General features: G+C 48.4%; 7 protein-coding genes and 2 long non-coding RNA genes across 23 annotated transcripts; 3 read left to right on the plus strand and 6 right to left on the minus strand.

Annotated features, from left to right (window-relative positions):
• Positions 1–5,284: 5,284 nt before the first annotated feature.
• LOC125973613 (uncharacterized) lies at positions 5,285–6,511 on the plus strand. The gene is made up of 2 exons (XR_007483241.2): positions 5,285–5,442; positions 5,736–6,511. It is a non-coding gene; the product is annotated as an uncharacterized lncRNA (long non-coding RNA).
• On the minus strand, positions 6,343–15,843 carry LOC125973611 (calcitonin gene-related peptide type 1 receptor). 4 transcript variants are annotated; one of them, XM_049727986.2, is made up of 13 exons: positions 11,382–13,582; positions 11,157–11,255; positions 10,725–10,875; positions 10,490–10,600; positions 10,309–10,421; positions 10,129–10,220; positions 9,919–10,045; positions 9,612–9,765; positions 9,487–9,547; positions 9,094–9,160; positions 8,797–9,015; positions 8,269–8,310; positions 6,343–8,171 (listed from the first exon to the last, which is right to left on the minus strand). In XM_049727986.2, the coding sequence occupies exons 1-13, from the start codon at positions 11,409–11,411 to the stop codon at positions 7,950–7,952; spliced, it is 1,488 nt and encodes a 495-aa protein (XP_049583943.1). In that variant the 5' UTR covers positions 11,412–13,582; the 3' UTR covers positions 6,343–7,949. The 4 variants fall into 4 exon arrangements, with proteins under 4 accessions (XP_049583943.1, XP_049583939.1, XP_049583941.1 ...); XM_049727982.2 differs by lacking the exon at positions 11,382–13,582 and adding an exon at positions 15,647–15,843 and having other exon boundaries at positions 8,797–9,160; XM_049727984.1 differs by lacking the exon at positions 11,382–13,582 and adding an exon at positions 15,232–15,334 and having other exon boundaries at positions 8,797–9,160.
• A 1,004-nt stretch (positions 15,844–16,847) lies between these two features.
• On the minus strand, positions 16,848–22,503 carry tfpia (tissue factor pathway inhibitor a). The gene is made up of 7 exons (XM_049727987.2): positions 22,264–22,503; positions 18,893–19,096; positions 18,611–18,787; positions 18,429–18,488; positions 18,216–18,284; positions 17,340–17,543; positions 16,848–17,111 (listed from the first exon to the last, which is right to left on the minus strand). Exons 1-7 carry the CDS (start codon positions 22,349–22,351, stop codon positions 17,044–17,046), a joined length of 870 nt encoding a protein of 289 aa, XP_049583944.1. The 5' UTR covers positions 22,352–22,503; the 3' UTR covers positions 16,848–17,043.
• Positions 22,504–29,219: 6,716 nt separating this feature from the next.
• Positions 29,220–46,025, plus strand: LOC125973289 (PTB domain-containing engulfment adapter protein 1). 5 transcript variants are annotated; one of them, XM_049727282.2, is made up of 13 exons: positions 29,808–30,015; positions 38,321–38,413; positions 40,778–40,839; positions 42,028–42,099; positions 42,655–42,753; positions 42,834–42,971; positions 43,043–43,159; positions 43,239–43,325; positions 43,412–43,630; positions 43,738–43,873; positions 43,948–44,042; positions 44,819–44,829; positions 45,228–46,025. In XM_049727282.2, the coding sequence occupies exons 1-13, from the start codon at positions 29,877–29,879 to the stop codon at positions 45,247–45,249; spliced, it is 1,290 nt and encodes a 429-aa protein (XP_049583239.2). In that variant the 5' UTR covers positions 29,808–29,876; the 3' UTR covers positions 45,250–46,025. The 5 variants fall into 5 exon arrangements, with proteins under 5 accessions (XP_049583243.1, XP_049583239.2, XP_049583238.2 ...); XM_049727286.1 differs by lacking the exons at positions 29,808–30,015; positions 44,819–44,829 and adding an exon at positions 29,220–29,387; XM_049727281.2 differs by lacking the exon at positions 44,819–44,829 and having other exon boundaries at positions 29,818–30,015.
• Positions 46,026–47,419: 1,394 nt separating this feature from the next.
• On the minus strand, positions 47,420–65,713 carry LOC125973288 (collagen alpha-2(V) chain). The gene is made up of 54 exons (XM_049727280.2): positions 65,460–65,713; positions 58,825–59,061; positions 58,621–58,640; positions 58,510–58,542; positions 58,398–58,430; positions 58,259–58,312; positions 57,770–57,862; positions 57,567–57,638; positions 57,398–57,442; positions 56,829–56,882; positions 56,707–56,760; positions 56,585–56,638; positions 56,456–56,509; positions 56,298–56,351; positions 56,135–56,179; positions 55,933–55,986; positions 55,757–55,801; positions 55,631–55,684; positions 55,407–55,505; positions 55,233–55,277; positions 55,065–55,163; positions 54,932–54,985; positions 54,718–54,825; positions 54,527–54,580; positions 54,314–54,412; positions 54,159–54,212; positions 53,987–54,085; positions 53,858–53,911; positions 53,706–53,759; positions 53,563–53,616; positions 53,383–53,436; positions 53,208–53,252; positions 53,029–53,127; positions 52,777–52,884; positions 52,618–52,671; positions 52,361–52,414; positions 52,225–52,278; positions 52,069–52,122; positions 51,866–51,973; positions 51,720–51,773; positions 51,534–51,587; positions 51,125–51,286; positions 50,855–50,962; positions 50,646–50,753; positions 50,515–50,568; positions 50,333–50,440; positions 50,027–50,080; positions 49,831–49,938; positions 49,429–49,482; positions 49,236–49,343; positions 48,811–49,120; positions 48,444–48,625; positions 47,988–48,230; positions 47,420–47,902 (listed from the first exon to the last, which is right to left on the minus strand). The coding sequence occupies exons 1-54, from the start codon at positions 65,542–65,544 to the stop codon at positions 47,756–47,758; spliced, it is 4,497 nt and encodes a 1,498-aa protein (XP_049583237.1). The 5' UTR covers positions 65,545–65,713; the 3' UTR covers positions 47,420–47,755.
• A 5,413-nt stretch (positions 65,714–71,126) lies between these two features.
• Positions 71,127–88,834, plus strand: slc4a3 (solute carrier family 4 member 3). 6 transcript variants are annotated; one of them, XM_049728863.2, is made up of 24 exons: positions 71,127–71,508; positions 71,711–71,893; positions 73,062–73,309; positions 74,949–75,123; positions 75,431–75,660; positions 75,749–75,921; positions 75,991–76,217; positions 78,036–78,181; positions 78,311–78,491; positions 78,743–78,878; positions 80,702–80,879; positions 81,462–81,567; positions 81,994–82,178; positions 82,318–82,537; positions 82,603–82,818; positions 82,895–83,043; positions 83,100–83,294; positions 83,364–83,543; positions 83,652–83,741; positions 83,872–84,038; positions 84,371–84,624; positions 84,710–84,879; positions 84,949–85,122; positions 85,506–88,834. In XM_049728863.2, exons 3-24 carry the CDS (start codon positions 73,256–73,258, stop codon positions 85,581–85,583), a joined length of 3,684 nt encoding a protein of 1,227 aa, XP_049584820.1. In that variant the 5' UTR covers positions 71,127–71,508; positions 71,711–71,893; positions 73,062–73,255; the 3' UTR covers positions 85,584–88,834. The 6 variants fall into 6 exon arrangements, with proteins under 6 accessions (XP_049584820.1, XP_049584819.1, XP_049584821.1 ...); XM_049728862.2 differs by having other exon boundaries at positions 71,127–71,335; XM_049728864.2 differs by having other exon boundaries at positions 71,127–71,869.
• Positions 88,835–89,769: 935 nt separating this feature from the next.
• si:ch73-193i22.1 (uncharacterized protein LOC101930740 homolog) lies at positions 89,770–93,862 on the minus strand. Of its 2 annotated transcripts, none has more exons than XM_068651568.1 (4): positions 91,536–93,862; positions 91,074–91,147; positions 90,792–90,927; positions 89,770–90,241 (listed from the first exon to the last, which is right to left on the minus strand). In XM_068651568.1, exons 2-4 carry the CDS (start codon positions 91,114–91,116, stop codon positions 90,007–90,009), a joined length of 414 nt encoding a protein of 137 aa, XP_068507669.1. In that variant the 5' UTR covers positions 91,117–91,147; positions 91,536–93,862; the 3' UTR covers positions 89,770–90,006. The 2 variants fall into 2 exon arrangements, with proteins under 2 accessions (XP_068507669.1, XP_068507668.1); XM_068651567.1 differs by having other exon boundaries at positions 90,792–90,930; positions 91,536–91,805.
• Positions 93,863–98,405: 4,543 nt separating this feature from the next.
• On the minus strand, positions 98,406–107,059 carry igfbp5b (insulin-like growth factor binding protein 5b). Its single transcript, XM_049728871.2, has 4 exons — positions 106,137–107,059; positions 101,271–101,485; positions 101,085–101,204; positions 98,406–100,903 (listed from the first exon to the last, which is right to left on the minus strand). The coding sequence occupies exons 1-4, from the start codon at positions 106,474–106,476 to the stop codon at positions 100,766–100,768; spliced, it is 813 nt and encodes a 270-aa protein (XP_049584828.1). The 5' UTR covers positions 106,477–107,059; the 3' UTR covers positions 98,406–100,765.
• Positions 107,060–107,246: 187 nt separating this feature from the next.
• On the minus strand, positions 107,247–119,863 carry LOC125974061 (uncharacterized). 2 transcript variants are annotated; one of them, XR_007483367.2, is made up of 5 exons: positions 119,369–119,863; positions 118,692–119,230; positions 118,421–118,536; positions 112,427–114,183; positions 107,247–111,829 (listed from the first exon to the last, which is right to left on the minus strand). It is a non-coding gene; the product is annotated as an uncharacterized lncRNA (long non-coding RNA). The 2 variants fall into 2 exon arrangements; XR_007483366.2 differs by lacking the exon at positions 112,427–114,183 and having other exon boundaries at positions 119,369–119,859.
• Positions 119,864–120,229: the final 366 nt, after the last annotated feature.

Below are 120,229 nucleotides of genomic sequence, written 5' to 3' on the forward strand. Positions count from 1 at the left end.
GAGGTGGGGTTAGGGTTAGAGGTGGGGTTAGGGTTAGGGTTAGAGGTGGGGGTAGGGTTAGAGGTAGGGGTAGGTAGTTTAACTACCGTGTATGGTAGTTTTTTTTTTTTTTTTTTTTTTAAAAACCCAGTAGTTTAACTACCGTGTATGGTAGTTTGTTTGTTTTTTGTTTTTTTAAAAAAAAACAAAAAAAAAACGGTAGTTTAACTACCATGTATGGTAGTTTAACTACCGTGTATGGTAGTTTTTTTTTTTTTTTTTTTAAAAACACGGTAGTTTAACTACCGTGTATGGTAGTTTGTTTTTTTTTTGTTTTTTTAAAAAAAAAAAAAAAAAAAACGGTAGTTTAACTACCATGTACTACCGTTTTTTTTTTTTTTTTTTTTTAAACTGTTAAACTACCGTGTATGGTAGTTTTTTTTTTTTTTTAAACGGTAGTTTAACTACCATGTATGGTAGTTTAACTACCGTGTATGTTTTTTTTTTTTTTTTTTTTAAAAAGGTAGTTATGGTAGTTAAACTACCATACATGGTAGTTAAACTACCGTTTTTTTTTTAAAAACTACCATACGAAAATACCGTAATGTATGGTAATACACGGTAGTTAAACTACCATACATGGTAGTTAAACTACCGTTTTTAAAAAAAAAAAAAACTACCATACACGGTAGTTTAACAGTTTAAAAAAAAAAAAAAACTACCATACACGGTAGTTAAACTACCATACATGGTAGTTAAACTACCGTTTTTTTTTGTTTTTTTTTTAAAAAACAAAAAGAAAACAAACTACCATACACGGTAGTTAAACTACCGTGTTTTTAAAAAAAAAAAAAAAAAAACTACCATACACAGTAGTTAAACTACCATACATGGTAGTTAAACAACCGTGTTTTTTTTAAAAAAAAAAAAAAAAAACTACCATACACGGTAGTTAAACTACCATACATGGTAGTTAAACTACCGTTTTTTTTTTTAAAAAAAAAAAACAAAAAAAAAAACAAACTACCATACACGGTAGTTAAACTACCGTGTTTTAAAAAAAAAAAAAAAACTACCATACACGGTAGTTAAACTACCTACCCCTACCTCTAACCCTACCCCCACCTCTAACCCTAACCCTAACCCCACCTCTAACCCTAACCCCACCTCTAACCCTACCCCTACCTCTAACCCTAACCCCACCTCTAACCCTAACCCTAACCCTACCTCTAACCCTACCCCTACCTCTAACCCTACCCCCACCTCTAACCCTAACCCCACCTCTAACCCTACCCCCACCTCTAACCCTAACCCCACCTCTAACCTTACCTCTAACCCTAACCCCACCTCTAACCCCACCTCTAACCCTAACCCCACCTCTAACCCCACCTCTAACCCTAACCTTACCTCTAACCCTAACCCTAACCCTAACCCTACCTCTAACCCTAACCCCACCTGTAACCCTAACCCTACCTCTAACCCTACCCATACCTCTAACCCTAACCCCACCTCTAACCCTAACCCTACCTCTAACCCTACCCATACCTCTAACCCTACCCCCACCTCTAACCCTAACCCTAACCCCACCTCTAACCCTAACCCTAACCCCACCTCTAACCCTAACCCCTACCTCTAACCCTAACCCTAACCCCACCTCTAACCCTACCCCCACCTCTAACCCTAACCCCACCTCTAACCCTACCTCTAACCCTAACCCCACCTCTAACCCCACCTCTAACCCTAACCCCACCTCTAACCCCACCTCTAACCCTAACCCTAACCCCACCTCTAACCCCACCTCTAACCCTACCTCTAACCCCACCTCTAACCCTAACCCCACCTCTAACCCTACCTCTAACCCCACCTCTAACCCTAACCTTACCTCTAACCCTAACCCTAACCCTAACCCTACCCCTAACCCTACCTCTAACCCTAACCCCACCTCTAACCCTAACCCTACCTCTAACCCTACCCATACCTCTAAACCTAACCCCACCTCTAACCCTAACCCTACCTCTAACCCTACCCATACCTCTAACCCTACCCCCACCTCTAACCCTAACCCCACCTCTAACCCTAACCCTAACCCCACCTCTAACCCTAACCCCTACCTCTAACCCTAACCCTAACCCCACCTCTAACCCTACCCCCACCTCTAACCCCACCTCTAACCCTAACCCCAACCCCACCTCTAACCCTACCTCTAACCCCACCTCTAACCCCACCTCTAACCCTAACCCCACCTCTAACCCTAACCCTAACCGTAACCCTACCTCTAACCCTAACCCCACCTCTAACCCTAACCCTACCTCTAACCCTACCCATACCTCTAACCCTACCCATACCTCTAACCCTACCCCCACCTCTAACCCTAACCCTAACCCCACCTCTAACCCTAACCCTAACCCCACCTCTAACCCTAACCCCTACCTCTAACCCCACCTCTAACCCCACCTCTAACCCTAACCCCACCTCTAACCCTAACCCTAACCCCAACCCCACCTCTAACCCCACCTCTAACCCCACCTCTAACCCTAACCCCACCTCTAACCCTACCTCTAACCCCACCTCTAACCCTAACCCCACCTCTAACCCTAACCCTAACCGTAACCCTACCTCTAACCCTAACCCCACCTCTAACCCTAACCCTACCTCTAACCCTACCCATACCTCTAACCCTACCCATACCTCTAACCCTACCCCCACCTCTAACCCTAACCCTAACCCCACCTCTAACCCTAACCCTAACCCCACCTCTAACCCTAACCCCTACCTCTAACCCTAACCCCACCTCTAACCCTACCCCCACCTCTAACCCTAACCCCAACCCTAACCCTACCTCTAACCCCACCTCTAACCCTAACCCCACCTCTAACCCTACCTCTAACCCTAACCCCAACCCCACCTCTAACCCCACCTCTAACCCCACCTCTAACCCTAACCCCACCTCTAACCCTACCTCTAACCCCACCTCTAACCCTAACCCCACCTCTAACCCTAACCCTAACCGTAACCCTACCTCTAACCCTAACCCCACCTCTAACCCTAACCCTACCTCTAACCCTACCCATACCTCTAACCCTACCCATACCTCTAACCCTACCCCCACCTCTAACCCTAACCCTAACCCCACCTCTAACCCTAACCCTAACCCCACCTCTAACCCTAACCCCTACCTCTAACCCTAACCCCACCTCTAACCCTACCCCCACCTCTAACCCTAACCCCAACCCTAACCCTACCTCTAACCCCACCTCTAACCCTAACCCCACCTCTAACCCTACCTCTAACCCTAACCCCAACCCCACCTCTAACCCCACCTCTATAAAAATTTTTTGGGTCCCACTGAGATTCGAACCTGGGTCGCTGGGGTGAAAGCCCAGAGCGCTAACCACTACCCTATGGAAGCCTTGCTCTCAGTGCATGCGACATGTATGGTTTTATGGTTACACGAGCAACTGTGTTGCAAATTTTCTATGATAAAATTTTTTTGGGTCCCACTGAGATTCGAACCTGGGTTGCTGGGGTGAAAGCCCAGAGCGCTAACCACTACCCTATGGAAGCCTTGCTCTCAGTGCATGCGACATGTATGGTTTTATGGTTACACGAGCAACTGTGTTGCAAATTTTCTATGATAAAATGTTTTGGGTCCCACTGAGATTCGAACCTGGGTCGCTGGGGTGAAAGCCCAGAGCATTAACCACTACCCTATGGAAGCCTTGCTCTCAGTGCATGCGACATGTATGGTTTTATGGTTACACGAGCAACTATGTTGTAAAATGTTTTGGGTCCCACTGAGATTCGAACCTGGGTCGCCGGGATGGAAGCCCAGAGCACTAACCACTAACCTATGGAAGCCTTGCTCTCAGCACATGGAACATGTATGGTTTTATGGAGCAGCTCCAGATGTCATCAACGTACACGAACACCTAGCAAAGTACAATTTAAAATGACACTTTCGAAGTACCCAAAGTTAAACTTACAAAAGAAAACCCATAACAAATAAAACTTACACAAGAAGAGCCCTAACGTGGCACTTGACAGCTGTCAGTGTCAAATGCAAAATGTAAACAAGGACCATGTGAAAATTAGGTCAATGCAATCTCCGGTTAGAATATGTTATTTTGTAGGTATTAACAAGTAGAATAGTTTTAAATTAGTCATAATTATTTAGGCAGATAATTATGGGATATTTTGGTACACTACACGAGGTAAAAAAAATAATAAAATGCATGATTAAGCTGATTTTTATGTTTTAATTGGCGAATAAAGAAACAAGGAATAAAACACCAGACCAGTTTTAACATAAATGTTTATTAAAAATAATAATATTAAAAGCAAATTTCAAACCAGCAATCTAATGTGAAATTGCAGTAGATATATTGGATAACATTATTTAGGCGTACATAGGTATACACGTTATTTAAAAACTACTATAATAAAATAAATAAATAAGAAAGTGTAGCGAACGATTTGGTGAACGATTCTTTTGAACAAATATTTTGAGTGAACCGATTCTAAGGATTCAGTTCACTTAAAAGAACTGGAATACACATTGCTCGTACAAAACAGTGCAAGCTATTGTAGGCCGTCGGTCGAAATAGCCGACTGGTTAGTGACTCGGGCTCTTGCTCGGCAAGAGCTTGGTTCGATCCCAGGTGCGAGGAAGTACTTTTGTTGTGCAATTACCCCTTTATTTATTCTCTTTTTTTTTTAACCTCGTGTAGTGTACCTACACATATTGTCATATAAAGCAGTTAACCTAATGTCAGATTTTTATGTTTTAATTGGCGAATATAAAAACAAGGAATAAGACGCCAGACAAGTTTTAACATAAATGTTTATTAATAATATTAAAAGCAAATTTCAAACCAGCAATCTAATGTGAAATTGCAGTAGGTAATATTGGATAACAATATTTAGGCGTATATAGGTATACACGTTCTTTAAAAACGACTATAAGTGTTATACTACGATACAAGTGTTTACCAGCTCAGTGGCCTGAGAGGAGAGTGTCCGCCCTGAGATTGGGAGGTTGTGGGTTCAAACCCCTGCCGAGTCATACCAGTGACTATAACAATGGTACTCATTTCTTCCCTGCTTGGCACTCAGTGTAAGGGGTTGAAATGGGGCCCCCCCCTGCTGCTCACGATCATTGGGGCTTTTGGCACTCGGTGTAAGGCAGGGGTGTCCAAGTCCAGTCCTCGAGGGCCGCATTCCTCCATGTTTTCCGAGTTTGCCTCGTTAAACACACCTGATTCAAATGATCAGTTCATCCTCACGTTCTGCAGGAGCCTGATCTTTGAATCAGGTGTGTTTAACGAGGGAAACTTGGAAAACATGGAGGAATGCGGCCCTCGAGGACTGGACTTGGACACCCCTGGACTGTAGCACTTTTCAGTTTCACTTAAGCTTTTTCCCTAATGAAGTAGCCTGTCATGGACACTTCAATAGGTACACGAGGTAAAAAAAAAAAAAAAGAATAAATAAATAAGAAAGTGTAGCGAATGATTGGGTGAACGATTCTTTTGAACAAATCTTTTGAGTGAACCGATTCTAAAGATTCAGTTCACTTAAAAGAACTGGAATGCACATCACTAATGGAGCGCTTGATGAATAACAGCTTGAAACGTCACAAAATCCTGTTTAAAGTCCACATTCCAAAAAGTTCCCGATTGCTGCGAGCGAGCGAGCGAGCGAGCGTGCGTCTGTTTGTGTTCTTTGTCCAGCTCATGTTAGGACACGTTTGTCATCAGCAGCTCTCCGTCCGTCGGTCCGTCCGCCGGGAATGCGCTGCTTCCTGGAATCTCCTGGAGCTGGATGTCGACGCAGCAGCAAAGCACTTTCACAAGCCCAAAAAGCAAAGCAAAAAGCTGCCAGTTGCTGACACAGACGGTTTCTTTCCAAAGCACAGAGGACACGTTGAAATGAACACACCTACTGTCTTTGTTCATGGTGCCGATGTTGTATATTTTGATTTGATAGCTTCTATTTTAAATCTGAATATGAAACGAACGCTCACCCCATTGTTTTCAACCATACTTTGAAACTCTGAGCCTAATTTAGAAGCCTCATTTGAAGCAATAACCCTGTTGACGTGAAAGAGTGCTGCTTTGATAGCACTAAACGAACCCTAACCCGACGGTTGGTCAAGATCGACTCTCAAAAGACTTCAAAACGGACTAAGATAGTTTTATTCGACAAAATCACCAAACTAATTGTTGAAGAGCAAAACGTTTTATTCAGCGTGAACTGCTTTGGTCATTTGGGAAAGGGAGCAAAAATATCGCGTGTGCTTCATTAGGAGATTGTGCGCGAGTGGGCCTGAATGCCCGACAACAACACGGACAACGACGCCAACGCTATACGGAAATGGTGGTTCGCCTTTATTAGGTCAGTGTAAGAAAGAGGCGCCGAGTTATATTCCTTCACAATGAACTCGAGAAGCAAAACAAAGCTTGCAGACAAACAAACAAGTGCCGCCATTGACACGACAACCACGTCGTTCGCTTCAGTGGAATATTCATAAAAATAGACATCGAATGCAAATATAGTTGCTTTGTCCACATCACAGAATTTGTTACATTCAAAACAGAAGAACTAGAGTGGAGCCCGACGACCTGAAGGTGGTGGCCAATGTTTTCGTGGTTGGAAAATAAGTTAACTGTGACATCATCGTCAATCAAATTGTAACGTTTCGCAACCAACCAATCAGCATCCTTTGGCGGATTGCGACCTTATCAAGATGGAAACTTTCAGCGATGCTCATTTGGCCAAATGTCAACATCTGCCCAACAATGGCTCCAACGTCAAAGTTGGCTCAAAGTTGGAGGGGTCCGATGTTTGCATTCATACGGTGGTTCGGTACGCACAACAATTGCGTCCAAAGTAATGGTAAGAATAAAAAAAAAACATTGAATGAGCTATTTACAACTTGAGGTTTAGAAACTTTTTTCATTCAGATGCGAGAACCTCATAAAACTTGCCCTTGCCAATCACGTCCATTCCATTGATTGAAGTCAACAAAATGAGCTGAGATACCTACTACACGAAACTCATTTCTTCATCATACGGCACTGTAGCGGTGTGCAACGATAACAGTCAAATGACAAACTTTTGCTCATTTCAATGCTTGACCCTGACCCCCCCCCCTTTCCAGTGTTAGCAGGAGCTCTGGCTCTGGCTCCGCCTCTTCTTCAGAAAGAGAAAGCTCGAATGCTTTTCAAATGTTGCCAAAGGAATACGAGGTACGTACGTATATGAGGATTGGACCGACGCAAAAAGGAAGCTTATCAACAGCGCAAATAAATATTTTCAGAATCAACAGGAATAATAATGGATCAATAAAGATGGTGGGAAGAAATGGTTACATGGAGCATCCGTGCTTTGTAAGTGAGGGGATGGGGGGCGAATAAAGCTGAAGCTCATCTTCATGGCGCAGCCTCGAAACCAACCTTAACCTGTTTTGGGCTACAAAGGCGATCGCTGTACAAGCAGAGACATTTTGCAATTTGGACTTTTTCACACATCCTGTTATGATGGAAACATTTCGTCGGGAGGGATAAGTTCCACTTGCTATGGCGCAAAATCTCGGGGTGAGCACGGAAGGTATGTGCCGTGCCATGTCGTGTTGGAAAAGCTATTGGACAGAAACAGACCAAAGTCCGTCTCCAAGATCACTGGAAACTAGCGGAAGGCCTGCTCATTCATTGGCCACACTTCCAGTCCTTCAAAATACGAGCTGAGAAATGTCTCCTAAATGGCCGACTTCCCGTCGTCGAGACTTTGTCCACTGATAAGAGGCACGGTCAGCCATTTAGAAACCGATGCCAGGGATTCCTAAGCTTCATTGGCAACCCTGAAATACGTTTCTGGTGATTCAGTTGCTGGGAAAAGGAGAAGAAACTGCGATTCCAAGAGGGTCTTGTCACTTTGGCACGAGCCAGCTCAAAGGCATCGGGCCCGTCTTCTCAGGCGAAGGGATTTTCCGACCTGAGGATGGACGCGTCGGCGTCGTGGCACCCTTTGCCGTTCATGTGCTCCGAGTGGCCGTCGATGCTGTAGCAACCCTGCACCTCGGTGATGGACGAAGCCGTGTAGGACGCCGAGCGCAGGGCGTCCGAGTGGTTCCCGGCGCCGCTGCCGAACTGCAGGTTGTACTGGTTCCAGTGCCTCCGTAACACCGCTTGGACCTTACCGGAGAAAAGGCAGGATTATTAGTCCGTCCAAAATGGACGCTGGCGTGGACCTGACATTTGGATCCAATACAAAGAAAGAATGAAGTCTTACTTCTCCGTTGAAGAAGCAGAAGATGGTGGCTACCAGTAGACCCTGTCAAGCAAACAAAGGAAAAGGCCGTGAGGGCGGCCGTGAGGGCGGCCGTGAGGGCGGCCGTGAGGGCGGCCGTGAGGGCGGCCGTGAGGGCGGGTGAGGGCGGCCGTGAGGGCGGCCGTGAGGGCGGCCGTGAGGGCGGCCGTGAGGGCGGCCGTGAGGGCGGCCGTGAGGGCGGTCGTGAGGGCGGTCGGTCGGACGCGATAACCATCAAAATCGGGGCCCCAAACTTGTGGCCAGTTTGTTTAGGCCTCTTGCTTCCTGCGGCGCCTTGCCCATCCTGTGAGCGCTCGCGGCCATCAGATAGCAAGTCGGCCCAGCAGCCCAGACGGAGCCCGCCCATGTCAACACTTGCGCGCCTTTTCTACCTTCCTTTCCGCCACAGAAACACGCTCCACCAGCAATCAATAAATGAATGAATAACATGCTTCTCGTCTCCTTCAAAGATCTCGCCGTGATGAAAAGAAGGAGTGAAACGGCGCTCACCTGGTAGTGCATGAGAATGTGCATGATGTAGTCGTAGATCTCGGAGGAAACGCGTCCGTCCGGCTTGTAGGGGAGCAGCACGTACTGGATGCCCAGCAACGGCACCAGGATGAGGGTGGCTCGCACCGCCTTCATGTACAGGCTGGACTCTGCTTGGTGGGTCACCTTCAGCTTGGTGATGAGCACTCTCACGATGTTCAGCAGGAAGAACAAGTTGACCTGAGGGAGGTGGCGGGCGTGCAAGCGGATGAGCTGGGACCTTTGATCAGCGTCCGAAGAATTGACAAAGGTTCTTACCAGGAGAGCGGCGCAGATGGGACCGTGGATGATGTAGAGCAGTGATGTTTTGGAGCTGATCCAACAGCTAATGTGCACAAGACAACAAGAGAGGGAGGGGCGGGGCGGATAATTCACGATTAATGTGACATGTGGCGGATGAACCAGAGAGCCTGCCGGCAGGATTTTCCTCTCGTCTCGTCAGAACGGAAGCAAATTCAATATTAGCTGGGCATTTTTGTTGTGATTTTTAATATGGATTTTTTGGGTGTGGATTTTTTTAGATGGATTTTCATGGGTGTTTTTTTGGTATGGATTTTTATGTGCCTTTTTTTATACAGATTTTTTCTCATCTCATAAATAAAAGGCCAGCAAATAGTGTGCAAAGTCTCCGTCCGCCGTTTGTTCCCTTACTTGTCATTGTAGTAGTAACTTCTTGCAATGGCATGAATGGAAGCAGGAATGAGCGGGAAACCTGAAAAAAATCCAAACAGTCAATTCTCTAGTTGCCGCGGCGACGACCTACCGAGCCGACGTACCCCAGCCGAGCAGATAGTACCACATGAGGTGCTGCTTCTCGGCAAAGACGGCCACCACGATGAGAGTGTGCAAGTAAATGCCCTCGCACAGCATCCAGAAGTAGTTGCAGCCAAAGAGGTAGAGATGAATGAACTGTGACACTTTGCAGCTTGTCTGAGCCGGAAAAGCAAAAAAAAAAAAGAAAAAAAACATTTGGCGTGCAGCGCTTTTGCTTCTTCACGAGAAGCAGTGAAATGAGCCAAAGCAACACAGCAGCAGCTGCAATTCTTCGGTGGGCGGAGCTAATGAGCGTCAAGACGCACTCACCGGATTCCTCTGTACCAGCTCCTGGTTGTTTGCCACAGCTGTCAACCAAATGATGGTGATGACAGAGTTGAGCACAAAAGAGAAGAAGAGGTTCTTGTGAAGTGTGATTCTCTGACAACTTAAACTCCTGTCGGGAGAGGCGAAACGAGGATTCAGTCACAAGATCTGCGTGAGCGAGCGAGCAAACGACCCAGTGAAGAAATGACGCACTTGAAGTGGAAGAATATTCCAAGAGAGACAAAGAGGGAGGTCAGCGACAGTCCGTGTCCGATGAGAGCCAAGTAGAAAAGATTCATTGCTGTCTGTGGGGAACGGAGACAAACACTCAGTTCCTTCCCATCCAACAGATGTCTGACGTCCATCTGAGTGGATTTTTTTTCTTCTTCTTACCACTCTGCCTTCGCTGGTGTGCTCGTTGCAGCGCGTGTAGTTGGTCCACGTGCGGTTGCTCTCAGGATGCAGGAACCACTGGCCGCTGGCCGAGCAGATCTTTGTCACCATTTCTGCAGACCAAAATACATCATGCCCAACCCAAATGGACACCATGGGGGGGCAAACATGAAGGACTCACCCGAAGGATCGAAATCCTGGAAGTAGTCTGGGCAGTGCTGTTCGGAGGTGATGCCAGCCTTGGTGTCGTCCCAACACAACCAGCCGTCCCAAGTGCGGTTGCACAAGGCCTCTGCAAGCACAAAGGCAAACAAACGCTGCAGTCGGGCCTCCGCCGCCAGTCAACCTCCAGCCGGCTGGCTGGCTGGCTGGCTGGCTGGCTGGCTGGCTGGCTGGCTGGCTGGCTGGCTGGCTACCTTGCTTGTCCGAAGGCTTGTCCTTCAGGATCTTCTGGTAGCACTCAAACTGGGCCGTGACAATCTTGTTCCTGGTCAGGCCCATGTCGTGATACACGTTGGTCGGATGCTGCTGGCTTTCGTTGACCTCCAGACTTGCCCTCACGCACAGCTGCAAGGACAAATGCACAGCGCACGTTGGACCATCACCACAAATGCTACGTTGCTCATCTCACGAGCGGTCAGGTCACACATGAGCATTTGTGTTTGCTCTTTCGCACTCGTTTGCACTCTTTTGCGCCCCTGCTCGTTGATATTTTATGCTAACGACAACAACCAGTGTTGGGTTCTGGGTATTTTGGTAATAGCAAAAATCAGACACAATCGGAGGGTTGACATGTTGAGAAAAAAAAAAAAAATTCCACTTAGTTGTGTGAGAGCGGACAGCCTTACCGTTGCGAGGGAACACGTTAGCATAAGTGCCACGAATCCATTCCTGCCGGTGCTCGACATCCTCCTGTTGGGCATTTTACGGAGTTTGCAGCTGCAGATCTGGAACACAAGATTGGAAATGACAAAATGAGGTAAAAGCTCGGGCGGGGGCGGCTTTAAAACAAGCCAGGAGACTTTCAGCGCTCCCTTTAAAAAAACATGTCGATGGGCATTTTGGAATATAACCTTGTAGGAGTCTTGTTTGCAGCAGCGCATTTCATGTTTGCGTTGCAGCAGAGCTGAGATGACAAAACAATGGACGAGCGTCCCACGTGCTAATTGAGGTTGGAAAAAGCCACAGGGCCACTTGAAAATGGATCATTCAAGCCAAGCGCAAAGCAGCGGCGGCGGCTCCCGGCCATGGGCGGTTAGCGACGGCTAACTCGCTCAGCGACTCCCACCGTCTCTCGGTCTGGCTGGAATCAGCATGTTCATTAGGCGGCCATTTGGGGTATCACTTTATGAAGGGCAACAATTGCCAAATCAGAGTCATAAAGGTTGCCCACATTGGCCACGGTGGTTTGGGCTGCAAACAGAACCACCGTGGTTAGTGCAAAGTGGAGGCGGCCTCAAGCTTGAAAAGTGCTTGAACTGAAGAGGAACTGGCGAGCAGGAAGGATCAGCTTGATAAAACACGCTCCCTCCAAGCCTTTCCTCTCTCAGTCAGCCATACCAAATATAGCCTGAGGACATTGCCCCTGGGACCAGCTAGTCATTTGAGCATCACAAAATCTATATAGTAGCACGTTCCCAAACACGAAATGGACCCTCATGTCAACTTCCACGGTGCGGCGCCAGATGTCATGGAAAATAAAAAACATTCCCACGGATGTGAGAGCGGAGCTTCCTTCAAGAGCCAATCAAGCCCCTTCATTGCAGCGTTATCCGCAGAGCTCTTGAGGAACCTGGTCTACGGTCCACATGAAGCATACTGCATGCTTGAAGAGTCAATGTAGCGCCACAAACCAGAGCGCCCTTTGCCAATCAATTAAATCAATGAAAAATATGGCCGGCCGGCCGGCCAGCCAGCAGAGAACGACAACAGGAAAGCGACGTAAGCATCAGGAACAAAGTAGCTACCCTGGAGTTTGGCATAAATGAAAGGATTTGCACTGCGTCTTTCCGTGGCGCATGTTAGGTGTCCATTGCTGCAGTCCATCGTTTGTCAAGACGCACGCATTCCTCGCAGGTACATGACGAGAACGCCGCTTGCTTTCCCTGCAGGCATATTTCCATATTCTCTTTCTGGCCGTGACTTTGGCGGCTTTTCTCATAACGAGGTGATCCTCTTCCAGGGGCCTCTCGTCTGCGCAAGGGAAAAATTGTACAAATAGCTTGATAAAAATACACGGCTTAAAAATAAAGTTGGCCCCGCCGCCGCGCTGCGCTGTGCCGGGCCGTGCGCGACACCTGCAATGTTACTGGCACGTCGCCCGGGCGCTCATCTAAATGTTTGGATGCACTTTGCGCACATCACCACCTTGTTGAAAACGGCCTCACCTACCCGCGCGTTGCGCTGCGCTGCGATCCGCTGGCAAAAGCGGCTTCATTCCTCTAATTTGTTCCGCTGCACGGGCCCGTCCGTCTTTTAGCAAGCGCTCCAAAAGCAAAGACGAGTCGAGCGGCTCGCCCTCAACAATGGCATCTGCCCGCTCACGTGGACCTTCCCCACATCCTTATTGAATTTAGTCAAAAATGAGGACAATCTCGTTGCTATCTGTTCATTTGATCCAGCAGCTTTGGGCTTTATTATCGTCTGTTTGTCTTGGGGCTGTGAAAACACGCGGCGAGCCAGAACAAACACCCCCCCTTCCCCCGAAATGTTCCCATGAAAAATATTCACGCTAATACAAAGGTTCTTCATCAAGTGACAAGTGAGCTTGTCCCGATCCGGAACCATTTGAAGGAATGCAAGCCAAAGCCTCCCCGTCGCCCACCGCGCTGGACCTCCAACCGAGATCTTTGCTTCAGAACTGAAAGTTCCTCGGCGGGCTTACGTAAGAATCGTCTCAAATGTCCGGATTTCTCCCGAGCGCTTCTCACACGGTACTATGGACTCGATCGAGCAATTCAAAGCAGTTATGACAGGGAGGCACGGGCCTTTTGAGCTAATTGGGAGCCCGACCGAGAGGTGACCTGCAGACACCCAGCGGCCAAATACTCGGGAAAGGCAAAAGTGGATGGACGATACACAATGCCACATTTTCATACTTTGGTCCAAATGATTGAAAGGTTAGCGCGCGGTAACAAAGCAGCACCGCAAGTTCACCTTTGGAGGACAGATGCACTCCAAGCCCCCGGGGGCCATTTCCTCGCTGCCAGGTGACCCCTCCCACACTGTAAATCAGGAAGCCCGTGTCAAGCCGGCCGCTTTGTTTAGCTCTCCTAAACACAGAACACTTTGAGAGAGTGCACGCGCGGCCGCGGCGGTCTCTTTCCATGCACTGTCCGCCGGCGAGCGAGCGGGCGGGCGGGCGGGCGGTCACGCACATACAAACAAAGCCTCCCCTCCCGTTAAGCACCTCGTGCGGCCAAATTAACTGGGATCGCAAAACACGGCCCTTCATAATGGATGAGTGGAAATATTACCTCAAAAGCTTTTTGAAACTGAAGCTGAAGGTACCGCTGCAACGGTGCCGTCGCTCCATTGTGCGGTTTGGGCCGGAGGAAGTGGAATCGTTTTACTGTCGTTGCGTCAAATCATTTCAAATCATAAGACTGACTAAAGTGATTAAAAGCAAGCATCAATCTAGATCAACGATAAGGAAATGAGCGGCGGGGATTATAATAATGGATTAAAACGAGAGATTCACAAGAAGGCTGCAGTCAACAATGGAGTTTTCCGCTCCGACTGAAATGAATTGTAACGCTTTGAGCAGACCTCGTTTAGGTTGGGACGTTTGTTTGGCACAGGAACGTGACACGAGATGTCATGGCTTCGGGCCCGTGACAGCAAAATGTCGTGTGCACGCTGAATGAGATTCCACTGACAAGAGTTTGTGAACGCCATGCCGTGTTTGGGTACACATCCACCGAGATGGTCTGCAGAGCTTTGGTGGCATGTCTGGAGCACACCACCGTGTCCTGGCTCTTTTCGAGACTTGCGCTGTAAACACCCGGCGTGACACTTTTGGGGGGGGGGGGGGGGGGGGGGGTGTTTGGCAGCCGTTCTCACCACACGGTCATCTGCGTATTTAGTGGAGGTCACATAAAGATGTCAGAGCCACATGATTCGCCAGCCCCATTTGGCAGGACTCCCAACTGGCAAGTTGGAAAATCCTCGCACATCAAGCTTGCCGGCAGAAAACATTCATCTGATCCGCCAGTCTTGAAATCCCAACGTTTACGATGGCTAAGCATGCAAATGGAGCGCGAGCATTTTTGTCATCCGTACGAATGCGACGACACAAGGGAAAACAAAGCTAGCTAAGGCAAATATGCGGCCTGCCACCCAGAACATTTGTTTGTTTCCTAACGTTTCTTGCTCTTCACTTTTGTTTACATTTCTTTTAGCTGAAATGTATTTCATATTCTTAGTCTTTTAAAAGACTAGAGTCCAATTTGACCCGGTGAGTAGATGTGAACTTCAACAGATTCCAAATAGTTCAACTGGAGATTGAGCAAAGCACACCTTGAGACAAAGTGTGTTTCCGAGCCACAAGTGTATTTGTAACAAATGCTTGCTTACTGCTCATTGATAGAATTTCCAAATGTCTGCATATTGTAAAGCATAACTAAAGAGAAACATCACCTATCAACTCCAACGGCTCACTTCATTACATGCAGACTTTACCAAATAACATCTTCTAAGTCCAAATACGTGCAGTTTTATTGGCGTTTTGCCGCGGGTAGCTACTTTTAACAACTCGTGACACCGAGAATGTAAGCGGTGCTTACAGACCAAACGCGGCAGATCTCGCAGGTCCGACAAGATCCAAGTCAAAGCAAATGATTTGGCTCGGGGCTCGCCCACTCCAGCTGGAAAAGCACGGAACGTCGCGACGCGCGCTTTCAAAACATTAGCTGTGTGTCCAACCTGGCGATGCTGCAATCAATCCACTCAAACAGGCGACGAGCCCCGAAGTATGCACGAAGAGAAGCAAAAGCAGATTGCCAATAGTCAGCCAACCAGTGCGCATGTCGATCGGAAGGGGGGATTACACACCGTTAAAAGCGGAATGCATAACCCAACGGAAACCCTGCCGGCACATCCATGTTGTTATTAGTCGTTGGCGTGATTGCTAATGGACCGACGGGACGGCACGGCAAGGCACGGCACGGCACGGCAGGCGGGTGGGCTGGCTGGCTGGCTGGTGCCATCTATGCATTACGCATCAACACGCACGGCTGAGCAAACTGCAACCGCGCATTCATTCCGCTCTGCATCACGGCGATAACGCCGCCGCCGCCGCATAAAAACACACCGCACACAAATTACGACGGTGTCTTACCGCGGACGTAGGTTGCTTCCGAAGAGGGAAATACGAAAGGCGTGCGTCCGTCCGTCCGTCCCACTCTTGCGTGTCGTCGCAGTAAATCGACAAGATGCATACGAAGCACTGCAAAGTAAGACTGTGTGCTGCTGCTGCTGCTGCTGCTGCCGCTGCTGTCAGGTTGGCGTTGGGAAGCAGCCCACCGCTTCCTGTGACGTCACAATCAGCTCGTCGCAACTGCGTGCGCACGCGCGCGCGCGCGCCTGCTCATTCACACGTAACGCGGAGGATTTTATTGTGTTTTAATATATAACAAAAATGGAAATGAGTTTATAAATAGTTCAATGTTTTGACCCGTTTTAGGCGGAGGCTCACGTTGATCATGAGGGTCATTTTTGGCGTACCCCAAAGACAACTGCAGTTGTAAAAAAAAAACGTATGGAATGAGGCTTTGGAGATCTTCAAGATATTCTGAATTAAAAAACAGTGGCCTGAGTCATAAATATGAGTCTGGTTAGTTTCTTCGGCCGCTTTATGTCTTTACGGAATCTGTCTCGGGCGTCTTGTTCGATGAAATCTCAAAGCCATTCCAAAGTGGAATGTCGTGAATGGCTGTTTATTCTCATCATTCCCAAGGGTGAATCATAACAGGAAAAAGGCTCAAGGAATGATGCAGGATGTCAGTCATTTGTGTTTGAACTTTGCCATGCAGGCTGGAAGCAGCAAGTATTCGAGACTTCATTGCCAAAGCAATTTTTGGCAACGTCAAGCTTTGACAATCATTCGGAGGAAAACGTGGATGCAAAGGTCAGTGCATCTCACTCAACTGGTGACTGAGGCCTGTACAACGTCTGCTGTCACCACCAATACAAATGCGAGTTTTAACATTCGGCACTACACGCGATCCAAACGAGACAAGGGAAATCCAAGCCAAGAACAAACACTTAGCAAATGCTTGTCATCACGAGTATATCTTTTATATGTTCAGTAAAAAAAAAAAAAAAGTCATCAATCGGTGCGCAAACCAAAACATTTGGGAACAATTCTCAGTCTGGCCCTGGGTTGACACCGCATGACGTTTTTAAAATTGAGCAAAGTGATGGTGCAGACATGCTTTGAGAAATGAGAGCACCGCCGGGATGAAACTAAAACGACGTGATGAAACAACACTGCCCCCTTGTGCGGCTTTAAAGAACATCGTCAGCCTGATCACAAGATGTTGATGTGAATGACATCTTTTGAATTTAATCACAGTGGCAAAACAAAAGTGCTTTTTGTCCAGGACAAAGCAAAGCGTTTCGTATCAAAAATATACGGCAAGCTCAAAAGCTACACATTTTTTTTTACATGGTGATAAATACGGTTAACTCTAGCCAAAGCGAGCGAGCGAGCGAGCGCAAGTGTGGCCAACGTCTTCAGACGGAGCCCCGGAGAATGTTGGGTATATTTTTCTTCCTTATTCGAATCATCTTCTCGCCACCACCTGCCAAAGACAAACAAAAGTCGGTCCAATTTAAACAAGCAAAAAATGTCTGACATTCTTTGACTTTTTCGAATAGCGCTCGGCCGTCGGACGGCACCAAAGCTCGACAAATAGCTGTAGAGTAAGCGGAGCTGCGGCGTTTCCAGGGCAACAGCTTTATATCTTTAGCTCCACCCCAATTGCCTGGGTAACCAATTCTTGAAAAAGAAGGAAAAGAAAAAGACATACCCTTTTGACTTTTAATGCACTTCCGGATGCATTGCCGGCGGTGTTTGAAGTTGTTGCTGTTGCCTCCGCAGCCGCTGTAGAGGAACTCGTGACAGCGCTTGCTCTCGGCATGGTAAGCAAACCTGCGCACGCTGCCGTCGCACGTTCCTCTCTCCGCGGGACCCGAGCACGCATCTGGCAGCGTCGCATCTGGCAGCGTCGCATCTGTAAAGCACGCAACGTCAGCGCTCGCATTTCCCCCGAGGTCGGGCCCCAAATTTTAAACATGAACGTCATCAAGCACAAAACCACAAGAAAGAGCAGCATCCAGGAGGGATTGCATAACATGCGCGCAAAATATTTTTATTGCGCCTTGAAGTCATAAAAATGTTAATGTGCTGCTCATCAAGTCACAAATTCTTCAGTCACATTTGATGAGTGAATCCAAATTGAAAGCAGGCAGAAGAACTGTGGTTGTGCATGTAGGTGTTGTTACCGCCGCAAGAGGGCGGTGTTTCGTATCAATTGAAAAGGAGCTCAAAATGTAGACGTAAATGTGCTGCTCATCAAGTCACAAATTCGTCAGTCACATTTGATGAGTGAGTCCAAGTTGAAAGCAGGCAGAAGAACTGTGGTTGCGCATGTAGGTTTTGTTATAGCCGCAGGAGGGCGGTGTTTCATATCAATTGCACAGGAAAAAAGGCTCGCCGAGCTGGCTGGCTCATGCTTTTGAATCCTGCTTTGTCTTTGGGTCGATTTAAATGTCCGAAAGTGATTGAGACAATAAAAAAAAAGACTACTTGACTGGCCGTGGGAATGTTTGGAAGTTCTTGTCAGGGTTCCCGGAGCCCAAAAATTCAAGGTTTGCATTTGTTTGTCTTTCTGCAATTTTGGTACCTTGCGAATGGTCCGGACCCGTGTTGTTCGTTTGCACCCCATTCTGATTCATGATGGCTGTCTGCTCACCTGAGAAACAAAATGAGAATAGTTTAGGGATGGAATTTGCAATTCAATGTGAGTAACAGTGAAAAGAATCTGACTTTTCTTTTAAAGTAAGGACAGCAAATGTTCTTATGAATTGATGTCACATTTAGATACTTGAACTTTTACCAGTTAAGGTTGGCCGCACACTGATGGTTTCTCTGGCACCGTTCTGGACCGTGACGGTTTCTACATCAGCACAAAGCGTGCAGAAGGACGAGGCGAGACAAAAAGCGATCTTCAAAATTCTAAATCGTTGGTTTGACGTTGATTTGCGGTCGACATGTTTGGTCAGATGATCGAGGACGTACCTTGTTTTTGACATCTGGCCCGGCACTCGCCGATGCTCCTGAAATTGTTGGCATTGCCAAAGCAGCCGCCGTAATAAAAGCGCTTGCAGCGTTGACTGCTGCTGTCAAAGAAGAAACGCGTGACCAGGCCGCGGCAGGGACCTTCCGCTTCGGGTAAATGGCACGGGTTTTTATCCTCTACCAAAACAAAGACAGGCAAGCAGAAAGCCGGAGTGGCGCCGTGAACAAAACCGACCAAAAGTCACACAGATGACGGAAAACATTCCACGGTGCGGCACCCACCCGACACCAAGCAGGTTTCCTGGCAGGCCTCCAGCGTTTCAAAGTTGTTGGCGTTTCCTCCGCAGCCGCCGTACTCAAAGAGCTCACAGTGGCCCGTGTCCACATTGAAGAAGTAGTTGTTGTTCAAGGAGCGGCAAGGCCCCGCGTCCGCCTTCATGGCGCACAGCTCGTCGAAGATGAAAAGCTCCGTCGCGGCTCCCGCCTCTGAAAAGCAAAATGCAAAATGAAGGCGCGTGTCCATTCTGACATATGATGGCCGAGTCACGTCACGAACGGGACACGATTTAGTCCATGCAAATCATCAAATGGAATCCTATAATAATAGAGGTTCCACCTTATCACTAAAGCTTTGGGGCACTAAATGTATTTCCACTCTTATCATCAGCTTCTGTTTCAGTCGTTTATAATAGAAGTCGTGGCCATCGGCATCGTCCCTCAGTTGCTTCTGTGATGAGTGTTTGGGCTGAGACAGTGCTTTTCATCATGCAACCCTAAAGCAAAAAAGGAAATGAACTTGACGAGAGAGAGAGAGAGAGAGAGAGAGAGAGAGAGAGCGAGAGCGAGAGAGAGAGAGAGAGAGAGAGAGAGCGAGAGAGAGCGAGAGAGAGAGAGAGAGAGAGCGAGAGAGAGAGAGAGAGAGAGAGAGAGAGAGAGAGAGAGAGAGAGAGCAAAGCCACCAGCATTAGCGCAAGTGCTCAGACTTGAATTTGTGACCTCGGTGTTTGGGGGGCATCTTGGATCTGTGGATCCCATTTTGTACATGCTCCTGAAAATAAATCAAAGCTTCCCTCGCCCTCATAAAACGCAAGTGTTTGAAAAATGCAGCGTGCCCCATTGATGCCCCACTTTTCATCTGTGTCTCTTGGCGAGCGAGCGGGAGCGTTGCCAAGAGTTGTTTTGGTGCAACACACACCAAGAACAAGAAACTCTTCATATGCAGGAGGGGTCTTGACGTAACAGGAAGTCAAGTGACTCGCTGTAAAGTAGAAGAGCAGGCCACCGAGAAACATCACTTTCAACTCGGGGGAAGTCATAAACCGGGATGAACTTTTTTTTCTTCCGGTCATTCAATGTATTTGTTTAAGGTTGGGTCGGATTGCAACACCTGGTCACTGTCGAAAAAGGGTGCGCCCGCCACATAAAACTCAGCTGGTCTAATCTCTCAGAACAGTTCCTTCAGGCGAGTCAACAAAAGGGCTGGACGTGACTCACAGCTTGTCCCGAGGTCACGCTTTTCAACACCGTCATACAATTGCCACCCAATAAATAAATAAAAATCTAATTTGGATCGGTAAATAATAGCTGGAAAATAACTCAAGTCTAAATAATAAATCCATTTTATTTCGAAAAACGTTAGAATTATTTTCAATTTCGCGGACCACATGCAATACCGCCACGGACCGCTAAATGGCCGCTGACCACCGATTGAGGTTGAGACCACATTAAATTGATGTATGATGACGATTGTACCGCGTTCATTATTAAAAAGCGCACAACAGACTCGGGAGCCGCGGGCGAATCTTGCTAATCGACTACATGAATTCATTTTTAATCAGCGACCGACTGTTGCCGCGGCAAACGGCAAGGGAGCAATAACGGTACAGAGCGGAGGAGATTGATGGCGCGTAGATTCACGGTCTTTGTCGGGCCGTTTGTTCACGTCAAATCAGATTTAACCGTTTGTTTTTTGTCCTCCCGCAAAAGGCTTATCGTGTCCTTATTGCAAAACTGTAAACAACCGCCGCCGCTCCCTTTCCAGCAGCGTTCCGTCTCACTGCTAAATAGCAAGCTCCACTTGTGTGCCAATCGCACACGGGCAATCGGGCTTTTGCTCCGACTGAAAATGATCATCGGCCCGTTTTTCGAGGCACGCTTTTGTTGAGATGAAGAATCAATGTGATGCCAGCTCTCTCCTGAAACGGAGTTCTAATGAGCCAAATGAGAAAAGCGTACGCATGCGTCCCGTTGCAATTGTGCGGCTGATTTGACAAGCGCGCCGGAACACAAAGATCGGACATTTGCCTCGTATCTCGCACTTGACACAAAATACGCGAGTAATCCCTCATCGGACATTTCCAGGGAAATACAGGCTCGCTGTTACCATTGGCTGACTGCGTATCCTTTGACATTCAGCACTTCCTGAACCCTTGCGAAGGTCCCAAAATAGGACTCGTGCCAGAAATACAGCTGGTTAAGAGATAATGCATCCTCAGACTCGCTGCTCTGCATCAATGCAAGCTTCAAGTTTGTAGTCGGCAACGGCAAAGGCGCCGATTGCTATTCGGCCCACATGCAAACATAAGAGAAGCATTTGCCTGAGATCGCATGCAGTCATGCGTCATTAATCATCCGGCCAACAATACCGGCGTCACGCCCAAGCAGGACCGCTGCAAAGCTCCAACACGCAGCGCTCCGAGCGTGAAAGATCAGATCACATTTCATGAAAAGTGCACTCGGGTTTTTGCTTTTGTTTTTCCCAAGCACAACCCAAACAGATGCATATTTACTCCAAGCCTGCGCATTTAATTAGGCTGCTTTTGCATATTGAGGCCATTTTGGGTCAGGAGATGAAAAGAAGAAGCAAAACATTAGCTGGGCAGTGAAGCGTGTTTATCTTATGTTTGATGCTTTCATTTGGCTACTTCTTGTTAATAAAGACGGAATATGACAAGTGCGCTTTCCCTGTCGTCTGTGGCCCGAGGCTTGAACAGAAATAACAGAGGGCCGGCCGAGTCCATGGAGATTCCCATCATGTACCCCGACAGCGGCCATCAGCATCCATCGAGGGAGCAACGTAATGAATGCAGACGGCAGCGCAGTCGACGTCTGCGTGGCGACGAGCACACGGTTCTCGGTTTCATAAGGGTAAAGGACATCAACGGTAGATTGATACGTTTTGCTTCAATTCCAATTCAAATAATCATAGATACTGACGAACAAAGACCTTTCTTTGTTTCTACCGCACACGGTGATTCACCAATGTGTCAAAGTAGCACCAACTACTAGCAAGACAGACTTATTTGTCTAAAGTATCGACGGCGGTGGTATCGGCATCCTTTGCAAATACCGATACCTTGAAAGATTGCCAGTATCGTGCAGGCCTTCTTTATGGATAACAGGAAATGTTCGAGTTATGTGACCTGATATGGTAGCACAACAGCCCGGCCCGATAATATTTTTTGCGTGAGTGTGTGGATGTGGACTTTGGACGTGTCTTGACATGGCTGGAACAATCGGCGGGTGTACTAACCAACTTTAGACTACTTTAGACTATAGCGCGCTCACGTTTAACTACTACAGCTCATTCAAGTCGCTTCAGGTTGAGGGATTGAAAGGTAAACAATTTGGGGAAACGTCTTGCGTCGTCTTACCTTGCGCGGTTGCGCTGCAGGTCGCCAAAAGGCAGACGCACAAAAGCCACCGGCGCCGCCACCGATTGTCGTCGTTGCAAGGAAGCATAACTCGATGCTGGTGGTGTTGAAGAACCGGCAGCTCGATCCGTCACGACTGTCAAGTTAGGACGGGGAGAAGGAAAACTTGTGTTGACGCACTCGAAGCCTGTCAACTTGCGGTGGGGGCGCGCGCACTTCCCTTTGACTCGTGTGGCGGCTGCGCGCACGACGACAGCGTTCAAGAAATGGTCAGTCACTTCCTGTGCAATTTGATGATGTCATTATTTTACGTTCCAAGCAGTACACGTTCTGTGTACACACGCACCCCCAAAAAATCCATTTGAAAAGATGTTATCTTTTGTTGAATCGAAATCTAACCAGTGCAAACATCTGCTTGTACTTTGAAATTGAATTGATGGATTTCTTTTCTGCACTGTCAATTTGAAAGAATGGTTTTGAAAGGAATGGTTGGTTTATCGATTCATGATCACCATAATAATGGATAATTAAGATAATAGTAAATTGCAGCTGTAGTGTCTTTCCGAAGGAAAATGGAATTGAACGTCCGTCGATTTGAGTTTTGGCTGATTTACAGGGTCATACATAATATGAAAAACTTTTAGAGGGGGATTCCCCAATGGAGAGCAGCTACCCAAGACAGATGGGCGACGAGAAATTGTTTTGCTGAGGCCCTCTGAAAGATGAATGAATAATCGCACTGTGAAAAATGAGGTGCGAGGGCCCATTCATCACATTTAATCCCATTGTATTTATTCTATCTTCATGTATTTGCTGAATTCAAATGATTTCTCATGACTTTAGTTTTAGCTATGTTTCCTCACAGTATATCTTTTGTGTCTGTGAAGCGAGACAAGCCGATAAGAGCGCCGTGGGCTTGAGGGTTCCTGGAAAGGCAAAGGACATTAGCCGACCGGTTTCATCCTTCTCGGCCCTCGACTTGATTTACGGCCTTTGTGGAACCGCTTCAGCTTCCTTCATAACACATTTGGAGTGCCTGCGCCAATTGGCCCCATTTTGCCACAGTCATGACTCTCTTCAATAAAACACCCAAGGATAATAATGCCGGATGAAAAAGGAAAATATCCCGTCTCCATATTTATACATTATGTGCTACTGCATTTATTTGTACAGTGCAGCGACGTTGTGGAAAATGGACTTTTTAATTGCTTGTACGTCAAACAAACGTTACGTCCCCGGAGTGTCGGCCCACCCGCCAAGTGTGAAATTAAACACACTTGTACCTGCGTAAAGCGTGAGTGGAAATGCTTTGATTGTTGCCCACCCCGCTCGTTCGATTTATGAAAAATAATCTTGGATTTTTAAACAAGTGCACCTGTCCATGAAAATAATCCCTGAATATAATAAATAAATAAATAACATAATGTAGAAATAAATTATATAATAGAATAAAGAAATAAGGGTTAGCTCCCGGCTGCTATTGAAAGTTGATACTGATTACAAAGCCTCAAATTAATTTGGTTAGTTGCATTTCAACCCGTGCGTGCATGTGTGTATGTGTAAAGTAGTTGCTTGCACGTCAGGAGACAAGAATGTGCCTGTTAGATTATTCAAGCTGCACTCTTACTCACGAATCTGCGCCTCTGTGCTTTGATAGCCGACACACACACCGTCATCCGGATGGACAAAAGTTCAATAAAGTCACCAGATCTGCAGCAAAGCTGGCTGGAATTTCCTGTGCACGTCTTTTCCCACACTCCCAAGTCTCACGTCGTTGTGATCAAAAGCATTGGTGACACATCTGCTGGCCATTTTGTCCCTGTTGGTCAAGAGATGCTGGCTCGGGAGATGTGATGCAATTGATCAAGGGTGACTTTTAGCACTATTAGCCAATTTAGCGGCCATTTCTGATGATGAAAAAAGTTGCACTTTCCCTGAAACACCAAACTCCATTGGTGACCTGCATGAGGTGCTGACGTCACTCGGAGTGAAATGATTGCGGCCTTTGTTAAAGCGGGCGTTGGTCACAGCAGCTGTCTCGAAGGCCAATCTCTCCGGCCGGAGTCGTAAGCAGTCGCTCCGTGACGTCTGCTTCATTACTTTGCGTGCCGATGTCTTGGCGCGTATTAGCCGTGTACACCATTCAAGGAAAGTCTCATGACAATACACGGATGAAGCTTGATGTCAATCTCCGGAGCCTGAAGCCGAGATTTTGCACACAAACTGCCGTTCCACGAGTATCGGATTATGGTGGTGGTGGTGGGGGGATAACTTTCAATTTTAGGATGAAAATTTCAATTTGTACTCGGTTGGTAGCCAGTCCACGGTGTCACCTGCTTTATGAATATGCTGCCTCTGCTGGCCCTGAGGAGGGGGGTGGGATATTTTTATTTCATACCCAAGGACAGAAAGACGCAGCGACTTTAGCAAAGGCTGTGTGGAAAGAAATGAGCACTTTTTTTTTTTCCTCTCTCATCGTACTCAAAACAGCCATGATAAACATTGCTGTAAATAACTACGCACTCAAGAGAGCAAATCAATGCTTCAGTGTGACTTTTTTTTTTTTTAAATGGCTAAAACTAAGCAAATACAATTTGAAACACAAGATGGAGATTTGTCCAAAGATGTGATGGGACATTCACAACCGCAAACGCAATTCCTCAAATAGGCCGCTGTCGGAACAAATCCGCTTTCTGATTTTTAATATACGTTTAGCCGCCCCCAAGGAGAAATTCAATTTGCGCTCGGTGGGCGGATGCGAGAAGCGCCGCAACTCGCAGTCGGCCATCCAGTGCATTTCCGCTGACTCGCGTGTTTCACAAGTGCCCCCCCATCGTTTTACAAGCATTTTTCCGCCATTCTTTGGTCAAAATACACAAAGGGTAAAGAATTACCAGCATTCAGCTCTGAGGACTGGAGTGCCAATTGAAAGCCCCCTAAAATAACCAAGTGTCAGAGGTTTAAGCATCTCCAGTCGTCACCCAATTACGACGCGTGCATTCGCATCCTTCACCTCCAAATGTCTGATCAAGTTGCCCGGGGGAACCGATAGATGTCCGCTAAATTGCATCTAGTCACCTGACAGTGCGCTCTTTGACCTAGAGAGACTCCTTAAAGTGCTCTGACTCATTTTCAGTTTGTGACTCAGTGTACGGTTACCTAATAAATGCTATGAATGGAATTCCAGCGTTGATTGGCTTTGCTTCGAAGGACATTTCAGCCTACAGGTATATCAGCCTTCTATAGAATACGGAGATAGATAACTAAAGACAGCTGCTCAGCACAGCCCAATGAATAAGATATGAGGGACATCTTTTTGAAAGATTCAAGTCAAAACGGACGGGTAAGTTATGCAGTGAGAAGCTGCAAGCAGAAAAACACATCAAAACTGTAAACAGTAAAGTAGTCCAAAGAGCATACAACAACAATGTCTGCCCACCAACAGATAAAATAATGGATTTCAGTCAGGCTTAGTCACCATGACGGACTTGGGGCAGTAATTGACTGTGTGCTACGTTGGCGCCCTCTAGTGGCGGGTGAAAGAACCACTGTCCAAGTACAGTTCAGTTGTTGGCTCTATCTAGTGGCGGGTGAAAGAAGCACCGTCCAAGTACAGTTCAGTTGTTTTTCACTTTTCAATCAAATTCGTTTGACGTTGATCTCGCTACAGTTTCATTGAACTTTTATGTCAACTAGATTTCAATTGTTACGATATAAAAGCCGACATTTTTATATACACGATTGTATCTTAACCTTGGTCACGATGGTGCTACTTGAAGAGCAAACTATTTTTCTTTTCTGCAGAGTTTGATGTGAAAACGTTTAGAAGCAAAAAATATCATGGCCAATATTGAAGCCAGGCGCCTCAATTTGCTCAAGCCCTCACGGCCGCCTCAGAATGTTTTTCCTCCGATGCTTTCCACTCGAGGCTCGAGAGGGGCCCAATGCTGGCCGATGCCAAAATGGTGAATGGCTCATTCAACCAAAAGGACGAAAAGAAGAATGCGTGCGCCTGGCGCTCTTTTGTTTTTGCTTTTGCTTGCGGGTCAATTGACATATTTGCTTGGTGGACTGCCAACATTCATCAAGGGCTGGCTTGGCATTCTTTCAACCTTTGTGTTCATTTTCTTCACCATTTGGTGTCACAGCCGCCCAGCCGCCCGCACCGCACCAAAGCTAGATGGAGTCGACAATCACCTTTGCCGGTCTCTTAAGAGAACTTGGAAAATGAGATATCCTTCCATGCTCCTCTCAGCGGCTTACAAGCGCGAGCAGCTATCGACCAATCTCGTCTGGACCCGAGACAAGCCTAAGGCCCGACTGCTCAATAAAAAATAAATAAAAATAAAGTGCATTTGGACGCAGATGAGAGCGAGTGCCAACTACACCATTAAATCAAGCGTGAGGCCAAAGAGCAAGAACTATATAGTTGGAATCAGAAAAATCACAGTGCACGCAACCTGAAAAAATATATCAAGGCAAAAATAATGTGAAATCACATGAATCATAGGATTTTGATAGACAGGCAATATTCAAGACCTTCTGAGCCTGGTGCAGTTTTTTTTTCATGCTGAGATTAGTTAGCGGAGGCCGAAAGACACTTTCACGCTTGACTGCAAACCTTTGGAGGATTTTGCCACTCCAGAGACAACGGCGCTTTCACTCTTGCTTGGACACAATGCATTTGACCGGCTCACCTCCATCTGCCCACACAAGGGAAAACATAGATATTTCTTTTTTGTCGCGTGCCAATTTCATTTCCTGTGATTGTGAGCTATGTTTTGAGTTGTGACCACAGAACAAATGAAAGTCACATCTCAAGGCATGACTCGTACACGTTACGAATGATTATTCGGAAAGTGGTAATGTCGTTTAATATCAGGTGTGATAAACGCTTGGGCTGAGCCGCGTCATCGACCGGCAGAAACTGAGTGACAGGGAGGAAATCAAATCAGATTTTTATTATGGAGACTTTCATTATGGCGGCGGCAGCGGCTCCCCTCGCCCTCCCTCCCCTTCAAGGTTTCAGCAGCAATTCCTTTTTGATGAAGTCTGATACGCCGATTACGCCTAATGAGACAATCTGCTGGCCCGGCTTGAAAGAAAAAAAAAAGAAAAAACACGGCAGTCGCTAATGTGAAAGCACATTGCCTCTTGGCCAGCTGAGGACTTCAAATATGACCTGGCCAATATTTTCACACTGGCCTGCAATTTGAGAGCAAGACGCCATGAGGTTAGCCCCGCCTCCCGGCCCTCAGTCGGAAGCTGCTGAGTGACATCATTTGAAAAGAAGAGACGGACGAGCGAGCCGTCATGCTTGAGCTCATTTGGGCTGATTAAAATGCAGGCCAGTGAAAGAATGGCGCTGTCCTCAAACAAAGCCTCTTTGATGATTGGCTCTAATACCTCGGTCTCACGAGCGCCCACTAATCACACTTGTCTAATGATACAAATTGGAAATGCAAATTGTTAGCATCGGCTCGTGTTCGCCACGTGATGAATTTCTCTCCACCGCCGGTTTGCAACTCGCGGCTCGCCCGGCCGGTCTTGTGTCTGAGACAAATTTCTCTTCCCACTGGGCTTGTCTTTTTCACCAGGCCAAGCTATTAGCGGCCCGCAGCTTTGCCTCGCTTTGCTCCCGCTGCGACCGTAGTGGCTTCGAGCTCAAAATAGACTCGCCTTTGCTTTGACCCGCTTGTAAGCTTGTCATTGTCCAGCAAATCTGGAATATAACGGAAGCAGCACAATGAAGGCTCTTTCTGTCAGTCCAATAAGCAAAGTTGTCGCCACTGTGCGACCCCAAACGAGTTCCTTCTTCACGCTGGCATTTTTTTTCCTCCATTGGAGATTTGTTTGCAAATGTTTGCCTGGCCCCAAATGGATCATGTTTATTGAACCAGTGAAATAACAACCCAGCTCATTTATTACACTTGTGGATGTAAACTAGGTCTGTCTTTTTTTCCCATGGAAACAACATTCAGCAAGAACATCAGCCTCCCGCCATTCCCCAAATGACGCTGGCATTTGCCTTGCGTGAAACACAAACTATATTTTCCACATAACACACGCTGTGGCGTCTGCTCGTCGCCTCGTTTGGGAATTGAAACCTGCAGACTGACAGATGCTTTTGACACGTTTTGGTTTGAAATGACAATCAACATGACATCCATCTGAAAGGGAAGTGGCAGCTTGTTTGAATGACCTCGTTTTCTGCCGTCATACATTGCTTGCTCCGATGCACACGTTTGTCACCACGTCGTCGCAGCGGGTTAGCCCGCCATCCGAAAATGCGACAACATACTGAAAGTGCAACGTCATCGCAATTCTTTGTGAAGTTGCCCAGTCAGTTGGGGGGTCATCAGGATAATAATGCCGCTTTGGCAAAGAACAAGCGTGCCAATTCCAGTTGACAATCTGCCAGCTTCCTTGAGAGAAGAACACTCAGCATTCCCATGTGGATTTTTGAAATGATTATCGGACTCTTTGAATAATTAGGTCGTAGATGGGCACGCCGCCCTGGCTTGCACGTTCTAGCAACCCAGTTGGCAAACTCAGAGTTTGCATTTTAGTGCTACTTTTCAATCATTGCGTCCACAAGAGGGCGCGCTGACAACCGTCTCAAACGAACCACTTCGATCTGTCACTTGCGTATGTGGATTGACGGATGGACATACGGATGGACGGACGGATGGACGGATGGATGGATGGATGGACGGACGGATGGATGGACGGATGGATGGATGGATGAATTCACTGCGTACCTGGATTGCAATGCGACGTGACGAAAGATGTTTTAGTCGTGTCACGTGCCGCTTAATTTCAGGCAAATTACAAGCAAAGCCATTTTGGTGGTGACCCAAAGGCATGCTTGCCCATGTTCTGTATGACCGTTGGAGGGAGGCTGCGCGCTCAGTGACGTCACGAGCAGTGAGGGAGGAGAGAGAAAGGAAGAAGAGGAGGAGGAGGAGGAGGAGGAGAAGGAAGAGGAGGAGGAGAGTGAGCAGTGACATTGTTGGTTGGATGTGCACGTCGAGCAGGGGCGGGAGACACCGGACCGGACCAGACCGGACCGGAGAGGCAGGCTCGCTGGGTCTTTACCGCGGGGATACGCGGACTCGTCCACCGTAAGTGAAGACGCGTCTCTTTCGCTTCGAGCGAAAAGTTGCAAGTTGACTATTGCAGTCGCTCGCTCTCTCGCTCGCTCTTTCTTGTGCGCATTTGTTGCTGAATAGCTCAAGCGGTCAGCGCCTTGGCAGAACGAGGGGAAAGTTTGTTGCGCAAGTCCGCAAAAGGTGCTCGAGCTGCCTTCCAGCCTTTCTTTTCTTTTCTTTTCTCTCTCTCTGTTTTGGAAGTCCACGATCTAATTACAGCTTCGTGATTCGAGTGCGTATTTTGAACGCAGTTGAATATGCTCTCCCTCTACTCTCCAAATGTTTTGGTAGAATCGGGAAAGCGGGGGAGGGGGGGGGGGCAGTAAATCATGCGCGTGTCATTTTCCCCATGCATCGTAGACTATAGATGGATCGAGCTGACCTTTGATGAGGGAGCGGGGCTCGACCCGGATTGGTCGCCGGCCAATCGCAGGCCACCTACTGACAAGCAATCATTTACGCATGCACAAGCATGAGATCACGCAAACTGCACTGGGGAAGAAACTGGATAATATTGTGGATGGCATTTCGCGACATAGTCATGTCTCATGCACCAACATGGTCGGAGGTGGCGGTGCTGCGCTGGAGGAGCGCTTCGCACGTGAGTCTCGCAGCTGAGAGCTTGTTTGTGGATGGCATCTTCACTCCTGACTCTCTGTCTGTCTGACGAATGGATGGACGGATGTTGTCGTACAGGGAGATGTTGTTTACGCTCACTATGTAAACTGGACCCTTGAGATGGCAGCTTAATTGTTCAGACACACCGTGCTTGTACCTCAAAGCATTTGTATCTCAAATCATTTGTGGCCATTGAAATGAATGCCAATGCCATTCGTCCATGACAGCCTCTCCCTGCAATCAAAGAGCTGAGGATGAGGAGCGGCACGGCGCAGAGCAGAGCAAAGCGCAGACAGATGTATGCCTCCAATTTGAAATTGGAAATGGGATGGGGGGGAACGGAACCATCCTCACTCAGTCCTGTCTGATTATTGTTGACTTTGCAAATTTGGACGTGTGTGACATCATCGGCGCTGTGATCAGGACGCCTCTGATCTACTGGTGAAAGGAGACTTTGAATCTCTCCACTTTCATCTGAAACTGCCTCAAACAATATTTTATATATATATATATATATATATATATATATATATATATATATATATATATATATATATATATATATATATATAAACAATACGTTATATTATACGTTATAGTTATTATATGCAATATGGTTGTTATCTGGACATTGCTGCAGCCTTCTACTGTTGACATATCGGTGAATCCCTCCTGTCAGATTAGCATGCACGTCCCTGTTGTAGGCTTTCTTCTCGAGTTTACGCAAAGACCTCATCCGTCAACAAGATCACACGCGGTGACTGATAACATGGTGAGAAGGAGTCGATGTTCACCATTTTGTCAGTGTCACCCGCAGCCCCGTCGCGACGGCTTCAGCTTTCCATCTTAAGAGTTTCCGTGTCAGTTGACGTGTGTGGAAACATGAAAGAGCTTTTAATCCGTGACGATTTTGCATCTGTTCCTTGTGGAAAATTAAAACGGCAAGATTAGAGGCTGGCTGATTCCCGTCCGCCTGCCTACGGTTTCTAATCGTGATTTATGTCAACACACAAACGCGGCTAATAAGTGAAACGCCCGCCCAAGTCAAGATAATGAATATTTGTGAGCTGCGGGGCAAATGCTTAACTTGTCATCTGAATGATGGCGGCTATCGTCAAGGACGGCACCGAGTCCCGGAGCGGAGCAGCCCGAGCGCGCCATCGCAAACAGGGAACCATAGCTTACTACAAACGAGCCGTCGTCTTTTGAGTCACGTAAAGCGGACCGGCTTGCTTTTCACGAGATTCGGGTCAGCGTTTGACACCGTGGGTTGTCTTTACAAGATCTCTTCAAAGTCAATCACTCTTTCGACCTTGTCCGACACGTTATTCGAGGAGTCCCATTGCGGCTGCTGACTGACTGACTGACTGACTGACTGACTGCTTTGAGAGACTTTTAGTCATCATTGAAAGGAGCCATTGTTTGGACTTTTTGCCCCACACGATGGTGCCGAACCGTGCCAGCCACAGGAACTAGGACTGCGGTTTTCAAACGCACCCACAAAGGCTGAAACGTGCTTTTCCCAAAGTATACTTTTCCTCTTTCCGCTGACCTTTTAAAACCGGTTTCATGCGTTGCAGTCGACCGGGCTCACATTCTGCCTGGGCTGCCCGGCCGGCTTTGCCATTTCCGTCCCGATTCATGTGTCAAGCTTGCCCCCGCAGTCCGGGAGGAGCGGACAGTGACGGATGCTAATCACTTTGCCCGCCGGAGGGTCCGTCCGAGATCACAGCTCAAGCGGCCTTTTTTTTCCTGTGTCACTCGTGACGTTGCGTACAAGAATGCCAAGAGTCGATCCGTTTGCCTTTTCATGGTTAGCTTGAGCTGATTGTGGAAGTAGAAGGATCCTGACCTCCGCCTTGAACCGCTTCATCAAAATGAACTCGAGGGAGTCTGAAAGTGTGTTTGGCTTGCTCAGTGGCTCGCAAGGCCATTTGTCTGTCACCAGTACGACAACCGAGGATCTCCCCCTCGCTAAGATTGTTTTGGCCCGTGTCCCACGCCGGCGCTGAAGTTGCGCCGAGGCTCCGTCGTCCCTTCTGCCCGAGTTCAGTCGGCGCGGCTTTGAACCAACGCCAGTCAAAGCGGGCCTCGCGTTCCACTTCTGACTAGATTGACATTTCCGAGCGCTTGCTCTGCTCGCCAAGTTGTCCATTAAAAGCCGTGGCTCCGGTTCAAACGCAAAATACCAGTTGAATGTCGGGCGGGGTATTGACACGGCGTGAAGCGAGGGAGTATCACGACACAACTCAACGAGCAATGGTCGCTCCTTTCAAACACGTCGGGTCAATGGCCGCGCCGAATGAATGAGGCTACTTTTCCGCTCAATCATTTCTTTGACTGGCAAAACGTCAACCATTTCCATTTGGGTCCCTCCGATAAGCTTTGCTGTGGCCCACTTTACCAAGATGCCTTTTGGCCACACAAGCTTAATCATTCTTTTTCATCAAGAGTTGGCCCTGAGGAAAATCATTGACTTAGCAGGCGTGACGAGGTAGCCTGCCGCTGCTGCCGCAGCAGCTACTAATGATTGACAGCCTAAAACGCCGGTGTCAAACCCGCCGGCCGGGGGCCAGATACGGCCCGCCACAACATTGTATGTGGCCCGCGAAGACCAATTATGCGTCGACTTCATGTGTTAATACTAACATTACAAATTGTCTGAACTGAAAAATGGCAAGCAATTTTTATTAGCATTCATTTATTTAAAATATTTGAACCATTTTTACTAGTCTCTGATTTCAAAACTAGTTATTCATCAGTTTGTTGTGTAGCCTATCCTGTCGACAGTCGTAATGGCCCTCCGCAGGAAACTATGACTACGCGACAAAACTAAGTTTGACACCCCAAGACCACTTCCCTAACGGCAACCTCCAAGCGCCGCTTGCCTCTCCCGTTCCGCTTCATGCCGATTCCGTCTTAACCACTTCCTCATTCCCAATGTGGACTCCCCCCGTGGCGGGCTAACTGAAAGCAGGCCGCCTACGCCCCACCGCATCCACTCAAGGTAATGCTTCTACAATCTCACACGCCGCCGGCCAGGATGTTTTCCGCGCTGCTCCATAAATAATCAAATGCGAGTTTCATTTTCACAAAAGCCGCAGCGCGTAAATAAACACAGGAGAGGATAAGACAATCGGCTCAGTTTAGCGTTGTAGTCGATCAGTTAGTGGACGTGGAGTCACACTTGTTCCCTGGACAATGTCTGGGCACGTCACTTTTATGCCTTTGTTTTGCAGCAATTGCTTTTCCCACACGAGAACTGTTTGTGCCCAGTCGCATCGCAAGCGGCACGAGCCGGAAGCAAAGATGCTCCAAGACGCTTTGGATCATCTCACACTAAAGCACGTCGGTCTTAAGTTAGCCAACTTTATGTCAATGTTGTTAGCATACCACGGGTAGTTAGAACCAATTATAAAACGTGACAGGTCGTCTGGATAGAGGGAGGATGGAAAAAAAAAAATGTTTCTCACAATTATTTTGACTGATCCTGCACGATGATTACAACGGATTCATTTTTTTCAAAACTTTGTTTCTATTCAAGGAGTAAAACTCAACTAGTCCACAGCAGCAGCGTGATGGTCTCCTGCGCCATTCGTCCGTGCACGTTGAGCAGCGTTACTTGAAAGACGTCCGACGGTAATATGATGCGATTCATCGTTTAATTAAAACTTCCCCCGGCAGCAAATTGATTCCCTCATTAAGTAAGCAAACGGGATGCAGACGATCGGGCTTGACGGCTCATAATGAGCGTGGCGATAAATTAATGCCCCCAAAAAGGTGAAGCGCACTGCTGGACTGCTTGATGGTGGACAATAAATACATTAATTAATTCGGTTAAAATACAGAAAATGCTCCTCAGAACCGAGAGGAGAAAAGACAAGCATTCATTTAAGGGAGCTGTGAAGAGAAGTTCCAAGCAGGGGATTTGTGCTTCCAGGAAGAGCGCGTTTGCTCACTTTTGGCAAAATGAATTCCCATCAAAGTGAAGTCAGCGCACACGTGGCCAGCGGCGTTCAACATGTATGCGCTTTTCAGATCCAGCCGCCATCCTCTGTGCCAAATATAAACAGAGGCGGGCGGGTCTCCCGTGACAACCACCTGAGAGCTAGTCGAAGGTGGAGCGGGCTTCTCACTCCAAACGGCAGCTCATTTAGCCATGAATAGCAAATGAGGCGGCCCACCGGGTCGCCATTAAAAGCTCAAAATCGCCGGCCGGACAAATCATTTAGTCGACGTGAGTGGCTATCACGATGTATAGACTATTAGCTTAATGCAGTCCGGGAGGAGGGCGGGCCACTTGCCGCAGTGCTCCATCATCTCCTACAGGTCGGACGCTAAGTGATTTTTCTTGTCTCCTTCTGTCGAGAGAGGAGCCGGCGCTCCGGAGAGCCTTTCGATGAGTGCGGCGTAGTAAAAAAAAAAGAGCTCAAGCTCACTCTACAAATATGTCTTTGGAGGTGAGCGATTATCTGATAACTCCATCTTTGTTAATGCGGGAAGGAAAAGACAACAGAAGCGTTTTCCACAACAACCCCCCCCCCCCCCGGAGTATTTTTTATTCCGGCCTGAAATGGAAAGAGCGATAGGCCTGTCACTGACATTTCTACCTCAGAGGACCTGCCTCAGATTGTCACACAACATTTCCACCATAGACTAATAAGACCAGAAACGCATCACAGAACTTGTGCAAAACGCCGGAGACGGATGAATACTTTGTTGCGTGCGCGCAAACAAAAGCTTGTCGGGCCTTCATTATGGCGCGTTTATTCACGACAGCCAGAGACGCTGAAATATGGCCCAGTGAAATATAAACGGTGGCGTCGAAAGCCTCGTTCAGAACCAAGGAGATTGTCACCGTGATTAAAGGGGCTTTCATATCGCCTGCCGATTGCGAGCGTAAATCGTGACGTTGCGTCAAGCTTCAATCAGCCAGAGTTGCTTTGCCTCTGTCGCAGAGCGACAAATTCACTTTTTTAAAGTGTTGCTGTGGGAGGAAAAAATGGTTGGGTGGAATTTCTAAAGGAGCTCCAAAGCGACCTTGACAGCTCAACAGCTGCTCAATGTTACGCTTCTCCAACACGGAAAGTTGCACAGACAGGCGAAATTTCAGCCAAAAGCACAAACCAGAAGTGTTGCCGTTTTTAAATGGACCTTCCATTTTGCAACAGCGGGTTTCCGGCCAACCGCAGGGGAGAGAATTGATTAGATGAGAGGTGTCCAAGCAAGTTGTGAAAACGCCCGCTGAGATTGAAATTTTCTCTCAGCGGGGCGCAAAGCTCACCACCATCGGCCAACCTGCTCGCGGCTACGCCGGTTCGCATCCGCCCAAACGCACTTTTGTGTTTGTTTGACTGCTGATGCGAGGACTGTTTTTCCGGACTCCCGCTGCTAAGAGACTTGAGGACAGGGACGCTGACGCTCCCCTGCTCCCAAAATATCGTTGGCCGGCAGCTGGCTACCTTTCTCCTTACTCCATTTACACGTAGCCTCAAATGCGTATTGATCGTAGCGCTTGGCTAAAATGCGGGTGACTGCCCAAGGCTGCGGCTGACTGCCTCTTTCCTAAACACTCTTGACAGCTTTTAATAAAGCCTTGTTCAGATTTGCTGTCACATCCCGCTTGCATTCGCAGGTCCGACAATCCCGCACGCCACGTTCAATGTTCATTTGACGACTCGGCGTGTCACTCTCGGTTCCCTTTCGTGACGTCTTGCGATTTGAGAGATGACATGTTGCCGTTTCTCTCATTGAGAGTAGATGTGACATTTTTGCCATCCCGCTTCTTCGCCCACAAAGACGCACGTAAGCCCGGCAAGAAGTCCAAATAATTGGAGCCGCCGTTTGTGTAAACACCAGCCAGCCCATTTGCGAGACAGAAGACCGTGGGACGGCTTTGCCACATCATGTCGTTAGCTTCAACATTCAAAGTCTCTCTTTGTGTCCGGACCACCGATGTTGAATCGGTTTGGGACAAATTCATAATGAGTCAGTTCAAGGCCTGCGACTTGTTTAAAGCAACAATCAAATTGGCGGGCTGAAAAACGGGCCGCGCTTCAACTCTGGCCAGTGGCGGTTTCGTGCCTTCAAGCGCAGTGCGCATGCTGTGGCCGAGTCAGCAGCAGTCTCCGGTAAACGTCTTCAGGTTTACTTGAGCAACAAGTCAGACAGTCGAGCTAGCCCGAGCGATACAAGACATTTTGTTTTCAGTGAAAGCTTCGGAATGTGCGGCCAGGAGTTCGCCACACTTGCGTTTCAAAGATGGAATAACACGGCAAGTGTGAAGGGGCCAAGCCCACATGGGCTTTCTCATGCACAAGTCAAAGTGTGGCGTGCCAACACAAGCACAGCCACACCCAAAGGTCCAACCTCACACACATGCAAGAAATGCGCATGGCAAAGTATTTGGCAATTGTGCGAAACATGATTCTCAGTTTGCGTCCACGTTGGTTCCTAAACGGGGCCGCTCCGATCAAGTTGTCGTAGTTGCAACGATATGGAACCCGCGCTATTCCCATTGTAGGCCGCTGCCGCGATGATGACTCACACTTGGAGAAAGGTCAGACTGCAACCTTTGCCGAGCTGCCTTTTATAGGTCACGTCTGGTCCGCCACCATGCATCTCGGAGGCCCTCTCGCTAGCAGTCCCAAAGAATTCCGGACAAACAGTGGGCGGTTGGTGAGAGGGAGGCGAAGGTGAAGTATCGCATGTCCGTTTCTTGTTGAGTTTGCAAAGTCCTCCGCATCTGGCCGGCAGCTGGAAAGCCTTAGCTTGGCTTCTCGAGGCACACGAGTTGCTTCCATCTTGGCGTTCTTGCTGCTTGCGTGCTTTTGCCAAATGCCAGCAAGCAGAGACAGAGAGAGAGAGAGAGGGGTCAGGTGCCATCTTTGTGCCTGCCACTGGTTGAGTCAGCGCCATTTGTTGCCGCTTCAATAGAAAGTCGTGTTCTTTTGTTAGCGCGTAGCATTTTCACTCACCGCGGTGAATGCCGAGGAAAGATGACTAAAAGGACCTTTGTTGCTTTTCTCTCACCACCTGAGCACTCGCTACATGAGGCGGTTGGATCTCCACTTTATCGGACGCGGCTTTTGTTTTGTGCGAGAGGCAAACACATATTTCGGAGGAACACAAAAGAATTCCATTAGTGCTAGGATTTGTTGATGAAGTGGCGGGGAGGAGTGTGGCCATGTGTTGAGCAATCAATATTAATGTTCTCCAAGCGGTGAAGCCTCAGGGTTCCGAGATGTTCGGGCCTGGAAGAGAACCAAGCAGGTTTGCTGCAGTCGGTCAACATAGTGAGACTGCGGAGGGAGTTGGCAGAGTTGTGTCAAGTCTGCGACTGTGTGTGTGTGTGTGTGTGTGTGTGTGTGTGTGTGTGTGTGTGTGTGTGTCAGCTCTCCTGCAGCCCTGTCACCAGACAGGATGCTATTAAAGCAGGCCAAACACTGCGGCAAGGCGCCAATCATGCCAAGTGACCTCACAGCCTGGTGTCAGGAGAAGCTGCTCACTTGACGTCATCGGCGTGGCTTCCTTTGCTTAACGCAAGAAAAGAGAAGCAGCATCAGCTTTGGAAGCATTCCCTATTTCCCGACCATTTTTTTAAATTTCAATTTTCATTATTATTATCATTAACTTCAAGGCAATATTAGCCGCGAGCCCCGCTAAATTGAACATGCCAGTCAACGCATGTTGTGAAATTGCAAAAGTCATTTGTTTGCAAAAATCTGTCTACCTTTGGTGGCCAGCCTTGCATATTTCCCCACAGTAAAAGTGTCGAGAATATTGATTGGAGGGGGGGGACATGTGGTGGCTGGCTGACAGCCACCCACCCACCCACCTCACGTCTGGACATTTTGTCCTTGCATGCACATAGATTATTTAACTCTATGGATAATGCATAAAAAAAGAAAAAAAGGTTATTGGATGGGGAGACACGCCAGCGCTTGCTTGTGGCAGACTTGAGACTACATTGAAGGATTTTGTAAGCAAAACGAAAACATGAACAATCGTCTCGCATTAACTCCATTCTGTGATTGAAAGTCATTTCAGTTTTAGGATCACAAAAAAGGAACAACCATCCTAACTTTCTACTTTGAATTTCAGGACAAAAAAAAAAAAAAAATCCCCTCTTGTATTTTGAAATGAAGATGTTAAATATGAGGCAGTAAGGCCCCCTGAGGAATAAATGTGCTCGCGCTCTCGCAAGATTGGAAAGCTGACGGAGTTGTTTTCCTATTTTCGCCAGACGCTTAGTTTGAGTTAAATGGCTTTCTCTTCTGCTCTCCCAGGTGGAATATCTGAATACGTCGGGGAGGGGGAGGAGCCGCCGTGCGCGCGGCGCACATTTTCCACTATGAATCGTGCCTTCAACAGGAAAAAAGGTGAGCCTAAATAAAGAAAAAAATTTAGATAAATAAATATAAATAGCCTGGCAAATTGAGTCCAAACAAAAGATGAACAAAAACAACATTTACATTTTTTTTTTTTTAAAAAGGCAAACAAAATGGGGCACTGCAGAGAAAATAAACATCCGGGCTGGAGGAATGTTGACACTATTTGGAGGTGACCCCGCCTATGAAAATTTGGAGGTTCCTTTTGGGGAAAACAGCCGCCATCTGCTCTTCAGCTGCAACTCATCAGGGCAGGAGCAATTTGATTTGCTGTCCAAATTGTACCGGGCCAGGTGGCCCGCCAGGCACCAAGCTATCATGAGCGCCACAATTCACATGTGGAATGAGTTTAGTCGGCGCAGGGGGAGGGGCTAGCGTCCCAATGGCTCAAACTGAACATTGACCAAGATGAACACTTCTACTGGCCCGTTTCAAGTTATTCTTTTGAGGAAAAATGGAAGTGTTTATTCAACAGATTTGATCGATATCGCCTCGGCTACCATTGTAAATAATTCCATCCGTGCTTGAAAAAATGTCAAAGTGACGGACAGCTGTGCCGCCGGCCTTGACAGCGGCTTGGCTGAGAACGCAATTAGTTCCCCGAAGCGTTCATTAACCAGACCGAAAGATAACGTTAGACACGGACAAGGCCGAGCTCAACTTAAGGCGCTGAGGGAGAAAAATCATCGATACAAAACTCGACATCCGGAACCAGACAAAGTAAACAAAGTACCCGCACGGGAATAATGGTGAAGGAGCAAATGAGCGCAAATGAGAAATCCAAAATGGAGTCAGAGCGTGGAAGATTACCTACCCGCTGTGAGCATTTGTCAGCTCGGGATGTCCCCGCTGGCCTCTTCTCCTGATTGCTACAGCCGACTTGGGCTTTGGCTAAAATTGAAGTCAACAGGAACCAAGACACAAAATCCCTTTGCGACCTTATTTCCCCTTTCTGTCAGTGGTTATTTTTTTAAAGGCCTGCTCAGGCCTTTTCCTGCCATCTCTATTCCTTCCAAGATAACTGACTATATGCGCAGGATATTCAATGAAATTGAAATATATCGAGATACGTATCCAATCGTCTCCTTGGAAATGGCGGATTTACGCGTTTCAAATTCAAATGTAGGTCAAATGACGTCTGCGTCACGGCTGCCCTCTTGAACCATATCAAATGGAATCATAATAATGTTTTCTTTTTTTTGCCATTTTGTAGCCATTGTGTTGAGACGAGCGTGCCCTCGCAGCACAATTGTCGGCAGACGTTGTCCCTGAAGCCCGTGGCTTTCTTTTCCTTTTCTTCTTTTTTCCGTGGCGCATACCGCATGTTGGCATGTTTGCCGTGTCACCGACTGAACACCGCATCATAAATCAAGACTTCTTCATCCTTCCTTTCTCGATTTCAAAAGGGACAACGACGCTAATTTTCATCGGCAGTACCTTTGAAATCAATTTACAAAAATATACAAAAACAAAATAGGCGCGAGGGCCGTCGTATTCCAGAACCCATTCTTTAGCGACGAGCACGACAACGATACGCATTGACCCGATCTCGTCTGTCACGCAAAATTGAGCAACCTTTGCTCGCCTTTCTGAGGCCTGTCCCAGCTCACTCAACCTCGACGCTGAGTTTTTTCATGGTGATTACGTTTGGCCTGTGATTGGCACGCAGCGCAAAACTTCATAGCTCAGCCTAATGACAATGAAGGCTGCGCAAATGAAGACTAATTCCCATCGACGCGGCCCGGCCGCGTGCGTGCACAAGGCGGGACACGTGATTTGTTTTCACCTCCTAAGTGCTCACAACAACTTGAGAAGGTGGCGATAAGCTACTAATGGATGAATTAGAAAAGAAAGGAGCTCTTATCGCTTGCTGATAAATGATGCGCTTCTTGCTGCACAATTGATCCATTAGATCTCAAAAATGAGTCGGCAGAACCGTTTGCTTGCTTGCTTGTCCAAAATCAAATACGCTTGCAATGGTAGGAGGGAGAACGTGCGGAGCCAAGCAGATGGGAAAGAAAAAAAACAACAACGTATGAACGGGAGATTATGGTCCATAGTCGCTTTTAATAGCTTAACCATTTTTTTTCCTTTTGGAACAGAGCTTCCAAATGATGAGGAACAAAAAGTCCCTGACTGCCTATTGTTGGGCCAACCGCAATCAGAAGGATTTGCCACTCTAGCAGAGGCAATTGAAAAAATAAAATAAAATAATAATAATGCTGATAATAATCATTTTGAAAACATCTCACACCACGCGTCATTGTTTGAGAGGCTACTAATCGTGACTTTGCTGACTGGAAAGCGAGACTAAGGTCGACAATTAACTGTGGACTGCTGTGTTTTTGTGCTCAGAGAAATCATGGATGCACATGCCCGAAGCCCTGGCCAAGCACTACATCGCCTACAACGCCAAGGTACGTATGTTTTTGCTCACCAAATCAATCGCTCATGGCCACGAGACGGCAAAAGGTCCCTTTTCAAATGGCCTTTCCGAAACGAGGCCCTAAAAAGCTTTCAATTACGATGCGCAAACGGCATGGCCGCCCGCATTTGCGTGGATCGTTACTTTGAATGGACTCTCACCGGGTGTAAATCTTTGCTCTCATCGCTGCGTTAATTGCATCCGCTCCCGAGACAGCTACGGTTTGTTTTTTCCTCCGGGTGGGTGAGCCTCTCGTCTCTGTTTGCTCGGCAAAATGGCCGAGAGGACTCGCCCGTCACGCTTCTCCTCTTCCATTCTGGCCATTTGCTTGCAACCGCTATTTGCATTTTGTTAGTCTTGATTTGTGCACCTACATATTCCCGCAGATCAAAGTCTTTGCGGAAACATGTTCCCGCTGCCCGTATACAAGACGGCCAATTTAATTCGATGCGGCTCGATTCCTCGTTTTTAATTGCCGTTAAGACTTGAGAAACCGATTAGCTTTTATACTACGGCCTCAAACTGGGAGCGGGGAATTACCGGCGGAATAAAAATAAGAAATTCAGCGTTTGCTTAGGACACGGCGGCATCTTTTATCGGGTGTAATGGGCCAGGCAAGACAGGAATCCACATATAGAGCAGGCCTCATGCCGCGTCATTAGCTGGCAAGCCAAGCAGCAAACAAAAGCAAGCCTCGGAATGATTCGTAGCCATTTGAAGCACCGAGGTGAGCCGCCGACGTCTGCTCCAGCTCGTTTCGCGGCCGGTCGGGCCTCAACTGCATTTATGATGCCTGATATTGGAAGAAGCCAACGTTCAGTTTTCTGCTCCCGCTGCACCATGGTGTTGGACAGCTCCATCTGTTGATGAATGATGGAGCTGCGCGCACAATGCGAAGCGAGGGCACATTCAATTGCCAGATGTTTTCAAAGACTGATTTACAATTAAAAGCAGAGGAGGGTTCTCCTCAGAGAGCCACGACTCATCACGCCCCGGGCAAGTCTAATCACATTACTGGAGTCTCGTTAACGCACATTCCGTGTCCACAATTGGAGAGGGCTCGAGCATTGTTGTATGCTCTGGGATCGAAAACTTTGCACTTTGGTTTTGTAATTGATCTAGTGGAAGCTTTGCATTTGAAAAGCACCGTGATTGTCATGTGACTTGCGTTCTCTTCCAGTTCCTTGGGAACACCGAGGTGGAGGCCCCAAAAGGAACGGAGGTTGTCAAGGATGCAGTGAGAAAGCTCAAGGTAAAAGGGCAACTCCACACACTACGGACCAAAGGAGCAAAAAAAAAATATATATATATATAGTGTGGTGAAACTAAGGTGAAGATTAAAAACTCAGAGCAGACGGTTGCTGTGATAAATATTAGCTCGCCCGGCAGCCACTGGCAAGGTGCCTTTGAACTTTACCTTCCAAGCTTAGATGATATTTAGTGACTCGACGCGGTGGATGATAAAAGACATCATTTATCTACCGTAAAACTGTTTTCAAATTCCCAAGTTAAATCCCAGAGTGATTTAAAAAAAAAAAAAAAAACAGTGTACACAGTTGAGCCAATCAATCAACAGTGGGCAGCAGCGCCTACGTTAGCGCCATCCGTCTTCCAGACAGCTCCCAACGTAGCCAGACCTCGCCTTGGACTAAATATTCGCTTTTCTTGTCTTTGATGACACAAGAAGAAAAGTGCCAGAACGCCGCTTGGTTTCACGATTGTCATTAGCGGCTAAGGGGAACGTCACCAGCGCCATGGCAACGGCCGACTCCCGTCGCTCGTGATCAACTAATGTCGGAAATTGAAGTTTCAGAGACACATCAAGAAGTCAGAGGGACAGAAAACACCCAAAGTGGAGCTGCAGATCTCCATTTATGGCGTGAAAATTCTCGAGCCCAAGACAAAAGTAAGCGCTTCGACGTGGAGCGTGTCGTTTTGGCGCCATGCCAGCCCGAAGGCGCTTTGACGGTCATTTTGTTTTTCCAGGAGGTGCAGCACAACTGTCAGTTACACAGAATATCCTTCTGCGCGGACGACAAAACAGACAAACGGATATTTACCTTCATTTGCAAGGACTCCGAGTGCAACAAGCACCTGTGCTACGTCTTTGACAGCGAAAAGTGTGTAAGTGGCCGACGTTCCCGCCGAGCCAGTCGCCGCTCCACGTCACTTGAGTGGAATATCGCCCGCCGCAGGCGGAAGAGATCACGCTCACCATCGGCCAGGCCTTCGACTTGGCCTACAAGAAGTTCCTGGAGTCCGGAGGCAAAGATGTGGAAACCAGGAAGCAGATTGGCAGTCTGCAGAAAAGAGTACGTCCGACGATTAGACCGTTTTTTTTTTTTTTTCAAACTTAACTGCAGCTTGCACCGTTTGTATCTATGTTGTTAGATTCAAGAACTGGAAAGTGAAAACTCGGACTTGAAGCAGCAGCTTCAAGAGCTGGAAGAGCAGTTGATGATTGCACACGTGCCCCCAGTGAGGACCATTTGCACATTGCAATCGTCTCCGCCGCAGCTCTCGACTAACCACGTGCGGCGCACGTCGGGCCTCTTTCTTCTCAGCCGCTGTATGTAAACGAAGCTAACCAAGCGTACGTGCTGCGGCGGCCTTCCTCTCTCTCGTGGTGTCACGACATCAACTCTTGCCTGGAGATCTCCTCTGTCACCCTCACGCCTATGAGCTCGCCGGAGTCCAACCTGTCTGCTGGCCTACTAACGCCCCCGCCTGCCGCTGTCCTTCCTCCTAAAGCTCCCGAGGGATGCGGCGTCCCGCGACCTCGCGTAAACTCTCGCGCTCTTTTTTGTGCTTTTGTCTCGTTGACACGATCGTGCCTGCCGTCCGTCCGTCCGGGTCCGTCTCTTACGCCGATGACCACCACTTTCCGCAGGCCGGGAGCGTCTCCGTGCAAGGGCAGTCGACAGACATTTTTGACATGGTTCCCTTCTCGCCCGGGACGGCGCCGGGACCCACGCGAGCCAGCAACGGCTGCCCGACAGCGCCGACCGCAGCGCCGCCCAACATAGGTGCTCAACTCGCTCCTCACTTTTTGCTACCGGCAAAAGTTTGAGTCCCACTTGGTGAATGTGTGTGTCTGAAGGGAAAGACCTATTTGGCGCAGAGCCGTTCGATCCCTTCACCTGCGGCTCGGCCGACTTCCCTCCAGATATTCAGTCCAAGCTGGATGAAATGCAGGTGAGCGGCAATCTTTCTGAAGTTTTTGTGTGAGCATGACAATTGACAACAAGACGGAAATGACATTTTTCATGGTCGACCTTTGAAATGATTGTCAAACATGGATGGCGCATTCCACCCATGTGAGATAATAAGCTAATTTTCACCGGCATTCGTCAAAACGTTTGACTTTTTCAAGCATGTTATGTTGTCCGTCGGTCAGGAAAAGAATCCTCAAGGCATAAAATGTATGAGTATAAAAGCACAACCTGAGCACACAATTTGCACGCAATGAGCCTAATTGGGCTTGTCATAATTACCAATTGTTGGAATGTCTCTCCTGTGACGTCGTCCTCCTCCAAAATGATGCGCGCATACTGCAGGTTGTCGCCATTGCAACGATTGCGCGACCTTTCAAATCGGCGGAATAATTAAGAGTGAACGTGGCGTCGTCATTCAAGAGCACCCCTATTGGGGCCTTTTTAAAAGCTCTGCTGCCAATTGCCGTTTGGTGATTCGCCGTCAGGGAAGGGAAGTGGCCAACCACGTCCGATTGTGGAGTTGAGCGCCACCCAGCAAGCGAGAGGCTGGCAGCACTCGAGCCCAATCCGGCGGCCTTCACACACGCACACATGCGGCCACGCCCTCCAAAACCCGAGTTGCTTTTACGCCGGCTATATCCAGCAGGTGGCGACATTGAATGCTTTTGTGACGAGACAGACGTTTGCTTGAAACTTTGCCTCATTCTTGACACTTTGACAACTTTTGAAACGTTTCTCTTTGTCCTCTGCTTGCAGCGTCAGAGATGGTTTGTACTTTTCTCTCTCTCTGCCTTCGTGTCATCTGTTGGATTTTTTTTGTTTCTTTGTGTTGCATGACGGTTGCACTTTGAGAAGGTCTTTTGGATCCATCCTTACAGTTGAAGATCTGCTCATAATACTAGCACCGATTACAAGTAACTAACAGATATACCGCTATATGGCATAGAAATTTAAGTTTCAAGAAAAACACAAATTATTTGTTTCCCAAGAAGAAAACATTATAGAATCTTTTTTTTTTCCCCCCATTTCTTTTTCCAGTTGATGCATGCTACATCTTTGGTTTAAACGCACATTTAGGTATTAGAGAATGTGTGTTTTGTTTTTTCCACCAAATCCATTTGCATGAGTGCAAACGCTCTTTGACACTGGTGTATGTGCTTTCCAGGAGGGGTTCAAAATGGGACTAACTCTGGAGGGAGCCGTCTTCTCTCTGGACCCGCTTGACGGCCGCTGCTGAAGATGTCTGTTGTCGTTCGTCTTCTTTCAAATCGTTTGTACGATTTTTGTACAAGTGCCAAAATGCGCTCCCCGGCCCAGTTGGGATGTCACCGTTTCTTTTAGTTTGTTTCTACATGTTTTTGCATTTAGATTGTTTTGTTGTGTTCAACCTTTGCAGCTCGGACGCATAATCAAAAGAGACATATTTTTGTAAAAACTGGAAGGGATCGTTTTGACTACATTTGCTTTGGATGCAGTAGTACGTGTCATTCAAGCTGGCTATGAAATATGGATGACATATTAACGCGGTACACATCTTGTTCAAATGTAGCCCATCTTGTCTTGTTCTTGTTTTTTCCTCCTCAATTTCATTTGCTTTTTAGTTCATTGCTGTCTAACCTTGTCTTCTTGCACCATGAGGCACTTTTGGATGGGGGGCGGGGTTGGGGGGGGGCTACTGTATAAAATGACAATATGCAGCACATTGTCCATTATTTTTACTTGTTAAGTCCCGTCACATTTACTAAAAATAAAATATGACTATAAAAAGTCAGCAGTTTGTCATCTGAAACAACAACAGGCGGAGTGAATGAGTTGCAATGTTTATTTCAAAGGATGAAACTCAAATGCATCCAGTGTGGGCAAAAAAAAAAAAAAGAAAAGGGTTTGTCGTCCTTTCTCCTTCTCTGCCTCAGGCAGTCAAGCCTCAGAAAAGTTAAAAAAAAAAAAAAACTAAAATAAATAAGTTGGAATGAGCACCAGATGATCACAATAGAATGACTGGAAGGCACATTGAACAGCTCAAGTTACAAAGAAGCTATCCTGTTGTACTAAATACAAATCTTATCAATACAGTTTGTCAATATGTGTGCAAAAAGACAAAATTAACATTCAAGCAACAAATTCTTAAATTAACATGACAAGAGTTTAAGGGATTAACAAGCATTTTGTTTAATTTGTTGCATAGCAGGAGATACAAAGCAAATGGGCACTCATAGCCACCTTGGTCTATTCAAAGAAAAAAAGGTTAAATGATTTGAAGATTATATAAAAACCCAGCTTACTGAAAAGGGACAACCAACATGCATAAAAAAAGCAGAATAAGCTGTGCTACCGTTGACTGTTTCAGTATTATTAGGAGTAAAAAAGAAAAACATTACAAAGCACGACGGAAGGTTCCGCACCGTGATAGCTTGGAGGAGTTAGCATCATGCTACTTCACCAAAGAGCGGCGCCTACATGTGGAAAAAAAATCTTGCACGGGTGGATGTCAGTCTCGGTGACGAGGTAGCTAACAAAGGAAACGGCAATCGGGATATTTTTGGGGGGGTGTGGACATCTGCATAGTCCTCCTTGGATTCAAATGAAGAAAAAAAAATGGCCGACTTGTTCCCAGATAGGTGGTGTGTTAGAATCTTTGCTGTTCTGCGCTGAGCTAACAAAGAGATGAACAATCTTTGAAGATTTAAAACACTTTGTGTGTGTACCAGGCCATAAAATTTGTCAAGAAAAGATGGGTAAAGGGGCCATATTTTGGAAAATTGACTTTTGAATTGCTTTTATGTTGGGTCCCTGGTGTCCCTGGTGTCCCTGGCCAGCTAGCAAGTGTGAAATCAAACGAGTGGCTCCATCTTTTGTGAGGACCCTTTTTCTGTCTCATTTGATGAAGGAACATTGGGGCTCATTGGATGGTCATCCATCCCTTCCCAGCTACAGCCATTGGGTGAAGCGCTATCATCAAAGTCACAAGGGAAGCAAAGCTGCAGGGAGTTTTGTTGGACGCACAATTAGCATCAGCATTAGCCTCTGATGCGTAGTGGAGGTATGGGCACACTTGGGAATTTACATTTGGGGGTGGATGAATCTGCAGCACCGAATCGACACGAGCATGAAGTGGTCTCCGTCTTTCTATGGCTGGTCATTGATTTTCCCCCAAACTGTGGGCTGCGTATCCGTTAGTAGAAACCGCTTACCACGGTCGAGCCCGGGAGCCGCCTCCGGGTAACGAAAGCTTTACTCCGCATTGCTTTGGCAGAATGTCACGAGACGGGACCGCCCCCTCATAACAAGCTAAGTTTGTTGGCCCTCGAGACACCGCGATGAAATTGTTGCTCCACTGCATGGTAAACAAGGTCAACATTTCAAATTTATAAATCTTTATTTGGACATTTACGTTTTAGTGGTGGAAGAAAAAATCAGGAAACTTTGGACCTCAATGAGGCAGAAAGTCAAGACATACGTACGTACATAGTAAAACAAAAGGGAATGCTTTGAATGGCACCAATTGTTAATTTGTTGGAATTTCAATCTTTCTGCGCATAGCTTTGAAATCTTTGGATGTGTTCGGAATCGAAAGGCACAATAAATATCTCGCCACAGGGCCAGAATAGTCCTCAGTACTCGTATGTACAATGTGGCTGATCGGGGTCAGCTGTCAGTTCAATAGTCTCACCATCACACGCTGACGTTTTGGTTTTATAAGAAGCACACTGGCCCGATATCGATGCCAAACTCTTGATTGGGGCCGCCAATGTCCACAGGGGCCAGATCCACAATGGGAAGTCGGGCAGTTTTCTGTGTCCTGTACTCAAACACTGTCTTGCCCCAGTTGCCGTTTGCTTGCTGTAAAAGGACGAGAAAAACAAACAAACATTTGACTCATTCGTTAGCACGTATGGAAGTTCGGAAGCGGGATGAGCAAACTTACAGTGCAGGAGTCTTCCACCACGGTGTATCTGAAGCGGTTGTTGCCCTCAGCTTTGAGCTCCAGGTCGTTGGAGGCTTTGAGGACCACGGCCTTCTTCAGGTTGCCCGCCTTCTGGTCCTTGTAGCCCACAGAGTTCTTGCAGTGGTAGGTGATAGACTGAGACGCTTCTTTGGACAGCAGGCGAATGAAGGTCATCTGCACTCTCAGGGCATTTGCCGACTGCTCTTTGTTGCCGTAAGTGAACTGCAAAGAGACAAAGGAAGTGATTTCCATTTTAATTGACTGTATTGTGGAAAATCCACAACCACGGTAATCCTGCCTCCATTGCGGGTGCTACAGTCCAGACCAGCCCCACAACCGGGTCAAAAATATACGCAATTGTTGGACAAAATTCAAACACAAAGTTGCAGCCATCGCCTTGCATAGGCGAGAAAGAAATGTTTTCAAAGAACTCACATGGGTTCCTCTGTTGATGTCGGCTCCAAACCACACAGGTTTGTTCTTGGAAGAGCTCCACCAGTTTTTACGAGGTAGGCTGGCCGGGTTGGCGGAGATGCACGTCTCCCCGGTGTCCAGGTTGCAGTACACTTTAATGGCGTCCTCGGCGCTGCCTTGGTTAGGGTCCACCCAGAATTCTCCTGCATCACAGAGGGAAACAAACTGTGTTTGAGCTTAAGTCTGCAAAACTAAGCCAGTTTGCGTTTGAAGATTCACTGCAAGCCCCCCCCCCAGTTAACATGGATTTGACATCAATAGCTGTCAATGGCAGTCAAAGACTTGGCTCAGGGACCTTCAGTTGGGCATAATGTCTTTGGTCACTTACCGCTCTTTTTGGAGGGGTAGCATCTCTTGAGGTCATCGCAGGTCCTGGCAGGGTGCTTGCGGCTGCCGTCTGGACTCTTCATGCTGTCAATTTGGCTGCTGAGAGCTTTGAGTGTGGCCTGCACGCCAGGGTCCACCGGTAAGACGCTGGAGTTGTTGCTGTTGGGTAGAGCCTCATCCTCGCTGAACTCTGGTGGTGGAGGGGGGGCATCATCGTAATCGTGAAAGCCTCCAAACAGATCATCCATAGCTGCTACGGGAGGTCCTGGTGGTCCAGGAAGGCCTGGGGGTCCAGGTTCTCCTGGAGGGCCCTGTGTTTCAAGAAAGTTAGTTACACTGCTCAAGCACCAAACTGTTGAAAACATGTGCGGTTTCAGTTTTTGCAAGTTGCCTCCACTCTTTCATAATTGTCTCATGAGATAATACCTCAGGTCCGATTTCTCCTGAGATTCCACGTGTTCCTGGAGGTCCCATGGGCCCAGGCTGTCCAATGTATCCTTCTTTTCCAGGAGGCCCGATAGGACCAGGTGGCCCCTGAAATATTATCCAAGTACAAAGAGTAAAAAGAATAGTACCGTACTATCAAATAATAAAAGAAATGAGGACGTTTTTCAATTACCCGTGCACCATTTGGTCCAATGATTCCAGAAGCTCCCTGTTCACCTGTTGTACCCTAAAAGGCCGAAATATTATTTTGGATGGTCTTACTTCTATTTGTAGACACAAATCTTAAGAGAAAACTATCACGTGTGCACATGTATGTACGTCAGGCATCCTCAAGCCTGTTCCTGGAGGGCCAGTGTCCGGCTTGATTTCTATGCTTCCTACTGTTATGCAGCTTCTGCAGACCTTGCTGAATATCCGACCATTTGAGACATACTGTATCTAACACGCAGGACACCAGCCCTCAAGTAACAGGCTTCCCTGATGTATGTTACCAGCAGGGAAATGTTGCTTCTTGCGGCAGTCTCTAAGTAGAATAAATACATTTCTGTGATCGCGCTGATAAGCTGGGACTTACAGGAGGCCCAGGAAGACCCTGCAAACCAGTAAATCCACGATGACCCTTCTGGCCTCTCTCTCCATGATCACCCAGATCACCCTTATCTCCGCGTGGTCCTTGGGGTCCCTGCGATACAAGTGCACAAGTTACGACTGATTGAAAGCGGCAATGGTATTGCCTTCCAACATCTATTTCAAGTCAGGGAAGAGCTCACCACTAATCCTCTCTTTCCTGCCGATCCGGGAGGACCAACAGGTCCTCTTGAGCCCTGCAAAATAAAGAAAAAGGCTTCAGGGACTGAATGGGTCTGCCAACACCTCTGCTCCTACAGTTTAATACCCAAACCCTTCCAGCATGTGGAGTTGAGTTCATTCAAGCACCAACATGTCCTCAGAATGTTTCAAATGAGTCAGGCTCAAGATACAAGACACACTTGTATCACACTGAACTCCACGAGGGAGAGTCAAAGTGATATTCTGAATACCTTTGGGCAAACAAGATATGAGAAAAATCAGCTTACAGCATGGCCTCGTTTTCCAGCTTCCCCAGCTACACCAACGGGACCTGAGGGGCCCGGAAGTCCCTGAGGACCAGCCAAACCCTCTGGACCATGATCCCCTCTGTCTCCCTTCAAAGGTATCAACAATTGGTTTCTTGCAACATTTAAAACCTCTTATGAATTCCATCCTCTTTCGATCTTACCCGTTGTCCAAGAACACCTTCTTTGCCTGGTGGACCATCTGAACCAGCGGGGCCCTGAGGATCAAAGACAAGCATGAAGGCGCGAGAAACGTACTTGGACAACCACAGACACAGATTGAAAGAGTACTAACATCAGGACCAGGATCACCACGTGGTCCATTGGCACCTGGAACGCCAACTGGTCCCGGAGGACCTTTGTCTCCAGTTGATCCAGGGGATCCCTGTTTTCCTGGCAGTCCCTAAAAGTAAAAAGGACTCTTAGAAAATGGTGAATGCACTGACCAATTTTGCTATATAACATCAACTGTATGGAAGTGTCATAACAGAAACAGATACTGACTGCTGGCCCTGGGAGACCTGGCATTCCCCGTTCTCCTCGTCCACCTGGAAGACCCACAATGCCTCTCTGTCCTGTAGTTCCCGCTGGCCCTGGAGGACCATCAGGACCCTAAAAGTTCACAAACACAATATTTAATACTGAGAAATTCCAACGTTAGCTCATTGAGCACTCATGTTTTAATTCAAATTCAAAATTGTGTGGAGACCATGTTAAGATAAGCTGGTGTAATTCAATTAAAAGTATTTTCCCCAACAAAAGAGTCACTACAACCGTAGGGCCGTCTTCTCCAGAATCTCCCTTGTCTCCAGAGCTTCCCGGAGGTCCTGGTGGTCCTCGCTCTCCTTGTCTTCCATTTGCTCCATGGTCACCACGAAGACCGGCAGGACCCTCTTTTCCAGGTGCTCCCAGTGGTCCAGGTTCACCAATTGGACCCTGAGGGGATCGTGTGGTCATGAAAGGGAACTTGATCAAGACTGTCACTATACTTGATATGGTTTACGCACAACAGTTGTCCACAAGTTAAAAACTGTATTGTGCTTCATGCGTCCTTACTTGAAAATGTATCATATGAGCTATACTCTTTCCATTAAAGCAAATAACCGCTAAATCCTGACACATATTTGCTATTCCAGATTGATCTGGATTGTCTGAAATATGTTAGACAGGTGCCAATACTTACAGTTGGACCTGGTGGGCCAACTCTTCCTGCAGATCCAGGGAAACCGGTGGGCCCCTGGGGACAAAACATGACATAAGATCTTTCTTGCGAAGGGTCATTGTTATTAACTTTCCTCCTTTTGCTCACTGATGGCTTTATGATCAGTCACACGATCAAAAAATGTTTGTGATTATAAAATGATCATACCGGTGCACCCTGTGTTCCTCTTCCGCCTTTCAGTCCAGCAACACCAATCGGCCCCTTGAAAGTGAGATCAAATATTTGACTTGTATGCAGGAAATGCTTTGATTAACATTTAGAAAGGCGGTTGGCTTGTCATTGTTATAACGTACAGGAGGACCATGAGCACCAGCTAAGCCTTGAGGTCCAGGGGATCCAGCATCTCCTTTCTGGCCGGGTTCCCCTGTCTCTCCTTTGACTCCAGGTTGGCCATCGGGACCCTGTGATGAAATAGTAAAAGAGGCAGCAGACTTATTTTAAAACACTGCCTTGGGTTTATGTTCCTGTGTTCTCGAGGCAATTGATGAGAACTTACAGGCGGTCCAGCAAAACCAACTGAACCAATTGGGCCAGGGTCACCTCTGGCTCCCTGCAAAGGATGAGCAAATAGTCAGCTTGTCTTGTCTGCAGTAACCGGGACTATGCAATAAATTGCACATATGCAATTAAAGCTTTGGCCACGTATACTCACAGGCACTCCTCTCGAACCTAGAGGTCCAGCAGGTCCTTTAGGTCCAGGTTCTCCCTGAAATATGTCACATACTTACTTCAATTGCTCCAGATACATTGTCCTTTGAAAAGCAGTCATAGGTTCTGAAAAGCACTACCTTTTCACCACTGGGCCCTGCAGGTCCTAATGGGCCAACTGGTCCAGGTGCACCCTGAAAACACAGGAAATGCACAGACATTTAGGCCCTGTTGCCGTTCAGTGGTGAAAGCCAGTAGAGATAGTATCATGGCTTGGGCTCGCATGTGTTTTTCTGGGGTGGGCTTTGAATCGTTCCATTTATGGAAGCACAACATGAACTTTAGGTCTTCAAAAAACTCCCAATGTGTGACATGGGTCACGAATACAGTTACTCACCCTTGCTCCGTCATTTCCAGGTGTACCTTCTGAGCCTTTCTCACCAATGGCTCCCTGCACAAAAGACACCACAATATTGCTCCAATCACAACTCCATTCATTCCAACTTGCTTTCACAAGCAAAATCAAATCAAAATAACGTGGAAAAAAAACACTTACTCTGTCACCTTTCGGTCCAGATGGGCCAGAAATGCCTCTTTCCCCTGGCATCCCCTGAAGACCTGGAGGACCCACATCACCAAGGGCACCAGCGGGACCAGGACTACCCTTCATGGACAAGCAGAGATTGTCACTTCAAGACAAAATGGCTCCTTAGCTAATTTAGAGACTGTAGCTAACAGACCTTGCCGATCAAGAGAACAACCTACTACGAATTTCAAGTTGCATCTTGAATGTGCAAGAGTGATTTACCTTTGGCCCATCGGGACCAGGAGCTCCTGGGATTCCCTTGGGTCCCTGCAGACCAACTGGACCCAGCTCGCCTCTCTCCCCTGGAGTTCCACGCTCACCCTGCGGAAGAAACCCAACCAGTTCTCAAAGCCTACCCCCACCACGCATTAATGTCATTCTGAGAAGTGAAGTCCACCTACTCTAGGTCCAATTTGACCAACTGCACCAAGCTCTCCAGGAATACCCTGAAAGAAAAATATCACATGCTTGCTCAGCAAACCTGTTTATCACTCAAAATCACAAAATGATATGATTGTAATCACTAATAAGATAAAGAATGCGATTGCATCAATCTTTAACTTAAATTATACTCACTAGGTCACCTGGTTTCCCGGATTCTCCAGGGGGACCTTGATTTCCTGGTAAACCCTGATTAAACAATAGACACATCAGTACCTGATCTATTCTGAAGAACATTATATCTTTTGACATGTAGCTCAGTCACAAACATGGGCAATGCCTACTGCAGTTAGAGGAGACACTTGGCTAACACACCTGGAATCCATTTACACCTGGGGGTCCCTGTTCTCCTCTGTCACCCGCAACACCCTGTTGATTGATTCTGTATTTAGCACTTTAGTCACTTCTGATAATGGTGGAGGAACCAAAAGGACTTTAAAGGTTTAAAGTTCTCTTACTGAGGGGCCTGGTGGACCGGCAGGTCCAACCTCTCCATCTTTTCCAGGAGGACCCTGAAGGACAAAGCACAAAGGTCAGTCTTGCAAAATCTAATTGATGTCATAGTTGAATTTCGAGCCAAAAGAGAAAAGCAACATTCCAGCTTACTCACCCTTTGACCAGCTACTCCAGCAGATCCTTGTTCACCTGTCTTTCCCGGATCCCCCTTTTGAAGGCAGCACATATTTGGAAATCGTGATCAATACATAGATGAAACGGGTAGCTGCAAAGTGGGACTTACATTAAATCCCTTGGGGCCTGGTATTCCCATTGTTCCTGCAGGTCCTCTATTGCCAAGGGAACCCGCAGGGCCTGGGCGACCATCTTCACCGGGCCCACCCTAAAAGACAAGCCAAGCCATACATAGACTTAACCCAGTTTGCACATATAATGTCAAACGGACATTCACATACCACTGGCCCTGGCTTTCCCTCGGCCCCCTGCACTCCAGGAGTACCAGTAAGACCCTTTGAAGAGCAGATTGAAAGGTCAGCGATGGAAACATTTAAGACTGAAGCGCTGGACTAATGGAGACTGCTGCTATAAATGTCAAAGTTGTCAGTGTTACCCTTGCACCTGGTAGACCAGGTTCTCCTGTACGACCAGGGTCTCCTAAGGAACCCTTTGGTCCTGATGGGCCTGATATTCCACGATCTCCCTGAGAACCCTTCAGATAAAAATACAATATAGATGGCATTTATGAAATATACACCATAATCACACAGAAAAATCTATCTAAGGTAACTTGTAATGGAGTCGTGATGTAAAAGAAGAACTCTACCTTGGGTCCAGGCAAACCATCAGCACCGGGGAACCCTCGATTACCTGGGGAACCCTGTAAACACAGCCTATGTTACCTTTTGCTTACCGGGTTTCCAATCATGTCAGAGACAAACACTGCTAATAAGCATACGATAGCTTCGAGACTTCTACATGCCCAAGGTTACGGCCTGAAGATGAATGATGACTCACTCTCTCACCAACAGCACCAGGGGGACCAACAGTTCCTGGGTCTCCCCGAGGTCCCCGCTTTCCTTCCTCACCCTGGGGGCCAATCACTCCCTGGGATCCTGGGGGGCCCTAGAAATACGACACCGGGTGGGAAATGGATGACAGACGGCGATACTAAAGCACTTTCTGACCTCTGTGGCACGTATGAGCAATACAATGTATGAGATCATCTTACAAGTTCTCCTTTGGGTCCAGCCTCTCCCTTAAATCCTGGTACGCCAACATCTCCCTAAACAAAAACAGAATACAGATCAAAAGCCATCAACAATTGGGGAAATGCAAAATCCAACCTGATGCAGTCAACGTACCAGTTGTCCTTTGATGCCAGGCTGGCCTGTGCTTCCCTGAGGTCCGGGAGGTCCAGAGGGTCCAAGATGCCCGCCTGGGCCTTGTGGACCAAGGTTTCCCTGTAGTAATTCAGCCTTGTAATCCAAGCATTTTCACATATTTGATTTCAATTGCGTTGTTTTACATACCACTGGGCCTTTGACTCCTGTGCCGCCATCTGTACCCACGGGTCCCTTTGGATGCAGAATACCAGCATTTGGGTAACACGTCATAGGAATATTGCATATGCATCTTTAGAATTGATCAAAGACAATTCTAAATGTTTCCTGTGGTGAGAAGTGTGACATGAAAGAAGGCATTACCCTGAGGCCAACAGTTCCAGGTCTCCCCAGATGACCAGTCTCTCCTCTTTGCCCTTGAGGGCCCTCTGGACCCCGTACACCAGTGGGGCCAGGTTGTCCCTATAATACACAAACACAAATGAGATACAAGTACATAGAAATCAAAAAAATTTCTTGTTTTTAAACTATAAAGTGGATCTCCTTGAGCATGTGATTGGAGGAAAGATCGTGTTCACAGAACTTGCCTTCATGCCGGGTGTTCCCGGGTATCCAGGAGGGCCACTGAGACCCAGGGGACCCTGCAAACCAATACAAATTGTACAAGGTTATATTCAACCTCCTTAAATTTAAACGGGTGAATGTTGACTTACAATTGGACCTGGTTTTCCAATGTTACCAGGTAGACCACGTTTACCCTGAGAGCAAAAAAGAGACAAACACAAACACTCTGAGAGTCATAAAATGAATCTGGCCTCATACTCAGTAACGCCTGCTGGTGTGAAGGTATCGTGGCAGAAAGTTTCCCCAGAAATGATTTGTTGCATACCGCTGCGCCACCAGGGCCAGAGCGGCCCCTTTCTCCAGGCATCCCAGCAGGACCCTGTAAACACACAACTTGATTGTTTATACTGTCCTCCAATTCCAACGTGTCCTTTGGTCCATCAATTCCAGTATTTAGCAACACGTGTGGCTAATTTACACTCAGAAACACAACGCAAGCTCATTGGATAATTAGACAAGATACTGACCATTGGTCCAGGTGCTCCCATTGGACCAGGTGGGCCTATGGCACCCTGAGGAGGCATTAAAAAAATATTGATTATCTTGTTGTTTGATCCAAAGTGAACACAAGCCTTTCAGGTCTGCTTAATATGGATACGGTTTGCCAAACCAACGCCAGCATGATTTTACCTTGGATCCAACAGCTCCATATTCTCCTTTTTGCCCAAGAAGTCCTGCATGTCCCTAATAAAAACGATCATTTTAATTGGTATAAATGCAGGAAAAACATATTGTATAAATTGTAGAGTCTTGACATCACGTTAACCAGTGAAAACACTTTCACTCACTCTGTGACCTTTTAGCCCAGGAGGCCCTGGAGTACCTGGAAATCCTCTTGCTCCCTAAAATGAGTCCAAATATTATTGGTTCATTATGACTATCCTTCAACACAGCACAACAGGGTCAAATGTTCATACTTGGGAACCTGGGAAGCCAACTTCTCCGCTATTTCCTGGCTTGCCTGATTCACCCTGTGTGAGGACAAGAGGTCAACAAAGACTGCTGCAGTTTGCGGTAAGATATTTCAGGCTTAACATACGTCTTCTCCTGGTTTCCCTGGGGGGCCCTCGGGTCCTCTTTGCCCAGACGGACCCTAAAAATGCACATTTACGTTGTTAACATCTGGACAACTGCTCATGGAAAATGGAGAGGTCGTTATACCATGTGCCCTGGATCGCCAACATCTCCTGGAGGTCCTTGTGGTCCAGCCTGACCCTTTTAGAGACAAGAGAACCAAAGATTCAAGAAAGGTGCAAGCAGCAATGAACAGGTCCTTGCAACTCCTTTTTTTGTAGGAAATGCTGATCCACTTCACAATTTGGCATCGACTGTCTGTTTCCTGTTGGCTCTGCGGTTGTTCCCGAGTAGGCCTTTCACAAAGAACGAGTCTTGAAATTTTCCTGAAATTACTGCTTCAAAACAAAATGGCTGACCCCCTGTTTTTTTTCCAAATATGGGTCCAGGAGACATTTTCATTTCGCCCCGTTATGACAAACATCCCCACCAATAAGCGTCAACTGGTAAAACTGCCGTTAAAGATTCCAGAGGGTGCCAAAGAATTTTAGGGGTTAGGGTGAAGACAGCTTTTAGTTCTAAAAGTACCGTACATGTCAGATATTATAATGTGCAACATGTTCATCGGGATTCAAAGACACTGGCAGCAGCTGAGGACTTTTTAGGCATATTGAGGGCCTCAAAAGGTGATTCATTGGTCACAATATTGGACTTACAGGGGAACCACTTGGCCCGGGAGGTCCTCTTGCTCCAGCTTCACCCTAAAGCAAACAAAGAGTTGATCCAATAACCGTTTTCATTTCAAGGATAAAAATAACACAATTCTGAGCTTTGTGGAGAAGCAATGAGTACGTTTCGGGGAAATGTGTTTTGCGGACATCTTACCCTTGAGCCGGTCAACATGCTTTGCGGTGCATTCTTTCCTTCCAACACTCCGGCCATCTGCGAGCCGAGACCCTGCAGTCGAAGCGGACCATGAGTCGGTGTTGACATGAATAAGAGGGACGGAAAGGTAGCGCAAAAGGATTCTCTTGGGCTCTCCGCATGTGGAGCATTGGAGTTGGCGGAGGCTCGTCGTCATCACTTACTCCGGGATGAGTTGGGTGTCCAGGAGGTCCAGGTTCACCGGGCTGACCCGGAACTCCCGGCTCTCCGTCATAACCGGGAGAGCCTCGCAGTCCCTGGAAGCAAACGAAAGACTGTACTCGCACTGTCTGAACCTGTGTCATGTTGTGAGTCATCGTCTGGTGATCCGTCCAGGGGGTAAGGTTGCCTCCCACCCTAACGTTGTTTCCAGGGCAGACGCCGCAAATGCTATGGAAAATAAGCTTGGCCAGTAAAGATGACTCTTAGCTCCGGTTTCCTGTCTTTTTCAAATGAACCGGGTTGATGTTCCCTGATGGCCAAACAAGGCTCTAAGCCACAGCACCCTTTCAGCATGGACTGATTGCTGCTCTGTGACTGTGTGTTGCCCCTTCGATTGACTGTCAGCCAGTCAGCCTGCCAGGATTAGCTCCGGCTATTCCTCAAAATGTACAAAATGGATTGAGGCAAGGATTTAAGTGTCTGTGACTTACAGGCCTTCCTTTGTTTCCTCTGGGTCCTCTTGCTCCTGGACCACCAGGCGGTCCCTATGAGAGGCAAAGATGTAAACATGAGAATGCATTGCACCTTGCAGTGTGTGTACCGTCTGTAGCCTATTGCCAAGATTCTCACCATAGGTCCAGGACGACCTCGGATTCCAGTCACCTGCAGATACTCCCAGTTAGAATTGGCTTTGTTTTTCTTTATGGTTTGAGGTGACGTGTTAAACAAAGACCATACTCACGATTGGGACCTCACCAGGCTCTCCTTTCTGCCCCTGCGATCACAGACAGACAGATGAGACCAATCAAGCAGACCAAATGTGTGCTACACTTGTGTAAATGCCGTTACCTACCTGGTAACCTCTGCCCCCACCTACAGATAAAACAAAAGCATACGTTAGTAGTTTTCCATGAATGCATTGTTTGTGTAAGAAGCGACAAGTACGTGAATGGGACAGAGCAATTTTACATTGCCACAATGCTCTATTTGAACTGAAACTGAGACAAAATTATTTGGATAAATAGTCATGATTATTTTCAGGTTGACTGTCTCTCACCATACGAGCCGCCGCCACCGCCGCCGCCGCCGCCACGGCTGGGGGTTTCACTCTGGCAAATGGGACAGCACTCTCCCTCGGGGACGACCACCTTCTCACAGTTGCTCAGCTCCTCGCACTGGATGTTGTCGCAGAGGACCTGGCCGTTGTCGCAGACGCAGAGTCGGCAGGGCTCCGGCTTCCAGATGTCCCTGTTGGGGAACACTTGGCCATCTGCTTTGCAGCTGCCATCGCCTCCTAGGAGCACAGGAAAGGCCTTGTTGGAGCCGCTGGCTTGCGAGAGGACGATCGTGCCATTTGAAAAGCCTCCGAATGCTCAAACTAACTTCCTATTTATTTGTCACATAAAGAGGAAATTGGCATTTTTATTGCTTGCATGCAAGCAGTTGGGTATCAGGAGGGACGTTCCATCATTTCAAGACGTCGCATTGATTAACAGCCAAGTACGTGTCAAATTTCTACCATGTTGGAGCTCAATCACTGTCACGTCAGAGGCAAAAAGGTAAGCGAAGATGCAGCGTTAGCACAGAGTAGCACGAAATGGGTCACTGGTGAAAGTTGTCAACGTCAAGCCTGCAGCAACTCAGCTGCTGTCTTTTACAATAGCAAAGAATGCAAACATGCTGAATTTCCCTCAAATGACAAACAAAGACAATAACCAAGCAAAAGGTTTTAGCACCCATGCTCAGGTAAAACAGGCGGAACCTGACGCTACAAACATGATGGAAAATAAGCTTCTGGAAAATGTTCTCCCAGTTGTTAGACATGACATCATTTCCTCCTGAGGATTCGTCTCTGAACTGAACTCATTGAAGCACACTAGAGAAAACCTGCTCAAGCGTTCACCACCGAACATTGCCGTCTTTGAAGAAAAAGCACTTTGGGATTTTTTTTGCCAGCACAAAGCACGACTCTGATGACACTTTGCTATCTCCTTGCAAAATATATGTTCCCAATATATTGTGGACAATCAAAAGACCACAATGTCCAGCTATCAAACAAATCACCACTCCAGCCCCCAAACAGCAGGGGGCAGCTCAGCTGCAGGTAAGTCTTGCCAGACCACCACTGGGAGAGCAAAGTTGCCTGGCTTGTTCTTAAAGCAGCCAATGCTTTTAGCATGCACAAGCAAAACAATCCGATTTTTACATTCCGGTGTTCAAATAAGTGCTCACGGTTACAGCAGCCGTTTACCGACTGAAACATTTCCAGCTGAATACGAAAAAAGGAAAGCCGTATCCGAGAATGTGAATGCAAATGGAATTTGAGCTCCTCGTGCCTCGACATGATAAGAACGTAACGCGTGGCAATTAAGGCCCGTCCGTTACGTGCACTGAATGGGAGTCTATGATTAAAAAATGAAAAATCTTCATCAATCATTTTTTTGTGTGTTGCAGGTGTGGACAAATCTTCCAATCAAGGGATTTTAGCCTGTCAGAGATTCTTAGCATATGGAGATTCTCACTCCACAACAGTGCATATTTCACGGAAGCGCCTCGCGGTTTTCAGTGGGGTCTCAAAAGCCCGACCGCAAGTCTGGAAGAGCGAGATGTTCCGCCCCCCCGCCCGTGTCCCTCACTTTTCCATAAACGTACGAAGCACAGCTCGCTAATGACAAAGAATAAAAAACCATCCATGTGTCAGCGTGATGTGGATTTTCCACCAGGCAGCTCACAGAGGAGCCATTTTCCTCTCAGCGTCAAACAAAACACGGAGTCGGGAGCACGACCTGGGTCTGGCGACTTTTCGTGCACTAAAAGTCGCTTCTATCTTGGCTGGCCTCGCAACCTGAGTACAAATCATGCCAGACAAAGCCAAAAGCGACCCCGTTTGCCGCCATTTGCTCAAGCGGCTGCTTTGTTTTAAGGCTCTGCTCTGGCCTGTTTAGCTTTGTAATGCGTTGAGGATTTGCCGCCGCATTACTGGCTGTTGATAAGGCTTAGCGGCCGAGGTTTCAACACGCTCCTCCGCTTGGCCTCTCCAAACAAAAGTTGACGTTTTCCAGAAAGGGAGGAGCTGTGTGCTAGGAAAGTTAAAACGGTGGACAGCGTACATGTTCAGGCTGCCCCCAACCCCTTCTCCAAAATGTCACTGTTTACGAATGGCCATTCTCGATCCGGTTTGCCAAGATGGTGCCTTGCCGGAGAGACGTTTTTACAACGTTAGACGGGTTTGCGTGGCCAGCCATCTATTGGTTTGGCGTCAGCTCACAAACTCAAAGACCGATTGAATTCCATAGGAATGCTGGTGTAGATTTATGAGCCCTCCTCTAAGAATCATTTTCTTTGGAGGGAGAAAGAAAACTGGAAAGATAAATCCGCCAGCCGTGACAGTTGTTGCAGGGTGCGAGAGGTGTTGTGACTGGCAGGAGGAATGGTGGCTTGCCTGAAATGAAAAAGTCTACAAATGTCTCCATTTTGTTACAGTTGTGAGAAAGAAATGCAGCTGCTAGTGCTCCTATGCACTGCATGGTATTGTACGCTCCCCCCCAGGCCAGGAATGCTGGGCCACTGGCAAGCATGAGATTACATTCACATGTTTGTATTTTGTCATTCACTTTACAGGAGCTAACCGACACAGCATACCAGCTTACGTCACACGACGTAATGATTGACGCTCGAGTCAAGCAAGTACGAGTCGTTTGCCGTGCTCGGACAATGTTTGTCGGAAGGCCGAAATGATCAGACGATGTTTATTGAATTCTTCTTATCCGAGCTCAGCCTTGCTATTGTTACGGGCGACAAAAGTCGACACGCTCAAGGGGATTGCGTATCATCTGCAAAGAAAACAGCAAGCGCACGCTTTGCCTTCACGCCGCCTTCGTTCAACAACAAGGAGACGGCCATTTCCAAGAGCCCGACAACAATGTCATTTGTTAGCCCATCTATGGCGATAAGCATTATTTAAGCTAAACGCTCATGACTAAGGCGATGGATGCCATGTGATTGGTTGAATTACACAAGGTTTAATGCTCCTTGTTTTATGACAATAAACTCAACTCATATCAACAGTTTCCAGGCTGTGTGAATGCAGAGGAGTTGCAGCGCTTGTTGGAAGCCCCGCCCTACCCCTTCCCCTACTCTCCCCTCCCCTCCCCTCGTCTCCAACACTCGCATACTTTACACAACATGTCATGCACATCTGCGTGGGCCGTGGCAAGGCTCCGCTCGTGGCGGACGCAGTCACCAATAAAGCCCCTCAGCAACTCTTTCTGTTGTTTACGTTAAATTGTAACACATGAAACAGCCAGAGGAAAGGACAGAACAAGTTCAGAACAGTGTGTCAAAAATAGAGATGAATGCCCCTTCCTCAGGAATGTCAATAATGGCCATGGGTCCGTTTGACCCATGCGCTCGTTCCACCGTCCAAAAGTATCGGAAACATAAAAGAAAAACGATTATTAAAACAAAGACACGAGCTCCAAATTATGGGAATCGATAATTGAACCGGGTCATAGTGAGCAGCCAGGCCCAACAATGTCGTTCCAGAGCGCCGGCGTTGCACCCCAATATGGGAGACTGTGCTCAAATAACTGAAAGACAAGGCATGCTTTTTGGATTCACGCCACCTTTGAAACGTGTCGGGTAATAGCAACATGTTTTACACACAAGGACACGAGGACCTTCCCCAAAATAATAACAATAGGCTAAGGCCTTGGAATTGGATTCAGAAATGTCATAGCTTACAACTTTGATGGGTCAAACACAAGACTGACGTGGATGCGTTGCTTTTTATAGGTCTCGCAAAGACGTCAGCTTGAAACGGGGGAACCCTCAGGCCGAAAGCGCTTCCAATGGCTTTTGCAGGTGTTCGGCCGACCGACAAACGGGAACATCTGCATTTCTGTCAAACGACAGAGAGGGAAACACCGGCAAGCGGAACCTTTGGGTGGATTTGCGAAAGACATTTGAAGCAACGCTAACGTCAAGCCAAGAACAAAATGGGATTCCATTGCAAAATCCATGTTACAAGACCCTAGACGGCGTTGGATGAAAGAACAGAATCTCTTCACATTGGTGAGAGAACATAAAAGGTGTCTGTCCAACATGCCGCAGAGCCCAAACACACGGACCGCATTGCAAAGCTTCGGCGGCCGGCGCGACCTCGCTCGGACTCCCGCAACCTGCAATTACGGCCTCCGCTCACCACTTTGCGGCTCTCGTCAAAGTGAGCTTGACTTGTTCTGATTGACTGCCATAAAGTCGTGAACGTCTGATGCCATGCCTTGCTGGGAAGAACAATTACGCTCACGCCGCTTGTTGCTATGACAACGCAGTGACGCGTTCAAATCTATCATGTCCTGATTGGTTTCCGTTCATCAACATTTTGCAGTGGGAAGAAAAGAAAAGAAAATGTGGCATTTAGATTGTTGGTGGCAGTTTTGGAGAGTAGCATGTCAAGGCCAACCAAAACGGACGATGCCTCAGACAGCTCGTCTGTCCGTCCGTCATGCGTGGGTTGAAACGCTCCATTTCAAGTTGCCCTTCCGCATATCTGCCCGGCGACGGGGGCCCTTTCCTTTGCTAATATTTTCCAAATAGGGCCAAAGCGGCGAGTTTGAACATCTGGAAAGCATCGCTTCTCAAGTTCTACCCCCGTCACCCCCGCTCCCCGCTCCCCCCTCCGCCCCGGCCTCCATTTGCTGACTGCAATCATTTGGTTCCCGTCAAGCGACGCTCCTCACGTCGGTCGCTTCGGCCGCCAAGAAGAGAAGAGACGAGACGAGCCGAGCTGAGCGACACCTCGACTAACGTGGCCCCTTTGGAACGAAGACCCCGAGGCCAAAGTGTGCAACGAGACCCCCGTCGAGAAACGTGTCTGAAAAATGCAGCGTGTGCTTTTAATGGAAGCCGTCTGCCGACCCGCTCCAGTTCTGCCGTTTGGACCGTGAAAAGCGGCGCGATTGTGGCGGAAAAACAACTGGAAACAATTTGCAAAAGCCCCAAAAAATGAGCTCATGTGCATTTCGTTGATTTGGAAAAGCAGTTTTGAGCCGTTTCATTCTCTGAGAGGAGACGTCAACGTGAATATTAAATGAAGCTCTTTTGGTTGAGCTCTTTAGTAGTTATTTGCATTTGGCATTTGGATTATGAGGAGAAGCGTTTCTCAAAAAAATTTGAGAAGCCCTCATCCAAACAAAAAAAAAAAAATCACGTGCAAGCAATCTGTCCACACGTGCACGCATCTGACTTCCATCCAGCACCATGTAAGCGCACTAACGTGAGCTGGACCTTCAAAGCATCCCGCCAGGTTCTCACATATCTTTCCAGCAAACCCGTTGCCCTCCTGACAATTTCTTTTTCTTTTTTTTTTTTTTTTCCTGGATTGACTTTTCTGCCAAAAACGATTTGGACAGAAACGTGTCAGCTTGCAGCAATGCGGGCCTCATCGACGGCCGACCGCACGCGCTGCACTTTTCCATCTCAAAAGTTTCGTCACCGTTTCTTGATCTTTCTTCTCGTGAACTGGCAGTATTGCCATCCAATAATGAGTTCAAGTTAAAGAGATGAAACATATTTTCCTTTTGGAGAAAAAAGACGCACTAGAGATCTCCACCGTGTCTGTGGAAGGATTACTTCAAGAGCCAGTTGTCCTACAAGGTTAGGAAAAAGTCCAGGAAAGGAGCCATCCACTGAAATGTGATTTTCTACATTTGTGCTTTGGATTGTTTCCCAGTGAAGAGCTAGCTTGATGGCTAGTCTACACAAATATTCTAACAGCAGCACCTCCACAGCTAAAATAATTCAAAAGGGCTACATTTCGTTCCAAATATCCATAATAGCCTACATTTACCACAAGGTGGCGCTCTATCATCAGCATTGTGCGAAAACAGATTCAGTTAACGAGAACTTCATTAAAAAAAAAAATTAACCAAGTGACATCATCACTGTGTGACGACGTCATGAGATCTCATTCTACTACTGAGGAGAAAAAAAAAAGCACAGGTCAGCTAAAACAAGCACACTCAGGTGTTCCACCCCCACCTAGAGATTTTAACAGACGCCCCAACTCAACGCCCCAGTCCTCTTGGGCCTTCCCGTGACTCAGAGACTCCGGCCCATCTTCTCCCCCAACGTTCCCACCCCGCCCCCACGCCTCCCCCAATCCTCAAGTCCCTTCCTTCACATCTGCCCCAAATTAACATAGCAGCGAGTCCATGTTCCCTCCCCGACGCCTTAGCAATGAAATTGTCTTTGCAGATGTACAATGTAGCGCAATGGTGGGGAGGGGGGCTGCTGGAGGGGTGGGGGGCTGCGGGCTTGTGGTAAGACAGAATGAATGTTCCAATGATGCAAGTTGTGCAAGAGTCATGGAAAACCGCAAAGGTGCTTGTTTCCTTCTTCACTTGCAATTACTGACAGATGTCCACATTTGCTCACACGCTCATCTCGGACATCTCCTAATGTCCGACCCCGAGAACTGGGAAAAAACAACAACTTTTTCACAGCTCATCCGACACAACGCATCCCCCGAGCATCTCCTGCGGCCAAGCGGGTCGCCCTGCATTGAAAGCAGCGCCAAAGGTCTTGTTTGACATGAAAACAAGAACAGCACTCAGCTTTTTCAGCAGCACAGCAATCGGAAGATCAAATAAACAGTGCGGGGTGGGGGGGGGGGGGCATCACTTTACTTACCATCATCCTGGCTTGTAACAATCAAAACCTGAGCGCTGGAGAGCAGCAAAAAAAGGAAAGTCCTCAAATGCACAAAGTCCATCATGAGCGAAAAAAGGGGGAAAAGGGGAGAAAAGAAAAAGGGGAGAAGAAAGAGATGAGCTTATGACTGCATGAATAGCAAGCAGCCTCTCTCCTTGTAAGCGGCGAGCAGACCCAACCCAGACTGCCTGAGTGCTCCCTTCCCGTTCCTTCCCTTCTTTTCTTTTTTTTTTTTCTTCTTCTGTAGTTACAGCTTTAAATGAGAAGAATGCTGGCCAGCCTAATTTTCCTCCCCCTTTTGTCAGCCCTCTGCCGTTCCATCCTATCCCATGTCGTTCCATCCCATCCCGTCCCGTCCCATCCCATCCCTCTGGCACTACAGCCGTGTTCACAACTTTCCGAGCCTTCTTTGTGCTCAACACCTTCAGGAGCATTTGTGATTCACTTTTCAGGAGTGACAAAACAATCGTTTTGTAGTTTTATTTGTCGCCCAGTATGAAATTGCTCATTTGACAAATTTGAATGAAACGGGTGAACCATGGAGTTGAAAGAAAGAGCCAGCCGCGTGTGACGTTTGGATGGCATGAACATGACTTAAACTGACCTGGAAACATTTTCACTGTTGCTGAGGAACAGACGCGACAAGGGAGCTAAGGTCTCCAAATAATGACGGCCACCCCCTTCCCCCGACTCCCCTCCCCTAATTTAATGGGGACAATTTCAGATGTGAACAAGCCACAAGTGTCGTCTGTACGCAATCGTAAAAACACTTGCATTCGACTGCATCAAACGACGAGCTTTTATTCTCTTTGGGCGGCCATAAAACCAAGAATAGCATTTACGGGCGCAATCCGCTAGCAAACACGCCAACTGGTGAGTCGGGCTCTCCGTGAAAGGTCATCTTTGGACGGACAAAGATCGTTACTGCGGGTGGCCATCAGGGTGGGTGGTCGGCATGGAGGAATCCAAATTTCAAGGTCGCCACTGACCACGTGGGCTCCGCTTCCTGTGACCTGATCCAATCTTCGACTGCAAAATTCCCAGATTTGGTTGAAAACACTCCGAGGCACCACGTTACTGTAGCAAATATTAAGCGAGGCAAAGCACCGCGAAATGACAAGTCGAGTCAGGTCCTCGCAAACAAGTCAGGAGCCGGGTTCAGAAAGTCGGCGCACCATCTTGCTCCGTCACATATTCACGCGTGACTGCACTGTCCCCTTGCTAGCTTGCTTTGCTTACTAGCAAAATGTTGTCTACGACTTGATTGTCTCATGCTAGCAAATATCGGAAGAGCTGGAGAGAGCGTAAGCCGTGACTTCCTGAAGGAAGCTCGGGCCATCGCGTTCCCAATCCTTGCATGTTTCACTGACTGCCAAGGATGTCATTTCCCAACATGCGCTTTCTCATCTGCTCAAGTCATCTTGCTCCCAACTCAACCCAACAAGCGCAACAAGACGCTCGAGGCCCATAAAACGGAGACCGAAACAAAACACCAGTTGGGAAAACAAGAAGAGTCAGTGCGAGGCAAATCAAACGTGTTTACAGTTTTTTGTCAGTGATGCTGTCGCCTGCCGACGTCTTGGCAAGCACCAAATTCACATGATTCTTGCTCATGGACATCCACTTCCTGTTTCTGTCTTTAGGTCTTCCTCTTTGCCGTGAAGTAAAACTCATCAAGTTCTCCCAAAGGCATTTTAGACAGCTCCATAAAAAGACATTTGCATCTTGGCTCGCTTGCCGTTCCTACTCGTAGCGATTCCGGCAGCTCGATTAGAGCGCTGGAAAGTTAACCAAACAAGTCCCGGCAACAAAGAGGAATGCCGCTACGGGTGACAAATGATCACGCATAGCCAAACGACTGCAGTCATCAGTCACACACTCGGGAAGCTCCTCCGAGCCAGAGTGGAAGAAATGGAAAAGCAAAAAGAGTCCATTGGGCCACTTGTTGTCAAGCCACTGGCGGAAAAGTCACAGCACCGCATTGAAATTTGTGTTCTGAGTTTGCCACCGAACCCGTAGCGGAATAAGGTCGACGCGATTATGCCACTCGTGGGTATTCCTGCAAATTTGGGCCGCAATTCCACCACCGGTGGGTTTGCTTCGACACGGTCGAGAGGAAATCATTTTCACCTTGTGGAAAATGTGAGGAGGACTGAGGCCACGGCGCATGAGTCATTAGCCAGCTATCTTTGTGGGGGGGGGAGTCTTGCCTCGGCCAGCCGGACTTGTTTACTTTATAGACAGAAGAGTTGGGAGGCACATGAGGGGACGAGAGGATGGTCATTAAAGTTTCTGGGACCGTCTTGCGGAGTTGAACACGTGACCGCCCGCCTCGTGTCGGAAGTACTTCATTTGTCAAGTTCGCTGTTGGAGAGTGACAGCTGCCAACATCCTGGCGAGCGATTGGCTTGGTCCAATGGCCCCTGACCAACTTGAAAAGCAGAAGGTTCCTACCAAGTTTGACTGATAATTGGCTGTCTCCCTTTTTCTGAAATGGACGGGAATGTGAGGAAAATGATCATTGCCATTGAGTGCCAAAGACAAATTGCTTGAAGGACTGAATCATTTGATCTAGGCCATGGCAAACCCAGTCAAAGTTCAGCTTTAACCAATTGCAAAGCTCAGCTTTAACCAATTGCAAAGCTCTCAGCTGAGACATTTTAGTTCACTCGGTTGAAAATGGCGGTGGCGTAGCAAATGCAGAAGGCCTCCGAGCGCCGTTAACCGCAAGCTTGGAAGCAATTCTGCAAACGGAGGCAGAAAATGTCCAGAGCTTTTGGAATAACGCCGTCTCGTCTTACAGTCTATAGTGAAGGAGATGAGGTCAGCCCAAGTCTGGAAGTACAAAATGTGGAGCATTATTATTTATTGGAGTGACTCAGAGCGTGGCTAGCAATGGCGTCCTCTAGTGATGCCACATCTTTATTGGTTGGATTTCGCCTTCTTGGTTTCCACAGCCAAGGATGGGGGGGGGGGGGGGGGGGGGGGGGGGGGTCCTGACTGTTATATCCCAGCACATTGCTCAGCGCTAAAACACAAAGCCGCTTCTGTACAAAAAGGAGTCAACCAAATGACGCCTTATCATTGGCAGGGGCTCAAAAACATAACTTGAAGCCCAGCTGCCAGACCTGAATCTCTTCCACCCTCAGCCGTAATGCTTTTTTTTTCACCACAGGACCGTTACGAGAGAGCTGAAAGTCGCCGTGGTCGCCGAGCTGAGTGAGTGATGGGCAAGCAAAGGTGACCTGAGGCAGATGGCAGATGCACGAGTCACGACAGCTCCTATTTGCAGAACTCTTGCAGTTGCTCCCGGGAAGGAAGCAAGGAAGGAAGGAAGGATCAGGAACAGCGCCTGCCGTGTCGCGCGTGTGCCTGCCGCTTATCTTTTGATTTCACCGGCAGCGTGTTCGGCTTCCTCCACATTAATTCATGGAGCTCAGCTTTCTTATCGGGTACGGACTTGTTTGCTGCGAAAGTGGGTTGCTCCACGAGTCAAGATGCTCGCTCGTTCCTTCAAAGCCAGCCTCCTCTTTTTTACTTTTTATTTTTATTTATTCATTTATTTAGTTATTTTAAAATATATATTTATTTATTTACTTTTTTTAATTTGCACACACACACCCAAAACATTATTATAGACAACAATGATAGACGATTTTGTCTTGGTATGTGTCGTTGATCAACAATATTTAAATGTCTCGGTGACAAATCTATCTGCTTTTGTGGCTCTTCAAGATGGCCTTGGTGCGCAGCGAATGTACACTGAAGCTCAAGTCAAACAATGACCTCATTGCTCCGCCCCCCCCCCCAGACTGGGACTGGCAGAGTCATTATCGTTATTTCCTGTCGATGCAACTGGCCTGGAATCCCCCACTTTGAATCAATTTAACCCTTAAAAGTGCTGAGTCATGGCCTCAAGTGCTGGCCAAGGGGCAGAAAAGGTTGGGAGGGCAAAGCTGTGCGCTCGATGATGTTGGGACAGACGGACGGACGGACGGACGGACAGGGGAAGCTCGCCGGTCCTGGCTTGCAGCTGCCCCTTCATTTTCCTCCAGAGAAGCGCGGCTGCTTTCTTCACATTGTTTGGCGCTCAGCTTCCACCACAGCCTCGTCCCATTTGTATTGTGCAACTGTTCCTTTAAGAAGTGGGTCAAAGCGAGCTCCCCGGAGTTCTGATTTTCATCATTTGCGCTCTTCCCTCCAGCCATGTTTACTTTCGACATCGTATCATTCGCCATGCGCTCTGAGAAGGGGCCGAACATATGCTCCGCCCGAAATACGCCTTCTAACGGAATGAGATGATTATTTGACGAGGTAATCCATCATCTGTAGAAAAGTGGAAGGGGAAGGCCTCGCCGTGCCTCCCCCTTTCAAAAGCTGCGAGTCTCCACTTGCCTCGGCCAGGTGAAGGACGCCTGATAAGAGTGCAGCGGTTCAAGAGAAAGGACAATCTGTGTTGTATTTTTGAACATTTTCACGAGAAAAAGCTGCGGGCTGATAGCGAACGGCGGCCCGTGAGAAAAAGCTGATGGCTGATAGCAAACAGCGGGCCACGGCCCTTTTCCTCGCGATAGTATTCCGATGACATGACTTCATCTTCTGCACACAGAAGCTCTTTCATTTTGAAATGCTGTCATATTCTCTAAAGCCGAGCACGTGTGAGGAAATGTGAACGAACGCTCCATGATTTACAGCCGGCCTCAGTGTTCAACCAGTCTCGCCCTTTTGAAGGGTGAGCGCAAATTTCCAGGTCATGCACTGTAGGTGTGTCACAAGTCTGAACGGGAAAATGTGCAGAAAGGTGCCCAAGCTCAGTTAAGACACAAAAATATGGCAGTGGGCTTGAGGGGCCGTTTCCTACGAAGAGGCCTGTAATCACTTGACAGGCTAATATTTATGGTTGCAAAAGAAGTTACACCCAATGCTTTTGTACAGGTTGTTGTCTTGGAGTGAAACATCAAATACATTACCGAGTACAAAATATCAGACATTGTTCCGCACACGGAAGCTCACCTTTTCTTCTTTCAATGTTGAAGAAGGCCAATAGGAAAACATTCCTCCCATCTGAGCAGCCAGCCAGCCAGCCAGCTGTCGAGTGTTTGTGTCTGATTTTAAACACAATCAGCTTTTCGACAACAACACTTGTTTTCACCTCCAATGGACACAAATTGGAGTTTTTTTCCACCTAGTCCAAATGTGTCCTTTCCCAGGAGTTTGGTTGAGATTCTTTGCTAGATTGAAGTAAAGCCCTGCACATTTGATGGCCCAGCTTGTTCACTGTATCGATTTATATTTGAAGTTAGGCTGCTCTCTAGCGGCAACATGAAGAAATGTCATTTGCTCTGAACATTTTGTTTGTTTGTTTGCTTGCTTGCTTGCGATTTCATCACAAGACCTCTCTTTTGTTCGGAGTCAAAGGAACCTAATGAGATCTAAAGCTAGAAGACTTGCATGTTTCAGAATCACAAATGAACTCGGTGCCAAATTTATAGCAAGAATTCAGCAAAGCAGGGGAACTTTTAGAGCGAAAATTATTTTCCTTGGCTGAAAAAGAACATTTGCAAATTGGAAACAAAAAGACAAGTTCAAAGCATGGTGCCAGCGAGCAGGAAAATGTAGCTTATGTTTCAGGTATGGTCAGCCGACGACGCCTAATGGTGTGCTGTCGTGCGTATGCTTCCTTGCATGTTGTCCATGCAGCACTTGAGCAAGGTTGTCCTCCACAGTCACGTGGTCACGAGGAGAATCTTTTTTTTTTTTTTTTTCAAACCCATCCAAAAAAACACTTGGCGTGTTCTCGAGGACCGAGGACTTAACTTTGTGTTTTTTCCCGGATTGCCGTGCAATTGCCCCAGGTATGAAGGCGAAGGCGTGCTCGCGTGCACGCTGGAGGAGGAATAGGATGCTGAGTCGCGTTTTTTCCCCCTAATGCATGAACGGGGGCGGGGGGTGAAAAATCAAAGCAATATTTTTGCAGAAGGACCGATGCATGTTTGCAAACGCGCGATAAGTGAGGGCGTCCTTGCAGGTTTGTCTTTCTTCAGCTTGCATCGCGCGTCGTTATTGCGAGCGGGCATCCGCCTCCAAAAAGCTGGCGACGTTCATCCGTGTAGCAAAATATCGGCGAGGAAAAAAAAAAAAGCATCGCTTGCTGCAAGTCGCGCGTGTGTCGCTGGGGTGGCTGCAAGGTCACACGCACACACACGCATGATGTCGTCATGACTCGGCAGGAATGAGGACGATGCCGGAGTGATGCTGCGAGGCTGGCGGGCTGGCTGAGAGGCTGGCTGGCTAGATGGATGGATGGATGTTGTTGTCGTTGTGCACAAGGACACGGACGTTGACGACACCTGTCGTCCGTCGTGGGATGATGACAAATCCTTTTAGAAGTACATCAGGAAATAATCCAACATGTATGTGTCTTGTGTTGTGTGTCTCATTCGTGAAGTGGCGACCACGTTTGTGTTGTATTTGTTATATGTGTGTTTGAAAAGGCTCACGCGGGTATTTTTCTCAGCTCGCCGTGCTCACGTTCTACATTCTTCGGCTGCATGATTTTATTTGTGGATTTGTTCTATTTTTATCATCACTATTTTTGTCATCCAAAGCACCCGATATGGATTACAACTATATTCAAGTAGCTAACCCGGTTTACTCTACACACACATTCATTGACAGTTGCAATTTGCATTACCTTTTTTTTTTTTTTTGTTCAATGCGAAATAATGCCAATCTTTGGATATTTTCATTCCATCTTGGTCTGATTGCAACGCGAGCAATAATAGCCGGTGTAGAAATAGAATCGCTGCAAAATAGTCAATAACTCGCAATTTAAGTCTAAGAAAGAAATCCCCCATGCTAAAAAGTCAACTACGATGGAGCAAGCCTCGGTTGCCACGGTAACAAAAGATGTCCTCTTCATTTGCATGAGACAAACCAGCCCAAAATAACCTTTCATTTCAACCGCTTCTAAAGTGGGAAATGACTTTGAATAGTGCTGCGAGTAGAAAGACTTCATCTGTGTTTCTTTTCAAATGCAGCCCATCTCCAATAAACGTCAACATCCATAAGTGGGACAACTAAATTGTCACGTGTCCATGTGAATGCTTTGTGTATTTGTGCAGTCAAGTGGCTGTAAATGTCTCATGGGGAGCAAAAGAGAAAAGAAAGCTGAGCTCATAGCAAGTGAGACTGTTCTGTGACACTGGGGAAAACAGCAGGTCCAAATAAAAGTGGGTCACCGCGAGCCAGGGATGCCGCCGTGATCTCTGTCCCCCGTCCTTTCAGGGCAGAAGATTTTCCGCACTATTATTTCAAGCACTGCCTACAAATTGCAATTAAAAAAAAAAAAACATTTATAGAATTTTTTTGATTGGCTTGATGGAATCGACATGGCGAACTTACTAGTGACATCTAGATTGAATATTTCAGGTGATTTTATTCCCCATGGCACCCTTTGCATTTGTCTGTCTTGCCTTCCATGCACCTTCCATTTTGGCTGTGTCATCAACAATGAGGCGTGGCACATTGTACAGAGGCAGCACAATGTAAATCATGACTTGGTGTGGATCTGTCGCGTAGGTGATGCCAGGCCCAAGGCTTCCTGGGTGCCCGTTAGTGAAAGAGAAGGGCTGAACGCCGCCGCCGCCGCCGCCACCCTCCCTCAGCTTCCCGTCAGCCCTCTCGTCCCCCATCCGGCAGCGCCCCTGCGACAGTAGCCGACTCCTGGCGGACCTCGGGGCCCTGGTCACAAACAAGGCAGAGGGCCAAAACCCATGGCGACGGGCGGTCGTGCTCCTGACATTGATGTTTTGATCAGCCTGCATCAGGTAACATTCGAGATGCGACTCCAAAAGTGTGAATGCTGAAAAGCAGACGCTCAACTTGAGCGCTAAGGATTTCAAACTAAATTTAATGTTACATTGAAACAATGGGGAAAAAAATCAGTCTTCACTATCAACAAATCAAATTGCTTTGTCCGTGTGCTGAATAAGCTCAACAATTTGAAGTTGAAGATGCTCCACAAATGTGCACAGATGATCGTGCAAACAAGTTTGGAGCTGTTACTTGCTTGTGATCATGCAAAGCCGAGTGCAAATGTTCCGCCGACGTGACAAGAAGCAATCATGATGTGGGTACACCACTAAAAAAAAAAAAAAAAAAAAAAAAAAAATCACAAATGAACAAAATCATGTTCGATTTGCTGCCAAAGCTCACATTCACCTGTTGGACCGCATAAGACGTGTGTAGCAACACACGCACGCACACATTGAGCGCCCGTGTCCCAATTGACACCTCGTGACCGGCTTTTCCTCCTCAGCTCTAAGTGAGAGCCGTGTTAGTTTTAGTTGCCAGAGTTGAGCCATCTGCCACGGAAATGAAGACAAAAGGATTCCAAATGGACCCCAAGCTTCGAGTCTTGAGCAACACGCACTAAAGAAGGAACACCTTTAACCGGAGCGCTTTGGTGTGCTGAGGTTTTTCCTTTTGCCATTTTGCGACTTGCTTGGTTTTCCCTCTCCACCTTCTTTTTTGGTTTCTCCTTCATCCAAGAAAGTGCTCAACTACAAAAGCAGCCAAAGAGGAAGGAAGCAAGCAAGCAAGCCGTGCAATGGTCAAGCCTGATGGCCTGACGGGAATCTGAATGAGCACGCTGAAGGCCAAAGTGTCCAGGCAACAAGAGCGGAGGCCTGGAGGCATCCCTGCACCCAAAAACTTTGAGACCCACCCCCAAAACATTGGCAAGCGGGTTTCTGGCTTTTAATGCCTTGCTCGCGTATTTCAAGGCATCCCGTCCCTTCATCCCACCGGTCATTAGGACTCAATGGAGTGGAGAAATATGAGAGCATTAGGAGGAGGACTCAGTCACAGCATCCTGGAACCAATGGCAGGCAGAGGGTCTCGTCCGTGGCCCAGAGCCACTTGACCTATCAAAAGCCACTCACGTTTTGTCCAGAGACAGCGCCCCCACCCACCAGCCGTCATCGTCTCCGGAGGCCACCGTGGAGCCGAGCGCATTAGTCATTTTCATGCTCCCTCTTCTTCCATGCGTTCACGCTCATTGTTGCTTGCTCTGCTGCGGCAGGCCGGAAACATGCGTTGACGTTGCCGAGGAGCTGTGTCGTCACGTTATGCTGCGAAGCCACTTGCAATAAGCCACGAGCGCCCCCAACCATTTTTGCATTCTTGCTCAAATGCCTTATGGCATTAAAAGCATACCTCAATTGATACAAGGAAGCAGATTGTGCTCAGGTGGAACATCTCTGCTCCAGGACAAACTTTGTACGTATGGGAGAAGAAATAACTTTAGCCTGGGTCGTTATTGGGCATCCATAAAGTTGCTCTTTTCAGTTTGTGATGAAAAAGCTCAGAAAGAAACAGAAATGGCTTCATCTTTCCAAAACCATTCTACAGCAGATGGTGCTGTTGCACTAAACATTGAGACTTGCTTTTTTTGTTTTTTTGCAGATGAGGGACGATGGAGACAATGAGGAAGAATCATCGTCTGTTCAGCAGAAACAAGGGGAGGGGGACGACTGGGAGAAAGCGCTGTCTGTCCAATACTTTGCTGACGTCATCAGTGATTCGGCATCCACAAGTGGAGACCGGATGGGCCCGCACTACACGGAAAAAGATTTTGAGTGTGGGTACACCTTGCACCGCGTTGCGGTCCATTCGCTGTTATGCATTTGAGCTTGTGTTCACATGAATGGCCTTGGAAGATATGTGAGGTCGTCCTCAATTGTGAGAACGTGTGAGAGAGGGAGGACTGCGCCGCTGTGGGCGTGGACAAAATGACTCGAGTCAAAGTGGCTCCTCTCATTCCCTTTAAATGTGTGGGATGAGTTAAAAGTAGGTCAGGATGACTTTGAACAGCAAATATTTTGATATGGCTGCCAAGCACCCTGTACATTTTGGCCAATCCATCGTTGTCGTTTGTCTGCATCCAGATCACCGGCACACAATTCATCACGTCCATCACCCCCTCTCCACTCGCTTGCCCGTAACGCAATGCTTCCGCAAGAGGGTGCGCGGCGCCGAGCGCAGGCGCAAAAAGAAACGCAAGAAAAGAAAGACGTCCCTGCCGCCCTCCGATGAGACGCCCACCATCCACGAGGTCGACGAGGAGGAGGCCGAGTGTGAAATGGAAAGGCGGGAGGCCGCGGCTGGTGACGCGCAGGTAATATTTTGATTTGAATTTACGCGGTCGGGCTCGGTTGCCGCCCCGCACTGCACCTCTCTCACCCCCATCTTGTGCTTGCTCTCAGTTTAGTTTGGAGAGTCGAGAGCACTTGGACGAAGCTCTTCCAGTCGCCTCCGTCCACAAGGAAAATGAAGAACGGCGCCGGGCCCAGAAAGGCACCATCTCTAGCAAGCTTCGCTCCGGAGGACATGATGTCATCGAGCACCTGGATGAGGAGCCAAAGGAGTCCCGCAACAGGTAGGTCGGCTCACGTACGAGTCGGCTCGTCGGTTTCCTTCCAAAGCGCCGACGGGCATTCTGTCCCAGCACGAGCCCGGGATGCGAGTCGTCCGCCGGCGCCGCCACCCCGAGCTGGTTCTGTCGAAAGGCCGCCCACCATCGCGTCGCCGGCGCTCAGCGTTGCAACTACGACCTGAGGGAGCGCATTTGCATCGGCAGCATGACGGCGACCGAGACGGCCGTCTATCAACAAGTGCCGACCGATGAAGCCGAGGCCCAGATGTTGGCCAGCGTCGACTTGGATGACATGAAAAGTGAGTGAGGTGGAACGGAGGCCCGTTTGTTTTGGATCGGCCATTGCGGTGCCCAGCTTGCATATTACCAAGGCACAGGGAAAACGTTAGTGGCGGGCAGTCATTAACTCAGCCCGCAGTCGATTCCCCTTCACCAGCGACCCTGCCTCTGGCCTTTCCTGCTTTGCCAGACTGGAGTAATCATTGACTGCGTAGAAACGGGGCCACTCAAGTCACAGCTGCCGGCGGGCCATGCTTCACGGTGACGGGCCGTGCGTGTGCTTTGGCTGGGATCTACCATTTGGGCGCTTTGCTCGTGTTGTCTGCGCTGTGTTCCGATTGTCTCAGGGCAGAAAAGCTTCTCACGGCAGCGCCGTTGTTTTCAAACTCCTGTCAGCCGCCCGGCCGGCCGGCTGCTGTATATCGGAATTTCCCCCGTGTGGGACTAATAACAGAATGTCACAGTCCAAACCACACACGTGAAGATTGTGTTTCAGAAATCTTAGCCGAGACTTTCTGAAGGGACATGGGAGAGCATTTTACAATGGTCATTTAGACAAAACAAATACAGGTTGGGGAACCCGTAAAAAAAATCCCATTATTGGGACAAATCGGGCCTAAACACAACTCAGACAGAAGCATCATCTTTTGGGACAATCTCATCTGACATAAGCTGGACCAAAACAGGCCACGTACGGAGACGCCATAGATGTCCGGCAAATGAATGCTTCCATCATCAGCGTTTTGGTGTTTTTGTTCTGGGCAGCAGGCTCGCCTTGGCTCTCTTGTCCTGGAACGCTAGCTTGGAGTTTACTCTACTATACCAATGAAAACATCACCACTCTGATTCACTCTGGATGGATCGTTATGGCACAGCCTCAGAATCAATAGCTTGTGGACGAAACCCAAAACAACAGGGGCAATGCGATTCAGTTCTTCCAAAGAAGACCACGCCTTTTCTGCCCTTTGCCGCCGTGGCCAAGGGAAACCTCGCCAGTGTCGCTCGCGCTCGTCTCCGGAGAGGTCCTCGTTTTTCCGGCTCCCGGGTTTGACTTTGAAAAGAGTCGTCGGGTCCTGGATGAGCAGTAAGCCCACCTGGAGCGAGGAGGACCGCAGGAGGTACCAGTCGCGGGGATGACGGATCTGGACGGACAAGAGGAGAAGCGCGATGGATCCGAGCGGCGCTCCAGCGTCCACAAAGGCTCGGGCACTCCGAGGCAGCGGCAGAGCGAGCGCCAAGGCTCGCTGTGCGCCGTGGAAGGCTTTGAAGACTTTGAGGAGTTTGTCTTTGATTTTGACGACTATGACTTGCTCGAGTCCATTCACACTCAACTGGGGTCTCCGGACGATTCCATCCGTAAGTTGTTTGGGTCCCAACATAACATTTTTGCCAAGCCTTTGATTCTATTTCTGGCCGCAAAATCAATGGATGTGAGTTTCCACTGATGATAAACAATGCTACGGGCCGCATGTCAGAGGGCCCCGTCGGTATCGAGTGAATTGACGAGGCCCTCGGCCGCTGCTGCCGTTTCCCGTCCTTCCATTGATCTGGTGGCATCCGTTTGGCTTTGGGCTCAGCCGCAGCTGGAGCGGAAAGAAATTTCATTGACAATCGCTGTGTTCCATTCTACTATTTCCATCCTCATTTTTGCGTTAATGCTTCCGAAGTGACCAGGAAAGGATTTCCTTGACAACTCAGCTGATGTAAAAAAACAATATCGTATTACAAATATGCGTAGAGTGTACGATCAGTAACACGATATACGGTGGAGTCAGCATGATGCCAATAAGGCGCTTTGCAAGTTGAGCTCTCACGAAAAAGTCCGGCTTTTCCTGCAGGTCACAGATTTGAAGACAACCCCGGGGTGAGACGCCACTTAGTCAAGAAGTCGTCCCGGTTTCAGATGGGCCGTACCAGCAACAGTTCCACGCCGCTGTCCAGCCTGAAGATGAAGAAACGAGCGTCGGACAAGAAGATTCACGAGGTTTGCGGCACTCTCAATCAGGTTTTTGCTAGGGATGGGTAAAGCCGCGATGCCCTTTGTGTCGCGACTTAAGGCAAGGAGCGATAGCCCGGTGCAAGACTCGACTTGCGTGGTTTTGTGACATTGCAGTTGTTTGTGGAGCTCAACGAGCTGATTGTGGAGAAGGACCATGAAATGCGTTGGAAGGAGCGCGCCCGCTGGATCAAGTTTGAGGAGGATGTGGAGGAGGAGACGGAGCGCTGGGGCAAACCTCACGTGGCTTCGCTGTCATTTCGCAGCCTCCTGGAGCTTCGCCGCACCATCACGCACGGTAAAGGGACTCTGTCTGCACCGTGCTTGCGTGGCCTTTCTCCGGCTTCCTACCGCATTTCCCAAACACGCATGCTCGGTTCAATGAAGACTCTTTGTCTCCAAGTATGAATGTGAGTAGACGGTGAACAGCTGATCAAATAAGTCAACAGCAATGTTTCCGTATAAGGACGTCACTACTGACCATCGTGCCGGTGAGCGCTCGGAAACTGAGAAGGCCGCTATGTCTGAACTGACTCTGATCTTTCCAAGGTGCCATCCTTCTGGACCTGGAGCAGAACTCTCTCCCGGGAATTGCCCACTTGGTGGTGGAGACCATGATCATCTCTGATCAAATTAGAGCTGAAGACAGATCCTGCGTGCTCAGGGCTCTGCTGCTCAAACACAGGTCGGTTAGCAGGCCCATTTTATTCCTTGGGTTCTCTTCACCCAGTTTATTGTCAAGCGTGTTGGTTTTGGCTAAGCTAATGACACATTGAACAGCATCGGTGCGTAGTGAGAACACGACAGGATGTCGGGAGCAAAATTGATCCTGAAAGTGTTCATCTGCTTCGTCGCAAGTTGTTCACTGGATTTCAGACTTCGTGGGATTTTTTTTCCTTTCACTTTTTGTGTCGGCTCCTCGTTTTTCTCAGCGGCTTCAATGGCAGAAATTTGGCTACGTGTCAACATACGCAAGGAGACACGGGGAAGATGGGAGCTGGCCTCTTCCTTATTCTCCTGCTTTTGGTGTTAGAAAAACGCTGACGCAGGGAACCCGCAGTGGGAATTTCCAGAATGTTAGCTTTAACAAGACTTGGCTCATCATCTGAACTTTCCTGCGGTTGACAAGGCTGCAGATGTTGAAGCTGTACTGTGGTTGAGCCCGGCTTGAAAGACAACAGCATCATCCGTGGTGCGTGGAGGAAGGCAGCCCCGGCCGGACAGCCTTGCTCTGCGGCCTTGCCAGACTCCTCAACTCCACTCAATTGTTATTTTGCACCTGACGCACGCGAACCACATGTGAGCAATTCATCAATTAACTCATTCACTGCCAACCCAGTTCATATCTTTGACTTCTATAACTGTCGATGGCACTGAATGAGTTTACATATTTATTGCTTTATGTCTGTACAAAAAAAAAGGAAGGTTAGAGAATTGTATTATTCCACATTCAGAATGTGGCTATAATGTGATCCACGTGACGGCTCTCCCTTCCTTCCTCCCTCCCTCCCTCCCCCCCCTCCCTCCTTCCCGCCTATTGACTTTGGCTTCTAATGACCTGCCGCTAAAGCTGCCCTGAAAAACAAAACCGCAGCGCTAATTGATTAGACGTATAGATTTTAAGGATTACGTCATGAAAATACATTAGCCACATGGATGCTGTCAGCAGGAATTAGCGGGACACAAAACAAGTCATGCTTGTCCAAACGCAATAGCCGCCGAGTCAAACGCAATCTGTCACTGGTGCGCTGGCGTCTTTTTGCTTGACGTTCTCACAGAGAGCTTCATTAATAAACATGTTTGGGAGAACGCCGTTGCCCAAATGTGGACCAGTGCACGCACAACTCATGCGACCACGCCAAAATTCCAAGTGGGCCACGGTGCGGTCATTGTCAGCCTTTCCACGTAAATTCCCGGCATATCACTGGCGGCTTCCACGGGGAAAAGCGAGCCTCCGTCATTATGAGACTGACATCAGATTTACAACGTGGAAAGAAACACATCGAGATGCCGTTAGCGTTTGGCTCGTCTCGCGCTCGGCCCACTCCAAAGATTCATTTGCGCAATTCAAATACATCTCCGCCTCCTTAAGTCGAGAGCTTGTTTTTTTTTTTGTCAAAGTCTGGTACCATCACACCGGACCATGTGGTCCTCATGAGTGGGGGCTGATGTCACTATTGGACTTGGTGGACAGCAGTGAATTTCACATGACATCCGAGGGGGAGTGAAATATTGTTGGAACTTGACGATTCACAAATAAGGCTGTTTTTTTCTTTTATCGTTTCTTATCGCCAGCTTTTGACTTTTCGTGGTCATTTATGAAATTGCCTGAGATGCGGCCAAAGCGCTGTCTGAAAAGGAATCTCAACTGAGCTTTATGTGGAGCTAACATTAGCCTGGCTTGTCACACTTCTGCTGCATTCTTTTCAAATCCCGTTTTTAGAATGATTATCGCAAAGGTAGAAATTCCACACTCAAATCAAATGGCCTGTTTTTGTTCTCCCGCAGTCATCCGAGCGACATGAAGCATCGTTTTCACCGGCACCACTCATCGAGCAGTCTTCACGGCAGTTTCAATCACAACCACGTGCAGGACACCAGCCTGCCCCTCGTGGCCGAAGAAGTGGAAGAGGATGGCAAAGGACCCGTCTATGACCCCAAGCAAGAAGTCTTTGTCAGTCTCTTTGTAAGTTGTCGATCCCCTTGGTCGATTTGCGCATGTGCGGCAGTCGGTAGGCATGCACGGCAGTCCGTAGGCATGCACGGCAGTCCGTAGGCATGCACGGCAGTCCGTGGGCACGCAGCATTCTCAGACTCTCACTTTGAGACGTCGGATGTGTCGAAAGGCTATAAAGAAGTTGAAAGATTGCAGACAGTTGTCACATCATCCACTTGCACTTGGATTTTTTTTTCCTCCCCTTTCTCTTACGGGAATCCCGCAACGTAATTTGCCTCGGAGCCCCTTGGAGAGCCTTGAATGTCGCTTGGCCAGGTCACAAGTTGCAGAGGTGCTCGCTGAAGTCACTCACACAGCGCGCTTGACCACATGCCTTGAATTCTTTCCAACGCTTCCTTTGAAGACTTGTTGATGCATGGACTGCCATGTTCTTAATGATGTCAAATGTTGCCATTGTGTGTTTTGAATTGAAAGGAGGGGTGGGGGAGTGTCAATAAGTAATATCTGTTGGCTCAATAAAAGCACATAATTGCTCTGCGTTGTCCCGTAACGATCGTGCACGCTAATGCCTGTACTGTTTCTTCCTCCAAGAAATCTCTCCACCCCGTATCTCCGGAGAGCCATCCGGCGGCCGCCAGATCTTTGAAACTCTTGGCCAAGATACCGAGAGATGCCGAAGCTGTCATTGTTTTAGTGGGTAAGCGTCGGGACCAAATAGCACTTTTTCTTCTTTCATATAGCATCGAAACGATTCAAGTGCAAGCTGTCATTTTACAGTCAATTTGGGAGATTCAGAGCAGCTTGCGTTGCATTCCGTTTGATGAGGTCGTCCTCGTTTACAGCTGCTCGACCCTCGCTCGTTGGCTGGCTTTGTGTCTTAGCGGCAATGCTCGCCATTGTACGTTTGCTCACCAAAATGAACAATCAAATGCGACGCTTAATCGACAACCGATTGACGACCGTTTCGAGAATGCCGTAGTTGAGCTTCAAATGCTCGGATGTGAACATTCTCCCATTTCTGTGGTCTTCTATGAAAGCGGACGGTTTCACCAAAATCGGTTTCCAAAGTCGAGAAAAAAATGTGGGTGGGAAAGGCCCCAACGTCCATTGCGTGTCCCGGCAGGCTGCGTGGAATTCCTGGAGCAGCCGGCCATGGCCTTCGTCCGGCTGAACGAGGCCGTGCTTCTGGAGTCCGTCTTAGAGGTGCCGGTTCCTGTTCGCTTCATTTTCGTCCTGCTCGGTCCCAGTCAGTCCAACGTGGACTACCACGAGATCGGACGTTCCTTCTCAACACTCATGTCTGACAAGGTGAGAAAGGTTGCGAGTTCTTTCACGTCAGCCCAGCTGCTTCTATGAAGGATTTCTCTCACCTAGGCTGAAGAAAAACTGTGTTCTAGACAGACGATATCCCCAATGTACAATCACTCGATGTGTCGCCCAATCGCAGAGCTTCCACGAGGTGGCTTACTTTGCCGACAACAGACAGGATCTCCTCAACGGTATCAACGAATTCCTGGACTGCAGCATCGTCATCCCGCCATCCGACGTGGAGGGCAAAGACCTGCTGAAGACCGTAGCCGACTTCCAGAAGCAGATGCTACGCAAGCGAAAGGAACGGGAGCTGAAGAAGCACCACTCTTCGTCCGGCATGGAGCAGAACAACAAAGGTAATTCAATCCATCAGGAAGTGTTTTTGTCAGAAGACGTGCAAACTGGAACCTATTGCACCCAGACATGATTCAAGAGGAGGAAGAGGATGGCGACCAAGAGATGGACCCTTTAAAGCGTTCGGGGATTCCGTTCGGAGGACTCCTCCATGACATTCGCCGCCGCTACCCCAACTACGTCAGCGACTTGAAGGATGCCGTGGACATGCAGTGCGTGGCTGCCGTCATCTTCATCTACTTTGCTGCACTGTCGCCCACCATAACGTTTGGCGGCTTGCTCGGTAAGGTTCCCGTCGCTACGTTTGGGCTCAAAGTGACCTGCTCCAAAGTCTTTCTCCTTTGCGTCTTCACCCGCAGGGGAGAAGACAGAGGGCATGATGGGAGTGACCGAGTTGATTGTTTCCACTGCCACGCTCGGCGTTATATTCTCACTCCTGGCCGGTCAGCCTCTTCTCATCATTGGCTTCTCGGGACCTTTACTGGTTTTCGAGGAAGCCTTCTACAAGGTAGCGCACGAGCACAATCAAAGCGCCACGACTGGGCCCTTAATGTTGTCGCTCAGTTCTGTCAGGCCTACGATTTTGAGTACCTGACCGGTCGAGTGTGGATCGGCTTCTGGCTCGTCTTCATCGTGCTGCTGATTGTGGCGGCGGAGGGCAGCTTCCTCGTCCGCTTCATCTCGCCCTTCACTCAAGAGATCTTTGCTTTCCTGATCTCCCTCATCTTCATCTACGAGACCTTCTCAAAGCTCTTCAAGGTCATTTGAGAGATCACGTGGTCAGACCGAGGCGTTTGGATTTGTCACGCGGCGCTTGACGTCTTTCAGGTGTTTCAAGAACATCCGTTGATGGCGTGGTACCCTGGGGACTCCACCCCTCCGTCTGAGCTTCAGGAGGTCCAGAACCAACCCAACACCGCTCTGCTGTCTCTGGTCCTCATGATGGGCACTTTCTTTGTGGCGTTCTTCCTCAGAAAGTTCAGAAACAGTCGGTTCTTAGGCGGCAAGGTAATGCTCGACGCTTAACCGTCTCGTTCCTCGATCGGGAACAACGCGAATGTCCCTGGGTCGCTCAGTGGAAGTTGAGTCCGTATTCTGTTTTGTTCCCCCCCGCAGGCAAGAAGAATCATCGGGGACTTTGGTATTCCCATTTCCATTTTAGTTTCTGTGTTGGTGGATTACTCCATCACCGACACTTACACACAGGTAAAGGGATCTCGAGGCTGGATTTACACTCCAGATGACAAATTGATTCTTTTGATTCAATTCATCCATCCCAAATATGTGAATTGGACTGGCGTGCGACGCAGTGGCCTCTGTTTGGTTTCCTTTTCAGAAGCTGGACGTGCCGTCCGGCTTTTCAGTCACGTCCCCCAACAAGAGAGGCTGGTTCATCAGTCCCTTTGGAGATAAGCAGCCCTTCCCCACTTGGCTGATGGGAGCGTCCATTGTGCCCGCCCTTCTTGTGTTCATCCTCATTTTTATGGAAACGCAGATCACTTCGTAAGTGCAGAGTTTTGTGTTTTGGAATCTTTCTTTGGCTGGATGCTAAAAAGAAAAAAATCCTTCCTTTGGGCAAATTCTGCGCTCTTTCTCTGAAGCCTGCTCTGAAAGATGGAAAGCAACGGCTGGAAAGTTGTCATTGGTTTCAAGGAACGACAGTGAACCCCCGAATATTTGCGGTCTGCACATTTTGAGGCTTTGGTGTCAACTACCGATTTTCAGCGTTTGCCGTCGGCCTTGACCCCGATCTCTGTTGATTTTAGAAATAAGTACGTAGTACAAGGACGCGACGCGCTGGGATTAGCTGACCGTGCACTCCTTTGTTCTCTCAGCCTGATTGTCAGTAAGAAGGAGCGTCGCCTGGTGAAAGGCTCGGGGTTCCACCTGGACCTGCTGCTGATCGTGATTCTGGGAGCCTTCTGCCCGCTCTTCGGCTTGCCGTGGCTGACGGCGGCCACCGTGCGCTCCGTCACTCACGTCAACGCCCTCACGGTCATGAGCAAAGCCACGGCGCCTGGAGAGAAGCCCATGATCCAGGAAGTCAAAGAGCAGAGGCTGACGGGACTTCTCGTCGCCGTGCTTGTCGGTAAGAAGGACGGCAAACGCGCCGGGAGACCTTCTGATTGAATTTACGACAAGATGCAATACTGCGTGTGGTTCGTCCCGATCAGGTATGTCCATCGTGATGACCGATGTGCTGCGTCACATCCCTCTGGCCGTGCTCTTTGGCATCTTCTTGTACATGGGGGTCACCTCTTTGACGGGGATCCAGCTGTACGAACGCATCACGCTCATGGTCACGCCGGCCAAGCACCACCCCGACCACATTTACGTCACCAAGGTAACCGGGGCCGGGAGATGTCACCCCGAGTCACGACTCGGCTTTGAATGCCTTTCTCTCCACGTGCAGGTGAAGACATGGCGCATGAACATGTTCACCCTCATCCAGCTGGGCTGCATCGTCACGCTGTGGGTCGTCAAGTCCACCGCCGCCTCGCTGGCATTCCCCTTCGTCCTCATCATGACGGTGCCGTTGCGCCGCGTCATCCTCTCCAGGATTTTTGAGGAACGGGAGCTCCAGGCGGTAGGTGGTGTGCCGGGAGGGAGGGAGGGAGGGAGGGAGGGAGGGAGGGAGGGAGGGAGGGGGCTTTCCACAAATGCGGGAAGCGGCGCCGGGCTGCCTCTCGTCCCCCGCTGGAACGTTTGGCATATTTTACAGTTATGTTGATATGCTTTCACAAGCAAATGAAACTAAACAAAATCAAAAGCCGCAGCAATTGGATGAGTGTCCGACGCTCACGCATCAAAACAAATGCAAATATTCAACTTGGAATTCCTTCATGACAAATGTCCCACGGTTCTACCTGGAAACGTTCACACCAACGCCCACTTGACGAGCCAAAAAAAAAAAAAGGGAAATTGGTAATGTGGACCAGCCAACCTAAGTAGAGCTCTTTCCCTTCACAGCTGGATTGCGATGAAGACTCGCCCAACTTTGATGAAGATGGACGAGATGAGTACAACGAGATTCACATGCTCGTGTAAAGTTGACCGAGCGGAAAAAGACCGCCCTCTCCTTTGTGTGCGAGTCCCCTACCTGAAGTCAAGAAAGGACAATGACTGATTCTATCCCTTTAATTAGCGTGCAGGCTTTGGGCCAATGTGCAATGTTAATGGTCACCCACCCCTGAGACAAAAACAAAGCGGCTGCTGGATGAATGTCTTTAAAAAAATGTCGACGTAATGAGTAGGTGAACTCTTTGCCCCCAAAGCAAAAAGGATGTCGAAACCAAATGATATTTCCTGAGCTCTTTACACAACTGCCAATTTCCTTCCAATGTTATGCAAAACGGCCTTGGACGCTGTTGTGATGAGACGTTGGCTTACACTTGCCTTCAATATCATGGCGGTCCAATGCAAATGTCGCTTTCATGAAAAATGGAATGACTTTTGTAAAGAGAGCAAATGGAGGTGGCCCACTGCAGGAGCAGAACTTTACAGATGTGAGCGATCCAGTACAGGTCAAATGTCCAAAATGTGCCCAGCCCTGAAGGGTTCAAAAAGTCCAGATGAAAAAGACGAGTGTGCCGATGTTGACGGGCACTTCAAGCACTTTGACCAAACAAGACGTCAACACTCGTTCAAGCCAAACGTTTGTGGGCAGGCGGAACACAGCACAAAAGGAACACTTACAAATAAGTCACTTGGCGTTTTCTTCACCTACTTTTTTTTACATTCTGCTGCGTGGTAATGTTTAAACTTTAACTGCAAATAAGGTGTTGGCCCACAGTTAAAAGGACCTTGTGTAATGTGCTTCAACCCACGCCGCCTCCTAAAAGAAGAAAAGAAAAAGAAAAAGAAAGTCCTTCTTCATATTAGCTCTTTCATCTTCTCGACAAGATTTCCAGTATACACATTTCACATATGTCATGAATAATACAACAAAACACGTCAGCCGAGAAACTAAGCAAACACACGTGTAGCCGGCACGCCGGGGAGCGTTGGCAGGCCGGCGGGCTGATGTATTGGATCGTGCCACTGTCAATCGCAATCTTCCGTCATCCCTCGGCCAAACGCCGAGCTCGCCGCACAATTCCAATTAGCCGCCGTTTGCTCAAAAGTCGTCGCTCCTCCTCGTCAATGTCTGCCGATGATGATACGTTTGGGCTGCGCTGCCATTTTGCCAGATGGTTTTGCTCACGAGGCGTATTCGGGAAAAGTCCTGTCGGACAAATCCTGCTTATTAAGACAGCAGCTGGTAAAAATCCTCTGATAAGCAACGTTTGAACCTGCCGCTGTCTCGGGAGTCTCCGCATCCCCCGAAAGGTTCCATGCGAGCCAAGCAAAGTGAAAGCGGACGGCTAATATGACTCGCGTAACTTTTCGATGGTGGCTTTCTTGTGTGTGTTTGATGTTTTTTGCCCCTTGAGCTTATTTTGTTGGCTGCGATGCACAGGACAGGTCAGCTCAGCTCAGCTCAGCTCAGCTAGCGATGGCGATTGCTTCTCTCTCGCTTGTCATGGGCTTATTCTTTTTATTTTTGGCTCAAGATCACCAATCCCTATTTTGTTGGACGACCCAGATTTATAGCTGCAGGAATACAATCAACTGCCCCCCGCTTTCCAGTTGATATTTGAATGAACCAAATGTTTGCTGGCCCCGATGTGCGTTTACACAAGCGTGGCCGGCCGGAGCCATACAAGAATTCTCTCAGGGTAAACTGACCTTTGAACTGTAAATTCCCAGCCTTTAGTTAGCTGAGATGTGTTTGTACAAAAATCACATGTGGCTTGCTTTGCTCAAGTGCAGAAGATGAATGACGTGTTGAAGGATTTGCAAATTTCACACCTCCCTCGCTCGCTCGCTCGCTTGCTTGATTTGGTCAAGTATGTACCTGCTTTTGGAGCATTCATTCTCACTGCTTCATTTCAGACAATGGACTAAGTGTAAATCTTTTGTTGGCAATTGTAAAGAACATGAGCTGTTATTTTGGAAATGAGCGCAGCCGCTGCAGCTTTGCGGCACATTGTCCGCGAGCGTGCCACAAGTAAAGCGTCAAGCGCAGATCATCAAATGTGCCGTGTCCTGTCTGCTTGTTGGACGTCCAAACGTGCAGGTTGAAAAGGAAACTACTTGCGTTTTGTTTCTTTGAACCCTGAAAACGTTGGGCCCTGTCAACCAGTGACGTGCTGTGAGGTTCACGACCGGGGAGGCACTGACGTCCTCCTCCGAACGAATCGTCTTCGGTTTGAAAAGAACAATAACAATTCAGCCATTTTGCTTCCAAATGATACAAAACGATGGAAATGAAAAGGAAAATGACTTTATAATAAAAACAATTGAATTTGTTTTTCCCCTGGCCGGGGAGGCGTGGCCTCCTATGACCGACCGCACGTCCCTGCTGTCAACAGTCTTTGTTTTGTCACCTCCATTAGGGCGGACCACCCAGAGCGCTTAGCTTGAATTCAAAAGTCTTCAATTGAACGGGATGGTCAGGAACAAAAAGGAACAAAGAAAGATAAGCGCTCGTCTCACAAGCGCATGGATCGAGCTCAACTTTTAGTTAGTCCTCGCAAAACATCTTCGAAACAAACACGTGGTGAGCAACATTCCATTTGTATTCCTGCTCCTTAGCCCACGTAAATAAAGTCCTACTGATCTTTTGAAAAGTGCTTTTCTTAGCGTGAAAGGTCATCATGGGAGGACCTTGGCTATTTCTCCAAAGATGGTGCTGGAGTGTTTGTTTAAACCGTGCAGCAAGTTCAGATGTTTTGTCGCGCAGCAAAAACAACAAGAGGGCAATGAGGCCATTGCGTTTGAGCAACTTTGGCTTTGTCTGTCCGCAAGATGAGAGAAATACGTGACTTTGGTCTATTGGGACCGCTCCCTTTCCCAAACTTCTTATTTACTGCAACGGACACACATTCAAAGAATTTGCAGCGGGACAATGGCATCATATTCTGTGAGCCCGTCGAGAAAAAAAAACAACAACTACGATGAAGTCTTGCAAATGTCGACAGAAAAGGACGGGATTAGTGTCTATGTACAAATGTGAATCTATCCTTGTAAATAAACATATACGCATGTCCGTTTTGAAAAGTATCCATGCTAACAGGTAGCGGTGCTAACAGGTAGCGGTGCTGCACGGCTTCCATTTGGGCCCACACCCGCGCTCGAGCACGTCGCCGTTTCTATCAGGTTCACACAGCTTCATTATTGTTATCAACATACTCGTACATTTTTTTCCACTTCCTGCGAAGCATTATTTTTGTCGAAAATAAACGTGTTTCAAAACATCTGCTTTCTTTGTGTGTTTGTCATCGCGGCAAAGTTCATCAACGGACAGGTTTTGCTTTCTTCAACACACGCAGTCAGTCAGCCTCACACCGTCAAATCATAGCTCACAAGTGGCGCTCCACTGTACGGCTCCAAGCTCTGGGCATCTTTGGAGTCCTGGACGGTCTGGAGGCTTGGGTCCATGATCTCGTTTGGCTTTTCATTACGGCGACTATAAAAAGATGGGCCAAATTGAAAAGTATAGTTATTATGCTGATGTACAGAATGACACACCCAGCCATGAGGCAATGCTTGACAGTGATTTGAAAAAGACCAACCTGGGCCAGGAATAAATAGCCCGGATGTTACCCTGGACCAAATGTCAAGAGCGTCACGCATGGCCGCTTGATATACGACACAGGCCGTACAAAGCAAGGAGCAAAAAAAAAAAAAAAAAAAAAACACGCCTCTTCTCGCATATGTCATTCCGGGCTGAAAACAAACCAAAGCCGCACATCAACAACTATTGTGTTGTCTCAAGATGTCCGATGCCGCCTCTCGTCATTTGACCAAAACAACAGCCGCTGCTGGTGACGGTTGATTTAGGTGCGCGGGATGCCAACAAATCCCTTTATGACGACGGACGGACGGACGCTATACGTTCAGCCAAAACAATGTGGGTGGTACGCCATTCATGTGCAAATCAAGACGCATTGTGTCCGCCCGCGTCAAGACACCAGCGTCTTGTCATCTTCAATTTAGCTCCTCGTGTCCATCCCGGCCTCCCGATTCCACCGCACGCTACAAATAAACAGGGCAGACGCCCTCCGGTAAATAACGGCGCTTGCTTTCTTCAACGTACCGCCAACGGACCGGGCACGGTATCCAGACTCGGCTGGGCCGTGATGAGCGAAAATTCGAAAGCGTGGAAGTACGTCACGATCAATCAAGAAAATAAACAAGTAGCACCAGAATCTATTTTATATGCATCAAGGAGACATTCAGCAAATGAGGAAACAACACAGGTAGGAAAAGGCAGACGCTGCTCACTTGTACAACATTCCCAGTGTCACTACAGCGCTTATTTTAGAAGAGGCCTGCCTCGGGGGAGCCCTGATTCACAGTCTCCGGGCCAGGTCGTGCAATATTTGGGTGGACTGCTTGTCAGTCAATCGAGTGACTGCGCAAGCGTCTAGAATTCCCGTGTGACCAGTTTGGTGCAGACAAAAGGCATAAGCAGCGTGGCCACGAGAAGCGGGGCGATTAGCGCGGCAACAATGAGGGGCGGCGGGTCCTGGATTCGTCGGCAGGATGCAAAGTATTCCTGATGGACTTCCCGGAAGAGGTCGTCCACGAGGGAGCCTCGACTCAGACACAAAGACGCGGCGGCCTTGCCATCCACACACAGCTTCAGATCATAGTAGACGCTACACAAGAAGAGAAAGAAGCTTTAGTGGCTGCTAAAGTGGCTAAAAGCGGCCGGCGTTGGGGCAAAAACAACAGCAATTAAAATGACGTTGTCTGTCGGGCATTTGCACAAACACGTAGCGGATATACACAGAGTTTTATTTTTAATATGACAGAAGCTCCACGGCCAAAACATCCGAGCTCGCTGCTGTTGTCTTTCGAGCCAATAGTTTTGATTTGTGAAACGCTCTGGGTGGAGACGCCCGCTTGAACGCCGTAAATGTCACGAGAGTTTGCCACGACGTGAGGTCAACATCCACAAGGGGAAAGTCGGATCTACAAGATGGTTGGCTTCCTTTTGATGACAGATACTCCACCCTAGCGTCCCATTTACGCCTAAGCCCCAAATGATGTCATCTGAAAGATATAGATCATTATGTAAGGAGCATTGGGGGGGCGGGGGTCCCCACAAACCAATGGTATCCAGAAATACCGTGCGTATCCCAGCGTTTATTTTTGAATCTTTATTTTTTTTTGTTTCCACAACACACTGAAGATTTGCCACTTTACCGTTTGACGGCCGGCCATGCGCATCCCTGCCAGTAGCCGCTGGTCTCCATGCTCTTGTTAAAAGCTGAGCGGCAGAAGCGGACCTCGCTATCAAACATGCGCTTGTCGCACGGATGGATAATTGTCTGCGACAACGCTGCTGGAGGAGGAGACAAGACAAGACACACACACATGCGCAAGCCATGCCAGCTTGAGAGCAGCACGACATGCTTTGCAAACACAGCCGACCAGCAGAAGATAACAAAGCACCTTTTACGGATTTGTGTTCTCATGTCGTCTCACCTGTCCCGAAGAAGACAAACGCCAGCGTAAAGGAAGTCAACATCCTCAAACGGGGCCTCCTAAATATTTGATGCCTTGCGTCAAGAGTAAAAAAAATAGAGGTCACCGCAAACAATCGTTTCGGCAAGGTCGGGCTTAATATTGCTTCATTGCTTTTGTTTCTTCACTAAACAATAGCAAACTTGCACAAATCCATAAAGAATGCAAATTGTTTATTATCAAGCTCAAACTATTTGCTAGCTGCAGCCCTGCCAAGCCCTTTGTGTCCCTGTGGTTAGAGTCCAACTCGCTTTGGCTTAGCGTTTGATGCTCTCGCAATATCTTTCCAAAGCTTGGTTCATGTTGAAAATGCAAATGAGGCCAAGGGCGGAGCCACGGACTATCTGACTCATCTTGGTTAAAGCAGCCAAGATGTCATCTCAGGAGTAGAAAGTCCCAAGTGAGGTAGGCTCACGTACGTACCTTTAGACGTCTTGATGATCGATTGAGAAGGAGCAAGAGCTGGCAGAGCGCTCGCGATCTGCCTGCCGTCTTCTGCCGAAAGTGTGGAGCTCTTTTCGTTGCTCAACCGCAACGGACAGCCTGCTTCCGTTCCCAGAGCAGGCCTGACTGTTCCCATGCTACCCAAAGTCATGTTCCCTCCCCCACGCCCAAGAGACCACCCCCGTGTCAACAAGCCGACACAATCCCAACTCCTAGCTTGAAGTTCCTCCGAGGTTTTGGGCTTCTTCGCTAGAGTTGGGGGTCCGAATCTTGAAACCTGGCTCCAACTTCCTGAAATCTTACTTGGAAAATGAGCCGGGCTGAGGTGGAAGGTGGTTGTTGCCGGAGGCCAGAAACATCTCACTCATCGCGACATGGACCTCGCTCCGCCTCGACATTTCCAAGCTTGCCCGTTGGCCTAGCGACGCGTAGCCGCAATATCGGCACCGTGCATTTATGAGTGGAGAATTTGTTTGCACAGTGGTCCAAAGAAAACCTTTCCATGGCCCTCAAATTAAAGGCTAAATGGAGGCAAGAGTGCAAAAGTGACGCTGGAGTCTCTCGAGCTGATGGAAAACACAACACGAAAATGGCCAAGATGCAGGCAAAATGCTGACAGTGCATTCCCCCCCCCCCCTTTTTTAATTCCTCACTAGGTGTCCAAAGACACGATGACCTGCTGAGGGAATTTTGAACAGTTGTTATCTTTTTATACGACAGATATCAGAGATTTTTCCAACTCGTTGCCTCTGCTCGACACTGTCGAAAAAACGCGGGCTAGAAATCACCAGAGCTTCTTTCCCCTCGCCAGGAACATAATAAATACTCGACTTGTAAATTCATTGTCTTTCTTTGCATTTCTGCTGTATTATGATAAATACGTTGACGCCTGGAGCATTGGCACCTTGCCATCGTTTTCCATCGTGTCAATAAATGATTGGAAGAGACACTGGGAGAGCAAAGCCTCAGGTCAGAACTTTTGTACGACTATCGGGAAGTCAACACTTTCTCGTCCCAACCCAAAGACAAACCGCAGCGTAATCACTTTGTTTTTCCACACGCTTCTGGTAGAGGACGTCGTTTCGAAATTGGTAGCAGTAGTTGTTGTTGCTAAAATAACCAAAGAGGACACTTGTGAAATGAGATGAAGAAATGCTGAGTCGGCCTTACGCCTCTTGTTGAGTCAAAGTAAAAATCGCTTTTAGAGACATGCGGACGAGAGAGATGCCAGATGAAGATGTACTACATGTTTCCAAGTTTGATTTGGGTAGGGGGAGGGTTACTTGGGGGATCGCAACACGCTTGATTGAAATGACAGATTGCGGCAGCGATGGTGTTTTGGAGGACACGACTCGCCGGCCGCGTTGCCCTTTCTTCATCAAGCAGTCGGAGTTGCATTTTCATCCCTCGTGCTTAATTGGACATGTGGAGCCCGATCTCCACTTACCATAAAGATGATGTCTCTTTAGCCAGGCATCTGGTTCTGATTGAAAGCGGGCCAAAACTTCATTTATTGGCTCTTGGGCAAACGAGCCCTAATATTACTCGCCGACGAGCCCAGCTGGAAGAGGTTACCACGTTGGGAATCCGTGAGGTGAAAGCCGTGGGTTGGCACCAGCTGATTGATAGGCTTCCATTTCAGCTTATTGTTATGTTTTACAATCTGCTGTCAAAGAGCCAAGACGCGTGTTTAGCAGCAATCCCCATTTTTTCCGCTTGATTATTCACAGACCCCATCGACGTTGCTGTTCGGAAGGAACTCCAGCGCCACGGTAACAACGGAACGCCGCTGCGGTGAAAATGACGTCGACTCCACCGCAGCATGTTTGTTTGTCACATTTGCGCGCCCGCAACACTCGTGTCCAGCGGCGAGGGAAAACAATAGCAAAGTCGGGAGCGGGAACGGCGCCAGGCCGGGCCGGGCCGACCTCGCGGCTGGCATGGGCCGCGGTGCTTGTTGTAACGTTGCTGATTTACGCTTGGCAGTGTTGAAAACAATCCCGTGAAAAAGCCAGAAAAATGAAAGCCGAAGATGTGTTGAGCGCAAGCCCGGTTTGTCCTGGGTTCATTTTGTTTGATTTGGCTCGGTGAGTGCGCCAGCGCCGATACGGCGTACAATTTGAGGTCGCAGTCTGTTGTGAACGCTCCACTGCGGCGTGCGCTCGGCTCAGCACGGCTAGTTTGCGGAGTGCTTTTTGTTTTGATGGCACAATTGCATGATTCTTCACAACTTGGAGTTCACAAGGTGCAAGAACATTTGGCCGCAGCCAGCCGCCAGTGCAATCACCGCGGTATCGTTCGTTCACCTTTTCCCGTTGCTCTATCAAGCCGTCAAACCGTTTTTCCCCACACTTAAGCCTGAATTCGAGTGCTGGGCCAAATTCAAAGCAGTGAATCCATTCAGCAACTAACTTTTTTCAAACGGCATCAGACTGGCTCGGTTGGCCGTCTCGGTACGAAAGCAAAGTTTGTTATTCAAACGATCATTAAAGTCACGCTAATCAAATATATTGTTGTGCAGACGTTGCCAAGTGGTTGCCATGAATATTGCCGACCTTGCATTCTTTTTCTTGAAATGACACGTCTGTGCCAGTGTGATGTTTTTCCTCGAACTCGTGATAAGGATGGTGGAGGTGTAAGCCCGAGGCAGACTTGACAAGTTCTTCATTAGTTCTTGTGTTGAGAAATCGGTGGCATGTTTTGACGTGTAAAATCCAGGGACACGACGGAGAACCGATATTGCTCATTTAAGGTGTCACCTGACAGACCCAGAAGAAACCCCCAAGCCCGTCGACGACATCATTCTCCATGGAGCATTTTCTTCAAATTGCAATTCAATCGATCACATTTTGAAGTCGTTTGGCGCAAAGGAAATGTCCAAATAATCCATTGAAGGGCAAAAACAGCTGTTGACATAAAAACCACAATCAGTGATAATAACAGGCATGTGAGAAGTTGGAGAGCGCACGGGGCGTCGTGGCTCCTCCCCTTCCAAAATGCCATGTGTAATGGCCTGGCCTAACCTAACAAGATGCACTTATTTGTAAATGCGGGACGGCCTTTCACATAGGCTTGCAAGACAGAAGTCAATTTGTCACTGATTTTCCTATCGATCACCAACATTTGTGCAGTTTGCACTCGCAGGAAGCAAATATTTTCTGCAAGCTCGAGCCGCCTCACCTGTGCGGGTGTCTGGCGGCCATAAGCCAGCGTGAGAAGCAAGAAATGCAAAGGTGGCAGATTTATGTGATTGCTGTCAATCGTATCACAGCCTGTGAATGGCCTCGAGCTAAGGCTGGAACGACTAATTGCTTCAGCAAGCTCGTTTTATTGCCGTGCCGCTCGGTCCCCCTTCTTCTGTGCCAAAACCGAAAAAGCCTCACGCATTGTCAACGCGCTCGTGCAATCAAATGTGTTTGCCTGTTAGCCGCCAGCGCAAAACCCAGACAACGACCAGCTCAGCATTTCAAGTCAACATTCAAATATTCATCAAATGTGTCATAACCGCTCAGTGTCAAGCAGAACAGGCTCCACATCTGGACTTTGGTGGCTCCGTTGTTTATTTACAAGCCAGTCCGACAACACCGCCGCACGGCTCCACTGCAAAAAGTGCGGTCGCGGACGTCATCCATTCCAAATGCGATGCGGAAATAGCGTGGAGACAATCGGAAGCCCGGCCAAGTGTGGGAGTTAGCCCGCTTAGCGCGGAAAACCGCATCCCGTCGACGCATCATTCTGTCTCGGTTCCTTTTATTTCTTTCATTTGATTTGCCAGTCGGATGAAAACGAACGTAAAAAGCAAACATTTGTCAGGCCAGAAAAATGCTTTGGGTTTTTTGCAGTGACAATGAAAACCTAGCTTCCTTACTTGTCCAATGGATGTCAAGGCCAATGATATGTGGTCTCACTGGCTATTCATTTGACTCTCTTTGGACACACACCACTTTCAGCCCAAACTTCAGTGTCGCACCAAAACGTGTCGAGCCAAGCTAAAGTGGATGGAAGTGGACACCTTTGGATTGAACGCCCCGAACAATTCCATTCCCCCGCTGGATGAGCTCAAGTGCACACAATGTACCAAGGCTGCAGGGGAAGAATCGGAGCAAACGACCGGCGTCTGCTCCCATTTGCCTCTCTCTCATCCCGAGCCAAGTCGTCAGAAGGCTCTTTGAACCTGACACGAGCTCGAGTATGCTCCGTCCCCATTGCGTGTGTACGTCTGGCCGATATAGGAGCTTTGCGTGGCTAGTAGCAAACATTTGGCTTGCACGCTTCCAATTCATGTTGCAGCTTCCAACCACAATGGCCACACTTCAATTTGAATTATGAGCACGGGTCCTTCAAGCACTTTTTGTGTTTTGGCGTCTTTGGTGAGACATGCCCATCCAATTCTGTTTTGAATACACGATCACTCAGCGCTGAGTGATTGCGTGTCTCGTTTGGGATCCCCACATTGGTTTGCACTGGAAAACGGGTCGTCGTCAGCCATGCTGAGGCCCCGAGATGCGCGCTCATTTGTCATCAAGAAAAACAAACAGCCCCAATATTCGGTTGGATTTTCCAAACCGCTTTAACTTCACAAAGTCAAGACGTGAGCTGCGGCCAGAACGGCGATCAACTGACGGCCAGCGCGGCAGCCGACTAAATACAAGCAAAGCCACGAGACAACGAGAAACACCTGGACGAGACACGAGCGGCCGAGGAAGCCGATTGGTCCGTGGAAGCCACCCGGCTGACGAGGACAGGTGGAAGGGAAAGGCAGATGGGTAGTTCATGACAAAGGGAGACCTGGACGACCAAAAAGCAAATGCAATGATAAATGTTTCACTTCATAAATACAGCAAGAGGTTAAAAACACAGTTTCAAGATTCAAGAGGTTTTTTTTTTTCAGGACATTTCCAAATAGATAATGGCCGCCTATTGAGAGCCGCTTCCCCTTTCCCGCACAAGGCAGCGCTTGTCAAGCACGGGAACAAACTGTGCTTCCGATTGGAATGGAAGCACGTCTAGCCAAATGGGACAGCGAAGGACAAACGGGGGTCACCTTGGGCGAAAAGAAAAGAAGACGCCAGCGTTGGCTAAAGCAAGCGCAGCGCGCCTCTCACCCACTCGGCCAATTTTCACGGACGGTCACAAACAACGGCATTGTTTGCGCCGCCGTTCCCACTCTACCTCCTCAACACTGGGCTGGCTCCCTCTTGGACTTCCTCCCTCCTTGTGGCGGGGCAATTACTGTAACTGTCACTTTTTTGTTCTTTCTCATCCAAGGAAGAAAACAGAAAGTTCTTATGCCCCCCCTCCTTCCTGTGCCTTCATTCTTTTTGTCATCCCGGGGTGCGCGGCGTAAACTGTGTCCACTTCAATCACGATGTGCTCTCTGATGAGATGTTAGCTCAGCTGGTGGGCTATTTGGCCTCGGACGGTTAGTTGGGGTAAATAGCCAGTGTGGGCAAATGTCTGTCACGTGCGTGTGTGTCAGTCGACGGCGAGGGGGGTGACCTCGAGATGGGCCGGTTCCACCCAATCCGATGGGCCGCAACGATGCGCGCACACACACACTGACACGCCCGCATGCCCAGCGCCTCAGTGATACATCCCCAATGTCCTCCCTTCCCTCTCAACTTGATGCAAAAAGTTGACCAAGTGGAGTTGCGGCAGACAATCAAATGTGCGGAAAACGACAAAGCCGGAAGGTCCATTTGCGTTTCATCCTTGCGCAACTCGTTGGAAGGATTTTCTTCATTTTGCAATGAAGACGTACGGCAGCTGCACAAGCCATTTCTACGTGGAGAACCAGAATTACTTGTCCTCCTTTCTGCTCTTGCGCTAGTTAAAAGTGACCACACAAGACACCAGAAGACTATTTTGTTGATCGCTTGCGGTGTTTGTACGAAATGCGTGCCGGCCGAGCGGTTTGTGTACTGGCAGCACTCGTATATTTTGCGACTGTGTGTCACACAAAACAGAGTAAACACAGCTTATGGAAGAAACCAAAGCAGCGATCCTTAGTACTTGTCAACAGGCTTTTTTTGTTGCCGTTCTCGCCCCCGATGTGGACAAAAGACAGACCTCTAATGGAGTCAATAATTACAGGCGCTGGCTCTTATGGGCTCCAATTGTGCAAATCCAGACGTGTGCCTGTGCATTAACTTCCAAACTGGGGACTGTGTTCTGTCAAATCAACTCAAAGTGTCATCTCAATGTATGCAGACTCATTCTACCGCATAACCTTGTTGAGGGGTCGTCACGGCCACAAATCTCCATCTTTGAACCACGCCCCCTCGACTTGATGTCGAAACCGGCCTGTGATGACTTCCTAGTTGCCGTGCAATCTTTTTGGTGACTTTTTGGAGGCTCGGCCGAGCGGCATTCTGCGTGCCGTGCCGTGCCGTGCCGTGCCGTGCCGTGCCGTGCCGTGCCGTGCCGTGCCGTGCCGTGTGCTGGCTCCCCATCTGAAGCCTGCCTGATGTCTCAGACTCAAGTCTAAGAGGTTTATCAGCTCTGGCCTAGGAGATTAGACACCGCTTACTGCAGGGATGAATCCACTTTAAACGGTGCATTTGCATTTCAAGACAATCTCAGGAAGCGAGCTTCATCGTTCTTTCCCAACAAATTAGTCTTAGCCTTCTGGGGTTTTTTTTTTTTTTGCAAGTGTTGGTCAAAATGGAACTATACACTACCACCAAAATAACATTTGGACAGTCTTTGGTTTTTGGGGAGACTAAAAACTGGAAAATTGCAAGAAAAAAAAAGTGCATTTGGAAGTTGACTGGTCAAAAGAGAACTTTCCTCCCCCGTTCGACACCAGAAAGGTCCAGGTCCAAGAAAATCAAACGTCAGCCGAGTGCGTAAATGAATACATAAGTTTATTTAAATAAATGCTTTGCCATAACAAAAAAAGACAAAGGTTACAAGAGTACATATAAATTACAAGTAGAATAAATATTACACAGTGATATTCGCTTGAATAATTTGACTTTTATTCTTATTTGTCATTGCAAATCCTGACCATTTGAATTCCCCCCTCCATCCGTCCATCCGTCCATCCATCCGTCCAATTCAGAGCACCAAATTGATGCGAACCAAAGCAAATGTGTTACGTATTGAGAAAAAGCGGTCGTTACTGTACTACCAAAGTATGAAAAGTGAGTTAAAAACCAAAATGGGGAGACACGAGGGAAACGCGGCGAGCAAGTCGCCACTGACGCTGCGCCGCTTGTTGGCGAGAGATGTCAAATGCCGCAGCGGCTCCTCCTCGGCATTTCCTCGGCTCCCGCCATGCTGTCTTACTAAGCGGCGTCTAATGATATGCGCTGGGTCGGGGGAAAGTGGCTCAGCCCTGAATATGTGCACTGTACAAGGTGATCGATCGCTCTTCCTATGTCACCGCCTCGGAATTAAAAAGAAAAGAAAAGAGAAAAGCAGGCCCTCTTGCTGCAAATGATGCAGGGCAGGGCCCCTGTCAACAAATTTCCCCCAAAGCGACCCTTGAAAAGGTGAGCACGACATGACACGGACAACATCAAGTTTTTTTGTTTCTTTCTTTTCTTCTCTTTCACTGACTTCCTTCCTGTTGGACCAATATCAATGCTCGTCTGATTCCTTTGCGGTTGTCGGGAGCTGTCAAATTATATTCACAACTGCAAGCATGTTTTGTTTTGCGTGTTGCTTCGCGTCCAAAACAAACGTCCTCTGGCAGCCGCTCGCAATTTCTCTCTCTCTCTCGGCCAACTATATAGGTACATTGGCAGTCACGCAACAAACAAGAAGATCAAAGAGGCTTGCATGAATCTTAGCTTATCACTTGGGAAGGACAAAACGGAGGTCCAACTGCAGGTCGCACTTCCGATCAAAGCGGGCAAAGGGAATTGTTCCTCTCGCTTGACCGACAGCGACCCCTTGACCCCCGTGTCAGGTGTCGCTCCTAGCGAGGGGCTGTCTGAAAAAGTCAATGTCACCTGGGCGGTGTCCATTTTACCAATGAAATGTATTTGCATGAAGGAAGGCACTGGGAGGGGAAGGGGGGGGTGGGCACACACATATTCACAGATGGGACCAACTCGAGTGAAATGACGCAGCAGAAGCTTTAAAAAAACACACACACACACACACACACACACATTCAAGGACTAGATTTCAAAAACATGGTTCCACCAAAGAGAGAGAGAAAAAAAAGCACGGACGGCTCGGGGTAAAAGCGGGCTACCTGAAGGCAAATCAAAAAGCACAAATGCAAGAGAATCTCGCCTGTCCGGACTTTGTACGTTTGATCGTGCGCTCGACTCAAAAAGTCCAAATTGAGTCCCGTCGGGCGAAAAGCATTTTCCTCTCTTGCCTTTGATTTCACCGTCGCCGTTTGGCAGCGTCTGTTCAAAATAGGCACATTTGGCATATGGGGCTAGCTACGCACGCTCAAAGAGCCATGGGCGTCCTCTTTACGTTGCCAAACCACCAATTCACAGCGGACAGCCGTGTCCGAGCAGTGAAAAAAGAAAATCAAAGCAGGGGAATGAAATTAAACGACATGATTTGGTTTTGTCTGGTATTGGCTGACAAAGCGGGCTAATAGGTAGCACCGGTGACGTGCGCTGAGGTTCCTGACTGGGGAGGCACTGACGTCAATCCCCCACCCCCCCACCCCAATTAGTAAATAAATCTGCCGCATTGTCCCGACCACCTGAAAGCCAGCAACCCGCCCTCTCCCAGTTCCCCAAAAAATAATCATTCCATACACATACTTCTTTCTGTCAGCCAGTTTTCTACAAGGGGTCCCGTGAGCCACATTTAGCGAGATGAGCGTTTGGTCAACAACAGAAGAGGAAAAAAAATATATATACAGGTGTTCTTTTCATTTTCGACATTTTTTCAAAGGGAAATCTCAACCCTCCTGTTATGTATGTCCCGGGTCAAATTGACCCATGTCAAGTATTTTGTTTTTTGTTTTTTTTCCCGGTATGAAACATTTGCTGCTCGGCATAATGGATGATCATAATCAATTCATTTCAAGAACATTGTCGCTGTTCCTGAGAGTGGAACGTAACAGGAGGGTTCACAACTCTTGAGCTGAGACGGGAACATATACGTACACGCGTTGTTCAGAGCGGAAATGTAGGCCGTGCGTCTTGGAAGGGAGGAAAGGGAGGAGGAGAGGGGGGGGGGGGGGGGGGGGGGGTGATGTTTGATTGTGGTCCTCGTATTCTGTTTGTCCTTTACTCGTTGTTGTTGTTGGTGCTCTCCAGGTCTTTACACTGGATGTCTCCGCCACTGTAATCCGTGCCGGGGAGTTGAACGCCGTACTTGTCCACACACCAACAGATGCCGCGTTTGCGGCCACGGGACGCCTTGCACTGCGGGTCCACAAGCGGGATTTGGTCGGACGACAACCCACGCAAAAAAAAGTAGCGGGCGGGAGAAGAGGGCAAACTCACTCACTCACTCACTCACTCACTCACTCACTCACTCACTCACTCACTCACTCACTCACTCACTCACTCACTCACTCACTCACTCACTCACTCACTCACTCACCTGTTTGCGTTTGAAGAATCCTTTTCTGTCACAGTTAGGAAGGTACAAAGAGAGAGCCATGACTCGAGACGTATCTTTCATTCCCTGAATGATGCCGTCCAGTTTTCTCCGGCAGGGTCCCTGCAGACGTCGACCGATTCAAAGGCTTGCTTTGTATTCCGGCAGATCGGCGGCCGCCATACTCACAAACTCGGGCTCGTGTTTGTCCACGGGCAGCGGGGAGTAGTCCATGGCGGAGCCCATGGAGCGCTGCTTGCCCAGCTTCCTCTTCAGCTCCTTGCGCATGGCGTGCACCTTTTTACTGTTGACAATGTCTTTGGTCAGGAGCGGCACCTTGGCCGGCTGCAGCTCCTCCGTCATCTCCGCCGCCGTCGTGTCCTCGTGCTCCCGGGACTCGCGCTCTGAACCCCGACAAAGAAACTGCGGTCAAACTCAAGCCTGCCGTCCACCAAGGGACTGTCTCCGAGACGATGGTATCAGTCGCAAAGATACTCGAATGCCGAAACCTCTTCAGCGTTACATCTTTGCGACCTTTGCTTGTTATTTGATATCGTTACGCCTTCTCTGGCAACGACCAAAAACATTGATTCGGGAAGTCGGGACCCAAAGGCAACAGCGCGCAGGTGTTTGTGGAGACACCAGAGCTCGGCTGATGAACGGCAGCTGACACAAGGCTTCCAAAACACACATTGCCCTTGGAAATCTGTTTTGCTTCCTGACATTTTGTATCCCGGGTCGAGCCGAACCAGGAAAACCATTGTTGGTCTTTTAGGTTTGAGGGACTGCGTGGTTTTTTCGCCGCTGCCAATTTCAAAGAGGGTATTGGATGTAGAAGTCCCGCGCATTGGACAACACCATGTCAGATATTTTTACTAGCGCCGTTAAATCAGAGACCAAAAGATTGGACTCGACACCGGCGTCGATAAGCACTCAACTCCACTCGCACAGCCGGCCAAAAAGGAAGGACCTCGTTCGTAAAGCCGATTGAGTACGGATAGGACGGCTATACCTTGGATTCCGCAAATTGTCTCCGTAGGATCGTCCTTTGTCCTTAGTCCTTTGCTTCCCCTCCCCCTTCTATAAGCCAGCAGCCCGGGCAAAAGAGCTTTGAGGCCACAAAAAGAAGCCCTCGGCCCCCCCTTTGCGCCGCAAGTCGGTTAGCGCGGGGACTTTGCCAGACCTCGACTCGCCGGAGCGCCCGTGCCAGCGGATGACCCCGGTTATATTTATCTGACAAGGAAACCCGCTGCGGTGCAAAGGGCCAAGACGCGCTGAACCGGAGAGGAATTTTGGCTGCGGCCAAATACCGCTGTCCAAATATATTTGTTTGGAGTGAGACAATAGGCTGGTAAAGTCGCCCACCGGTTGCTACACAGCCTGGTTACCGTGGAGAAAGGCAACGGGGACACGAGCCACGAGGAACTGATGTTCAAAGAGCCTGACACAGCTTGAGTGTCTGGAGTCTCTGGTTGGTTGTGTGGGCGCAGGGGGAGGGGGGGGGTCTACAAAGTGATTACCGGAATTGAGTCTTGGGCTTGTGCACAGCCATTTCTTTGAAATGAATCTCGCAACTCATGACTTGGCAGGCCTGGGCTTTGTGTTTGGATGTGTCCTTGTGTGTCTCTCTCTCGCTCTCTCTCACGCAGACGGCACAGCTAAATATAAATACGGCATTCCCGTCTAGGCCACCCCCTGACTGCTCTAGAAAACATACTTAATGCTTAGCCGGCGCGCTATTTGCTTGTGCACACATTTTAGCAGTCTGTTTTGGGTGTGAATAAACCAATCTTTTGTGGGGGTGCGGTCTCCCGATGAGCAGGTGCACCGTGTTTCAGGTAGCCAGCCCTGTCGAAGGAAAAAAAAAAAAAAATGGAGGCCTGGAGACATTAAAGTCAGCCAGGTGAGCCAAGTGGTGCTTGTTGGATTTCCCAGAATGACCGACCACGTGTTGTGTCCGTCCGGCCTTTGCTTGGGTCTGAAATTCCATCTTTTTGAAGATGCACGGGAGTTGCCGTTTCATCTCACCCGTGGCTGCTAGGCTACGCTAATTACGGAGGTAAATGAGCCCGTGACGTTAGTAAACCATCCCTCCGCTTGAATGTTTCACCATGAAGTGAGACAGAGGTGTGAACTAACCGGCAACAATGTTTAGGACTCGGTTTGAAGTTCAGAAACATTTGATCATTTCAATTGGCATGTTTGCGACCCAATAAAAAGTGACAAAATATTTAGAGCCTCGCCTCCCCTCCCCTCACTGAGCTTTCCCAATTCCTGACTCAACATGAATCAGACAAAGAAATTGGGGAATGATTGCAACATTCTTGCTTTTGAGCGAGGTAAATTGTGTCAAAGAAAGAGCTAGCTCCTCATCTTGTGCAGAGAAACCTCTAGCTTTTGTTTTCTGACGAACAATCAGATGCTGAGAAATGGCCAAAGACCAAATAAACAGAGGATGTGAGTTATTCCACAAAGGAAAAACAGCATTGTGGATCAAACAGCTGCAAAGAAATGGTCCATGTCCAAATTTTGCTCTGAGGTCCCGTCCCACCCGCATCTAACTTTGGCTTCCTAATGAGCTACATTGACGGACAAAATCTCTCCTTGGCCTCACAACAAGGGTCAAGGGTCTTCAGTCCCGGTCCTCGGGTGTCCCCGCTGCAGCACACATGATGCAAATGATCAGCTGGAGGACATCGGGATCATTTCAACGGAGGGAGGCATTGCCTGCGACCGCCCTTGCGCAAATGAAACATTTGTTGCTAAGTGGGCAGCGACCAAAACAACACGCCTCGCTCTCAGTCTTCTTTGGAGGAAAGTAAGCCAATAGCAGCGTGGCAAAACAAAAGTCCAAACAGTAGAAGGGATTACCGTTTTGTGTTCTTATGGTGATCGTGTTCCCGATACGCTCTGAGCTGATAATTGAGCGGCCGGTACGAGACCTCGAATGGAGCAAATGTCGCCCGAAATATTTGCCGCCGACTGGTGCGTGTCGGGGGAGACGATTTGTTAACCGGCGACAGCGCCGAGAGTGTCGCGTGTCACCATGATGACAAAGTAACTCCAGATCTTATATCGCTGTCAAAAGCCAATGTAGGCCTTTGGCTTTGGCATGTGCGCTCCGACTCCAACTCGCTGACCTTTTGCCGTAACTGGAGAACCTGCAAGGGATCCGTCTTGTGTGCTCAAGGTGAGACGGACGGACGGACGGACGGACAGGCAGATAGCAACAATGACGAGCTTTAGTTATTTGGCAAACGGATGGAGCTAAAGGTCCTATCTGAAGCTTAAAACGTCTCGCTGCCACAAAGTCCTATCTGTTCCCGGGGGACATCGCGACCCTCCCGATTCAGAGAACTCTTTTGGCCCTAGACTCGGAGATGGAGCCACTAATGAATGCTCTGCTGGAACATGACCCCCAGACACCGCCGTGGCCTTTGCTTACACTACGTAATACAAGAAGGGCGAGTGGAAATTTCGGATTCTTGACTCCCATTGTTGGGCCTCAAAATGTTTGGAAGCCGCTGCGGCTACGGTCATGGCCTCCTGAGCTCCCCTCCGAGCGTTTACCTCGCTCAGCTGCAACTAACCAGAAGCTGGCCTTGTTGCTTCCAATCCACTCGGCCGTTGGACACTCAGAAATCCGAAAGTTTGCTGGGAGTCTGAGGTTACGATGCAAAGGGAATTTAGGGCCACCAAAGGGAAGAAAATGAACCGCTGGCGGCAGGCAACTCACAGACACACAAAAGCAAAGGCATCCCGGATGAGTCCAGAATCAAGAAAGCCTGCTTTGCGCTTGCCAACTATTGAGTTGACAAGTTGCTAACGCCTTTTGGAGTGGCCCACTCTGGAGAAATACCTTGGCGGGATTTGAAGCCTCAACTCACTTCCCTCTCTCTCTCTCTCTCTCTCTCTCTCTCTCTCTCTCTCTCTCTGCTTTGGTCCAACACTCTGTCGTTCTCATTCCGCCGTTTGTCTCGCCAACGGATGCCGATTTAACGCTAATCGGACCCTAGATAGCGCTCGGCACAACTCAAAGAGTCAAGAAAAGCATTCTCGGCCGGATATTAATCAAGTAGCATTTTCCAGAGGGTCCCTCTCGCCTAGTTGGCCTGTGAGATTGCAGATTGCAAATTGGTAAATGAGAGAAATGACTACCAGATCTCTCTAGGTGGCGGCACTGAGTCGCTTTGGATTTGAGTTGAAGTCAAGATTGGGGTGGCTTCCGGCCTGAAGAGAAATGCGTTGCCGTGGTATCGGACACATCGGCGGGTAGAAATATAAAAAATAGATCATCCGCCTGCTTTTTCTGACAAGTGAAGCTGAGAGATGTCAATCAAGCACGGGCCGTGAGATTTGGGCAAACAATCTGCAGAAAGCCTGCTTCGAATCAAATTAAGGCGCTAAGTTAATCAGGTGGCACCTGCCATCTGTCAAACTAACGGCTACTTTACCATTTGGTTTTTTTACATTCGCCCACCATCTGGGGTCTTGATAGAGGCTCGGCCTCGGTAGACGTTAGTCACCTGGCAAGTTGAATTGGAAAGATGCTAATGAATCATCACAAATTCATTTCAAATGAGGAGTAACCGTTTTTGTTGATGACTCACTGATTATATTTGTTGACCGTTCCAATGTTTTTTGTTTTTTTTGTACTCAGGGCAAATTTCATTGGAAAAATGCCATCAAACATGCTGGCTTACTGGCAAACAAAATTGAAAATTGAATTGTTTTTAACTTGGTCGATTCGACCCGTGCAGAGCAGGTTGCGTTGGAAAGCTGCCAGTTTGCAAGTCATGATTTCATTGTAAATTTGTCACCATTTTCATCGCATTGTAGTATTTCATGAACTTGCACATGAGTCAAATTGACCCGCAACACACCCAGGGTGCTTCAACCAGCTTGACATTGCGCCCCGCGGTGCGCGCGCCATATGCACTGAGTTAAGAAGACATCATCGCGATGCCAAAAGCGCCCGCACACCCAGCACGCCCACGCACGCACGCACGCACGCACGCAGGGCCCCCATCATGCACACGTCCTTGCGTTCCTTACCTACGGGCGGGTGCGCCGGCTTGTATCCCTTCTGGTTGCTGCAGGCTCCGCGGCCGTGGAGGAGGGCGTGCAGGGGCTTCTCCTCGCCGCTGCGGGGTAGGCAGCGCAAGCCCTGCGCGCACGTCCCCGTGTAGACGCCGCAAGCCTGGCCCTCGCTCAGCGCGCACGTGAGGCAGCAGCCGCAACCCGGCTCCTTGACCAGCTGGCAGCCGCTCGGGATCGGCGGGCACATGGACCTGGCCTTGTCGTCGCACGGCTCGCACGGCACGTACGAGGCCCAGCAGCAGCAACCGCGCAGTCCCCACAGAAGCGTCCCCAACAGGCACAAAGTCCCAAACATTGTTGTCGTCTCGCCTAGTTATCGCGTAAAAGCGGCGCACAGGAGGAGGCGGAGGAGGAGGACCAGGAGGAGGCGGCGGCGGTGGCGGCGGCGGCGGTGGGGGGAAAAGTGGACCGCTCTAATGAAGCACAATGCCTCAATCAGATAATCCAGTCTTAAAAGCTAAAGCCAAGAGTCTTTATCCAAGTGGCGCTGCGATCGAATTCAAAACAAGAGCAAAAAGCACCTTAATTGGAGACGTGCACAAGTTGGCGCCCCAAACCCCCCAAAGGATCGCCCGCTGCAAAAAGAAGACGCTCCAAAAAAAAAAAAAAAAAAGCAAAAGTCTTTGCGTTAGAGGGCGCCAAAAAGGCCAACAACTATAGCTGCATGCGCTCCCCTTCAATTAGTGCGACTTTCTCCAGCGGAGGCTCCGGAGCAGACTGATCAACTTGGGAGCTGCTTTGGCTTTTTAAAAACAGCCCGACGAGTCCAAACCCCGAACTATGAATACGCTCAACAGCAGCCGGGAAGGCAAGGCAAGGCAAGACAAGGCAAGGCAAGGCAAGGCAAGGCAGGGAAGGGAAGGGAAGGGAAGGGAAGGGAAGGAAAGGGAAGGGAAGGAAAGGAAAGGAAAGGGGAGGCAAGGGGAGGCAAGGGAGGGGAGGGGAGGGGAGGGGAAGGGAGGGGGGGCGCACTTGTTCCACGGCTTGGAGCTACGCCAAAACTCTCTCGCTGTCTCTCTCTCTCTCTCTCTCTCTGTCTCTCTCTGTCGCTTTCTCACCCCCCCCCCACACACACACACACACACACACAGGCTGAGCTCATGCTGAGGTGCAAGACAGAAAGAAAAGTCACCACATTGAGCAAACTGAGCATTGCAACATCCTGACGACAAAAGTGATCATAATCAAGAAAAACAACAACTTTGTATCCTCCTGTTGCGTTTCATGACTAAAGCAAAAATACCAATGTGACTCGCTGCATGTGTCAAAATATCATCCCATCAAGAAATGAATGATATGAGGAAGGAAGGAAGGAAGGAATTCAGTTTAGCCAAGGTTGTTAGTGGAAAGTCTTTGCCACACGTGTATCTTTGGGCTCTGCTGAGTGACAAACACTTCAAGTTTGCCTCGCCCCAAAAAATAAATCAAATGATCTTTCTAAAATTCAGCGACCAACTGGGCTTCTTCATCAAGGAAAAGTGGAGGAAAGTCTTAATTGGTGTCAAGGAAATAAATTGAAGCAATGACGAGCCTGGTGGCCCGCACACTGGCGCGCGCACACACACACACACACACACACACACGCACACACACACACACACACACACACACGCGAGGAGAGACGCTGTTCGCGTGTGTTGCAGGCGAGCCTGACAAGCTAGTCTTTCGCTGACATTGTTGTCTGCATCCACAATAAGAGCTGATTGTTTCAGCGTGTGCTGCGCACATGTCATCCTTGGGCTGGCCGGCCAAGCTCAAGGCTGTTCTTTCCATCTCTGCAGCAAATAGATAGATCACTTGTCCTTCGTGTATCACACGCTGCGTTTGCTTTCCAACAACTTGCCACGAATACTCTTCACAATGGTACCTAACTTTGTATGAAGTACTTATCGTGTGTGTCCACTAGGAGGCACTGTTAGCGACGCTAAAGGGCGCAGGCTCATCTGTGGCAGGCAGGCAGGCAGGCAGGCAGCTATAGTGTTGTGTACAGCTGTATGGCAGGCTGAGTGTCAGTGCGGCTATTGGACGGTACCGCCGGCGAGCCCAAAATAGACACCCGAGGGTTTGTTTTTAGCAAGAGCCTTTTCGCTCCAGAGAGAGTCAAAATAAGTCGTGACACGTTTGGAAGTTGACTTTGGATCCGTCGGCCCATTATGCGTGCTCTTTTGCATGCATCTGCAGCAAATGGCCTTTATTGTGCAAGGACCCGCTCTGAAGCGGTCGCCAGTCAGTCGCAAGCGGACGTAAGGATAAACAATTTTCAGGCTTTAATGGCAGAAAGAAATTCCAGCGGCGAGCTATCAGGAGAGTTAAATACACAAAAATAAATCAGGTCAAGCGAACGCGATGATGACTAAAAAAGACCAACGACAACACGGTGTGCGAGACAACCACCTCTGTCAAACATTGCAGCGTCGTTTCTTTTCCTCTTTCCGTGCATTGACTTTCAAAACAAAAGGCCATCGTACGTATGCCTTCTATTTTGGGCAAGGAGCGAGCGAGCGAGCGGCGTGCTCTCGTCGACTGACCCTGCAATTTTCCAGATTCCCTCCACTCCCAAAGTGGACATTTCAAGTGCCAAAGTCTTGATCGAAGACAGAAAGGGCCAGACGCTGCCAGAAAGCGCTCGTTAAAACAATTCAGCTGGATCGTAGATATTAGTTTGTCTTTGCAGTCATTCGATCGGTTCCCTAATCATTCTTGCGGCTGCGAGTCCGTCCACACAAGTCCGGGTCGCTCGCTCCTCGCAGATGACGTGAAGGGGCAAAGCGGACGGACGGACGGACGGACGGAGCCCTTCTGACTCGGGCTGACGCTCGAGCGGGGAATCCATTTTCTTCGGGAATGTAAACCGTTGTGCGGGAAAGAACGTCATTGCCACGGAGTCAGTTTGGGATTGATTTTTCCCATCCGTAATCAATCTGGCCCAAAGTAAACCAGCCTCCGATGCTCTTCTTTGGCTTTCTGGGTTGCTTGAACGTTGTTATTGTACAAATCCAGCTTTGCATTTGTGCCAAGAATAACAAAATGTTGACTTTACGCACAATACGGTCAACTCTTAATCAAGATATGAGTCACGGGGGAAACTCCCACCGAAAACAAACGCCCGTATCGGCGTCAGCCTCCAAAATTTGTTTGGAAATCATTTTGAAAAGGTACTTCCAGAAATGGACTGACTTTTGCAATCCAAATGAGATTGTAGGTCTCGCTCTGATGAAAACAGCTCACCTATTGTTGCTCTTTTCTACCTGGCTTGTCCCCAAGTTGACAGTGTTGCCATAGCGGCATTGTCAACAGCACGCTGGGGAGATTGCGAGCTGCGGGTTTCAATTACCATCCAAATGGCTGCATGTGACCGCGAAAGGACCCGCACCATCTTGTAACGCGAGACCGAGCACAGCCAGCACAGCCAGCGCAGCCAGCGCAGCCAGCCCAGCCAGCCCAGCCAGCCGGGATGGAAACGCGGCAGATTGAGATAAGATGCCTGTTAAACTTCAAACTGTACACACGTGCGAGTCTTTTTATAGTCCATTAATGTATGCTACGCCTGGCCGAAAGCATTTCCAAAACAAAGCCCATTTCAACACGTGCGCCAAGCCATGCGGAGACGTTGGCGGGACGGCAACGCTCGAGCTTTGCGGCCTGGTCCGAGGCCAAACATTTACGCACACGCAAGCGCGCTTCCGCGAGCCAAGCCTGGCTTTTGTTAAATGCTCATGTATCTGTGCGCTGTCCATTTGTATCATTTGACCCCCAACCGATTTGGGGATTTTGGATTGAGCCAGAAAAGATGATATCTTTCTTCTGGAGGGAAAATAAAACAATGGCAGAATGACAATTGAATGTCTCGAGGAATAATCTTAACCCTCCAGATTGAAAATGGAGGATTTATTCCGGAATCACCAAGGTCGTTTCAAAGTGAAAACAAATAGACGCTAGCTAGCATAGCTAACAGCTGGCGATTGGCACAATTGGAGCTGATAACCAGTCAAGTTGTTCTCCAGGGGTTAGCCTCTCCGAGCCTCTTACGTGCTGCGGACGGCTTGGAACTTTTCTTGACTTGTGGTTGTCAAAAGGGGAAAGCGGCTCAGCCTGCTCTCGCTTGAGTCACGCACCGCAACCTTGGACTGGAGATGAGCGTGATGTCGTGTCAGAGGGAGCGTGTCAACTGCAGGTCATCGGCCATCGCGAGCCATTGCGGTTTACTTTGGGGTTTTTGTGTTTTTATTGGCATCCACGTACCGAGAAGAGAAACGCACGCACCATCAAACGTTCCTTGATGCCAAATCAATGTGTGCGTATATTCTATAATTTACCATATGGCAACGAGCTGACCCCCCCCCCCCCCCCCCCCCTAAATTACCAGTTGCGTCGACTCAACCTCGGCTCTGTTTTCGCTGCAATGTATTAAGGTTTTCCCTCCAAAAACCACAGCGGCCAGCTATAATGAGGGGACATGTTTCATAAAAACTTGCAGGCTTTCAGTTGAGTGCGATTTTATGGTAGCAGAAATGTAAAAGACCAAAAAAAAAAAAAAACAACATTTGGCTGAGCTGTAAATCAGAAATTACACCCCGTTTGTCGAGGCATAAAAGTGACTGCGAGGCTCTCTGATTAGAGAGTGGCTTTGAATTTTGATTTGGTCAAGGCTCTGGCTGGCGGTGACTGTCATGCAGCAGCGGCGGCGGCGGCCCATCCAGAACGGGCCCGGAGGACAGCGAAGCTTTTGCAGCCTATGTAATTACATCGCAAATGATTCAAAGCCAAACACCGACCGAGGCCTTCATTTGCAAAAGCAGCCTCTGGCGCTCGGGACTCAGAGGACACCTCCGACGTTTGCACCTGCAAAAGGCCGACCGATGGCGTTGAAGAGCCCAAACTCCTAGCAAAGGGAGATCTGCGAGTCTGATGTGTTTGGCTCTGCGCAGGCAGATCCAATGAATGTGTTTTTGTGGGCAGGTCGGAGCCAATGAATCTTAAAAGCGCGAGTGACCTTCGCCAAGTTCAGCGTTCATCTCGGTGAATAAACACGTGCGTAATAATTAACTCGCCGTGAACCCGGATTGGCTTTGTCGAAGTCATCGCTCAGTACTCCCTGCTCATTCTTCACGCGGACAATCGTAAATTGCGCAAGCTCAGCGTTTCAGGTCATCCAGCCCTGAAACGGAGATTTTTCTTTTCTTCCAGGTTCAATGTCTTGATTCAGCACAATGCAAGTTTACAGACTGTTTGCCGGCGTCATCGCTCTCTCTCTCTCTCTCGCTCTCTCTCTCTCTGCATGACTAGCACGCAGGTAGCGACGGCGCAGTGGAAAACGGATCGCTTCGAATCGATCATGTGTTTTCGTTCTTTGCGGCGTGTCGCCATCTCGACTAACCTTGAAAGCAAACAGGCTTTCCAGGGATTGCCTGGATTTGGCTTCCGAGAATTGGCAAAGTGAGCTAAAGCAAAACGAGTGAATGCCAAAGCATTCTGCATTATTGAAGGCTATAGGAAACATAGTACCTCAGTGAAGGCCTCCGCCATATTCACACGGGCTAGAAGGAGGCGTGGAGTTGCTGCCAACGGCGCAGTTTCTTCTTCTCACTCAACTGAGACGACGTCTATTCTCCACATGTGTGTCGGAACATCTGCCTGGCCCAAAATAACTGAAACACACACAACAAATTTCAGTGAAAGAATATTCATCTTCCGTGTCCGTACACAAAGCGAGTCCAAGATGGGGATGACATCATCGGCGGGCATGTTTAGGACGGTGGGCATCGCTCTGCTAAAACCTTCCATGTGTGCCGAGGGAATCCATCAAGCGGAACTGTGCGTGGGCAATGCCACACTGATGCTAATCTTCTCTGCCATAATCAGCATCCATCAAAAGGAAGGGAATGAATGACATGCTGAATGACCTCCAATCTGCTTGAGATCATCTTGATAAACCACAAGTTCACAAGTCTCGCTGCCTGCCTGCCTGCCTGCCTGCCTGCCACAAAGCCATATTTTGGCAGGCTCAAACATTTTTACGTCCGGACGGTGCGATGAAGAACTTCACTTGAACAACGTGGCGCGTGGTACGCACCTGGAGCAGAAAAACTGCTGCGCTCGGCACTTTGAGCGCAGCATCTGGAGGTTAATGACCTCGCAACAAAACTTCCCAGCAGGTTCTTATAAAATGCGGAGCTCTCGTTTCTTTGCGTGCAGTCCCGAGTGCCAAGATACATCATCACCCTGATTCAAGGACAAGAACTCACCCAGAAGGTTTCTGAACGTATATTTCTCAAGGCTCACATTTGCGGAGACAAAGGCGTGTTTGTTTGTTTGTTTGTTTGTTTGTTTGTTTGTTTTTTCCCAGGCTGCCAGTATCGTGCGTATATCCCGCCGAAGCGCAGCAAAGGAACGCACGCTGTTTTCTTTCCTTGACGTCACGTTGACGCTCTCTTGAGGAACGCGCGCCGAGTTTCTCCACTGCTTCTTATCTGGACGACATCTTCGAGCGAGCATGACGCCAGCTCGAAAATGGCTGTGGAAACGGAGGTCGCGTCAATGCCAAATTTGACGGGGTGGCAATACGGCGGGAATGAACCAGCTCCAGTGACTTGAGTAACAGAAGAACTTGGAGCCCAAACTGTTATTAATGGTGCCAATAATGAGTTGAGACAAAGTTTATTGGGACTTCTTTTTTTTTCTTTCTTCATTTCCAGCACTTTTGGATGAGTCGACATAGCCCGCCGGGTCAAAGTGACGCAGGAACATTTTTGCTGTTGCTGAGAAAATCAGATCAGAGGAGGGCGAAGATCAAATATGTGCTTCTTCACAGCTCACTTGGGAGCTCCACGTCCACACTGGATCCGCATGGCTCGCGCTGTGTTGTGAAAGTCCCGCTCGCTCGCTCGCTCGCTCGCTCACGTGCTGTGATTTACTGGCGCTATCTGAGCGAGGACGGCGCAAGCGCTGCTATTCCGAGCTTGATTTGCAGCCTTGTTGTCAACGAGTCTTTGGGTCCGACAGATTGAGAGCGAGGCCAACGCCGCCTATGGACGCCATTGTTTGACACATAGAATGCCAAGATGTATTTTCCAAAGAGGAGGCCAAATGTTTGGATTGAGTAGCACCTGCACTTTGCACTTTTTTGCATCCAGATCTGGAAAAAGGAAGGAAGAAAAAAAGGCCTTGGAAGTTTGAAGCCATCAATTCCTCACATGAGCCTTTTATCGAATATGTCAAAAGTTTGAGGAAAAATGATTCGGGGCAGGGGAGGTCATTAAATTTGAGTGCAAACATATGAGGAGGGAACTCATGCAGTCATCATTTCTCCGCAAGGCTGCCGTTCTACCGAGAAATCTTTCATCGAATGATTTGCTTGGACTTTTTCGACGGGTGTCATTTACTGAGCCCGGCTCCGGATAACAATGAAATCAAACTTGGGCGTACGGACAAGGTGATCCAATATTTCAGTGGCCATTTTGAAAGGCCTCCTTTCTTTCTTTCTTTCTTTCTTTCTTTCTTTTTCTTTCTTTCTTTCTTTCTTTCTTTCTTTCTTTCTTCCCCCTTCGGCTTTTTGGGCCGACAGCTGAAAAACAGCGCACCTTCCAAGTGTTAGCAAGAATTCCTTGTAAAGTTTTCCACGCTCCTTCCATCTGCTGTGTAACAGCTGCTGCAGATTGGTTTCCTCTTTGCCAAAGTTTGTCAACACGGTTCTTTTCACCGGCGTCCATTTTGCGTCGTCACGAGTGCTTGTCGGGCCCTTTTCTTCTTCTTTATCAACGGAGCCGTGCGAGTACCATGGAAACATGTTCGAAGACGTAATCCTTGAGCAAACATCTGAGGCGCACGGCCCACTTGATCCAAACGACCGTGACGCCGCGGACCAATCAGATAAGAGCGGCAACCCGACGAGGCAGGTTGCCGCCACCTTTTGGACCCAGCTGCGTCTCGTAACCGCTGATGAGGCACTTTCTCTCGGCGCCAGATCCATCAAATGCCTTTGATTTCATTTGGGTGGGAGGCGCTGCCACAGAAAACACAAAGCAAAACAGAACGGAATCAATCACGACTCGTCCTTCTTTTTGATGACGACGTCGGGCCACAACAGCAAAAACTCTTTTGGTTGATGCCATGTTGTTTTCTTCCAGAAGGTGACCACGTTGGCCTTCATCTTCCGGTCAAGTTCTCTCTCTCCACGGACGGACCTTGCTTTGTCAAGTTGGGTCAGGAAGGGGCCTTCTCAGATTTCCATTCACTGACTTTGGGACCAATCTTCTGGACAATTTCATGCCCCCCCCCACCCCCCGATAGAACAAAAACCATGAATGGTGGCAGAGGCCGCTTTCAATCTGCCAATGAGGACAAGAACGGTCGCTCTCCGTACGGTACTATTGTTGGAAATAGGCGGCGTAACGAAAGCGGATGATCCGCTGGCAGCGGGAATATAGTGGTAGTGTCTCGTTGCATCAGGGGAGTAACCGGTTTCTAGTTTCATCCGCCGCGCGAAGAGTTGAAAAGGGATACCTGAAGAGGACGTCACTTGATAAGCGATGCCCGCGGAACCTAAGCGGGATAATAATAGTTTGGTGCAGGATATAATCACATGGGTGCTTGCTTGGGTGGGTGAGGTGATTGCTCTGAAGCTACACGCGACTTGCACACCCAAAGACAGATGTACACTTTTTTCTTCAAACCCGACACTCGTTGCAGTTGGAAGGGTGCTTGCCTCTGGCTGTTGGATTGAGTGCCCCTGATTCGCCAGAAATTCCAATTTATTATTATCATTTTTTATTTGTATTATATCTTTTTCTTTTAGTTCAATTTATGTATTTTTACGCTTGCTACAGTTGCGGTATCCGTCACGAAACAAAAACGGAACGGGAAAGCACAAAAATACTTCACGTTGACATTGGACTTGTACACGTTACTGCCATCTCCATATAGAATCTGTGCATTTGGCGAGAGGGAGGCGCGCTGCCACAATGCGTGTGCGTGCGTGCGTGCGTGCGTGCGTGCGTGCGTGGAGCCATGCATAAGGTCCATCCATAAATGAAAGCTTATGCAAAGGTCTTGTGGGCGACTCGTGATGAATTGCACAGCTCGGGCGCACTGCGGTGAAGGCACGCCGCTTTCATTTTGCAGCTGCTTGCCTGATACGCACCGTCAAGCGCCCTTCCCACCACATACCAGAGTGCCCAAAATAGGTTTTGGGGAGTTTTTTTTAGCATGCATAACACCAAGTTGACTTATTAATAAAGTGTTCTCTTGCTAAGAGGTTGATTGGTTCAACTTTTTGGTTACCTCTCAGTAAAAACGTCAGTCAGCACGTTTGCAAATATTTTGGCGTTCAATCGTTCAAGCACAAGATGGAAGACTTTTGCTAAGGCCGCATCTGCGCAAGATCTTCGTCGCGTAAGATGTTCTTACAACAATCCCCAACGGATTCAAGCCAGACCAGATGCACTCGTCCACCTGAATGCGCTTGTGGCAGATATGAGGGTCACGAGCCATGACGGTAGCACAACTAGCAAGCTAGCTGAGGTATCATCCATCCACCCATCCCTCCATCCATCCATCCATCCATCCATCCATCCATCCATCCATCCATCCATCCATCCATCAAAACGCCAACTTCCTTCCAACTCTATTTACGCATATTCTGACCAAAGTCCACGCAAGGCGCCAAATGTGATCAAAACATCACGTCTCACCCAGACATCTTCATGGCACTCGAGAAAGGTGAGTGGAACAGGGCGTGAAGGGATCCATACGCTTTTCTGGACTTTCTCACAGTTTGTTTGACTTGCCAGATAATTCCAAGTGATCTGGCGAGGCCCGCGGGGAACTACCGCAGGCGGGCTGTCAGGACGCTGGACAGCCGCCAAACATATCGTTAGTCGCGGCTCCGTGACGTGGCCTCGTTCCTCGACAAGGAAAGCCCGCTCTGCCTACTCTGCTTTTTTCCAACCGGCTCCTTGCATGAAGTAGCACAAACGGGCTCACCTGGATTCAGTTGCACCAAACGTGCTCACCTGGATTCAGTTGCACCAAACGTGCTCACCTGGATTCAATGGCACCAAACGTGCTCACCTGGATTCAATGGCACCAAACGTATTCACCTGGATTCAATGGCATCGCACCAAACGTGCTCACCTGGATTCAATCACACCAAACGGGCTCATTTGTGCCACTTCAGGCTGTCGTCGAGGAAAGATGAAGTAAGCCTCAAACTGAAATATTACGTATTTGTCGTGTGATGCCGCCAATTGATAAAAAAGCAAGTTTTAGTCTTTCGGCTCATCCTTCTAGCTACATTTACATTTTAGTCAATGAAAAGTCCAAAAGCTTTTTGTGGAGTCTAAATTTCCAAATAACAGTCTTTGAACAAATGCACATCGGCAACACAAAACCGAACAGCCTTTTTGCCACTTTTTGCTTTGTCAGCAAGAGGACAAAGCTGAGATTGGTTTTCAGCCCCATCACACTGGATTGCTCTTGGCATGTTTGGTAAACATAAGGCGAAGCGCCCCCCACCCCCCAACCTTGCACCTTCCCCGATCTATCCCTTGGCCGTTGTGAAGGCGGTGGCTGGCGACGTTTGCAAATGTCAACAAGACGGCCGCTCTTTTTACGACACATCCGTCCGTCCCCTCGCGTCGGAAGGAATCGATTTCACAGTGACAGCGACACGCGTTCGCAGATGAGCACGTGTGAAAAGGGGGGGGCCTCCGTTGAGCGGGAAGCGAGCCGACTGGCCGGCCGGGTTCTACCCCGTGGAGAGAGTTTGGCGCACAACCAGGTTCCCATGCACTGACATTTGCAAAGTTTCAGGGTGTGCCGAATGCTGGCTCGCGGCATGCCAAGTGAGTCTGAAGCCAACGAGCCAGCGAGCCAGCCAGCGAGCCAGCCAGCCAGCGAGCCAGCCAGCGAGCGGCGGCTGAACTTTTGAACCTGTCACCTTGCCTTTCTTCCCCACAACTACATGTGAACTTTGCCTGCTTTTGTGTTATGAGCCGAAGATGGACTCTGAGTGAACTTTCGGCTCGTTCCCCGTTTGGACGCACGCAGGCACAAATACTCCCCCCCAACACATGACGAGCGCGCGACAAACTCCAGCAGGAATTCATTATTTGTTCGAACGGTTTGACTTAAATGATTGCAACTAGAGGCTGGAGCGGACATTTTGTTTCTTTGCTCCTGTTCAAAATGGTATAAAATATGCACGTGCTCATTTATAGTCAAGTCAAGTCAAGTTTATTTGTATAGCCCTAAATCACAGACAGTCTCAAAGGGCTTCACATATTTATAGGGTTAGGCTTGTGAGTTTTTCCACCTCCACAGGGGAATGTGAAAAAGGATTTTGTTTGTGCTGAACCATGAAAACATGGTGTGATTATCAACATTGTAAAAATGGTGTTATTTTGTCAATTTGAGCGGCAACATTGATGACTCAGCACATACGTACATTGAGCCATCCTCAATATTGTTGGATTTGATTGGTCCCTCTCAGCACATTCCTCAAATGCATCTCCTGAAGATGGGAGCAAGAAATGAAATGTGTCAGATGGAGCCCAGCAGCACCTGGATCTGGCTGGCCGGGTGGAAAAATCCTTGGGCTCGCTCGCTCGCCCGCTCACGTCCGTAGCCCGGCTCGCTGTCGCTCTGCCCCGCTTCCATCTCACTGGAAAGTCTTTTTCAGCTGCTGGAAAGTGAGACGGACGCTCCCCGGCGAGCCTAAATAAATACTCCCGTCTCAAATGTCTTTGCGTGCGGCGGCGCTCTGCTGGAGGATGGTTCAATTAAGCGGCAGGCAGGCAGGCAGGCAGGCCGGCCGGCCAGCCCAATCTTTTTCTAAAAATCTACACACCCTTGTTTACACGTCATGTCAAGTTGAATCAGAACACACGTGCATTTTTTTGTTTGTTTCTCGACAAAATGGATCATATACTCTGACGGCAGAACAAAACAAAAGCAAAGAAAGGAAATGAGTCAAGTAGATAACAAAGCCGTTCATGTGGCTTTGCATGGTCGCGCACGGTGAATCCATCCTATCGTGTCGCCCCACCAATTTTTCAGATGATAGCACCGATGACTTTTAGCAAACTTTTTTTCCAGCTGTTTGGAGCAGAAAATGAGCACTTCATAAAACAGCTAGAAGGAAGGAAGGGAGCGTGCAGGTGCTGGGATGCATGTTGAGCTCAAAATCCAGGAGCAGTGAATTTGCCCGCATGTCAGATTTATGCGATAGCTCGCAATCATACCTTTAAGATGCTTAAGAGACTTGAAGGGTCCCAAAGCTCCAGTCGGAAGGAATAATTGATTGCAAATGATTTTGCAGAGCTTCCAGCTCCAGCTGGCCCGGGGAGAACCGACAGACCTGAAAAGTGAGAGGGACTTTTCATGAAAAAAGCTTCCAGCTCCAATGATGCTCTCTTTGCGAGCCAAAAGCTCCGGCCCGCCAATCTCTGGTTAACCCTAAACCAATTAGCCTGACTGCTGGCGACAGGAGAAGTGAGGATGGGCCCCACCTACCAAATGATGATGCTTGGATTTTTGGACAGATGGGATTCCTGGGTGGGGTCAGCGGAAGCCTCGGTCTGCTCTGGCCATCTGGAAAAGTGCTCTAATGATGAGGTGAAGAAAAGTGCCTCACCCCCCCTGGACCTTCAGCACCAGCCAGTGATTTGTGCCATGCGAAGGAAGAAGGAAGAAAAAAAAAAAAAAAATGCTCCTTCCAGCTGTCCTGTGATTCTTTCACCATTTGTGTGAGCCTGCCGCCAGCTTCCTTCCTTCCTTCCTTCCTCTCTTCTGATTGGCTTGCTCACATTTGGTGAGAAATTCGACAGAGGCAATTTTACAACATTGGAAACGCTCCGATTTTTTTTTTTTTTCTGGCCTTTCTTTTTGGAGCAGGAACTCATTTGCAGAGACCGAAAATACCTCACAGTGCGTACTTGGTAAGATAAAGCAGTAGGAAGGCGGAGCCTGAGACCAGTTCTGTCATCTGGAGCGCGTTTGAAGCCGGGGCCTTAGACCAGTTGGGCAATCTGAACGGCGAGCCACGACGCCACCTAAAACAAGAAGTTACAGTCACATTGGAAGCGTAAAACCCCAAGCCAAAGCCCAAAAGGTCCAGGAATGCCAAAGAATAAAAACACATCGTATTCAGTCACTTAAAATATACGAGAAAGTTGCATATCAGTTGATACCTCAGCGTGTGTGCGCGTGCGTGTCCTTCTTGGGACCTGAACTGAAGCGAGTGCTTTTGCTTTGGCTTTTCCACGCTTGGAAAGACTTGAGGAGTCCAATCTCTTCCGGCGCTTGTCTTCAGCTCTTTGGAGGCCACAATGCCAGAGTCCTTCTGTCGCTTTTGTCGATGACTTCTTTCGCAAAGGAGAAGAACGTGTGAGAGAGGAGATACTGGACCACATACGGGTCCTGTACCGTTGTGTAACGCTCCGTATTGACAAAATGCAAGTATCGTACTCTATTGATTTTTATTTCTTTTTGGATGAAGGCCCTAAACGACTCTGGATTTTAACGTGGTGTCCTTTTCCACTGGTCCCAACATCAAGGCCCGTCTGTCGGTCGGTCGGTCCGTCATCTTTGCCTGTAATGAGAATTGTTTGGAAGAAGAAGGAAGCGGATTATTGTCCGCTTCTCTCGGCCTCTGCCAAAGTCATTGACGGTGGACGGACGGAAGATCCATTTTGACAAATCACATTTGGAATATGGGAGCACAAGTGAAGCGGTTATCAATGCAAAGAGCCAAAGAGGAGGAGGCGGAGCCTTCCATTGGTGAGTAAGCAAATGTCTTGGGTTGGGCAGGGCAGGGCAGGGCAGGGCAGGGCAGCACGTGCTCGCTGATGCATGCAACATGTACTGTTTCCAAATCTCATTTCCACCAGCAGACATATTGCGAAGCCACCTATTTTGTTCCCGCGCGAGGAGTTAAAATGCAAACGACCGGCCGGCCAGCCGTTAATCTCATCAGGGAAGGAAAAAGTTCGTGTTGAGTTTAATCACAGGTTCCGCTTTTTACGTGCATCCACACGTCTGTATGGATGGAA

This window comes from Syngnathus scovelli, chromosome 8, assembly GCF_024217435.2.
Source record: "Syngnathus scovelli strain Florida chromosome 8, RoL_Ssco_1.2, whole genome shotgun sequence".
Taxonomy (NCBI): domain Eukaryota; kingdom Metazoa; phylum Chordata; class Actinopteri; order Syngnathiformes; family Syngnathidae; genus Syngnathus; species Syngnathus scovelli.

Excerpts from the sequence above, each read along its gene's own strand:
- si:ch73-193i22.1 (XM_068651567.1), bottom strand. The coding sequence starts at position 91,116 with ATGTTGACTTCCTTTACGCTGGCGTTTGTCTTCTTCGGGACAG. Across the intron at positions 90,931-91,073 it reads GTTTGTCTTCTTCGGGACAG|CAGCGTTGTCGCAGACAATT; the intron begins GTGAGACGACAT and ends CTCCTCCTCCAG. Across the intron at positions 90,242-90,791 it reads GCATGGCCGGCCGTCAAACG|CGTCTACTATGATCTGAAGC; the intron begins GTAAAGTGGCAA and ends CTTCTTGTGTAG.
- slc4a3 (XM_049728864.2), top strand. The coding sequence starts at position 73,256 with ATGGCGACGGGCGGTCGTGCTCCTGACATTGATGTTTTGATCAGCCTG. Across the intron at positions 78,492-78,742 it reads TCGCCGCACCATCACGCACG|GTGCCATCCTTCTGGACCTG; the intron begins GTAAAGGGACTC and ends GATCTTTCCAAG. Across the intron at positions 83,544-83,651 it reads GTCGGTTCTTAGGCGGCAAG|GCAAGAAGAATCATCGGGGA; the intron begins GTAATGCTCGAC and ends TCCCCCCCGCAG.
- LOC125973289 (XM_049727281.2), top strand. The coding sequence starts at position 29,877 with ATGCACAAGCATGAGATCACGCAAACTGCACTGGGGAAGAAACTGGAT. Across the intron at positions 30,016-38,320 it reads GCTGGAGGAGCGCTTCGCAC|GTGGAATATCTGAATACGTC; the intron begins GTGAGTCTCGCA and ends CTGCTCTCCCAG. Across the intron at positions 43,874-43,947 it reads CGCAGCGCCGCCCAACATAG|GGAAAGACCTATTTGGCGCA; the intron begins GTGCTCAACTCG and ends GTGTGTCTGAAG.
- LOC125973288 (XM_049727280.2), bottom strand. The coding sequence starts at position 65,544 with ATGATGGACTTTGTGCATTTGAGGACTTTCCTTTTTTTGCTGCTCTCC. Across the intron at positions 58,313-58,397 it reads GAGGTCGTCCTGGACCTATG|GGACCGCCTGGTGGTCCAGG; the intron begins GTGAGAATCTTG and ends TGCCTCTCATAG. Across the intron at positions 51,974-52,068 it reads TTGGTTTTGCTGGACCGCCT|GGTCCCGATGGCCAACCTGG; the intron begins GTAAGTTCTCAT and ends ATTTCATCACAG.
- tfpia (XM_049727987.2), bottom strand. The coding sequence starts at position 22,351 with ATGCTTCCTTGCAACGACGACAATCGGTGGCGGCGCCGGTGGCTTTTG. Across the intron at positions 18,788-18,892 it reads GGAAACCTGCTTGGTGTCGG|AGGATAAAAACCCGTGCCAT; the intron begins GTGGGTGCCGCA and ends TTGTTTTGGTAG. Across the intron at positions 18,489-18,610 it reads GGCCAGATGTCAAAAACAAG|AAACCGTCACGGTCCAGAAC; the intron begins GTACGTCCTCGA and ends GTGCTGATGTAG.
- igfbp5b (XM_049728871.2), bottom strand. The coding sequence starts at position 106,476 with ATGTTTGGGACTTTGTGCCTGTTGGGGACGCTTCTGTGGGGACTGCGC. Across the intron at positions 101,486-106,136 it reads GCCGGCGCACCCGCCCGTAG|AGCGCGAGTCCCGGGAGCAC; the intron begins GTAAGGAACGCA and ends GTCGGGGTTCAG. Across the intron at positions 100,904-101,084 it reads GATTCTTCAAACGCAAACAG|TGCAAGGCGTCCCGTGGCCG; the intron begins GTGAGTGAGTGA and ends GTGGACCCGCAG.
- LOC125973611 (XM_049727981.2), bottom strand. The coding sequence starts at position 11,411 with ATGCGCTGCTGCAAACAAGACTCCTACAAG. Across the intron at positions 8,311-8,796 it reads ACATTCTCATGCACTACCAG|GGTCTACTGGTAGCCACCAT; the intron begins GTGAGCGCCGTT and ends TTTGCTTGACAG. Across the intron at positions 8,172-8,268 it reads TCTGCTTCTTCAACGGAGAA|GTCCAAGCGGTGTTACGGAG; the intron begins GTAAGACTTCAT and ends TTCTCCGGTAAG.